General features: G+C 37.7%; 2 protein-coding genes and 2 pseudogenes across 3 annotated transcripts in view; 1 reads left to right on the forward strand and 3 right to left on the reverse strand.

Moving 5' to 3' along the window:
* The window catches only part of LOC149158172 (uncharacterized), an 819-nt gene extending 535 nt beyond the window's left edge, over positions 1–284 (forward strand). The window contains exon 1 of the mRNA XM_089433905.1: positions 1–284. This exon is cut by the window's left edge and continues 535 nt beyond it. Within this exon, the coding sequence (XP_089290031.1) occupies positions 1–284 (284 nt within the window).
* Positions 285–13,820: 13,536 nt separating this feature from the next.
* LOC149158173 (UDP-glycosyltransferase 72B1-like) lies at positions 13,821–52,884 on the reverse strand. 2 transcript variants are annotated; one of them, XM_089436147.1, is made up of 2 exons: positions 51,207–52,884; positions 13,821–14,096 (listed from the first exon to the last, which is right to left on the reverse strand). In XM_089436147.1, the coding sequence occupies exons 1-2, from the start codon at positions 52,678–52,680 to the stop codon at positions 14,017–14,019; spliced, it is 1,554 nt and encodes a 517-aa protein (XP_089292273.1). In that variant the 5' UTR covers positions 52,681–52,884; the 3' UTR covers positions 13,821–14,016. The 2 variants fall into 2 exon arrangements, with proteins under 2 accessions (XP_089292273.1, XP_089292274.1); XM_089436148.1 differs by lacking the exon at positions 13,821–14,096 and having other exon boundaries at positions 51,045–52,880.
* A 34,376-nt stretch (positions 52,885–87,260) lies between these two features.
* On the reverse strand, positions 87,261–89,112 carry LOC149158174 (UDP-glycosyltransferase 72B1 pseudogene; annotated as a pseudogene).
* Positions 89,113–90,656: 1,544 nt separating this feature from the next.
* Positions 90,657–92,474, reverse strand: LOC149158175 (UDP-glycosyltransferase 72B1 pseudogene; annotated as a pseudogene).
* Positions 92,475–119,537: the final 27,063 nt, after the last annotated feature.

Raw genomic sequence — 119,537 nt, forward strand, 5'->3', positions numbered from 1 at the left:
CTGCACTTCAAGGTGAACCTGAACACTCTGAATCTGCTGCTATGGTGGCTCGTCGGGGCAAGCCTTACCAATCGCAAAAAACAGATCGCACTTCTGGTCCGCCGAATCACACAACTGACCAAAATCGGTCATCTGGATCACAAAATCGTAGCTATGAAATAGGAGCTGCAAAATCAGAACATGTATGTACTCACTATGGAGAAACCGGGCATACAAAGTCACGTTGCTATGAAATAATTGGATATCCAGAATGGTGGTATCCTGCCAATGCACCTCGCAAGTGAAATTCAAATTCAAATCATCATGCTTCTGTTGCTGTGGCTGAGCCCTCCACCAACACCTATACTACTGAGGAAGCCTCTTCTTTCATTGCTACTGCTGGGAATGTTGGTAAGTCTCTTCATACCTCTATCCCTATTAGTCATAGTGAATGGATAATTGATTCAGGTGCCACATATCACATGACCTTTGACGGTAAACATATTTAGTCCATGAAATCCTCAGATCATCATATAGTGTCCACAGCCAATGGTACTCCCTCTCCCGTGGTTGGAGAAGTTTCAGTTCCTCTTACCCAAAATTTGAATTTGGAGTCTGTTCTAGTTGTTCCTTCTCTTAATCATAACTTATTGTCTGTTGCTCAAATAACCCTCACTTTGAACTTTATTGTGATATTTTGGCCTAACCTTTGTGTTTTTAAGGACATTCAGACTCGAAAGACAATTGGTTATGGTACTAGGAGAGGAAAGCTCTACTATCTTGATCTACTGTTGGCAAGCTCCAATCAGTTGGCTCAAGTTTTCTCAGCTAATAAGTCTGACACACATCAGCATTCAGAAGTTTGGTTATGGCACAGGCGTTTTGGCCATGTATCTTTTGGATATTTACCGAAGCTGTTTCCAAAGCTCTTTTCTCAATTAAATGTTTCAGATTTTAAGTGTGACATTTGTGAACTGGCTAAAAGTCACCATGTACCATTTCCCATTAGTATGCATAAAATTCCTGCACCTTTTATGGTTATTCACTCTAATGTCTGGGGACCTGCAAAAACTTCTTTGAGTGGAGCATGTTGGTTTGTTTCTTTTATTGATGCTCATACTCGCATGACTTGGGTTTGTTTAATGAAATCAAAGAATGAAGTTAGTTCCCTGTTTCGGTAATTTCACAAAATAATAGCCACCCAATATAAATCAAATATTCAGGTCCTTCATACTGATAATGGTGGAGAGTTTGTTAATCAAGACTTGAAACAATACCTGAATTTACATGGCATTGTTCGTCAGACGACTTGCCCTTACTCCCCTCAACAAAATGGGATAGCAGAACGGAAAAATCGTCACCTTCTTGAAGTTGTTCGTGCTTCCTTATTTGGGGCTCATATGCATGTTAGTTATTGGGGAGAAGCCATTGCGGACGCAGCTTATCTCATTAACCGTGTCCCCTCTAGTTCACTACAATTTCAGAGCCCCTTTGATGTTCTCCATAATACTGTGAGTGCCCCTACCATACCGAATCTATCCCCTAAAGTTTTTGGGTGTGTAGCTTTTGTGCACCTTCACAAACCCTTGAGAAATAAGTTGGAACCCCATGCCCTTCGATGTGTCTTTGTTGGCTATGCCTTGCATCAAAAAGGGTATCGGTGTTATCACCCCCCTTCTTGTAAAATTCATGTTACTCGTGATGTGGTCTTTCATGAAGATGATATGTATTATTCTGCCTCTGCGTCTCCAATTCAGGGGGAGAACAAAGATGAAATGGAGACTTTGCATCGATCTTTGGACCTTGATCTTATAAGTGGAGATAATTTGGACACTAGGGGTGAATGTGACCATTTGGAAACAAGTAATGGTGATGTTGTAACTCACAGAGATGATTGTCCAGACGGGCAGCAAGTTATGGAGAATGAGGTTCCAAATCAAATGGAAGTGGAAGTGTCGTCTATGTCTTCCTCCTCTCACGATGTACCACCAAACCAATTGTCTTCTCCAGCCGATTCCATGCCCGAGTCTCAGGTAAACTCTGAATTTGAACCTCAATTAAAAAAATTACCAGATTGAGTCACAAGAGGGAAACCCAAAGTTAACTATGAACCTGTTCTCAACTCCAAATCTAAGTATCCCATAAGCAATTATGTATCCTACCATAGACTGTCAAATGAGAGTAAGGCATTTGTGAATCAATTATCTGTTGTAGCTATTCCTAACAGTGTGCATGTGTAGCTTTTGTTCACCTTCACAAACCCTTGAGAAATAAGATGGAACCTCGTGCCCTTCACTGCGTCTTTGTTGCCTATGCCTTGCATCAAAAAGGGTGTCAGTGTTATCACCCCCCTTCTCGTAAAATTCATGTTACTGATGATGTGGTCTTTCATGAAGATGATATGTATTATTTTGCCTCTGCATCTCCACTTCAGGGGGAGAACAGAGATGAAATGGAGACTTTGCATCGCTCTTTGGACCTTGATCTTATAAGTGGAGATAATTTGGACACTAGGGGTGAATGTGACCATTTGGAAACAAGTAATGGTGATGTTGTAACTCACAGAGGTGATTGTCCAGATGGGCAGCAAGTTATGGAGAATGAGGTTCCGGATCAAATAGAAGTGGAAGTGTCGTCTGTGTCTTCCTCCTCTCACGATATACCACCAAAACAATTGTCTTCTCTAGCTAATTCCATGCCTGAGTCTCAGGTAAACTCTGAATCTGAACCTCAATTAAAAAAATTACCAGATCGAGTCACAAGAGGGAAACCCAAAGTTAACTATGAACCTGTCAACCTCAACATGCTTAGTTCGATCATGTTGAATTGGATTATGAGCAATATCACATGTTGCCTTGTTATCACAGTATAACTTCATAGGACTAACTTACTTCATATGTAAATCCTGCAACAGATTTCTAATCCACAACAATTCACATATTTCCTTAGCCATTCCTCTGTATTCGGCCTCAGCACTGGATCTAGCAACTACCTCTTGTTTTTTACTTCGCCAAGTAACCAGATTTCCTCCTACAAAAGTAAAGTAGCCTGATGTAGAACGTCTATCCTCAATTGACCCAGCCCAATCAGCATCTGTATAACCTTTAACATCCAAGCTATCACCTTTTGTGAATAAAATTCCCTTTCCTAGAGATGACTTCAAATAGAGTAAGATCCGGATGACAGCATTCATATGTTCTCCCCAAGTGAAGAACATATGAATGCTGTCATCCAGATCTACTTGGACTTTGCAAACCACTATTGAAGAAAAGAATGAAAATAAAAAAATACTAACACTAATGTTCAATAGAATAACCATTACAATAGACTTAAAGAGATTCCTTATCACAGGTGTACAATATTACTGGTGTTCTGCAGTGTTTATTGATTGAAAAGCTTATATTTGAAAGTGTTTTTAGATTCAGTCATCATAAAATATACGCACATGTTCCTACCTACTTACAGCTTACTTTGATTAAGTCGTTCTTAAATATATGCACATGTTCCTACCAGCTTCATCTTTCTTTTAAATTTTACATGTATTCATGGATATACACTTGGCCTTCATTAATGTCAATTAAGAGGGAATTTGAAACAAGCTTTCTAGCAATTAAGGGCTTGGGTGTTATAAAGAACAATCTTGAAAAATAGATTTACAATGGAAAAACCTCAAATCAACTATTTCGATCAAAGCATTAACAATGGCTTAACATGTACTTACACTGAAAACAGTTACAAAATCAAAATTTTGACATTTCATATGGTTATCTTCAGAATAATTCGACATCCATACATTTAAAATAAGGACATCTATATATTTTTATGAATAAGAATATTTTCTCTTTCGGAGAAGGACAAAATTGGATTGTTATGCTTGTCCATCACTTCAGCTTTATTTTCGTCTTGTTATTCAATATGTCTTTGTCTGCTTTATATAACTTTTTGTCTAGGTCGATTTGTACCTCACCTACTTTATCTTTATCAATCCTTAGAAAATAAAAAGCAAAATCTTTATTTTCTTAATTTCTTGCATGGTTGCAATTAATCAACAACGTTAATTGTTGTTGATGGTTTCCTTTCCTATTTCATATTTGATGTAGGGGAGAGGTTTTTATTGTTGTGCAAGGACCAGTAATTGCAACCATCTATGGTGCTTCTCCTGATCTCCTCCTGCATCAATCCGACCACAGTCATTCCCAATCTGGCAGTTTCTCTTTTTCATTTATCGAGTCTTGGTAGCTATGCCAGCTCTTAGGAAGACCGAGGAGAGCAAGACTCACCATGTCATCAACGGCTGGCGTGATTCCTACACTTCCAAGCTCATCCCTGCAGGTGGTGAGCTTGTTCAGATATGTAGAGATCGTGCCGCCCGTTTCACACTTGATTTTCCGAAGCTTGTCTTTCAGCGCCAGCATCCTCTGATCATTGTTGTTCTGATATAGATCCTTCAATGTTTTCCACATTGAAAACGGTGTCTCATTCCCATGGAGATTCGAGACAATGTGGTCTCGAACTCCCTCCAAAAGAATCCTCCTCGCTCTAGCCACACATTTCTTCCATTCCGCCAATTCTTGGGCATTAGCTGCTGTTGACTTGGGGACTTCTTGATCAATGAAGTCCTTCAAACTGTTGTCCTCTAATATCGCTTCCATGCGATCCTTCCAGGCTATATAATTCGAGCTGCCATCCAGGGCATACTCGAGTCTCAAACCGTTGAACGCCATTGGTGAAATTTGAGATGTGATAAGAATTCGATTTCTATAATCAGGAACTTCAAACTTCGAACTTTGAACTTCTTTGTATACTGTTCTCTGCTTTGACCACCTTTGCTCTGATACCATGTAAAATTTCCCATTGTAGATCAACAGATAATGCGATATACTAAAGCAAAATACTTGAACTACTTCTATAAACAAACTTGCGGAAGCTTAATCGATTTTGAGCAAGATCAAATAGAACGCATATAACAGAGAATAAGAAATCATTTACACATGAACACAGAAGAATACTCTCGGGAAAGCCTCAACTAAAAACTCTGATCTCTATATTATCATTCAAGTGGAAATATCTCTGGATTACACAAAGCTTTAGTTCACAAGCTATCAAGCTCTCAGTACAATCCCTCACTGCTGCTCATAGATAGAATAGACAACACATATGCCTTCCTTCAGTCCTCCAAGCCTCCTATTTCCTTGCGCAGTTTCTCCTGGGTCCTCAAGTTGCCACCTGTGTGTAATTACTTCACACACTGCTCACTAACCTCTGAAATAACGGCGCAATCCTGAAGGAGATAATTTTTTCTGCATGGATGAGTTTCCTATATAGGAAAATTCCTCCAACTAATAGTACATTGTTCCTTCCTATGATCTCAACTGGGTTTCTGACTGAACTAACATGCATGAGTTATTTATGAGAGAACATTTAGTTATCTGAAGTACACTATTTACATGCATGCATGCATTAACTAACTGAATTCACAATCAGTTCCACAAACTGTTGGAACTAATCTAACTAGACTTAACTCAGTTAACTGAGCTAACTAATTACAACTCAAAGTACAACTCATCCTGATCTCCTTAATTAAGGGATAACTTCCTCAATCAAAGGGATAACTGTTGCATGTCTTCACATAGATTTCATGTTTGATTTTCTCCAACTAATTAACTCAAGATGAATTAATTAATTATTTTTCAAATAGCTGTTAAGATCAAATTCGAATTTTAATTCTCAATTTTAGTTCAGGAACTAACTAAAATTGGAATGTATCCCATAATGCTATTTATAGCAATACTATTTTTAGCATTTCTATTTTATTATTCCTTGTTGCTATTTCCAATACTGGTACCTCAGATGCTATTTATATCATTTCGATTTTTAGCATTTCTTGTTGATATTTTCAACAAATAACTCATTTCATATGACAATTGACATTTTTTAATTAATGAATGTAATTAAAAGGAGAAAACTACATAACTATTTGTAGATAAATCTTAGCCTTTGATTTGTGTATACTATTAAGAATATTCTAAAATATTTTATGGAGGTTAAATCCCTACCATCTAAATAATAATTATTCATAATTAAATTAAAGTTTTGGAAGCCCTATTCAAAAATAGATATGCATGTGCATATAAATATTTTGTGGATATATACTTACCATCCTTCTATAAATAAATTTAAATTCTAGAAACCTATTCTGAAATAGATGTCTATTGAGGTAATAATTGATTTAATTTTATAATCTATGGAATACATATGTACTATTAATTTGATTTTAATTAATTACTAAAAAATTAAGATATGATAGTTATGAATAGTTTATTAGTTAAAATCTAATGTAAATGAAACCAGAGGAAACAATTATATTGATATTGAGTATTACAAATATGGTAGAAGTGTATAGTATAACAAAATGTAAAAGAAAAAATAAAAGAAATTCAAAGTTTAACTTGTTAAACAAATTGCTCTCCAATAGATTTGGCATGAAAAAAAAAGTTTGCAATACGTTTTATATCTTATAAATATATTACCTTCGTAGTGGACTACACATAGTTTATTTTTCCAAAAACACATTGTTATTGTTGTGCAATACAAGCAGGTAAACAAGTTTGAAATACATTTTATATGTCATTTTATCCTTCCAAACACACATAATTATTGTTTTGCATAACTATCTAAACTATTTATTAATGATTTAAGAGAAATTTAAAGTTTGATTTAAAGTTTACACAACTCGTTATATCTACCGTGGATTTTTCTCAAATTCCAATTCCGTATTTGATGACACAATAGCATTTTGTCACGTGACAAAGATTGGCTTTATTAGTCCCTGCAAAGAAGGGACTTTAGCAATTAATTTGTCCATTGACAACTATTAGTTTAACATGGACCGTTGCAATTTATAATATTTAACTTTGAAAAATAAATATTTTTCATTATGTGAGAGAGAGATTAGACAATAACTTGAAAGTTTTATTGTAGCATTTGCATAATATTTTTCATTATGTGAGAGAGAGATTAGACAATAACTTGAAAGTTTTATTGTAGCATTTGCATAATATAATGTCATGTGCATAATTGCCAAACATATTTTATCCCACAATTTCTACATGTTTTCCATTATAATTTAAGCAAATATTTGCATAGATTTTTTTATAAGAATAAGATGTAAATAAATATACATACCAAGAGTTACTTCCCATGATTATTTATGTAAATGTGTAGACATACTAATTTATTAGTTCCTACCAAAGAGTGGTTATAGAATTTGATTTGTCTATTGAATATTGTTAATTTAGCATTGAACAATACAAGTTATAATATTTTATGCAATTTTTTCTAGAGCATAATTTCTAAATTGAATGGTAAACACTAACTTGCACTATTGTTTTAAATGAATGGTTAATTTTCCATTCAATATATTTATATATAATTAAAATTTTAACTATAATCAAAATGTAACCTCTACCTCTTGAATGTTCCTTTCCCCTATTTCGAAATATGGCTAGTTAGTATTTAAATATTTATTATCTATTTTCAATTAAAACATACATAATAAGATACTAAATATCTATATATAAAATACAAAATTTTATCAATATCAACTAATGCCAGGGTTAACAATTTGTTACAAGGTGAAATTAGTCTAAAATACAATATGTAATATTGTTTCTATCTCATCTTATTGATAATAATAATAAAATTATATTATTTCTGAAAAAATATTATTTATAAAATTATTTATTTCTAAGTTATAAATTATTATTATTATTAATATTTGTTTAATTATTTAATTATTTAATTAGATGAAAATGATATATTATATAAATGTAATCATAATTTCTAAAAATTGAATCTATAGTTAGATATTTTCTAGTTATGTTCATAGGGATGTCTATTTTAGAATAGAGCTTTTAAAATTTTAATTTAATTATCAATAATTATTAGGTGGATGGTAGGGATTTAACTTCCATGAAATATTGTAAAATATTTTTAATAGAATACAAAAATCAAAGGTTGAGATTAATTTTCAAAATACTTATATCATTCTTGTTTTTTTTAATTGAATTGATTAATTTAAAAAAGAAAAGTCATATGAACAAGTCCCGTATGAAATTAGTGAGGGCTTTTTGGCCATGTGATATTGATAAACCATAAGATTGACTCATGGTATTGTAACAAAGTTTATTTAATATTAAAAATTCCCATGGTAATGTGAAGGTAAATCTCCATTGATAAGAATATTGTTCTATGTATTTTCAAATGTATATATGTTTAATGTATGTATTAATTTTTTTATAATAAATAAACATACTAGTAAATTAAAATTCCCCATGTGGATGGTCGATGAGAGGTCTTGTCTGCATTTAACACAATGTTGCCAATTCTTCACAAGTGGCATTCATGTGCCATCAACTCTCACAACCCGACTGCAAGTATGCCACTTCATGTCTGTCTAGATCGCTTGCTCCGCATCTACTCTATGATTTCCCTGTACCTTGTCCTCATGCCTCATTTAACTCGAAGGCTCCTTCCTCGGTGCTAGAGAATTCTCTGGATTTTTAACATTTCCTTGCCGCATTCCTCGCCCGACATTTTACATTTTCTAGAAGTGACATTCGTATTCTTCCTTCCATTCTCATGACCCTTCCCTGAAGAAGCACTGCCATTCTCCCATCCATTCTCATGACCCTTCCCTGAAGAAGCACTGCCATTCTCCCGGTTTCCTTGGATTTCCTCGCTTCACTCTCCCGTCTGCAATAATGGTTCTCGAGTGTGGTAGAAATAGGTAAGGCAGTAGTGGTCATGGTCATGGGCATCCCCTTCACACAACTGGATTTGATGAGAAATTTGATCTTTTCGACCCCGATATCCCTGCAAGCATTTGAAACATTGTTGCCTCTTTGGAAGCTGACGAATGAAGGTGTCTTGGCTATGGGAATTGGACCTTAAGAAATTTGTTGGCCACGCAGAAGGTTGTAGGTGCCAATGCCCAGGTAGGCAGCCTTCGCCAATCTCTGCATCATTTGTCCGTATTCTTTACGATTTCCCTCCCTCCTATTCCACTCTCCCCATCCTCCTCCAGTTCTCAGGACGACACTGGCTCCCACTCCTTCACTCCTTCATCTCACTGCCCTTCCCTCAGGATCAACGACATGCAGTTACAAGACAAGGCAGGTCGAGAAGCCGAGAAGGATCAGGCATAGAAATAATTAAGCTCGTATGGTTGTCTCATAGTGGAGGAGCAGCCAGAAGAGCAAACAGATAACTTGAAGAACAACAAGGCACCAGAGGTCACCTCGTACTCCAAAGGCAGGCAAGTGGCCTAACTTTCCATCCATGTCTTTCTTATTAGCTTTATGAACAACTCTCAGGCTAAACATCCTAGGCATTTTTTAATTTTGGTCACTAGTTTCTTATGTTACTCTCTCTGGCACTGTCCATGGAAAAAGTTTTTTTTTTCCTCATGCTGTCATGTAGGGACCTTCTGGTTTCCCCTTGGTGGACAGTTGGTCCCATTTCAGTTACTATAGTCATTTTTATGACTCTGTAATTTATGTATATCATTTTTGTTAATATAAAGTTCCCTACTGGCTTACAAAATAATAATAATAATAATTTAAAATAATTTTTTTCCTGAGGTCTGTGGTAAAATATTTTTTTATTAATAATTTTTTTTTACATATTTCTTGAATTTCCTACAATATTAATTACGACTACATAGAAACTCCTTGAAGATTTAATATTTCAAGGATGACATTCGCATGACTTTCATTGAGTTAACTAATTGTTCACCTTCTTCTTCGATCAATGCCTTATTTATCTTGCAACCTTGTTTTTTCCCATTCCATTCTTAGGCAAAGACAATTAGTCATGGGTCATCTAGATCCATATCTTCTAGTAGATATTTCCCTTCATCTTCTTTCGAATGGGAGCTAATCATTTCCTATTGTGTTGGATTTTACTAGTGCTCTTCAAAACACTTTTGCATGGGAGGGTTATGGGATTTTTCTTTTGTTTATTGCATGCTTGATTGAAAGTTGACTTGCTTTGGAGACTTCTTTCAATAGGATAGAATCTTGAACCTATTTCCAGGTCTAGGGATTTGATCAAGATTTGAGGTACCATCAGAACTCAAATTTCTTCTTCTTTGGAGTGCATTTCCTGAATCATCTTTCTCTTTCTAAGAAGGGTGTGATTCAGACAATTCCTTGGGTTTCATAGAAAAATCCTTAGTAATATGCCCATATTCATGACAATCTATACATCTAAAGGGGACATGTTCATAATCTAGAGATTGTTTCCAAATACTATCTTGATAATAAATATGTATAGAATCTGGAAGAGGTCAAGAGACATTCATGTAAACACAGATACGAGCATATGATGTATACCTCCCTCTCTTAATATCCTCCAATACTTTGAAAAGTTTTTGATGGCACTGTCGATACTTTCAAGGGTTTCCTCCTCCCAATATTCCTTGGGAAGAGAAAAGAGACAAACCCACATCGAGGTAGCAAGGAAATCTTCCTTCCCTGAGTTATATTGCTCCTTCTAAAATCGCATGAAGTGCCCGACATTGTTGAAAAATGCAACTCTCCTTCAAAAATCGTTGATTTGTCTTCCAAACTAGAGAAAATGACTATGAAGAAACCTTTACCCCTAGCTCAAATTCTACTTGACATTGGAGTTCCATTTGTTTCATATCCACCCAATTAGAAACCTTCAAAGGGCCATAATCCAATAAATTTGCATATTAAAGTGTGATCTTGCGTATATTGGATATATTCTCCGACTTTGCTAGATTTAACCTCATATTTTGGATCTTTCGATTTCTAACTTGCCACGATGCACCCATAGAAAGTTTATTGTGAAACCAAAAACCCCACTTCACCAACTGCGCTATGAAAAAGATGTTGAATACTAATAGATCCAAAATCATTATAAACTCCCGAAACAATCGAACTAAAGATTCATTTTTAAATTGTCCTGTTCCAACTTGTCATCTACCTACCAGATTTGTAGTAAGGTCACACCTTTAAACTTTGAATTTTCTCAAGCAAGTCTATAACTTCGACAACGAAAGACTCTTATTTCGTGAGTCTATTCATTTGTGTGTCACAATAAACATATCTATTAAATGAAAAAGTAAATTAACCCATCAGAAAATAATACCGGAGCAAGGACAAAATTCTTGCTTTACCTTTTTCAAATGCTCTTCATAATCATGAATGTTAAAATTTATATCGTTATTCTACAACTTTCAATTTGATAGCTTCCCTGTCATGTGCCCTGCAACAAATGGAGAAAAAGGATTCATATACATAAATCCTGTATCATATAATCTGCAGTGGAAATTGTAAAAGTAAGCTTTTACTGTGCAACTTAAAAAAGCTCAAAACCCAATTATATAAAATTTCTACCTTGCAGTTGCATGATAAATGAACGAAATGCAATTTTAGCACGTTGACATTTGATAAATTGTTTCCCAGCAAGAGAAACATTGCAAAAGTTAGGGAAGGGAATAGTGATTAAAGCAATAAAAAAAGTGGTGGTCAGAAGCTAACTAAACTTGGCTAGGTATTAAGTAAAATGATAAAATAAAAAGCTATTGACTTACCAAGATAGACATATTTCCCACAATCCATATCAGAAAAAATGCCTATTATTAACGTATGTCATTATATTAGTGTATATATTAATGTATGTCATTATAGTAATGTATAAAAGTTGGAATCAACAAGATAGTTTTCGCATCATGTCCGATGAATGGCTCATTTCGACCCTCTATTATTTATTTTTATGTTAGCAATAGAAATGTCACTGTTTATTCCACCAAGCAGAGAAATAGAATAATCTGACCAGCATAAAGTTATAAACATTCACTGTTTATTCCACCAAGAAACAGAATAAGAAACAGAATAATCTGACAAGGATAAAGTTATAAACATTCTTTACACTTGAGGAAACCATTAAAAGAACAGCTTCATTTTCATACATATAGTGTTTTAAATAAACGGAGCAACAATTTTCATACTGGTCTTGTGAGAGAGTTGATTGCAGTATCTCTTCCATCATAGTGTTTTGCGTCCTCTCATTTTGTGGAATGCTCCAACACTCACCACTTTAAAAGAAAGTTAAATATAAAGTCACCTGCAAATGAAAATAGCAAACAGAAAATTCATTCAGAATTAAATATTATTTGTGGTATTCAAATTCACCTGTATAACAAGCAATCCATATGGATGGGTGGACTGTGTACAGTGGCAAAACTTTGGGCAAAAAATGAGATAAATAAATTCAATTTTGTTTTGTCGAGTGCATTCCATTCAATATACTTTTGTATAGCATGGTTCCCATTTTGATGACGAACGCAGTGCATGACATGGCCATCAACCTCAACAACCAGATTTTGTTGTTGGTCTGCAACAACCACAAGAGAATCATTTTGAAGCATTTAATTGTTGTTAATAAAGGATAAGAAAGCAGTATTTTTAATTCTCTACAATTATATATTTCGATCAAAGCAGTATTCTTTTTAATTCTCTACTTGGACTTTGCAAACCACTATTCAAGAAAAGAATGAAAATAAAAAAATATTAACACTAATGTTCAATAGAATAACCATTACAATTGGACTTTGCAAACCACTATTCAAGAAAAGAATGAAAAAAAAATAAAAAAAATACTAACACTAATGTTCAATAGAATATCCATTACAATAGACTTAAAGAGATTCCTTATCACATGTGTATAATATTACTGGTGTTCTGGAGCGTTTATTGATTGAAAAGCTTATATTTGATATTGTTTTTAGATTCGGAGTTGTCTATAATGCGACTTTTTGAAGATTTTGGTGACGGAATCCGGCGAAGAAATTGAGGTCAAATCTTGATTTCTTGCAGTTAAAATGGTTTTTTAACTGCATATTTGGATTCAGCACCCTGAAAAACCCCTGGGACGCTTTCATTGTGCAGAAACTAGCTATCAAACTTGCGATTCCAATAATTCTTGCCGGATTTCGACCGGAAAAATCCGCCGGAAAGGCTTTCAAAAAGTCGCGTTATAGACAACTCCTTTAGATTCAGTCATCATAAAATATACGAACATGTTCCTACTTACAGCTTTACTTTGATTAAGTCATCCTTAAATATATGCACATGTTCCTACCGGCTTCATCTTTCTCTTAAATTTTACATGTATTCATGGATATACACTTGGCCTTCATTAATGTCAATTAAGAGAGAATTTGAAACAAGCTTTCTAGAAATTAAGGGCTTGGGTGTTATAAAGAACAATCTTGAAAAATAGATTTACAATGGAAAAACCAATTATTTCGATCAAAGCGACAACAATGGCTTAACATATGTACTTACACTGAAAACAGTTACAAAATCAAAATTTTGACATTGCATATGGTTATCTTCCGAATAATTCGACATCCATACATTTAAAATAAGGACATCTATATATTTTTAAGAATAGGAATATTTTCTCGTTCGGAGAAAGACAAAATTGGATTGTTACGCTCCTCCATCACTTCAGCTTTATTTTGGTTTTGTTATTCAATATGTCTTTGTCGGCTTTATATAACTCTTTTTCTACCTCACCTATTTTTTTTGTTTTTTTGGTAAATCTCTAGAAAATAAAAAGCAACATCTTTATTTTCTTAATTTCTTGTATGGTTGCAATTAATTAACAACTTTAATGGTTGTTGATGGTTTTGGTTTTTTTATTTCATATTTTGATGTAGGGGAGGGGCTTTTATTGTTGTGCACAGATCAATAGTTGTTATAGTACTGGTCCCACACACCCATCAAAACATCACAAAAAAACATTCATAATTAAAACATAAATTGATAATAAGTTAAATAAATTATTCAAATATGTCTAAAATGGGCCCATATATTTATTGGGCTTACAACTCTCCAACACTAGCTTTTAGTGTCACAATTTGACAAGACATCCTGTCCCAAGTACCTCCAGATTTGATTTAGAAAACAAGACAAAATTAAAAAGCAAAACTTTCATCCCACGCTATCCAATAGGATGCATATCACATGAGACCAACCCCAATAAATATAAACTGGAGCAGCTATGACCAAAGTTCATGCTACCTGCACAAGAATAGAGAATGTATATGTCAATCATAACTGCATATATGTTCATCAATGCAACCTGCTCAAAACAATAAATGACACCAACACACAAGATTAAGGAATTAAATATAAAACAACACAAAGGAAAGCATAAAGATCAACCATAAGATTTTATTGTCCATTGGATGACATCCAAATCAATCCACAACACACATTTGAATTGGGAAAAAAAACAATCCATGTCAATCCTCCCTTCCAATCAAATTCAACAACAAAAATCTATAAAACCACCTCACAATTGCTTCATAAACTTTCATTCTACTCATCTGCAGTTGGATTCACTCCATCAGAGACTGTGCACATTGTAATCAGGTTTGAATAATTCAAGTATTTTATTTCTGTTTTTTTTCCTTATTTCTTTCTGTTATTTTTAATCTTCCAAATCTTCCATTAATTTACCATATGAAAAAATTGTGTGTGCAATTTAGCTTATGTGTGTGAAATTGCAGACAAAAAACCATAGCATCTGAGTCAACAAAGAACAAATTAATCATGCCCAACATGCAATTTAGCTTATGTGTGTGAAATTGCAGACAAAAAACCATAGCATCTTAGTCAACAAAGGAAAAAAATTAATCATGACCAACAAAGATGACAGAGACAAAAATATGAGAGCATCTAAGTCAAAACACATAGGCCTGATATTTTTGTCAAAATAATGCTGAAGTCCAGTCTTGCCATAATGCGAAAGTCTAATGTATAAGGCAGTCTTGCCATAATGTGAAAGTTTAATGTATAAGGCAATGAAACAGGCCTTGTGTTCCATACTTGTTGAATTGTGAGTATGGATTAGATCATCTCTGAAAGGTGTTTTTCATCAACAAAGTCAAACTCGCAAGTTTGTCTCTGTGACCCACCATAGGTGCCAAATTCACTCATTCTCTCCACTCCATGCATTTTTCTCTCCCATGATGACTGCAAGCCACAATCTGAGATAAGGATATCTATGGCATCATAACATTGACATATTGACAAGGTTTATTGTTTCACAGTGCAACAAGCAACTATGGTTTCATATCAGTGATTGTTACAACATCTTCTCTAACCCAAGAAACACCTTTTCGTGCTCATCTTTTCATTTTTTTCTCTTCTATTTTGGTTTCAAGGTTTATAGGTATTTTTTTAGGTTTGTTTCACTCTCTTTATGTTTTTTTTAAACTATGTTTAAAGTTCTTATTTTTTTTCTCGTGTTTTTTCTAGGAATTTTAAGGTCGTGTCATAACAACCATAAACTAGAGAATACCATAAATTAGAAATTGTAAACAAAATTTAGCTTCTGTGTGTGAAATTGCAGACAAAAAACCGTAGCATCTGAGTTAATAGAAACAAAAAATTAATCATGCCCAATAAAGACAACAGAGACAAAAATACCAGAGCATCTGAGTCAAAACACATAGGCCTGATCATTCCTTAATCATAGCAATTTGGCAGCTTGTATGCAATAACGTGGATGTTTGGTCATGTCATGCCTCTAAGAAAAAATGAATAAATTTGTTTCAAAATTGCTTGGAAGTTTTTGGTCTATTTTAAAAGGAAACTGTAGTATGTTAGTTTTCAATTAGTTGAGACACAAATGGAAAATGAACATAGGGTAGTTATAATGGAGGAGACATCTTCACAGCTGCTAAGGAATTCAGTTCTATATGAGCAACAAAAGCCTCTTCCATTGCAATATGTCAAGGCTTTAGTTATCATTTTAAAGGAGGCATGGTGGAAATTGTTATGGGTAATCCCCTCTAAAACTTCTAAATCTCAGAAGACTAATCATTTTGAATCAATTCAAAGGATATTCCCACAATCTATCAGAAGACTAATCATTCTAGATGAAATCAAAGGAGATTTCCATTATAATCTATCCAAAGAGAGAGTCATCATGTCAGCAACTAAACTCGTAGCACAATTACAGAATTGGAAGCAGTCGTAGCTGACAATGTAGAGAACTGGAGTGTTTTAAGATACGGTCAATCACTACAACTTTTAGTCACCTTTTTTCAATGACCTTAATAGCAAATGAATTTAAAACTTATTTCAATTAACCAGCACCTATTCCTAGCATTTGTAAGGAGACAATTTTCAGTACCTTTCCCTTTTTTTTCTGAGGTTGGTTGAGATATTATGGATTTGATGCCCTGCGCAGGATACATTATTATGTTTAAGCTAAATTTAGGCAAGATATTTCTATTAAACACATAGACCTCATATTTCTATCAAACACATAAGTTTGATATTTCTATATCTGTGGATGGACATTCAAGTTGATGCAAACACATAAATTTCTTATTCAAATGTATTCAAGTTGCAAGTATTGATTAACCTGTTCATATTTAAATTTCAGGAAATAAATAAGATTGAGTTTATATTATGTAGGTTGCAATTATTGATTGCCCTTTTCATATTTAAATTTATTATTCAAATAAGACTGAGTTTCTATTGCTGAAACAACTTTCATTGACATAAATAAATTTTAACAATATGCATGTGGTTGCACCCATGCGATGAGTTTCAATTGCAAATCGTTTATAAGGAACAAGAGGGGGAGAGGGACCAAGGGTGCCAAAATTCGATGCACTTCATCAGAAGAGGAAACAATCGATGATGTCAATGTTGCCAGTGCTCCACGCAATGATGTTGAGAATACCCGTGTGGAGGAAAATCCTATTGTCCAACCATCTACCATAGAGCCACCCTCAACCATAATACAAGGCGCAATCTCAACGAAGAATATCAGTGTCATAAGAGGGTGGACAAAGGAATACATGCTAGGCGCAATTGATGACATAGAGTTCAGGGGATATTCAGTATGTGCATCTGCAAAAAAACATGGAATTGCAGCCTTAAGCATACATTATTGGATTAATGGGCTCACTCATACAAAGCGTAGAGGGTTTGTTACTGTTATGACTAAAGAGGAGGAGGCTAAGGTGGTTGTGTGGTGTAAGGAGATGGCCCAAATGGGACATGGGTTAGATTTTATACAACTCAAATCCATAGTAGCTCAAATCTGTCAGGGGAGGCCAAACCCCTTGAAATATGGGTTTCCTAGAAAATCTTGGTGGAGTGGATTTAAGAAAAGGAATCCATACCTTGTCTTATGAACAATGGAGGGCCTTGACAGAGACAGGGCTTTAAATTTACTCCCTACAATTGTTTCTAAGTTCTATGACACCCTTTCCCGTGCATATGAGAAACACCATATGCCCCAAACCATATATGGAACTGTGACTAAACAGGCTTACAGGCTAGAAGGAATTGTGGCATGAGGAAAATTTCCAAGAGAGGGAGCATAAATGTGCCCAATTTTTTTCCTAGGAGCAGGGAATGGGTCATTGTACTTTTTTGTTTCAATGCAACTCGTTCTTCAATCCCAAGTTTTTATTTATTCAAAGGAAAAACACAACTTAAAAACTATATACATAATTGTGAACCAGGTGCATGCATGACTGCACATCCCCATGCATGGATGACAAAGGAACTCTTCTTGAATTGGCTTTTTCACTTTGTTGCATCTGTGCCAAGTGGTATCTTGCCTGAAAATAGACACCTACTAATTTTAGATGGCCATGGAAGCCACATGGCTATGCAAACAATCGAGGAGGCCAACCATTTGGGCATTGACCTATTAACACTGTCAGCTCATACCACTCACAGATTGCAACCCCTTGATTTCAGCGTGTTTGGGCCTTTCAAGAACTATTTCAGGGTAGAGCGAGCTTCATGGATGGCAAAGAATCCACGGGCGAGGTAAAAATATTTGAGCTAATTTAGCGTGCAAGTAAAGCATTTAAAAGGGCTCTAACACCTCCTAATATCAAGGTTGGATTTAGGAGGACTGGAATTTGGCCACTGAATTTTTATGCTCTTATTAATGATACTAGTTGTAGCCAGGCATTTGTTGTGGAAGGTCAAGAAGCAGAGGACTTACATGAATAGGTTGATGCCCAAGAAGATGTGGATTGGCAGGAAGATGCTATTATTGCTGAAGGTATGATATCCCTTTCTCAAGTGAACTTCTATGATGATGAACATGTATGTGAGACACAATTCAGTATTGAAAGTCCAATTAATTGACTATTTTTCCATTATAGAAAGCTATAGAACAAGACCTCACTTTTGTAGGTTATTTCCCAACCACGAAGAACCCTCTCACATCACAATCTTGTATGTCTCCTAGTTAAGCATGTGCGACACATAGAAGGCAGGGTTTGGAGCAAAGTGGTAAGAACACAAATAAACTAGAATGTGTTACAACCCCATCTAGAGAAGCCACAATTGCTACAACTCCACCATGAGACAACACAATTACAACTCTAGAAGCTACAATAACCCCAAAAACAACTATAATTATGAGAGTTGTAGTTGTAGAATACAATGTTGCAACTCAAGTATCCACATAATACCCTGGTGTTCCGACTGAATAAGAAATACTCAAGGTTTTTGTTGCAACTCTAAAGAGAGATGAAGGTAGCCATGATAGCAATGTGAATTCATAGAAATTAAACCCCTAAGAAAGAGACTATCCATATGATGCATACAAAAGATCCATGTTGAGAGTTTCAAGACTCATGATTCTGTACACAATAGCAGTAATTGGAAAGAAATTGTCTCCAATAAGAAATAATCAAGGTTTTCATTGCAACTCTAAAGAGAGATGAAGGTAGCCATGATAACAATGTGAATTCATAGAAATTAAACCCCTAAGAAAGAGATGGTCCATATGATTCATACAAAAAATCCATGCTGAGAGTGCCAAGGCTCAGGATTCTGTACATAGCAGCACTAATAAGAAAGAAATTGTCTCCAATAAGAAATACTCAAGGTTTTCGTTGCAACTCTAAAGAGAGATGAAGGTAGCCATTATAGCAATGTGAATTCATAGCAATTAAACCCCTAAGAAAGAGACGGTCCATATGATGCATACAAAAAATTCATGTTGAGAGTGCCAAGGCTCAGGATTTTGTACACAACAACAGTAATCAGAAAGAAATTGTCTCCAATAAGAAATACTCAAGGTTTTCGTTGCAACTCTAAAGAGAGATGAAGGTAGCCATTATAGAAATGTGAATTCATAGCAATTAAATCCCTAAGAAAGAGATGGTCCATATGATGCATACAAAAAATCCATGTTGAGAGTGCTAGGGCTCGGGATTTTGTACACAGCAGTAGTAATCAGAAAGAAATTGTCTCCAACTCAGTGGAATATGCAGAGATGTTGATATAAAAAAATTGTTATGACTTTAGTTATTTAACTAACTACAACATGAAAGTTCAATTAATTGACTATTTTTCCACTGCAGAAAGCTATAGAACAAGACCTTACTTTTGCATATTATTTCCCAACCATGAGGAACCCTCTCACATCACAAACTTGTATGTTTCCTAGTTAAGCATGTGCGACTCATAGAAGGCAGGGTTTGGAGAAAAGTGGTAAGAACTCAAATAAACTAGAATGTGTTATAAGATCTGGAGAAGCCACAATTATACAAACAAATTATTATACAAATAGAAATTGTTATACAAACAAGTTATTATGCAGAGATTGGCTTGAGCAGCTCAATTTGGAAGCCACAGTTATACAAACAAATTATTATATAAACAGAGGTTGTTATACAAACAAATTATTATGCAGAGACTGGCTCGAGCAACTCAATCTGGAGAAGCCACGGTTATAAAAAAAAAATATATATTATACAAACAGATATTGTTATACAAACAAATTATTATGCACGGACTCGCTCGAGAAACTCACTGGAATATAAAGAGACTGTTATACAAACTAATTATTATGGTACTAAAACCCCGATTTTTTTTCAAAACAAAGCCATAGAAGCCACTAGAAGCCATGAATTGAAGCCACAAATACTCCATACATTCGTAGAAGGAAAACAAGCCACCGAGAAACCCAACCAGTGCATAAACCCCAAATGTTTTTCAACCTAAGTCACAGAAGCCAGGAATTGAAGCCATAGATACTCCATACATTCACAGAAGGAAAATAAGCCACTAAAAAATCCAACCAATGAAAAAAACCCAATGTTTTTTCAACCTAAGCCACAGAAGCCATGAATTGAAACCACATATACTCCATACATTCACAGAAGGAAACCAAGCCACTGAAAAACCCAACCAGTGCATAAACCCAAAAAAAAATCAACCTAAGCCATAGAAGCCACCAATTAAGCCACAAATTGAAGCCATAGATACTCCATACGTTTGCAGAAGGAAAACAAGGCCATCGAAAAATCGAACCAGTGTATAAACCCCAATCTGTTTTTTCAACCTATGCCACAGACGCCATGAATTGAAGTCACAGATACTCTATACATTCACTGAAGGCAAAAAAGCCACTGAAACACTCAACCGGTGCAAAAAACCCAATTTGTTTTTCAACCTAAGCCACTAATAGCCACAGAAACCATGAATTGAAGCCACATATAATCCAAACATTCACATAAGACAAACAAGCCACCGAAAAAACCAACCAATGGATAAACCCCAATTTTTATTTTCAAACTAAGCCACAGAAGGCACAAAAAGCCAGAGATTAACACAAGGAACATGAATGGTGTGAGTACTGATCAAATAGATGTGTCGACAAACGCAGTTGTAGGTATGGATGGAAGGATAAAGAATCCTACCAGAAAACAATGATGCCAAGCTCCAAATGTTTGTTGTAGCGAGCCGACCATGGTGTCCAGTGCGAGGTCAAATAGGGTTGAGCAAGCGAGAGACTATGAAAAAACGTTGGTGTTACACAGTAATTTGTCACCATTGGTCACCGTCCCTGTTACCCCTTTCCCGTACTTTGGAGGACTCATTTCGGGACCTGTGAGCAGTGACATAACTTAAAAACACTTGCATTATGTTCCCCTAAGTATGGACTTCATGTGCCCTGAAGACACCTCCTGCAAAATATCCCTAAAAAGTGCCCTTTTTCCATTAGCGCGGGTCCACAATGTACTACCCGCGCCAATCAATGAGATCCTCAAAAGAAGGTGCGACCATTGGCGCTCTGTCTTAGAATAACACCCGCGCCAACCAAGTTTGGAAAAGATTTTTAACAAACGCGCGCCCAGATGTTTTTTCCCTTCAAGTCATGAAGTCTTTTGAGGATAAAGTTCATCTTCTAAATGTCGAGAGTCATCATCTATCCTTTACATCTATCCACAGTGGCTTTTTGGAGATAATGCCAATCTATAATGGGTGTCTTGATGCATTGTATCTTCCTCCCCTTCTCCATCTATAAAAGTCTATCCTCATGCATTTGACAAGCTAGTTTTTGAGTAGTAATGATAGTGCTAGTTTTTGAGTGATAGTAAGAGTTTTGGAGCATAGGGAGATTATACTGTCAGAAGTCTGAGCTTTGCATTCATAATCAAAGAGAGAGAAAGGCTTGTTGCAAGACATATGTAGCTGTTCGCCCAGCCAGAGGAGGGATTCAACGTCAGAACCTTGGTTGTACTTTTCTCTGTTGATTACCGTTAATAAACGACTATCATGATGGTTCCGATCTTATTGTTCATTATGATAATGTTTGATCTACATCTTTTCTGACCGATGTATAGTTGTATTTAGTGGATTTTATGCTTGTATTCGCTTCGTTCTTTGCATGTGCAGGTATCCATTCACGGAAATCGTGAGGATCGTGATCTGCTGGAGCAAGGGAACGGGAGTATCAACTCTTCCACGACACTAGCGTTGGACTTCAGGTTGGTCCTCATAATCCACTTTCAAATTGCAACTAGGAACTTGCATGGTAGCGTGATTGATTGTTGCTAGACCCATTTTGGGCTAGTGGGATCGCCTCTAACCGTAGAGGGGATTTACCTCTCCAACAATTTGGTGACTCCACTAGGGAGGAGCTATTTGTTGTTTGATTCATAAACCTTGGACGGAGTCTGAAGCACGGCCAGGCAGCCTTCGAAACGCTATTGCTTTGCATTAGCGAAGTAGATCAACGCCACTTCAGTCAATCTCCGGTTTGGTTTACGAACCGAACAGCTTAGAGTTTGTCTTGTGTTTTGGTTTTCTCTTGCTTGCTTGCGCAAATGAGCTTTCTGGGTCAGTTTTAAAGTTGTTTCTTGCTGTTTGATCTGTCTGAATACTGTCGACCAGACCCTGGATTGCTTGATTTATTTTTTGGGCCAGCAAACTTTATTGGCGCGTTTTTCTACCTGACAGTCGCGCCAGTTGGCGCATGTTGCACAAACGCAACTCGCGCTAATTCCTTAATAGCGCTAGTTACAGGCTGACAGTCGCGCCAGTCCTGTGAACTTTGCCAGTTTGTTTGTTGGAAGCTTTTTAAACTCAGATTTCTGTCTTTTTACATCTTTTTCAGCTACTGGAGTGTATCAGAACTCTGTTTGACTGGTTTTTTACCTTTATCCTTCGGATGTTTGCCTATTTCTATCGATTTTATACCCCAGCCCTAGAGCATCTAGTGGCTTTGTATATCGAGCCTTCCGTGGGAGTTTTCGGTTCTTTGATTGTCCAGTCAACTTTTTGGTTGTTTTCTACACTTGTCTAGTGGTTGTCAAAACTTATTATTCTGTGCTTCGAGCAATTCACCTCTAGCTCGTTTGGATTTTGCTTGACTTCGTTTGAGCTTAGATCACATAGTTCATTGAGGTCTTTGTGATTCTCCTTGTTTTGACAGTTTATCTTGGTGTTTCAGACTTGGTTCTATTTGCATTGAGTGAAATTTGCCTGTTTATGCTTGTTAACATCTCTCGAGATTTGTTTAAGTGCATTATGCCATTTTAAAAGAAAAAAAACAAATGATCTTTTTGCATTATATTAGTTAGCATTTTTCATTGTTATTGGCAATTAGTCACTTTTAAAAGAAAAGAAAAAAGTTTCATTTATTGCTATTAGCTGCATTAGGATCTTTGTTGATTGTTTGGTGATCATTTTGTTTGTTTGAAAATCTCAACTCTTCTGTAGTTAGCATTCATTGAACGGAATGATATATTTTGGCATATAGTTTGCATTTAGGAAATTCTGAGAGATCACATACGGTAGGACCTAAAAACTGAGACCTAATTGAAGATCAACTGTAAAATAAACCGAATGAATCTAACAACGCATTGGAACCTAACGCATACATTCTAGAGGTCTAGGCTAGAGACGTGTTCCGGCGTCGTTAAACCTAGTCACTGTTGTTTCACATTACGGTTGGGTGATTCCTCCTCTTGTGACTCGATAGTGGTCTAGCACGGACTTGAGCTCCCACGTACCGTCGCGTATATAGGGGAGACCCCACTAGGATATCATCCTTTATCCACAGGAAGCCGTGTCTGCCGCCTTACAAGCCATAATGCACTGAACACAGCATTCGAGAAGATTGACTGCCGTACGGGAAGTCCTTGGTTTTCATCTGATTGCCAAGGTGTATAAGCAGTTTTACGGATTGTTTGGTAAACCTTTTGCCTAGTTCTCCAGAGTAGTCACTTTTGACCCTTTTCGGACTCCCTAAAAGAAAAGGTTCACCTGAGCATTTGTCACTTCGGGCTCACTAAATATTCGAAGGAGACTAGAGTCATCTTTTCGTCCTTTTCTCGACTCTTAAAACATGAAAAGGTCAAGTTAAGTCCGTGCGTCTTAAAATTTATTCGGCCACGATTCACATTTACCCAGTTAGATCTTGTTTGCGTTAGCTTGAGTAGGGTTCTTTCTCATTTTCAATGGCAACCTTCCCCGAGTCTACCGGCCAAGGTGTTCCCCCAGATGGAAACCCTAGTCCATTTCCTTCTTTTGGAAATGTCGGTGCTCCGTATATGGCAACTTTGTCTTTGCCTGGGTTAACCATCGGTTTGCCCGTATGGTTGTTTTCAACCTCGGTGGTCCCGAGTGTGATGACTCCTGTTCCACCGTCTCCTCCACCCGAACAACATCATGTTGATTCCAAGGTGGACCTCTCCCCTTCTTCGCCTATTTCTGCGTCCTCATCTTCTACTTCGCCTGGCGAAAGTCTGGATTCAAGTAACCAGGTGGCTAAGAAGAAGAAGAAGAAGACGAAGAAGAAGAAGACTCCTAAGCGAGAGGTTAAAAGTACAACTCAAGTCGAGCCACCTTCTGCTCCTCCGCGGAAGGTCAAATTTCCTTGTAGGTTGTGCAAGGAGGACCATCTTCTTCGCGATTATCCTGGTATTCCCAAGGTCTTAGAAGCATGGTCTCACGATCCGGTCCGCCCCTCATCGTCCTCTGAAGCTCACGGCGATGCTACACTATCAGCTAGAAATGTTAAGGGAAAAGGGAAGATTCGAATCCCCTGTAGACTTTGTGAAGGCAATCATCCCCTTCACCTTTGTCCGCTCATGGATGAAGCCTCTGTTCTCTTGGAAAGTCTTACAACTCCCTCACTCCAACTTCCCGTTGGTTATCAATGTCTCTCTGCAGCCGCAGATCGTTGCCCTGCTGACAAAGAGATCGACCAAGATTCCTCTCTTGTCCAGCCTCCTCTTCCTGAACCTGGCTCTGCCAAGCCTGTTCTAGACCAACCATTGGTCGGAAAGAGTGTCGACTCGAGTTCACCACTCGATCACTCTGTTTCGAAAGAGCATAATTCCCATGTTCTTCTCGTCTCCTCAGATTCTCTTGAGTCCGGAAATGACTCTCCTATCCCAGCTGCTCCCGAGAGTCCTGCTTCGGTCCCTTTGGAGCAGGGGGGCAATCATACGATTCCCCCACCAAGTAGTTCAGTCATTTCCTTCGACTGGAGTCGTTTGACCACCTCCCGCCTTCCATCCCACGTGCCTTTCTGGGTTACGGTACACGCCTATAATAAGGCGATACCTGGCACTGTTTTGGATGAGGGTGCATCTGTCAGTCTTATGCCTGCCACTACTTGGCAAGCTTTGGGTTCCCCACAGCTTGTGCCAGTCGCGCCGAATCTGACGGCTTTTGACGGAGGAACTAGTCAACCATTAGGGATCCTTCCAAAGTTCCCTATTACTTTGGGAGGCAAAACCGTCTATATAGACGTATCGGTTACCCAAGGTGCTTTAGATTTCAGTCTTCTCCTTGGCCGTGACTATGTTTATGCCATGGGGGCCCTTGTCTCTTCACTTTTCCGTGTGGTTTGCTTTCCACACGATGGAAGAATTGTGACTATCGATCAATTATCGTTCGTTCGTCCACGGGTCCCTCCTGCGCAGTCGTCATCCCCTCCTGGTTTTCATCCACCAGTTGCATCTGCCCCAGCACAGATCAACTATGTGGCCACCTATCCCGTGCCTGTATCCAGTGATGCCGCCGTTGTGCATAGTGTCCTGGGGGCATTGGGCCCTGACTTCCAAGATGTTTCCCTTCCATCGGGAGTGACACTCTCGGAAGCCCCGACTTCCTGTTCATTATGATGAAGTTCGGTCGGAGCATAGTTCTTTTCCTGTGTCAAGCTCCTTAAAAAATGAAACAACTCCCTTTCCAAATCGAGTCTTTTGATTAAGATCTCGTAAAATACAAGTCGAGTCTTTCATAGATCTCGAGAGTGAACCTTCATTCCATCCACTTTGTTGAATGCAATGAAGCTTGGGGGGCATGTACCTCGATTTGCGTTATTATGCTGGGGGCATGCGAACTTATAACAAGCATAGTTTTTCGTTTCAAGCTTGTGTAAACATGAAACCAAATCCAAGCAGAGTTCTCCATGGTTCAAGCTTGTGTAAAAATGAACCCATACCTAATTCACATCTTGTGATTGCCGCCTATCCGCTAAATTTTGTTAGATGAGCCTTGGTTGTTTCATTCCATCGCCACCATCTCTTTGGCCGATCATATGCTTTCACTTGGTTGTTTATCCTTTCCTGAGGAACCGTAGCGATGAGTGGTTTGTATTAGCCAGCCTCTTGACCATTACATGTTTTGAGCAGTTCCACCATTGCTGGAACCAGTTGCTACCCTTTATACCACTCGTTCCTCTAGGACGAGTCTCCTTTAAGCTCTTTTTTGACTCGTAAAAAATGAAAAGATTGCCGAGTATTTTTCCCTTTTTGACTCGTTAAAAAGAATAAAAATGGAGGTCTACTTTCAGCTCTTTTCCGACCGTTTAAACATGAAAAGATCGCCGAGTTATCCCTCTTGACTCGTTAAACGTAAATAAGAGGCGGTCATCTTTAAACTCTTTTCCGACTGTGTAAAAACGAAAAGATTGGCGAACCTTTGTCGTTTCAGGTTCGTTAACGGTTTCGAATCGACGTGATTCTGATCACTTTTTTACTTTTTCAGGTCGAAATCACTACTTATGAAAAGTACTCCTCAATCGTAATGGTCGGGTGGTTCTTTCGAGCATTGTTTTATACTTTTTCGGGCTCGAGAGACACAACTTTACGAAAAAGGACACCCTTGGAGTTTCCTTTTCTGCTGTCTTTTCAAACTCCCTAAACATGAAAAGACGCCAAGTTCTTCCTTTGTCAGACTCGTTAAAACTTGATGACATTGGATTCTGTCGAAATGACGCACCACAAGCATATGCTATCCCCATCAAGCTTGTTAAAAATAATTGGGGTACTCGCCAGAAATGGCGGGGGAAAAAATGGAACCATAATTATTGTCGTGTCGGCAGTATGTCACTCTTGAACATGGCACTTGTCTGCTTTCGTGTCTGGGTGGGGATATCTCATCTCATTTTTCACTTGCCTCCGTGGATTTTGGGTAATCCTGTTTGACCTCTCATCTGCTCATTGCCTCGTCACCATGACCTCTGATCCATTGATGTCAAATACTGCCAATTCCACTATCGTGCCGCCGATATGTTCAAGAGAAGTTGACCTCTGCAGAAAAACAACCTCCCTCTGATAGCTCACATAATCTTGATTCACAACATTATCTCTCTGTCTCGTGTCGATGATGTGGGAAACATTATGGCCCACCTTCGATCAAGGTCACTTCCTGTCGACTTCAGCTCATTATCTAGGAAGCTGATCTAGAGACTCCCTTCCGGTGCCTTGGAGCCTGCATGCCTCAATGGCAGGTTCTTCGTGTTCGACGTGAGGTTTTCATCATTGGCCTCCGATCGAATGATTCTACGGGTGTTCGACGCCAGATCACTAATTCGCACACCGTAGATTGTACCTATAGTACCTTGAGGGCCATTGTCATTATTGGTGGTACCTCTCGCGTCTGTTAACAGTTTTCATTATTGACTGGTAATCAGACGATGTTCATGCATGTTCGACTTCAGCTCATATATTCGCATGCTTGAACTTGTACTTTCGTTCAGGTCGAGATGGAGCGCAAGACCCTGGATTTTGTCTGTTGTAATCCAGGCGTGATTCTTGTTACATGACTCATTCATTGGATGGCTGCAACCATACCTGAGTCGATTCATTGATCCTAACCAGATGGCTGTGCCCATACTATGGATCTAGATTATTATGTACTCTCTTATGGATGGCTGCGACCATACCACATATATCATGTACTTGAGCTATCAGTTGTATCTCTCGATGCAGATTCTCGACAACAGCGACATGTGTTCTTGTAAAGCATTTCACCCCTCTCTCTCTCTCGGGCCTCATGCTTTAGGGGGCATCTGTTACACAGTAATTTGTCACCATTGGTCACCGTCCCTGTTACCCCTTTCCCGTACTTTGGAGGACTCATTTCGGGACCTGTGAGCAATGACATAACTTAAAAACACTTGCATTATGTTCCCCTAAGTATGGACTTCATGTTCCCTGAAGACACCTCCTGCAAAATATCCCTGAAAAGTGCCCTTTTTCCATTAGCGCGGGTCCACAATGTACTACCCGCGCCAATCAATGAGATCCTCAAAAGAAGGTGCGACCATTGGCGCTCTGTCTTAGAATAACACCTGCGCCAACCAAGTTTGGAAAAGATTTTTAACAAACACGCGCCCAGATGTTTTTTCCCTTCAAGTCATGAAGTCTTTTGAGGATAAAGCTCATCTTCTAGATGTCGAGAGTCATCATCTATCCTTTACATCTATCCACAGCGGCTTTTTGGGGATAATGCCAATCTATAATGGGTGTCTTGATGCATTGTATCTTCCTCCCCTTCTCCATCTATAAAAGTCTGTCCTCATGCATTTGACAAGCTAGTTTTTGAGTAGTAGTGATAGTGCTAGTTTTTGAGTGATAGTAAGAGTTTTGGAGCATAGGGAGATTATACTGTCAGAAGTCTGAGCTTTGCATTCATAATCAAAGAGAGAGAAAGGCTTGTTGCAAGACATATGTAGCTGTTCGCCCAGCCAGAGGAGGGATTCAACGTCAGAACCTTGGTTGTACTTTTCTCTGTTGATTACCGTTAATAAACGACTATCATTATGGTTCCGATCTTATAGTTCATTATGATAATGTTTGATCTACATCTTTTCTGACCGATGTATAGTTGCATTTAGTGGATTTTATGCTTGTATTCGCTTCGTTCTTTGCATGTGCAGGTATCCATTCACAGAAATCGTGAGGATCGTGATCTGCTGGAGCAAGGGAACGGGAGTATCAACTCTTCCACGACACTAGCGTTGGACTTCAGGTTGGTCCTCATAATCCACTTTCAAATTGCAACTAGGAACTTGCATGGTAGCGTGATTGATTGTTGCTAGACCCATTTTGGGCTAGTGGGATCGCCTCTGTCCGCAGAGGGGATTTACCTCTCCAACAGTTGGTCAAAAACCCAAACACATTCGTTGACATACAACCCTGCGGCAACGCAATGCCACCTAAGGGTAGAAACTCTTTACTGCGTGCACACCCCAGCTCTGAGGTCGAACAACACACCGCGGTAGCCGAACAACACAATGCAACAGTCGAACAAGATGCCATAACAATCGATGAACCCTCCCTCACCTCACCATTAACAAATAACTTACTCACAACTATAGGTATCACTCACACACAACTACCGGCGGAGAAGAACGAGCCACTTTCAGGCCTGGACAAAAATGAACAGGGATGAAACAATGTAACCCTAATCGTTGCAAAGGAAACCCTAATTAATGCCAAAACCAAAGTTCGGGTCCACTCCGGGAAGGTAACACATGGAGGCACATGATGGATGTGTGTCGTACAACTAATTGTGTATGCCAGGTGTCTAAATTGGGCCACGTAGGGAGGCCACACAACTACTGGCCTCCCTCCCCAATTTATGGTAGGTTTTCCATACTCACTTCCATCTCCATCATATTTCAGCTTTACAAACCACTCTTCCAGAAAAATTAATGTAGCCTCATAATCAAATTCAACTTTCGCTACTATGTTCTTTTCCCCTATTGTTTCCATTGCAAAGGTTGTTTTAGTTTTATCATCTTCAACTTTGATCCAGGTGGATATTGGTGGCCACCAACTTATTCCACTTGGACCCCCACTGTTTTTTTATTTTCAATTTCCTTAATTGTAGCACAACTTACTATTTTTGGTATTTTCTCAAGTCCCAAAGTTCCAGAGCCGTTTTGAGGGGCTAAAATACATTTTTAAGGAAAATGGAGAGATCGTAAAAGTCTCAATCTCTTTTATCAAGTTTTTTTGGCCTCATCTTCAAGATCTTTGAAACGATGTATTATGATAACCAAACTGAGATCATATGCCAAAGTTACAACCCCGAGAAGTTGATGTACCAATTTACCCAAATGGGGCCCACGGTTTTGGCGCTTCATTTCCTAGGGTTAGATTTTCGGATGTTTAGGGTTTTCCATTGTTTCTCAATAATAAATAGGCCTTTGAGCCTCATTGTAACACAACTCAGAGGCATGTAGCCACCACATCTCTTCATAGAGATAATTTACCATTGCCTAAGCCAGTTTATTTCCATTTTTGTACGTAAGCATATTTTAGTTCTTTGATGTTAATGAAATGAAATTTTATTTCTGCTGCATCTCTATGTTTATGTATATATTTGTATTTTGTTGCGCTCTTGCATAAGTCTAAATTAGTGGTATCAGAGCGGTCTTCTCTTTCTATGTTTTTCTTTGCATGTCCCCAATGAGGTCGGGGTATAAGGAGTTAGGGCTCCAATTGGTTGAAACTTTGCAAGACTAGCCTTGCAAACCCCCAATGGCTTCCCATGGTGGAATAAAAGAAAGATGAGGGGGTAGGAGATCCTTTCAAAATATTGCTCGAGGAAGCCCTTGAGCAACAAAGGAACACGATGATGGATAATTTTGTCCAGATCCTTCGGCGGCTACCCACAGGGGACACATCTTCATCCAACAACCACTATGGAGGTGTCACTCCTTTTAAGGTACAAGTTAACTTTGACATTCCATATTTGAAGGTCAGATAGATGTAGACGTCGTAGATAGATGGATAAATTTGTTGGAAGGATATTTTTCAGTTAACAACTTTTCCAATCAGTAAAAGATTACTTTTGCACTGCTCAAAATCGCCCCACATGTCAAAGATTAGTGGGAAACCCACTGTGAACAAAAGGACGAGAGGGAATCCTCAATTTTTTCATCCGCGCCTACTTGAAATTATTTCTGAGACGCCATCAAGGAACAATATTACCCTGTCGGGAGATATGAAGATAAATACATAAAGTGGACTACGTTGTGGCAGGGAAGGGACCAAGATATGCAGGAGTCCACAAATGTTTTCCATACCCTTCACATGAAGTTGGGTATCAAGGATTATGAGCAGCATTTGGTACTCAAGTATCGCGGCTGCCTACACAACTACATCCAAGACGAGATGGAATTCCTGGAAATATTCTCGCTTGGCACTGCCTATCGATACACTATCAAGATCAAGCAGAAATTTAAACAAAAGAAGTGAACTTTGGATCTACGAATTTGACTCAAGGGAAAGGCGCCCCCAAAATGTAGAACAAAGGACAAAGCCAAGGCAGGGCAACCGAGGACAACTCGTCGAAGCCACAAGAAAATAACAGCACCACAAAGACAAAGAAGGATATAGGGAAATGGTGTGAGTTCCATAAGAGTCTCACTCACAACATAAGTGAGTGTCGAGCCAAGTAGTCACTGGTGGTTGAGCTGAAGGATTCCGTATTAGATGCATGTTTCGACTCTGATTCAGAAACCCACATGGGGAATGACAAAGGGAAGCAAATTATCAATGCAGAGCCTAGTGCCACCATTTCCACCACCAAGATCCAGAAGGATGAGCTCGAAGATCTAGAGGATGGGGAGCGACTCTTCTACTCACAAATCTAGGTGAAGGGTTCTCCGTTGGAATTCATTGTCGATAGCGGGAGCCAAAAGAACCTCATTTCAACAAAGGTCGTGAAGCGATTGGGCCTACTGACCACACCACACCCACAGTCATACACCATTGGGTGGCTTCACCAAGGGCGAGATCTTCGTGTCATCTAATTGTGTTGCCTTGCTCACAGCATCAAGCCCTTCACAAATGAGGTATTGTGTGATGTTGTTCCTTTTGAAGTTTGTGATGTATTATTAGGCCAACCATACTTGTGGAAGTGGCATGTTGTGTATGAGTCTAGGCTTCACACTGTTATCATTACTTTGGGTAATAAGTTTTATAGGATACCGAATGTAGCACCGCCTAGCGCCATTTCTTTGATCATTGCGAAGCAATGTAGTAAGATCATTTCCCAGACAAGGAAATTAGTTTTCCTTATGATTCAACCTTAGGAAAAGAAGAAGATTGTGGCCATGACCTTGAGACGAGGCTCCTCCACACGACAACAACATATGGACAAGGTTGTGAAGGAGTACATGTACATCTTCACCTCACCCACAGATGTTACTCTACACTATCAGGTCAAGCACTCCATCGATCTGGCCTCGGCTTGACTTCTCGACGCTTTGTTATGGAGAATGATGAAATCAAGAGGAAGATTCAGGAGTTGTTGCAGAAAGGGCACATTAGGTGAAGTTCATCGTCTTGTGGGATCCCAGTCGTGTTGGTACAGAAGAAGGATGGGACTTAGAGTCTCTATATTGACTATCAGGCACTTAACAAGATCAATGTCTGAAAGAGGTATCAAATCCCATGGATTGATGACCTTTTGGACCAGCGCAAGGAGGCGAAATATTTCAGCGAGATTGACTTGAAGTCTGGTTATCGTCGAGTACCAATCGAACCCTCCGATGTGTGGAAGATTGCCTTCAAATCCAAGGAGGTTGGTGTATCTGGATGAGATTTTGATCTTCGGCTAGAGTTGGGAAGATCTCCTCCACCATATTCGACAGGGCCTCCAAACCCTACGACATCACAAGTTGTATGCCAATTTGGAGAAATGCACTTTTGGTATGACCCATGTTTAATATCTAGGGTACATCATTGATGAGAGGGGTGTGCATGTGGACCTAGCTAAGATACAAGTCATTCGGGATTGGCCAGCCCCAACCACTCTAACAGAGCTCTACAACTTTCTGGGTCTTGCCAAATTCTACCGTAGGTTTGTATTGGGGTTCTCTCATATCACTTGGCCTTTTAGTCAAGTCACCAAGGGAGGAGCGAAAGCAAAGTTATTTTGGTCTATATTCCAATAGAAGACGTTTGTCGAGTTGAAGCATCACCTTTGCTCTGCATCAACACTCACATTACCAGACCTGCAACAACCATTTGAGATCAAGACTTATGCTTCTGACTATTCTATTGGTGCATTTCTTACTCAGCAAGGGCATCCCGTGGCATATCACAGTGAGACACTTTCAGATACAGTACAAAAGTATTCCACCTATGATAAAGAGATGTATTCCATTATGCAGACCTGCCGACAATGGAATTATTTCATTCTAGGAAAGGAAACAGTCATCCACACAAACCATCGACCTCTATAGTTTAAATAGACACAAGGGAAGTTGCAGAACGATCGCGATAAAAAATGGTCCACATACTTACAACAACTCCATTTGAACATTAAGTACAAGAAGGACAACACCAACAATGTTGCAAACTGCCTCAACCGACCACCAGTCATGGCGCTGACCACTGTGCTAGACTCTTTTGGGCACGAGACTACGAGGTGGCCGCATGTTTACAAGAGCGATCCAGAATTCGACAACACATACTAGACGCTCTTGGAAGACAAGCAAGTTCCAAATTTTCATCTCAAGGATGCACCATTATGCCACTTGGGAAACCTCTGCATTCCTTCAAGTGAGCATGCCAAGATGATTTATAAGGCGTACTACAATCCGATAGCTGGACATTTCAGGGTAGAGAAAATAGTGGCAGTGTTGCTGACGTGTTTTTATTGGCCAAACCTTTGATAGGATGATGGGAAGTTACATCAGATCCTGCACTACCTGCGCCATTGCCAAACCAACCATCAAGAAGCAAGGCCTATACACTCCTCTGCCTCCTTCTAGTAGACCTTGGGAATCCATCTCCATGGATTACATGTCGGGCCTTCCTTCTAATAAGCATGACAACAACTATGTTTTCGTGGTTGTCGACAGATTATCTAAGATAGTCATTATGGTGGCCTGCAAGAAGAGTATCACAACAGAAGCCATTGTTAAGCTCTTCTTTGAATGGGTGTGGATACACTTTTGGATCCCACAGTCCATTATCTCAGATCAAAACAACAAGTTCCTAACTAAATTTTGGTCAAGTCTTTGGTTGATGTTGAATACCAAGCTCACTAAGTCCATGACTTTCCACCCCCAAACTGATGGCCAAATAGAGGTCATCAACATGATGATTGTACACATTTTGCGTATGTACAACTCAAAGCATCCACACACATGGGAAGATAGCCTCCCCGATGTCCAACACAGTTACAACAGAGCTCTCCATAACTCAACTGCCACAACCCCTTTCACATGGGGTTGGGATTCCAACCACTATGTCTCATTGATGTGGCCATACCATTTGAAGCTACTCAAGAATATTCAACTCATGTATAGTTCAAAGTTTACAGGGCTAACAACTTCATTGAGCACATTCAGCACATCTGCTAGTGGGTCCATGACATATTGGAAAGAGCCAATGCTAAGTACAAGCAATGTCATGATCAGCATCGGCTTCCACACAAGTTCCAGGTGGGCGACAAAGTTTGGTTACATTTGCAGAAGGAGCACTTCGTTGGGCCCCACCGCAAGCTTCACTGACTCCGATATGGGCCTTACACCATCACTAAGGTTACAGGGGACAATGCTTTCTAGATCAGAATTCCACCATTCCTTCGCCTGCACCCAGTGTTCAATGTGGACTGCCTTCGACCATACGTTTTACCATTACTGGACATATCAAACATTGAAGAGCAACTCACACCAAAAGAGTTAAACCCAGATTGCATGGAACAGACCACAACTGATTGGATCATGGACACGTAGATCAAGAACACTTTCCAACAGAAGATCCAACTTTATCGGGTTGTCAAATCTAGCCAACTCCTACACCAAGGTAAGTGGCTCACTAGGGACCAAGGTCAACAGAATTTTCTCCATCTCATGGAGGCATTCAACGTAATGGGGACCATTGCTTCCTAAGGGGGGGCGACTAATCCAAGTGGATATTGGTGGCCACCTGCCTATTCCACTTAGACCCCCATATTTTTGTCTTTCTAGTTTCCTTAATTGTAGCACAACTTACTATTTTTGGCATTTTTTCAAGTCCTAAACTTCCGGAGTCATTTTGAGGGACTAAAATACGTTTTTAGGGAAACTGAGAGATAGTAAAAGTCCCAAACATTTTTACCCCTTTGTTTTCATCCTCCTCTTTGAAATATTTGAAACAAGGTATTATGATTGCCAAACTAATATCATATGACAAAGTTACGACCCTGGGAAGTTGATGTATCAATTTACCCAAACAAGGCCCACAGTTTTGGCGCTTCATCTCTTAGGGTTAGGTTTATTGGATGTTTAGGGTTTTCCATTGTTTCTTAATAATAAATAAGCCTTTGAGCCTCATTGTAACACAGTTCATAGTTATGTACCCGCCACATCTCTTCTCATAGATAAGATCCCATCGCCTGAGCTAGTTTATTTCGATTTATGTATGTAAGCATATTTCAATTCTTTGATATTAATGAAACGAATTTCTATTTCCGCTGCATCTCTGTGTTTATATATATATATATATATATATATATATATATATATATATATATATATATATATATATATATATATATATATATATATATATATATATATATTGTTGCGCTCCTGCATATATTAATGAAATGAATTTTTATTTATGTTGCATCTTTGTGTTTATGTATATATCTGTATTTTTGTTGCGTTCTTGCATAAGTCCATATCAAACTTCAATTTCATCTTTCCACATATGTATTTTCATGGTGGGCTTCACTTTTTGCAGCGTGTTGAATGTTTCCAATTACTTCTACGATATTAAAATTTTAGGATTCTCTCGTTATAATGGGTGCTTCATTAACAACTATTGTTGAATCATGTTTCTCCCCCCTTCACTATGTTATTTCCAAAATATTCCAAGCTTCTCTAGGCATGGTTATTGTTGCAATCTTGGGCAGAATGTTGTCATCCAAACCTTCCTGAATGAGAAACAATCGTGTTGCATCACACTTCATATTCACAAAAAGTGATCATTTTGATTTTGTGTCATAGCCTCATAGGCTACTGAAGGGTTCAAGAAAACCTATTTGAAATAATGTTGCATAAATCATCTTTTTGTATGTTGGTATTCCTAATTTTTACGAACAAAAATAAATGGTCTCACATAAAAACCATTGAAAAAATATGTGCTTATAAGTGATGGCTCATAAAAATCACTAAAAAAACCCATGCTCACATTTCTCAGAAAAGCTCACATTCCAAAATCAATTATAAAAAACCTTTTCCTTCCTAAACTCTTTTTAATTATTTCTTAAAACCTTCCTTGAATCCATTAAAAATATTCCTTTCATTCTAAGCCTCTACTAAATCTTTCTAATCTTTTTTAATTAAAATATTACCAACTTATAAAAAAAAATCTTTTTCACTCTCAAATAAAACCAAATTATGAAAAAAAAAATCTTTTTCACTCTCAAATAAAACCAACTTTCAAACGAGGGGAGTTTTCTGGCCTAGAGGATGTGTTGTTGGGAGACGGGTGTGATAATAGCATGATATTCAAGGACCAAGCATCAAAAAAGGTAGTTCATCTCCGTTGCATGGAATTAGAGAGGTGGGTCAACGCTCTGATGCTTGGCGCATGCATGGTCATCTGCCAGAATTACCTACGATTTCTTTGGTAAGGCACCTTTATCTCCTATTCGGTCTATGTTCTTATTTCACCTAGGCATTGAGGACCTTTTCTGTTTGGCGGGATATAGTTTATTTCATGTCAAACGAGGTTTTATTTTCCTCTTTTGGATGGGACTACCCAAAGGTGTGCTGGCAAAATTCACTCCCCAAGCCATCCATACTTGGGTTGTGCATTCTCGATGTACCTTTGCAGTTAGTCTCTAAGGATTGAGTTCATTTCAAATAAAACGGTTTTCCAAACCGAAATGTGTCTAGTGTCGGTGTAAGTTATTTATTCTTACCTCCAAGGAAGGATTGTTTGTATCCCAACTTCAAAATTGGGTGCTCGCCATTCACTGTATACAATTTCTTCTTTGTGGGGATTTGAGGTTACGAGGTGAGGGTCTTGCTCAGAGACTATGTGGATATTTGGGCATGAAGGTTGATGGTTCTAGCACTTATTTGACTAGCCACGTTATTGTCTTGTTCAGGGTTTGTTGGACAGTGGGAGAAACAACCATGCCACATCATCGTACGCAGGCTTGAAGGGGTAGGGGGGAATGGAGGCCACCTGGTCAACCATGGGTTGGGTGAACACAACTATGGAGAGGTAGTTGACCCCCATCCTCTTCAGCCATCAAATAGAGTTGTTTAAGCCCCTTTCTTGGAAACTTTAGACATTCAAATCAACCAAGTACTCCTCTTTTGGAGCAACTCAATGAGGATTGGCATAAGGATTGCAATGTAGTCATTAGTTTCATGAATGACCTACAAAGCAACTATTGGCACATGCATGGTCGACTGGCTAGCATCCTAAGAGATCAATGGAAATTACAAAAGAAGTTGGAAAGCCTCGAAGGCAGACTCGCCCACATAGAAAAGAATGTACACTGTGATAAAAATGGCTAAAACAACACAATCACAGAAACTCAATCATATATTATGCAGAAATGGTGTATGTGCAAAGACACTCACACACAGATTTACATTCAGATTACTCTATTAAATAGAGTTTCTGAGATCCAACTTATTCCTAAATTAGATAGAGAGGTTGAGAGAATTTCTCAACCATCACAAACCAACTTCTTAAATATGGAATGTAAGCATTAACTCCAACATCCCCCCTTAATGATTACATTACATGAAAATAACAAAATAATCAAGCTTGTCAGTAGATGCTCCATCAAGTTGCCTCATAACCCTCGGAAATGTGTATTTGGCAAGTTGGATTCCCGAGTTTCCTTCCTCGACTCCCGAATCAAGGACCTCCCGAAGTCAATTACTGGACAGCATCCCAATCTGTCGCATAACCTCATTAGGAAACCACTTCCATGTCTACCACTAATGAGGGATCCTTCCCTAGATCCGCAACTGCCATATTATCTAGAAAACCATCCATATTGAGCCTTACTGCTACTTGATCTTTAAGTACTGGCATCAGACACATAGTTGAACTGCTGGTTATTTTAAAAGAGTTTAATAGGTTCACTCTCTTCATTGAATTCATCATCTTTACCTACTCACATTCAATAGTTGTACCAAAAGCGAGCCTCAAATCAACACAAAGATCTTGGCTCTGGAAAACCATGATCTCGCTCTCACGCTCAACACATAAGCCTCCAAGAAATAAGCCCGGGTTCGAATCCCGGAAAATGCACCAAACACGGCCTCCTCAAGCCAGAACAAAATGGGCCGCTCACGCCACGGTCGTTGGCCGCTCGAACTAGTCTCCACACTCTCACAAGACCTCTACAATACACAACCAACACGCTTACAGGTATCCATCAAAAGCCATCGAGCTATTCATCGCAATACCAAACAATGGTCCACTTTAAAACACACAGGCGGCCACTCTAAACACATGGATCGTCTCTCCAGGTGACAGATCACACACAAATCCGCAACACCAGTATGAAGATCGCTCACACGAAAGTGGGTTTGCTATATATGGAAGAGAACTAATCTCTGCTCAGCTTGCACTAATACTCTGCCACATCTCCAGAAATCAGTTCTGGAATCTTCAACAAGTAGTTTCAAGCGTTGTGGCAGATCTTCTCGTAGCCGTTCCCAGTTCGCTGATGGCATGGACACAAATATCGAGAGAATCACACATCCAGGCCTTATAGCTTTCCATGTCAGACGGGCTGTGAGAGAGCCATTCCAGAATCTGCGCACGCAACGCAAAGTTTGCGCTGATCAATCCTGCCACCTATCACTGTCCATCAACCTCTGAACGACAATACAATCAGAGACTTTAGATGCGAGAACATAGAGCCGGAGAAATTGTATGCTCTACTCTTGAACGGGAGGCATCGAAACCTAACAAAATATTCCAGCCAAGGAAGCAACTAGATTGATTCGGAATCTCGGTACGACATGAACACGAGAAATTATATACGCTACTCTTCAAGTGGAGGCCAGAAATGCTCAAATGTCCTCAGAAATTAATCTCCCAGACGGATCAATCCATGCACCTTTAACTAACTACAGACAGCCTAGAAAAGACGGTCCAACTCCACGCAGTTAACGCAGCAGCGAGTATTCAAGCAGTTGCTCCTGAGGTAGGCAACGCTCCTCAGATGGACAACACAGGTTCAGATTTAGCTCTGATACCATGATAAAATTGCAGACACTCAAAAATATATTCTATTATCATTGAATGAGGAATTTATACACATATTTATACTATCAATAGTCTCAAGATAGGAATGCTATCTTAGACGTACAGTAGTGTGGTTGAGAGATTCTCTCAACCACACACTAAACTAGGAGAAACTAAATTCCTATTATGTAGGAACAAACTTCTCAAATAGAAAGTTACAACCATAGACAAGTAGGAATTAATTATTTCTAACTCCCCACTTTAATAACTACTTGTCATGACAGTCAAATCCACCACCATCAGGGGAATTGCATGTACAGAACTTCCAAAAACAAAGAGAGATCAGTGCCTTTCTAAGCCAAATATTCATGTCTAAATAACAATCACAAACAGTTGCGCTGATTGCGCCTTTCGACGCAACTGTCAGATAGAAAAGTGCACCAACCCTCTTATGCTCAGACACACCAATATCTGAGACCGTGAGCCAGGTGTTACTGCAGTCCACCTGCTCCTACAAGCACAAAGCTCCCGTGTACACGTTAGCCACTCAGGCACTATGCCACCACCGGGCACGTCCGATCTACCACCACCGGGAAAATGCGCCAACTTCAATATTCCACCACCGGGCAAGTCCGATCTACCACCACAGGGCAAATCCACCAACTTCAATATGCCACCACCGGGCAAGTCCGATCTACCACCACTGGGCAAATCCAGAACTTAAATGTGCCACCACCGGGCAAATTCTGTAGCCACTAGGGCTCTATGGATGGTTTCTGGATCACCACCAACCAGCCACACAGGCAATCCATTACAAAGTGGTTTTAAGATCACCACGAACTTTCAAATACCTTTAAAAGGCTTACATTTCATTCAACATTTTGGAGTTTCTGGGTACATACAATGACCAACTTGCTTATAACATGCTAGGGAGTCTATTCCACAAACCACACTAACTCAAAACAAACATCTACTTTGTTGTCCACCATAAACATTGTCGTTGCTGCTTTGTCTCATCTATTCATTGTTTACATCTTGGGCATCCTTTTCCGTTCAAATAACTTCTTGGAACTCCATGCTTAACTTTGTCATTCGTTAGAGTTGCAAATTCTAACAAAATAACTTTACCTAAATTGAGTTAGCTAAGCTCAATAAGGGCACACTAATTTTATCCATCATTCCAAAACATTAAAAAAATAAAATTCAGATTAACAAAGCATCAAATTTCTCTATCTCTGAAGCCCAAGTGCGTGCAACATTGAACACCATTAAAGCTCTAAGGACTTGCATTGTCATGCCTCTGCAATGTACTCAACCCGTCACCAACAACCCTCACACTGTACCCACGATTTGACCACACAGGCAGGCGGGTTCACCACGACTCAGCCTCCCAAGCGAAGGCACCACTAATGAGCGTTCACTGCACTCGAATCTCAACAGTGATAGGTCTGCACGCAGACTCACAAAGCTGCTGCTCCTCTACGATGGGTAGATTCACCACCGCCTGATCCTTAGATCCGCCACCGCTTAAATCACGCTCTCTGACTGGGAGACACACCACGAATCCGTCGAGCGCAGCTACATATCTGATCCACATATCCATAGGTGAGAAGGCAGGAACAAGATCGGCCTCAAACACTGCCTACCACGATGCTTCAATGCACAGCAAAGACATATTTGCTCCTCACTGGCACTGATCCGACGAATCTGACAACTCTGTTCCTAATTCACATTGATTTTCAGGCAGACTCACAACCACGACTGTCCACGCTCGCCGCATGCAGTTGAGCCCTCCAAAGTTCATAGCGCCAAGGCTCCTCCACGTCATCCATTGGCCACGTAATTCGTTCCTTGAAGACATAGGTAACAGTGTGCATTTGTTGCCCTTACTCCCAGACCTCGTGTATCTCTGGAAAGAGGAAAAAAAAACTGTATGATCATCGATAATCGCAGGTTGCGAGTTCAATCGCTCTGGTCTGCAAAAATCCCAGAGAAATATGGATAGCATGGAAGAGTCAAGCTCGGAAAACCGTGGCTCCTGCGATGGTATCACATGCACCGATTTGTGGAAATCTTCTCAAAGCTGCACCTTCTTCATATTCCTGATCCAAAATAGGTACTCGCTGTTAAATTTATTTTATGGTTCATTACCCCTTCTAACCATAGATATAGCAATGTTTGAAACCGCTTCTTTGAATCAAGCATTTCATAGCACATTGGCTGCGAGCACAAATCAAACCAAAACTACCCTTTTAAAATCGTCCTCCACAATTAACCAGCCCATTCATGCATCAATGAATCCCCTATACTGTTTCAACTCTCCGTACAATCGCAGCCACTCCAAGGACGCCAAAAGTAAAACAACGTTTCTCCCCATAGCACAGCTACCCTAGCACCACTTTGCCCCAAGATACTTCTCAACCTACAGCCATCGAGAACCTCCAGTATTCACATCCGATCTTGCCCGTGCCTTGTGTTTCTCTAGAGTAATCTTCCATCCACACAGCCGATCTAGAGCAGTCAACATACTAGCAATCTAGAACATTGATTTATGCAGCAAGACATCACTAACGTTCCGGCGCTCCCCATAGCTCCACTCATGGACGCAGAAATTGCCATGAACCCCGCCGCCTCCACAAATGAGCCTCTGCTTCCCACACGTCTGACGAAGCACTAAAAAAAATACAATTTTATTTCTTCAACCCAGTAGGGGCCAAGCTCAGGAGGGGCCAGGCCCTCACAGGCTCTGATACCAAGATAAAAATGGCTAAAACAACACAATTACAGAAACTCAATCATATATTATGCACAAATGGTGTATGTGCAAAGACACTCACACACAGATTTACATTTAGATTACTCTATTAAATAGAGTTTCTGAGATCCAACTTATTCCTAAATTAGATAGACAGGTTGAGAGAATTTCTCAACCATCACAAACCAACTTCTTTGTTGACACCTAATCCTCAACGGATGGGTGAACTGGACAGTCATCAAGAAGATGAACTGATCCGTCATATTTATGTATATAACTGATAGTTAGCTAATGAATAAATCAATCAGTTTTTTCTTCCGCTCATTCATTCTGGAGTTACCCTGGCCTGACATGGTATCAGAGCACAGGTCCCAGAAATAGTTGTAACTCCTGCTGTCCTGAGAGCTGCTCAGTCCTGAGCGCTACTCTGACATTGATTCCCTGGCTCTGCCTCTGCCTGGCCTGACTGCACTATAAGCGTTTTCATTCAAGGCGGTATTGCGCTCTCTGACTGCCAGAGACTGCGCATTGTTTTTATAAACGTTTGCCTGACACTGTCAACGCTGCCCCTCTCTGCGCATGAATACCTGACACTGCCAACGCTGTCCCTCCATGAATGTATCGGTTATACCTGAGTCTTTTGGCCGTTCGTCGAGTCTCTCTCTTCCGTCTGCCTCGAAAAGCTTCCTTGCTCCTCCCGCTACTATACTTATGACGGCCAATGTAATTGTGCAAACTGTAAGAGAAGCACGGTGAGACCTTGAGAGTTTCCACCATCGATAGAGTTTATAGTTAACAACCCTAAACTCTGCAAAATTGCTTAAACCGTCATACTGGTGCAGGCCTTCAGGGAAAACCACCGCCTATCGAACCGATTGTCGGTACCTCATCGTGAGCCGGACCAAAGTTTGGTGGCGCCGCCCGAACTTGAACCGAAGACCTTTGAAGTTGAGACCGCGGAGTGTGAACTTTGGCTCCACTGCCCTGCCGTCATGTGTTCCACAAGATTTGTGTGGACAAATGGATTCCTGTGAAACGATGGAAAGGTTATCGATGGATGGTCTCTGTCATGGCGTGTTTTGATAGCTGATGCTTCGGTCCGTGGGGTGCATTCCAGAAAACGGTGGGGATGCGCTGGTAAATGTGGAGCTCGCTTACCAAACGGGTGCTCTTGGATGCTCGAGACAGTAATGGTTGGGAGCCGAACGGATGTGGATCATATTTCTTAGTGAGGTAGTCATTACGCTCAAAGAAGAGACTATAATGAATAGTTTCAAGACAAATGATGTAGATGCACATTGCACACAGTACTGGTGACCATCATTATCATCTATGGTGTTAGCATCCATGACTGCTTTCAAGCAGATAACGCCACTTTCCCTGAGAACGGTGTCTGTCGGCGATGGTCGAACCTAGTATTGCAAGAAGCTGGACTGAATAATATTTTGTCTCTTTTAAAAAGTCTGGTCAATACAGAGGTGTGAAAATACTATATGGTGAATGGTATCATCGGCGCAAGAGGAGGAAATGCATACTGTCTCTGCAATCTGCTAAAACAGTGAAGATTAAAACGCGTTGCGCTACTTTCATAATAGTTTTGCATTAATATATATTGAAGTAATATATATATTAATATATATTATTCAAGTCTTTGACGTCATATAGTGCAAAATAAAATAAAACCAAAACCATAAGTAACATTAATCATACACGAAATTACGGGAGATGCCTGGGAGAAAGATGTCTGCGCATGGAAATGGCGGTAAGGGTTTGGGAAAAGGAGGTGCAAAGAGGCACAGGAAGGTGCTGCGTGATAACATTCAGGGAATTACAAAGCCCGCCTTTAGGCGTCTTGCCAGGAGAGGTGGTGTCAAGCGTATCAGTGGCCTTATATCTGAAGAAACGAGGGGTGTACTGAAGATTTTTCTTGAGAATGTCATCAGAGATGCCGTCACTTACACAGAGCACGCTAGGAGAAAGACTGTAACCGCCATGGATGTTGTCTACGCCCTGAAAAGGCAGGGCCGAACCCTATACGGCTTTGGAGGGAAAATGAAGACGGCGGCAAGAGCAGGGTCTCCCAAGCCTGTCATGCAGACCCAAAAGCTGAATCAGAAGAACGAAGAGGAAAAGAGGAGGGATCGGCATAAGCAGGAAGTGCTCCCTTCTCCAGCAAAAGGTATGAACCAGATTCAGCCGTACTCTCCTCCCTTTCAAATTTTTATTAGACCTCCTGTGGGTAACCCTCAGATTGTCTGGGTAAACGATGATTTTTCTATCCTGCAACTCAAGCACAAAATATGGGAAATGATGGGGTATCCTATACAGATCCAATATCTGGTAAATGGGCTCCGCTCTCTCCAGGACTGCCGGCTCTTAAAGGACTACTCCATAAAACCAGAGATGACCATTACCCTAAACTTGCGGCTGCGAGGAGGTGCGGCTCAGAGCATCCCAAGACCTGCAGAGGGAGACAAAAGGAATATGCCCAACAGTCAACAGCAAGCAAATAGAGGCCCCTCCTACAGAAACATCCTTCAAGGGAAAAAAGCGGTGGGCTCTCCTCAAGATCAGGCTGGAAATACCCCGAGACCCTACATAGTAGAACTTCAAGAACAAACCCCAGCACTGGAAATCAATAGTACAGCAACAGAGGAGCACACAAAGATATATGAAGCCCAGGCACTAATATGCCGCTTCAATTGTTTCTGGCCGAAACCCATGGACCTCTTTCACTGGATTTTTACTCAATGGTCTCTGGAATGTGAAATACACCTCTGTTCCAAGGGGTTTTTTATTGTTAAATTTCAAACCGCGGAGGAAAGGGATACAATAATCAGAGAGGGGCCTTGGTTCTGGGGGTCCACGGGGTTGTTTATCACCCCATGGTTTGCAGATTTTGACCCCAACACCATGTTAGTCTCCAAACTACCAGTATGGGTGAGGCTTCACAACTTGCCTCTTCATTTTTGGAACGAACAGGTTCTGGAAAGCATCGGAAACAGCCTCGGGCGGTATATTAAAATAGACACAGAAAGGCAAGAAAATAGAATTTTTACCTTTGCTCGGATCTGTGTAGAAGTAGATCTAAGTAAAGGTTTACCAGAGAATATCATGCTGATCTATAAGCAACAAAACTAGCTGCAATCTCTTGATTACGAGAATACAGCATTCAGATGCAGGAATTGCAGGATGACCAGACATCTTCAAAATACTTGCTCAGAGGTTAAGAAAACAAACAGCAAAAAGAAACCGATCAGGAAGCAGAGGAAAGGTTGGCAGTTTCCTCCTCCTAAGCCAGAAGAGGATGAGTCCGAAGAAGAAGAGGAACCAGTTCCATCAGAAAGCAATAAACCTACACAGGAACCTGAGGCGCAAACAGTGGACTCGTCTGTTCCCGTGGATCCACACCGTCCATCGGCTGATATGATTGTTGTGGACCCAGGCAGCAGAGGAATTAAAAGACAACATACTTCAGAAACATCAGATTCGGACAAGGACACAGGATCTCCTCATGCCGAAAGCCAGATTGTCCTTGCCTCTTGTGAGCCATCTCTGGGAGAATGGCGCAAGGTCGAAAAAAAGAAAGGGAGAAAAACGTGATCTTGCAGTTTCCGCCTTTCTCCTCTTTCTCTTCCCCTCTTCTTTCTCTTCTTCTTGCATTCTTTTGAATGCAAGGTTGTCTCGCTTCGCCGCTTTGTGTGCCAATGTACACGAGCTGCTCTGACAGCGAGCCGTTCTGGTAGCTGAGACTCGCCCCGATTGCTGGCGGTTGCAGTCTTGGCGTTACGCTTACATAGTTTATGTAACCCTTTTTATTAATAAAAGGTCGGTATTTTTCTGTGGAAAAAAATATTAATATATATTAATATATCTCTTATGCGGTTTGCATTGATATATATATTGAAGTGATATATTCCTTGCGCATTCTTTCAAATTGATTCTCAACCACTCAGATTCCTGAAGTGTAGAAGACGATAACATCCATATTGAAGTGATATATTGATATGTATTGAAGTGATAAATTGATATGTATTGAAGTAATATATTGAAGTGATCTCTTGAGCGTCATTTTTCAAAACATAGTAGTATTGCAGTGATATGTACAATGAAATACTGATGTTTTTTAACAAATATTAGAGGGATTTGAAGGCTGTAACGTAAGGATTTTCTATCAGCAGAAATAATTTTGTTACAGTATGCATTCAAGAGAAAGAAGAAGATATTTCAGAGGCAGGGGGGGCAGACACCCTCAAGAAGAAAAGGCAGACTTACATTGCATTCGCTGCAAACGAAATGGATCATATGATGCCTCTACATGCAAGCTACCATGGGACAAAATTGAGCAGAGAAGAAATCAGCAGAAAGGTAAAACTGATGACACAGACAAAGGTAAAGCACCTGAATCCGCTCACTATATTGAAGCACAATGTAACATTGGAGTAAATGAAGATTTGTTTAATGCTTCACTTGCTTCTTCGAAAAATGACTGGTTGCTTGATTCAGGAGCAACCTGTCATATGACTCATAGGAAAGATTTTTTTGAAGATTTCACTGATAATGTTGATGGAGCAGTATACTTTGCAGATCAGTCAAAAATCAAGCCATCAGGGCTTGGCACAATCAGGCTTAAACTGCCTGGTCTTCCAGACTTTCTTCTGGATCATGTTCTATATCTCCCACAGCTCAAGAGAAACTTGTTGTCCCTGGTCCACATCCGCCAACAAGGTCACTCCATTCATATGTTTGATGGAAAGCTTGAGGTAAGAAAGGCATCTGACCACTCACTTGTCATGAGGGGAATAGAAGAAGAAAGACTTCTTAAACTGCAAGGAACTTCTACTCATGCACAACATTTCTCATATATTTCTCATCATGAAGAAGGTACACTTCCGTCAAGTTTATTATGGCATGCTAGATTTAGACATTTAAACTATGATAGTCTCCGCTTGTTGAAGAAAAATGGTGTTGCTGGTTTGCCTACAATTCCTAGAAAACATAAGCAATGTGATGCTTGCATTATAGGAAAGCATAGCAAACAGTGTTTTCATGATTCACATTCAAGAGCACATAGGAAGCTTGAACTCATTCATTCAGATTTATGTGGTCCAATACCTGTTCCTTCTGCAAATGGAAATAAATATATCATGACATTTATTGATGATTACACCAGAATGTGTTGGGTTTATTTATTGAAGAACAAATCTGATGCTTTTCAAACATTCAAGAATTTTCATAAATGGATTGAAAATGATGCACAATCTCATATTGGGTCTATTCGCACTGATAATGGAAAAGAATATACATCAAATGAATTTGAACACTATCTTCGCCAACATGGGATTAAACATCAAACAACTGTGCCTTATAATCCTCAACAGAATGGTGTAGCTGAAAGAATGAACAGAACAATTTTGAATATGGTACGATCCATGCTTTTCTTCAAAAATGTAAAGACAATGTTTTGGGCTAATGCTGTTCTATGTGCTGCATATATAAAGAATAGATATCCATCTAGTGCTATAAGAAACAAGACTCCTTATGAATTGTGGTATGGACATGTTCCTTCGGTAAAACATCTCAGGATTTTTGGTTCCACCTGTTATGCTTTAATACCAAAGGTACATAGAAACAAACTTGGTGCTAGAAGTCGTAAGTGTATCTTCCTGGGGTATTCAAACACATCTAAAGCATACCGCCTCTATGATGAAGTAAATAAAAAGTTGGTTTTATCTAGAGATGTCATTTTTCTTGAATCATCCAAATCTGACAGTGTTGTTGAGCGGCAACTTGATCGCTTGGATAGATTCACAAAACCGAAATCATTTCAAGAGTTTGATAATCAGATTCCACATCTTGAAGGGGGGATTCTTATACTAGATCAACATGTGGAATCTTCTTCTGAAGAACAATCTCCCCTGCATGACACTCCAACAACGGATGATGCTTTAAGTGATGTAATTGATAGAATTGGGAGACTCAATCTTGATTCAGACCCAACTCAATCAACAGAGCAGCCTGGACCATCTCAGAAAGGTCCCCCAAAGTGGCTGACAAAGACACTTGAAAGTGTTCATCCTGATGAAATTGGAAAAACAGGAACCAGAAATACAAACCGACAAGATGGAGGTGATGTAGATAACTCTAATTCACCTGTTGATATGGATGTTACTTATGATTGTGAATTGAACTTGTCTACAGATTTTGAACCAACTTCCTTCAAAGAAGCTGCTTCTCATGATGAATGGAAAGAAGTGATGCAGAAGGAGTATGATGCCCTCATAAAGAATGGCACTTGGAAGCTGGTTGATCCTCCATTTGGAACCAAACCAATTGGCTGCAAGTGGGTCTACAAGAACAAATACAAAGCTGATGGCTCACTTGACAAGCACAAAGCTAGGCTTGTGGCAAAATGTTTTGCACAGAAGGAAGGGGTCGATTATGAGGAAACTTTTGCCCCCACAGCAAAATGGGCCACCATCCGGACACTCTTTGCACTAGCTGCTCAGAACGGTTGGAAAGTCCATCAAATGGATGTAAAAACTGCATTCTTGAATGGACATCTAAAAGAGAATGTTTTTATGTCCCAGCCTGAAGGATTTGCTGTGAAAGGACATGAACATAAAGTATGCAAACTTGTGAAGTCCTTGTATGGCCTCAAACAAGCACCACGAGCCTGGTATGAAAAACTAACTGAGCATCTTCTGAAACTCAACTTCAATCATTTTGATCTTGATGATGCAACTTTATTTGTCAAGAAAGTTAGCAAAACAGTTGTATATCTTGTGGTATATGTAGATGATCTTTTAATGACAGGGAACAATGAAAGCTATATTGCATCCATAAAGAAAGAATTAGGAAAATTTTTTGAAATGACTGATTTGGGCTATGTTCATTACTATCTTGGCATTGAAGTAACCCAACATCCAAAGTCCATCTTTCTTTCTCAAAAGAAATACATTGGAGATTTGTTAAACAGATTTGGCATGACAGAGTGTAATCCTCTTTCTACTCCAATGGAACAAAACTTGAAGCTCACATCTATTGAAGGAAAGGAATTTGAGGATGCAACAAAGTATAGACAGCTTGTAGGAAGTCTCATCTACCTCACTACTCCCAGACCAGACATTTCATTTGCTGTTGGAATCCTCTCCAGGTTTATGCAAAAGCCTTGTGAGGGACATTGGTCTGCTGGAAAAAGAGTTCTAAGGTACTTGAAGGGAACTCAAGACCTTGGAATCAAGCATACACAGGTGGACGACTTCAACTTGATTGGATACTCTGATTCAGACTTCGATGGAGACAAAGAAACTGGGCTATCTACTTCAGGATATGCTATGAGTCTTGGATCAGGAGCTGTCTCCTGGAGATCACGCAAACAATCAATACCAGCAGATTCCACAACAGAAGCAGAATATGTGGCAGCAGCTGAAGCAACGAAAGAAATTGTGTGGCTCAGGAAAATTCTTGAAGATTTGCAGGTAAAACAAATACAATCAACTCCACTCATGATTGATAACACCTCTGCAATAAAGTTGGCCAAGAACCCAAAGTTCCATGATCGTACTAAGCACATCAATACTAAATATCATCTGATCCGACATCATGTTGAGGCCAAAACAATCCATCTCCGTCATTGTTCCACAAACGAGCAAATTGCAGACATCTTCACCAAAGCGCTTGGAAGAGAAAAGCTTGAAAGATTCAGAATGATGCTTGGACTCACCAACATCCCTTCAGATTAAGGGGGGGAATGTTGACACCTAATCCTCAACGGATGGGTGAACTGGACAGTCATCAAGAAGATGAACTGATCCGTCATATTTATGTATATAACTGATAGTTAGCTAATGAATAAATCAATCAGTTTTTTCTTCCGCTCATTCATTCTGGAGTTACCCTGGCCTGACATTCTTAAATATGGAATGTAAGCATTAACTCCAACACTCTGTGATTTCAAACCCCCTCCATCTAATGGGGGCTTAATTGGGAGAGCAATACCATACCATGTTTGTTCATATTGGGGTATATTGAGGAAAAAGTGACACAATATATTGAGCATATAATAGGGATAAACCATTTGTGTTCATATCAAAGGGTATATATTGAGGAAAAAGTGACATAATATATTGAGCATATAGTAGGGGGTAAAAGGATTTTATATTGGAAAGTATAAAAAATGAAGCTCATATTTAATAAAACAATATAAATGAGTGTTAAAAATGTTAATGAAAAATGGATATCTAGAATATCTAGTGAAAGTCGAGGTTTTTTAAATTGGGAAGGTGTATTGAGTTCATATTGGTAGGGGGTTAAATAATGTGATTTTTATAGGTTCCATCTTAATGTTTATTGTTGGATTTTGAACACCTTTTGGTATTTTTGAGTTGTTAAACTTTGGTTACACAAAGTGTTGAAGCAATTAGGCATTTGCTGGACAATAAATTTAGTAAAAATAAGACCAACAAATTTTTGAGAAAATATAATGACTATGAATATCTTTCTATTAATAAAACTCTGATTAATAAAACCCATATAATAATACCGTAAAAACAAATAAGACTTGCAATAACACACGATTGTTTAATTGAACTCACGGCGGTAACTATGGCGGCTGTGCTCGAAACTATTCATCTCCTTCTGAAGAAGACAATAGACAAACATTGTCGTTAAAAAAGTTTAGACTTTATTAGAGGATGTAGGGGTGAGTAATTTTGATGTTAAATTGTAGATTTTGAAAAAAAACCTACACATATGACAACCACCATAGGGGAAGGTGAACCACTCACCCTATGTGTCATATATCATCATGAGGTATCACAAGGGAAGGTGAACCACCCACTTTGTACCTAGCGTACCTATAGGGGAAGGTGAACCACTCACTTTATGGTTGCTCATAGCATCAAGAAGTACCGAAACACCCCAGGAGCAACCAGAGCTCAATGTTCAATCGAGAGCCTCTTAATAATCCATGACTTCCAACCTCTTTTTGAAGAAAGATAGTCTTGACCTTATCAAGTGGCTATGAATACAAAAATTTATTCATCCACCCAACAGTGATGGAGCTTGGTAGTTTTCCAATATACCATATCAAAATAAAGTGGTACCTATTGCCAATATACTTGAGGTGGTCATGTATTGTATTCTCTGAAAAAGGAATCCTAATTGCAATATACAATGAATGGTTCCAACACGTGCTCAAATGATTGAATAAGCCATATTGGATGCTTTGTTGTGCTTCAATGGTTCCCTACGTTAGTGTTTCATAATATTGTAAAAAAGGATAAACATCTCTATGTAAAATTGTAAATTTTAGAATATTACAGAAATGTGATGAACAGAGTTAACTGGTTGATTTCACCCATATCCATCGTTGGATATGAATTGAATGGTCTGCATTTCCGACAACTTCATAATAAAAGCACTTGACTTAATTCATGAATTTATGCACGATTGAACATAATTGTATATCATTTCAAATCACAATATATAACACTTTATACTGTTTAATATACGTTTAGAAAATTTGTTAACATAATACCAGAAAAACCACAGTTCACAAATGGATTGGCGATAAACGACAGAATATATATTTCCGACGCAGGGTTACTTAACTATTGGGGATTACACCTGCAGAATTTTCTGCATTTGTTCTCCACTCAGACACTACTGCTGCCATGGCCGTGTATGAACTTCCTCCTCCTTGCAATGCAGTGTTGGCCGCCTCTTTCAATTCTTTTGCTCTCGCCCTTATGCTCTTGCCGCCTTCTCCTTCCATCAATTCTCTAACCGCTCTCTCCACTTCCTCTCTCCGTACGAACCCATCGCTTTCCATCTTTGCTTCAATCGCAACCTGAAATTCATTAACCAGTAGAAACTTATTCATCCTCTGCTCCGCGAAAAGAGGCCAAGCGATCATGGGCACTCCATGTGAGATGCTCTCCAGCGTAGAATTCCAACCGCAGTGACAAAGGAAACCGCCGGTGGATGGATGAGAAAGAACAGGAATCTGAGGCGCCCATGAAGGAACAACAAGTCCTTGGTCCCTGGTTCGAATCTCGAATCCCTCAGGCAAGAGTTGGAGAGGCTCTGCTTTCTCGCCGGATTTAAAGGACCTTAAAGGAGTACTACGCAGCACCCACAGGAATCGATGTCGGCTCGCTTCTAGCCCCAGGGCAAGTTCCGTAACCTGTGTCTTGGGCAGGACACCTCCGCTCCCAAAGGAAACGAAGAGAACTGAAGAAGGCGGTTGATTGTCTAACCACTTGAGGCAATCCATCTGCCCATCTTGGAGAATTTTGTCACGGGATTCAAATGGCGACGAGGATATGACGGGCCCAACTGGATAAACGCGGGGTATTAGATCCCTAAAAGTGGGATTAATAGATATATTTCCCTCCACAAGGGCTTTGATTGGTCCAGGTTCTAGCTCCTCGAAGGTGTTTATCAAAACCCCCTTTATTTCCCGAAGGCGCGAGAAATGGTGGACGAACCAGAAAAAGGCTTCATCCGACCTGTCCTGCAGAGGAGTAGGCATATCCGTGCTCGAGATCGGCGGTAGGCCAGGTACCTCTACTGGAAAATCGGCGTCCTTGAACGAAATTGGAATCTCCGAGACGATCTTCGGAATAGAGAACATGAGAGAAAGCAGAGAAGCAGTCGAAGTTAAGAAAACGTACGTGGGTATGCTGAGTTTCTCTGTCACATCGAACATGGCGGTGCAGAAAAAATCAGTGATGAAAGCAGAGACGGGCGATACAGAGTCGAGGAGGGATCTGAGACCAATTTCTACCGAACTTTTTGATTTGTCCATAATCTTAGCTAATCGAGTTTCGATTTTCATGTGTTCTGCGCCTTCGATCTCCACCTCGGCCGGCGGCAGCTGGACAAAGGTGATGTCCAGTGACGCGGCTGCCATGCCGTCGGAGAAAGCAGCGATGAGATGAGAGGGGAACATCCATTGGCATGTCATGAAGGTCACGGACAGTCCATGCCCTTCCGAGAGACGTTTCGCGAGCTCTACAAGGGGGATGAGATGGCCTATGCCCGCGCTGGGGAAGATGACCAGATGAGGCTTTGGGCTTCCCATGGCAATTCTGGTAGATCACAAGCAGATCTGAGCAATTCTGCTGGATCACAAGCAATTCTGAGCAATAATTGAAGAAAGATGCCGGTCTCAGTTTCAAGTGTACCGCCTCCACACGTCAATAAAATTGAACTTTCCCTTTCATGTGGACTGCAATGGAATTCATGAAATCTACAATCGTGTCCATCAGGAGGCCAGTCATTAGGCCGACAAATATTCGACGGAAGGAAAAGCGGGTAGGCCACACATCCCATCTTCACTCGCTAAAGGTCCTTACATCTTAACGAATTTGCTCATTCGTTGTTATACCAAATTGTTATTATATCAATATTTGATATTGTATACCAAATATTTAATGATGGTGTAAATCTATTTTGATTTTCGATTTATTCTATGTGAGGAATAAATTGTATAATTTTTTTTACAAATAATAAGATCTTAATTTAAAATTTAAACGGAGTAATGGTTTTTATTTTTTTTTTTTTTTATTTTTGGCTATAAAGTAAATTAATGAATTAAAAAAATTATATGAATGAGTGTTATATGAAATAAGTTGTGGTTTTTTTAAGTATATGGTGTTAATAAGTCTTTTAATTATAACAAAATTTATTTATAGATTAAAAATTTCCATAATAAAGTGAGTATAATTTATATGGTTAAAAATCTTTTTACATATTATCTTAAAAAGTATATATGTTTAATATGTATATTAATTAATTTTATAATTAATAATAATTATTATTATTTTAAATATTGTTATAATTTAATTAATTTTTATGATTTTTTATTTTAGCAACTTGAGATGTATGATGAAATGGTTTGATGCTTATTGTGAATGGACATTTACCATCCATTTAATTTAAATTAAATAGCTACACTAGTTTTAAAAAAAACAATGTTAAAAAAATTGGGTATAATTTTTTCACTTTAAATTAAGTTTAGAAAGAAAAAACACTTTTCCCATAAACATATAATAACTCCTAAACTAAAATAGGAATTTACATGTACACACATACATTTAAGTGGTTTAATGACTAAAAACATGTGTTTCCTCTTAAGATGTCATAATTTAAAATCTATAGTGGGTAAGTATATACACCTCTGTAAAATTTAGTAGTTAAATAATTGTTCATGGTGGATCTCTTATCTCACAAACAATAAGGTAGGCATACACTAACTTGGTCGCTAGCATAGCAGTGACCTTAAAATGATATTATTATTATTAAACTCTATGTTTCAATCCTTTTATATATATAAAGAGAGAAACAATAGTAAAATAGTTTACACATTTACACTTTTTTGTTATTAATATTTTGTAAATATCATGTGTCAACTTCTTGATAAATATGGAAATAATTATACATCTCCTTATATTGAGAATAAGAAATTTTTTAGTTTAGCAGTAGCCTAATTCTCTTATGTTGCCCTAAATTTAGCAATGATTTGTTGGAATTACATGATTTGGTTGTGAAATCTACATAATCCAAGTATGCATTCAAAAACTCATAATGACGATAATTAATATGAAATAAAGTTAATATTTTCATATTCCAATGTATTTTATCATTTTTTTTTAATTAACAAATTAAGTATGTTGCATGACCACAAAAATTTAGTTTCAATTACTTTATATACACATTAAAATATTTTAGTTATAGTAGATATTGAAATATTTATTTTTAATTTATTTTTTTAATATCACATGTCCACTCTATATTAAATATAAGTGAATTTAAAATTGATTGGTTTATATAACAAAGGAATATATATATCTATCTATATATATATATATATATATATATATATATATATATATATATATATATATATATATGATCTTGGAAAGGGGAGAAATGTAGAAATAGGGAAACAAAGAGTGAGAGAGAAATGGGGGTTAGGGAGAGAGAGACATAGACACAAATATAAGGGAGATTAGGGAAGGAGAGAGAGATGAATATAGGAAGGAGACATAAGAATAGAGAGAGAAAGAGATAGTGGGGAAAAGGATCGAGGAGGGAGGAGAGGGAGGAAGAGAGAGGGGGTGGGAGAGAGAGGGTTTAAGAGAGAAAAAGGGAGATAGAGGGAAAAAGAGAGGAGATTAGAGATGGAATGTTTATCAAAGAGAGAGAGAAAGGGGGAGAGAGAGATTGATGGAGAAGGTATGGAAAGGGAGAGAGATAGAAAGAGGGATAGGGAGAGGAGGAGAGATAGAAATTGTTAGAGAGAGAGAGAGGGGGGAAGAGAAGGGGGTAGGGAATGGGGGAGGGAGATAGAAATAGTGATAATGGAAAGGGGAGAGATAGAAGGGATATGAAAATGAAAAGACAAAATAGGTATTTAGGAAAAGATAGGAGGGGTTATCAATGAGAAATAAGGGGGAAGAAAGAGAAAAGGATCAGGAAAGGGGGATATATAGAGAGAAAGGGAGAGATAGATAAAGGGGGAGAAAGAGAGAGAGAAAGGGGTGAGAGAGAGTGATGGGGAAAGGAAATATAAAAGGGGGGAGGAATAAGAAAAGGAAGAAATATAGAGAAAAACGTAGAGAGAAGATTTTAGGGGAGAGAGAGAGAGATCAGAGGGAGACATAGGAAAATAGAGAGAGGGGAAGGGGAGGGAGAGAGAGAAGAGTGAAGGAAGGTTAGGGAAAAGAGGGAGAGAGAAGGGGGTGGAGAAGAGGGTTGAAAAGGATAGTGAGAGATTGAGAATCAACATGTGTGCATTATTAAAACATGTACATGTTATTAAAACATCACACTATTTAAGTGTGTCGGTGTTTTATAAATACTCATGCATTATTTAAAATGGTTCCAATTAATTGGAGGACAAGATGGATGCTTTGATTTTAGGTTCCCATTAACAAGCATCTTGGTTTAGTCCACATAAACCAAAACAAATCCATCTTTACAACTTCTTGATTTTCAATCATATTTCTATATGCTCCACCAATTCATTGCTAATGAAACTGCACATACTTAGAGATATTTGTGCAGATTTGAAATATGTATCTTTTTGAGAATATATTTGTGCATATTTGAAATATATATCTTTTTGAGAATATATTAGTGCATATTTGAAATATATATCTTTTTGAGAATATATGTGTATGTGTGGGGGGGTGGTTTTTTAATTTCCATTATAACATTTGATTGGTTGACCTATTTCCAAATTAGAAAAATATTAAATAAAAGCGTTCACAAGTTAAAAAAATTAGAACATTATGATTATGTTAAAACCTTCATACTGGATCCTAAAAGCTAACCTTATCATTTCAAGGCTTCACTACAATTTTCAATTATATATATATAATAACAAATTTATTAAAAAAATTCATCATTTACATACTAAACTCAAGACCTAATACCAACATATACATTTACATACTAAACTCAAGACCTAACACCAACATATACATTATGTTTTAGAGAAAATATAACATACAAATATTAGAAAAACGCCATTTTTCATAATTTGATTAACTTTTTGATAATATTTAAAAAAAATATATATCTATAATAATTTTTTAGTAATCATATTTCTATTTTTCTATACTTCCATTGTAATTAAAATATTATAATTAAATAATATTATTTTGCGATAACCAAACCATTAATAAAAAAAAATATAATATCACGATCAATTGTTTAATTTATAATACAACTCCTTTAGTTTTCCAAAATTTCATATTAACCTCTATTTCCACTCAAAGCTACAAAAGCTTTGCTAATCTATAGTTTTCTATATTTTCCATTTTTCATGGTTTTGTTCTTCCATTGTCCTTATTAGTCCCTGCCATCTGGCATCCGGCAGGGACTATAGTAATCGTTCCGGACGGAGATAGCATTAGTTCTATGTGTTATTCGGTTGTTATCCTAAAGTTTCGAAATGCTCTGTGCGGGGATATGCCTAAGTTTCATTCGCACCTCAGCTTGGCCATCTTATTTGGCCTCTTCCCGAGGCGGAAGAGCCTCGACCATAGCTTAAAAGCAATAAGTGCATTTTCGCCGCTAACCGTCACCGGTCTGGTTTTAATGTTAACTTTACTTAGATTCCTATTATCTGCCGGGGTATGCGAAGGTTTCGTAAGGTTATAACAAGGTTGTGCATTGGCAGCTGGTGCATGCGGTGGTTCAACAGCTGTTAGTATAAGGTGGTTCGGGGTAAGGCGGTGGAACTGCTCGATCTCAATCTATATCAACGCCTCTGACCAATGTGCATATGGAGCAGCAAAACCCATTGGAGCAGTGAACTCATGGTGAACATATAACAGCGCTACTGTTGCAGTCAATTCGCCTTACTTCATCGCCTGAAAGATTACGTTTCAGGTATTGCAGGCTTCTTATATCTCGTGCCCCCATGTTTTTTATGAACTTTCTAGACTCTGCACCGCACAAACAGTTTCAGAAAATGAGATAAACAATGGAATCGCGCTGACAAATTCAGAAAACGGTGGCAGTGAGGAAAACAGACAAGTCCTTTGTAATAGAGTTATGCACTAATTAGTTTTTTTTTAACATATTGGGCCTACTTTTGTTTTATACTCTCACTGGCTATTGTTTTTCCTTAACAGGGTCTATGAACAGGATTTTTCTCGGCGTTTTTCTTTTCTTTTTGTTTTTGAAACCCCATCCTACCAGGTGATTAGGAATTTTAAGATTTTTAATTTCATCCTTTTTCCATGAATTAGAATTTGTTAATACTCATAGTAATTATTTTACCTTTCCACTATGGTTGTGCAAGAATAGGAACGCATTTCCCTCTTCTGGCATTGTGAATTGGGAACCCAACTGGGTAAGTTATTCTAAAATTTTATTTTCCCTGAAGGGTATCCTTTCGATAGGCTCATAATTTCCTTTAGCATTTAGATTTACTCTTTTTTGCTTTCTATTCATACCGAGACTAACAATCCCATGTCCTTTTCTTTGTTGCAATCGAGTAATGAAATGGCCACGTTATTTTCTAGATAATTTTCTGTCTTTTAAAACGCTTCCTTAAAATTTTTCTTTTATCAATTAATTCAGTTTACTATGCAACCCTACACGGATATTTTTTGTTATTCCTCACGTTTACAGGTATGTCTTCAAGGATAGACTACATCGATAGTTTTTGTAATTACACAACGATGGTTTTCACACCTGATTCTAGCATCTTGGTTTATAGGTGAGGTTCCCTACCCTTCTCTCATACTTCACATGGTGACCCCAAAGTACGTTACTTACAAATTTAACTTAAGCGTGTCATAACCCAGAACAGGGTGTCTTTTCAATTTTTCTTGTTGGGTTAATTCCACCCTAGCAAGGTCTGGCATATGTTTTTATGGTCTTATGGGGATTAGCGGGATTTCTTGAGCTCATAGGTATATATCGCTGTGTGAATCGTGAAAACGTTCAGCGAAAAAGTGAACGTACCTTAACGCTGCAAGGAGACGGCGCAGACTCCACCATTATACAATGGTCCGACACGGCTGAGACTCCCGGACCCGACGGCAAACCGTTGGGTACATATAACAGCGCTACTGTTGCAGTCAATTCGCCTTACTTCATCGCCTGAAACATTACGTTTCAGGTATTGCAGGCTTCTTATATCTCGTGCCCCCATGTTTTTTATGAACTTTCTAGACTCTGCATCGCACAAACAGTTTCAGAAAATGAGATAAACAATGGAATCGCGCTGACAAATTCAGAAAACGGTGGCAGTGAGGAAAACAGACACAGTTTTTTCATTTTCAAGCCACTCAAGGTAAAGCTCAATGAACATTCATTGCAGAATTAAACGCTGGCTCTCTGAACTGAGTTACATATGTTAGCTTGATGCAACATTTAAGTGGCGTTGTTACGGATTGCATGCTATGTAATGGTGATAGAGGATAGAGTGGCAAGGCATGTGGCTCTCATGCGAAGGCCCACATAGTCCACTAACTTTTTTTCTTTTTTTTTATTCCATGCGCCTTTACATGCCAATGATAATACAATTACATGATTCTGCCTTTATTTTCTCGTTCTCACATGGCTTATGTTTAAAATATTTAAGGCTGAAAGGCGTTACCATTCTCATTCCTTCCCTTCACCCTTTTTCACCGCCTTTCTCCATAAGAGAAGCCTTTTCGTTATTCCCATTGTCTATTTTTGACCACTTTCGCACCAGATACAGGCCAGAATCTGTCTCTCCTTTTCTTTGGTATGTCCAACGTTTTTGCCTGTTCAGAAAACGGTGGCAGTGAGGAAAACAGACACAGTTTTTTCATTTTCAAGCCACTCAAGGTAAAGCTCAATGAACATTCATTGCAGAATTAAACGCTGGCTTTCTGAACTGAGTTACATATGTTAGCTTGACGCAACATTTAAGTGGCGCTGTTACGGATTGCATGCTATGTAATGGTGATAGAGGATAGAGTGGCAAGGCATGTGGCTCTCATGCGAAGGCCCACATAGTCCACTAACTTTTTTTCTTCTTTTTTTATTCCATGCGCCTTTACATGCCAATGATAATACAATTACATGATTCTGCCTTTATTTTCTCGTTCTCACATGGCTTATGTTTAAAATATTTAAGCCTGAAAGGCGTTACCATTCTCATTCCTTCCCTTCACCCTTTTTCACCGCCTTTCTCCATAAGAGAAGCCTTTTCGGTATTCCCATTGTCTATTTTTGACCACTTTCGCACCAGATACAGGCCAGAATCTGTCTCTCCTTTTCTTTGGTATCTCCAACGTTTTTGCCTGCTTAAACAATTTCTTCCTTTTTCCGTTTGCATTTTCATTTTTCCCATTGTTAAGAATGTCGCGTTTTAAATGAGATTGATGAACATAAGGGATTTACAGAGATTGAAATTTTCCAAGAATAGGCATATTCTTGCGTTTAGAAGTCTTGAAGTCCTCAATTCTTATTCAAGCTTCATGTCTTCATTGATTTTCCAATTTCCTTTGTTAATCTGAATTTCGCAGTGGTTTTAAGAGTAGCATTTAATTCTTTTACAAGAACACAGCAGTCCCTGTATTAAGATCTTTTGTGGTCGATCATTCTATAATGTAAAACTCAAACTAAAAATAAAAATACGGAGAATAAGAAAATCCGAGCATCTTAAGCTATTGTCATTAATATCGATGTTCCAATCTTTAAATTTGGGATTTCTCGGTATTTCCAAGCATTTTGTTTGATCGTCAATAACCAGATATGTCAATCGTTAAATTCTTTTTGGTCTTACTTTGCAACAATGCATTTCATACAAGGTACCCGTTATGCGCATCTCTGCGAAGAATGGATACTAATATGCAAATCTTTATCTCCAGGTCGTTCGAATCGCTAAAATGGCTGAATGAATGATTATATCTTGCAGTCTGAAATCATTCTATGACAATGATTTTGATTTTGAGCTGGCAAAGTTGAGGAATCAAATCTAAGGTCTGCAATCTATGGGAGAGTGGAAATTTTAATTCGACTGTCCATTTTCTATTTCATCGCACCATTTGCTTGTGGAAATTTTAATTCGACTGTCCATTTTCTATTTGATCGCACCATTTGCTTGTGATCTACTTTTGACAGGAAGTTTTCCAGTAGTTTGTTGCATTTTTGGCATACCTTAGAACGTAAAGTTTTGGATGTTTCTGTTGTAGAATGGCTGACAGCTTTAGAGTAAGCAGGTCTATACGAGTGTAGAAATGACAGCTTTTGTGTAGGCCTTACAATTTGAAACGCTGTTTTCTTATGATCTAGTCGGGTTCCAAAAGCATTCCTGAATTTTCTAACTTAAGTAATCTTGTAGCCTCTCTCAGTGCTTATGTGTACCGTATTTTGAAATTTCTCTGTCAATTTTAAGCATTGTGCACTGTCAAAGGGCTTGGTCGAGGACTGTAGATTTGATTCTCTTTCAGTTAGTATACACTTGAAATTTTAGTTTCCTCTTGTCATGTGCCTTGTCTTTGCGTACTTGACTTCTCGCCTAGACTCATCTTGCCAAATTTATTTGAGATAATTTCTGCATTTTTTTTGCCGCTGCATGAAAGCTTAGTTACCGATGACCATTTGAACACCAATTAAATAGGGTATTTTTTGTTTGTTTTTAGCCCGTCAAGTTCCTCATGTCTTGACTAGTGCACATACTACTACAGGAGTAGTTTCCAAAGCTTCATCTAACATAGAAAGCAAGTTGCCTACCTACCGAACCCTTGCACGGCTATGGCTTTTTCATCGTTGCATTAGGTAATGCTCTCTACAACTTAGCAGCCAAGGGATCTTCTATGTATATTCTTTCTTTCTTTGCGTTTTAGACCACTTCAACTAAGGTTATGAGTTGTATTTGTATGCTAACTCTGCCCAGGTTATAATAGGTTTAACATTCCAAAATGTCTCGTTTCTCTGGCTCACCCTGTACCGGAATATGATAGGAGATTTACAGTAAGATCCCCACTCGACTCTTGTGCTAGGAGTTACGAATTGTTTGAATAAATTGTTCTACTACCTCGACAACTATCTGGCTTGTGCCCAACTAACAATCATGAGCGTGAATATTTGGCTTGACTCTTTAGTGTGGGAAGTTATTAAATTCAATTACCCTAATGTTTCTTGGGTTTTCTTCTTTTCTTTTGTTGAGATTACACGCTTTGTTTATTTTGTGGATAAGGGTCTGACCCAAAATTTCTTTGTGGTTGCAAAATTCCTCAAAATGTTTAATTCCTTCAACTTCTTGTGAAGATGCTCAAGGACTACCTCATCTGACTGGCATGCATGGGTTACAGGTACTTCCTTGTCTTTTTATTTCTCAAGCCACCGAGTGCTAAGAAATCAACAACCTTTGTTATTTTATAAATAGGATTCTTTTTAAACCGAATTCCCTCTCAGGGTTTCTTCGTGGTATACTTAAATTTGAAATTCTAAGGGTAGAGGATTTACCCTATCTGTTTTTCACTGGGTATATGTAATGTTTATGAAACTTGAATGGCATTTTCTAGAATTTTTAGCCACCAAAGGATAGGTTCGTGGATGAAGTTTAGATTTTACTTGTGTTTTTGATAGAATGTTTTTGGCTTTTCACTGAATACATCAATGGATATTCTTTTGTCTTTTCATCCATTATGCTTCACAAAATTGTACTATAAATTCATTATTCATATACATATATGCTTGGAAAGAAATGTTTTATGATTGGGCTTCTCCTGGGCGTGTGATGATTATGTCTTGACACTGTTAAATTCTTTAAGTTTTGGGTTTGCAGCATACATTATTTCAAATATGTTATATAGGTCTTTTCTAGGTTTTATTCATGTGTAAATGTTAGCAACATTGATACCACTCAATCTTATTTCCCTTGTTGTTGTTATTTATGAGATAATTTGGTCACAGTTTCGAGCCTTGCATGGCAGATTTGTCTTATTAAATTAGAAACAGAGTACCTTCATTTCTTACAACATGTTGGCCAAATTCTTTGGCTTGATTAAACTACTAAACTTGGTTGCGTTATTTGTATTCCAGTTTATGTTGCTAGATATAAATATGTTTCAGATAACTTGCAATAGGAATTTACTGCCTTCTCTAGAATTATGTGCTTTATTTTAAGTCTTCAATGATTAGATTTTTGTAAATAATTATTCCATTATTCAACAAGCACTTATACCCTGTCAGAACAGGTCTTGGTACCTCTGAGACTGTCAGAACAGGTCTTGGTACCTCTGAGACTAGTTCTTTGGCCTTTTTTTATAAAATCATATGCCTCATCCAAACAACCAGATCAACCATTTTTATGATTGGGCTTCTCCTGGGCGTGTGATGATTATGTCTTGACACTGTTAAATTCTTTAAGTTTTGGGTTTGCAGCATACATTATTTCAAATATGTTATATAGGTTTTTTCTAGGTTTTATTCATGTGTAAATGTTAGCAACATTGATACCACTCAATCTTATTTCCCTTGTTGTTGTTATTTATGAGATAATTTGGTCACAGTTTCGAGCCTTGCATGGCAGATTTGTCTTATTAAATTAGAAACAGAGTACCTTCATTTCTTACAACATGTTGGCCAAATTCTTTGGCTTGATTAAACTACTAAACTTGGTTGCGTTATTTGTATTCCAGTTTATGTTGCTAGATATAAATATGTTTCAGATAACTTGCAATAGGAATTTACTGTCTTCTCTAGAATTATGTGCTTTATTTTAAGTCTTCAATGATTAGATTTTTGTAAATAATTATTCCATTATTCAACAAGCACTTATACCCTGTCAGAACAGGTCTTGGTACCTCTGAGACTGTCAGAACAGGTCTTGGTACCTCTGAGACTAGTTCTTTGGCCTCTTTTTATAAAATCATATGCCTCATCCAAACAACCAGATCAACCATACAGGCGTAATGCCCTGTTCTTTAGCCCTATCATATGCCTCATCCAAACAACCAGATCAACCATTTTTATGATTGGGCTTCTCCTGGGCATGTGATGATTATGTCTTGACACTGTTAAATTCTTTAAGTTTTGGGTTTGCAGCATACATTATTTCAAATATGTTATATAGGTCTTTTCTAGGTTTTATTCATGTGTAAATGTTAGCAACATTGATACCACTCAATCTTATTTCCCTTGTTGTTGTTATTTATGAGATAATTTGGTCATAGTTTCGAGCCTTGCATGGCAGATTTGTCTTATTAAATTAGAAACATAGTACCTTCATTTCTTACAACATGTTGGCCAAATTCTTTGGCTTGATTAAACTACTAAACTTGGTTGCGTTATTTGTATTCCAGTTTATGTTGCTAGATATAAATATGTTTCAGATAACTTGCAATAGAAATTTACTCTCTTCTCTAGAATTATGTGCTTTATTTTAAGTCTTCAATGATTAGATTTTTGTAAATAATTATTCCATTATTCAACAAGCACTTATACCCTGTCAGAACAGGTCTTGGTACCTCTGAGACTAGTTCTTTGGCCTTTTCTTATAAAATCATATGCCTCATCCAAACAACCAGATCAACCATACAGGCGTAATGCCCTGTTCTTTAGCCCTAGATCTTAAATGTTAATTTCATGCAGGGACTCGCTGGCCTTTTCTTATAAATGTTAACTTCATGCAGGGACTCGCTGGCCTTTTCTTATAAAATCATATGCCTCATCCAAACAACCAGATCAACCATACAGGCGTAATGCCCTGTTCTTTAGCCCTAGATCTTAAATGTTACGCCTGTTCTTTAGCCCTAGATCTTAAATGTTACGCCTGTTCTTTAGCCCTAGATCTTAAATGTTAACTTCATGCAGGGACTCGCTGCCTCGCAGCTGCCCTTGTTATTTTTTTTTGCTTGTTTGTAGGTTTCACATTTTTAAAATTTTATTATTCCAAGGCCACGTACAATAATGGATTCATTGTTTTAAAGCTATGATTGAATGTGTACGTATGATTATCTAAACGTAATTTAGATCGTGTTGAGCTAAGTTATACATTTAATTTAAAATATAAGTAAATTTTAGAAAGGAAAATGCAATCCAGTCATAATAAGCCAAAGCTGGTCAAGCCATTAATGGAAAGATTACATTTTAATAAAAAGAAATGGGAACAAAGTTCTTAAATTTATGACACCTCCTTTTAAATGACCCTTTTATACTTTACGTAGTTCTATACTTTGGAAACCTGCGTGTGAATCAAGGCCAAAATAACGACCCACCTTTGAAGAACATGCTCCAAAACAAATTAGTTTTTTTTAATGGTTTTTAGTGTGATTTTTAAAAAATTTTGGTTGTGGAATTGGAATATGGTGAAAATATTTATGGTGAAATTTTGATTTATGTTATTTAAATTAGTTTTTTTTATTGTATATATGGATTCAGCGCCTTAAAAAATTTGGATTTAGCACTTTAAAAAACGTATAAGGCACTTCTATTGTGGAAAGATTACCTATCAAACTTGTAATTTCAATGAATTCTTACTAATTTTTATAAAAATTAGACCTGAAAAATCCCCCAAAATTTTTAATGAAATGGCTCCCCTTAAATCACGACGTAGACATTCTACCATATGAAAAGAATGGAATGGTGTACCACATAACAATCAAGCCTAATGAGATGGTTCCCCCTTAACGCACGACGTGAACATTCTACCATGTAATACTCCTTAAAGTGTTTCATGCCATCTTATTCACCACCTCTCAATTGACCATTTAAAGCATTGTAAATTAATTACATTACATTATTAAAAAACTGTTCATAATACAAAAATGTTATCTGCTAAAATTCCTCAATATAAATCTTTTGCACTCAACAAAGATGATAGTGGATCATAGATTTAAAGGTGCCGAAGTGAGCCTTCAAATTAACAATAATATATAAGAATCTTTGTTGGGGAAATGTCCCAATGGAAATGAGATCAAGGGTGAAGAGAAGAGAGTCAAGGACTTGGGCTATATTTGAATCAAAGTTTTAATTAATTTCAAAGAATGCCTAAAGTAATGGAATAATGAATAATAAGACATTTAAATTATAAAATGTGTTTTCTCATATTTAAATCAAAAGTAAAATGTGTTTTCTTATATTTAAATTAAAGTTTTAATTAATTTGAAATAATGCCTAAAGTAATGGAATAATGCATAATAAGATATGGAATAATGAATAATAAGACATTTAAATTATAAAATGTGTTTTCTCATATTTAAATCAAAAGTAAAATGTGTTTTCTTATATTTAAATTAAAGTTTTAATTAATTTGAAATAATGCCTAAAGTAATGGAATAATGCATAATAAGATATTTAAATTATAAAATGTGTTTTCAAATTATTATTTTGAGTAACTATTATTCTCAATAAAATTGTATTGAAATATTATTAAACGTTATATTGTGTATCTCTATAATAAGAGAGTGAGTGAATTAAAAAAATTTAAAGAAATTTAGAAATATTAAATTTCTTTTCTTATATATTATACTTTACAATTTAACATATTAAAGGTTTTTCAGTTTTCTCAGTATTTACATTTTGTTTTTTTGTTGTGAAAAAATTATATATTTTTATTTTTATTATATTAAAAAAATTATATTTTGGGTGTAAATGTTGATTTTTTATTTTATATGATTAGATGTATAATATACATTAATTTCAAAGTAATTAAATTAATAATGTGCATTGATTGCATTGAAATGTTTGCTTCTTGAAACTTTAAACTATTTGTAGTTGACTACATTCTTATTATTCCCATTTTTCATCATTCAATATTTTTAGTCACTTTGCATCCATAGGAGGTAATAGAAAACAACTACCATTGAAACTTACCTGGTTTAACACTCCATAAGTCACAATGATTGACTTTGGATAAAGCTACTATTAATATTGGAGAGAAAGAGATAAAATGTATGATGTTTATTGCAATAGCTTGAGTTAAATATTTGAACGATCTATGATTTCAACCACCTTTCTCATTAGATCCATATGAAACGATGTCCCAATAGTAATAGTAGAAGAAAATAGTTTGAGATTGATCATAATGAAGGCTAATTGTAATTGACTACATTTTTATTATTCACTTTTTCCATTGTTCAACTATTACAATGTCACTTTGCATTCAAAATATTTATTTTATCGTCTTTCATCATTCAAGTTATTAACAATGTCTATCATCTCAACAAACTGAGGTAACTGCACAAATTTAAAATTAAAATGACTAGATTAATCTTAGACATATTTAGTGTATTTGAAATTATTAGAATAATTATATGTTCAACAAATTCTCCATCTTCGCACATGACTGAAAAAAATCTAGATCCATGTTAACTCCAGATCTATCAAGCATCGAGAGGGATCAAATTTCTCGACCTGCAAAACTTTCCTCAAGTTTTTCACTTAAAAAAGAGGCTTGCACCTCAGGAGATTTGATCCTTCTTGATGTTTGATACATATGGGGCTAACATGTATCTAGGTTTCTTATCTTATAAATGTTTTTATTATTATGAAATTGATAAAGAATTGATTGCACCAAGACTTTGTAACAACTTTGTTCAAAATCCATGTAATAAATTTAATAAAGGTAAAATAAAACCTTGGTCATGGGACACGTATTTCAAGTTGAATGTTGGGAAGAAACATAGTGATGGGAATCATTTGTGATTAATTAATGAATGGCTAAGGAAATTGGCAAAGGCATTGACAAAGTCTTTGGAAAGGCACGAGGCATTAATTGACATTTTATTTATGAAAATAATGGAAATTAGGAGAAAAGGAAGGTGAAAGGTCACTGGTTGCATGTGAGGAAAACAAAGGAAAAATAATGGAAAATGAAGAAATTAGAGGCCTCATTAACAAAAAGTCTTCCGATGATGAGTTTATGCCTTTTTTCAATGTTAGGCTTTTGATTAAATTTTGGAGCTTCCATTTTTTTCTCTTTCTCATACTCTTGGACACTAAGAGTTTTCTTGGAGCATTCTTGGAGGAGTGTGGCATACTTGGGATTTAGAGCAAAAAAGCAAAGGAAAAAAAGGAAAGTGCAAGAGAACATCAGGATTAGCAACTACAATAGATTTTGCTTGCAGGTACCGAGTTTCTTGTATGATTTCCTCGCTAGTTTTGGCATGCATGGGATATGCATGTCATTATTTGGTTATGATTTGTCATTAGCATGGAGGATTTCCTGGAATGACAGTGGTTTTGCCTAGCCTTTCCATTTCCTAGATAGGCATGGTGTTGTGGGTTTTACATTTGTTTTCTGGTTGGTTGTCATGTTCCTTTGGCTATGGGTTGAGTTATCAATTCCTGGAAGCCTTGGTTGGACAAACGCTCTGGAATCGTTGTAACAACTTGGGTTGAGTTACTAGTCTTGGAAGCCTTGGTTGGATAAATGCTCTAGAAGCCCTTTGTGGGTTGAGTTACTAGTGCTGGAAGCCCTAGTTGGATAAAATCTCTGGAAGATTAGCAACAGTTGTGGGTTGAGTTACTAGTCCTAGAATCTATAGTTGGAGCAAATGCTCTAGAGCCTTGGACAACTTGGGTAGAAACCAATCTAGTAATGGTTAGTGATGTCCCACCGTGAGGTGGAATCACTGGTTGAGGGTTGAGGTGGTATGGCTTCTGAAATCCATGGTTTGGTTTTGATTGATGTGTTTTATGAGATCCCCACATTCATGTTTGGAATATGGCACAGGGGTGACTTGCTAAAAAAAAGATTTGGTTTAGCATAGTCTATGATCGAGTGGTTCATGGAAGTCCCATACCTAGTCGGATTATGCAATCACCAATAAGAGCTCTATTTCTCCTTGGTATTTATGGGTAAATATACTTGTTTATATGTGGCTTATATGGTTGTTATATCCTTGATATTTTTGTTGGTTATATGTTGGTTATGAGTGAGTTTTATGACAATGAAATGTATGGCTCTCATCATGTTTGGGTTAATCACTGAATGTACAATGAATATATCACTTAATAAATGGTAATGCAGTTATTGTGATGAGGAAATAAAGTTTCTTAGTGATTCACAGATAAGTATGAGACCCTTATACTCAGATCTGTTGTTTAAACCTGTAGATGCATATTTGTGACATGTTTGACGAAATTCATGTCATGGCTAATAGGGGTCTAGTCAAGTCCTCGTTCAAGTATTTGCATTTGTATCATTTTTTTAAGTTACTTTTCATTTCTGGAAGTTTCATAGAGTTATGGGCAGTAACATGAGTCTTGGCCCTAAAAAAGTGGCACAAAATCTAGAGTCATTGGCATAGAACTACCCAGAAAAGTCCCTAGTCGAATGCATGCCTTGATGTGAGAGCAATTGGAGGGTCCCAGCCGCATGCATGCACATGTCAATGGAGCGACTAAGGCTTTAATGCAGCAAAATGTCAATTTGTCTTAGGGGATAGTCACCTGGATGGGATGGATGGCTCTTAGGGGTTCTGTTGTAGGTGTAGAAGGTCAAGTTGTTTGTTTTTTGTCGATTCCACTTCCTTAACTGATACATAGGGATTTGAATCATATCATAGTAACGATTCATCACATGTTTACCCTGGTTGGCTGGTTACTTGGGCAGATGTGGGAGGAGGGTGTTACAAAGTGGTATCACAGAATGATTCACCCTTTGTACTAGATGGGTAGTGTGTTTGTCATGCATTCATTTCAGTTGCATGTATGTGTTCATTATGCTTGTGGTCTATGTGCTTTTGGCATATGCATGTTGTTGGGTATGGTTGTAATGATGTCGCCATGTGGAAGTTGATGGTGTTGTGATTGTATGTGGTTGTCATGAGTGTATGTCGGTTATGCATTGGTTATGCATGTCAGTGCTTATATATCGTTATGCATACATTGATGTGGTTGTAGTTTTCATGCATGAGGTCATAGCATGTGGTTGGTATGGTCATGCATTGATGACTGGATAATGATTGAAATGATGAATAAATGTTGATATATATATATATATATATATATATATATATATATATATATATATATATATATATATATATATATATATATATATATATATATGGCACTAATCTAGTTGGTCTTGCAGATGAGATATCCTTCCCTGAACTACACTGAGGTACATTGGTTTATTTATATTTTTGTTTAACTGACATGATATAGCTTGCAGGAAGAGAAATGGCAAAGATGACTAGCAATATGGTAGACTACAGTTCCTGAGACTATCCCTATGGATTAGATGAGCAGTGTGGTGTTGGTCATTCTTTTGACTTAGCAGACACATTGAGAAGTTTGAAGGAAGAGATAAGAAGTTATAAAGAAGATAATGACAAAATTATGCAGGGATGGGAAAAACAAGCTGAGGTTAATGCAGTAATCCTTCGAAGTTTGTCAAGATTGCAAAGATGGGGACCACTTCAGATCAACCATGGATAGGAGGACATAACTAATGGGGCATATGGCAGTAGGTATCCTAGTGGGTATAGGTTAGATAGAGATGACATGATTAGAGATGGCAGGTTCATGGATAATCCATATAGGAGAGGTGATGGACATAGGTGCTATTCTAGTTCTGGTTCTAACATGTATCATGGTCATCATCGTTATCATCCTTACAGGAGGAGTGATAGGGGATATTTTCTGGATGAGTTCAAGAAAGAAAAGCCACCTACATTCGATGGGGAAATGAAGAAAACATAGGATGCATAAGCATGGTTTCTTGGAATGAATAAGTTCTTCAGATTGCATGATTACTCAGAGAACATGAAGGCCATAATAGCTACATTTAGTCTTAAAGGTAAAGCAGATATCTGGTGGGAAGATGTAAAGAACGTCAAAGATATTTATGAGGAGGAGTTTACTTGGATTGAATTCAAGAGACTATTCAAGAAGAAGTATCTATCGGAGAGGTACTATGATGACAGGGAAAAATATTTTTATGAGCTAAAGATGGGCTCTATGATCGATGAGGAGTACACTAGCATATTTCTGGAGTTATTGAGATATGCACCTTACCTCAAGGAGGAGAAGGCCAAGATTCATAGATTCATCAATGGGTTACCAATAGCTTTCAAAGAGAAGAATGAGTTTGATGAGCCTATATCATTGGAGGAGGCCATCTGGAAGCTAAAGAATTATTATGAGCAATCAAAGCACAGATTTGAGACTAACCAGGGATGGAAAGGTAATCATAAGAATAAATGGAAATTTGATAAGAAGCGAGCAAGGCCTCAGGACACAGGTAACAAATCGAATGCAACAACACACAAGAAGTTCAATGCATTTGAAAAAGGGCAAGGATTTCATCTCGAGGAGAAAAATAAGGGTGCAGGTTGGAAGCCTATACAATGTTGGACGTGTGGCAAAGATCATTGCAGGAGAGATTTTCCACAACATCAGGGTGGTAGACCGCAAATCTATAGTGCTCAGAAAGCACAAACAGTAGGGGATGTTGGACAAAGTATTCCTCAGAGCTATGCAGCATTGGATAACAAGCAGGCAAATCACAAGGCGTCTATTATCGAAATGGGCGATAAGCTTTGTGACCAAGTTATTTCTATTTTGATTGACCTTGGATCTAATTATAACTATGTTAATCCTCACTTTGTGGATACGTGTGGTTTGAATAAAGAAGGACATGCAAAATCTTGGTTCATACAATTGGCTATAGGTACAAAGAAGTGATTTCATCATTAGGTAAGAGCTTGTGCATTTTAGTTGAATGGTATGTCTACATCAACACATTTGAATGTATTGTTGTTGTGTTCGTATAACATGCTTTTGGGTATGGACTGGTTGTATCTCCATAGGACCAAGGTGGACTATTATGACAAAGTTATTGAGTGCTTGGATGACAATGGAGAATAGAGAGTCTTGCAAGGTAAGAAGAAGACAACATCAATTAGAATGGTTATAGCTATGCAACCGAAGCGTAGTCACGGGAAAGGGTGTGTGTTATTTGTGGTACATATTTCTAGTGACAAAGGTAAGGAAGTTGAGATGCAGATGTTTTGAGAAGGTACTCAGTTTTACAATAATTTCAGGATGTATTTCTCGCAGATATTTTAGAGTTACCACCTCATAGGGAAGTGGATTTTTCTATTGAGTTGGTACTAGGGGAAGCACCAACATCAACAACACCATACATGATGAGCACACTAGAGTTGGTAGAGTTGAAGCTGCAATTGAAGGAAATGCTTGAAAAGGGATACATTAGGCCAAGTGTAGCACTATGGGGCACACCGATATTATTTGTGAAGAAGAAGGATGGTACTTTCAGATTTTGTATTGATTAGAGGTAGTTGAACAAGGTTACCATTAAGAACATGTATTCATTGTCGAGGATTGATGATTTTTTCTATCAGTTCAAGGGAGCAACAATGTTCTCGGAGATTGATCTGAGATCAGGATATCATCAAGTACGCATTAAAAAAGATGACATTCACAAGACAACTTTCCGGACCAGGTACATACATTATGCATTTGTTGTAGTTCCATTTTGCTTGACTAATGCTCCGGCTAATTTTATGTGCTTGATAACAAGTTTGTTATTGTTTTCATTGATGACATCTTGATATATTCTAAAAATGAGGAAGAACATGTCGAAAATTTAGCATTGGTGTTGAGATTGCTAAGAGAGCCTCAGTTTTATGTTAAGCTTAGAAAAGAAGTTTCTTTCAGACAGAGGTACATTACTTGGGACATGTTGTTTCCAAGGAAGGCATAGCGGTAGATCCAGAGAAGATAAGGGTTTTCATGGAATGTTTAGCTCCTAGGAATGTGGATGAGGTAAGATAATTTATGGGGTTAATAGGTTACTACAAGAGGTTCATCAAGAACTTATCTCACATTGCATATCCTATCACGTCATTGCAATGAAAAGGTAAGAAGTTTGAATGGGCAGAAGAATGTGCAACAAGTTTTGATCAGTTGAAACAGTTGTTGACAAATGCTCCAGTGCTAAAGATTGCAGATCTAGAAAAAGAGTTTGTGATATGCATAGATGCTTGCAAGAGAGGACTTGGTGGAGTTCTTATGGAGGAAGGATAGGAAGTATGTTATGAATCATGGAAACTAAATAAGCACGAGTAGAATTATCTGACATATGATCTTGAGTTGGTAGCGATCATCCATGCATTAAAGATGTGAAGGCACTATATTCTTGGCAGGAGATTTGTACTAATGAGCGATCACAGTGGATTGAGGTATCTATTCGATCAATTGAATTTGAATGTCATGAAAGCTAGATGGTTGGACACGATCAACGAGTTCAACTTTGAGATCAAGTCATTAAGGTAAATAGAAATGGGTTGCATATGCTCTTAGAAGGCAGATACAGGTAAACCACATAGCATCTATGAGTTCTTATAGGACAGATTTACAGGCTCAAATCTTACAGGTAGGTCAGCTGGATAATAGGTACATGGAGCCTAGGCACATGTTACAACATGGTACAGGTACAAGTACAGGTGCAGATTCAAGTGCACATGATGTGGACTATTGTCTTAAGGCAAGTGGCTTGGTCAAATTTAGGGATAAGATATATGTTCCAGATGACAACGAGCTCAAGAATCTTATCTTGAGAGAGTTTCATGTGAAATTGTATTCAGGTCACCTGGGATATCAGAAGACATTGACGATAGTGAAGAAGTTCTATTATTGGCCGGACTTGAAGAAAGAGGTGGCAGAGTTTGTGGCTAGATGCTTGGATTGTCAACAGGTAAAAGAAGAGTGTAAGCATCCAGGTGGATTACTTCAGTCTATTCCAATTCCAGAGTGGAAGTGGGAGGTCATTTCCATGGACTTCATTACAGGTTTACAAAGGACAGTTAGACAACATGATTCTATCATGGTTGTTGTGGACAGGTTGACTAAGGTAGTGCACTTCCTTCCAGTGAAGTCTACTTATTTAGCTAATGATGTGGAACATGTATTCAATAGGGATATAATGAGGTTGAATGATGTATTCAATACAGATACTTCTAGGTTCTTGAAAGAGTTATTTACAGGTTTGGATATAGAGTTTGCCTTCAACACATCTTGTCATCCACAGAAAGATGGACAAACAAAGAGGGTCAAAAATATATTGGAGGATATGTTGAGGATGTATGTGATGCATCAACATCGAAAGTGGGAAGAGTATCTTCCACTGGTAGAGTTCGTTTACAACAATGGGTATTAAGAATCTTTGAGGATGAGTCTATTTGAGGCATTGTATGGGAAGAGTTGTTATATTCCCATAAGTTGGAGTGATCTAGTGAACCGGGTGTTGATTGGACCAGATATGTTGGAAGAAATGGAATAGGAAATGTAGGTAATCAAGAAGAATATAAAGGAAACACAAGATAGACAGAATAGTTATGCAGACCATAACAGATTTCTTAAGGAGTTTCAAGTTGGGGAACATATGTACTTATGCATCAAGCCCAGGAAGAGCTCCTAGAGGATTGGATTATGTGCCAAGTTGGCACTTCGGTTTTGTGGAACTTTCAGGATCCTTGAAAGGATTGGACCAATAGCCTATCGACTTGCACTGCCTTCGATAATGAAAGTCCATGATGGTTTCCATGTGTCATTGCTTAAGTAATATGTTAAAGATGTTGATCATATAATTGACTAGTTTGTATTGCAGGTGGATCCAAATGGAGAATTCCAGTCAGAACCTCAGTGCATTTTGCAGAGAAAGATGCTCATGCTCCAGAACCGAGAAACCAAGCAAGTTAGTGGAAGCACTTTGGGCTTGATGAAGCTACATGGGAGATGGTGGATCAGATGTAAGCTATGTATCCTTCTCTATTCACTGGTTCAACGAATTTTTGGCATATGTTTTGGTGTATGTATATATGTATATGGATGTGAATACCGCCATGAGTTGTGTTATCAATATCCAATAAGTGGTATGGGTGGCATGTCATTATGGTTGTCATATTGTTATATTTTCATGATGGTTTGTTTTCAACAGATTGATCATTGTAAATACTGCAATGAGATGAGTTATAAATCTCCATGGGAAATATTTTTTGCTTACAATAGTTTTGTGGATTGTAGGTTTCGTTGAACACCGAGGACAATGTTCCCCCAAGGGGGAGGGTTTTGTAACAACCCTAATGAAAATCCATGTAATAAAGTTAATAAAGGAAAAATAAGACCTTGGTCATGGGACACGTATTCCAAGTTGAATGTTGGGTAGAAACAAAGTGACAGGGATCGCTTGTGATTAATGAAGGGCTAAGGAAATTGGAAAAGGAAATGACAAAGGCTTTGGAAAGGCATGAGGCATTAATTTCCATTTTATTTCTGAAAATAATGGAAATTAAGAGAAACGGAAGGTGAAAGGTCACAGATTGCATGTGAAGACGAAAATGAAGGAAAAATAATGGAAAATGGATAAATTAGAGGCCTCATTAATAAAAAGGCTTATGAGGATCAGTACATGGCTTTTGTCAGTGTTGGGATTTTGATCAGTTTAGTTTTGAAGCTCTCATTTTTTTCCCTCTCTCTCATACTCTTGGACACTTAAGAGTTTTTTTGGAGCACTCTTGGACGAGTGTGGCATACTTGGGATTTGGAGCAAGAAGGAAAAGGAAAAGAAGGAAAGTGCAAGAGGACATCGGGATCAGAAGCTACAACAGATTTTTCTTGTAGGTACCGAGTTACATCTATGATTTCCTTGCTAGTTTTGGCATGCATGGCAACATTGTGTGGTTATTTGGTTATGATCTGTCATTGGCATGGAGGATTCCCTGGATTGACAATTGTTTTGCCTAGTCTTGTCATTTCCTAGATGCCCATGGTGTTATGGGTTTTACTTTTGTTTTCTAGTTGGTTTTCTTATTCCTTTAGTTGTGGGTTGAGTTATTAGTTCCTGGAAACCTTGGTTGGAAAAACGCTCTGGAAGCCTTATAACAACTTAGGTTGAGTTACTAGTCCTAGAAGCCTTGGTTGGACAAACGCTCTAGAAGCCCTTGATGAGTTGAGTTATTAGTCCTAGAAGCCCTGGTTGTACAAATGCTCTAGAAGCGCGACGACAACTATGGGTTGAGTTACTAGTCTTGGAAGTCCTGGTTGGAACAAATGCTTTAGAGCCCTGGAAAACTTAGGTAGATACCAATCTAGTGATGGTTAGTGATGTCCGACCATGAGTTGGAGTCACTGGTTGAGGGTTGAGGTGGTATGGCCTCTGGAAACCCTAGTTTGGTTTTGATTGATGTGTTTTATGAGATCTCACATTCATGCTTGGAATATGGCACAGGGTTGACTAGCTGAAAGAAAGATTTGTTTCAGCCTAGTCTATGGTCAGGTGGTTCATGGAAGTCCCATACCTGGTCGGCTTATGAAATCATTAATAAGATCTCTCTTTCTCCTTGGTATTTTAAGGGTAAATATACGTGTTGATATGTGGCTTATATGGCTATTATATCCTTGATATTTCTGTTGGTTATATGATGGTTAGAGTGAGTTTTATGATAGTGAAAATGTATGGCTCCTCATCATGTTTTGGTTAATCACTGAATGCACAATGAATATATGGCTTAATAGATGGTAATGCAATTATTATGATGAGGCAACAATGATTCTTAGTGATTCTCAGATAAGTATGACACCACTATGCTCAGATATGTTGTTTAAACCTGTAGAATACATATTTGTGACATGTTTGACGAAATTCCTATCATGGATAGTAGGGATCAAGTCAAGTCCTTCTTCAAGTATTTGCATTTGTATCATTGTTTTGATGCTACTTTTGATTTTTGGAAGTTTCATGGAGTTTTAGGGAATGGCCTGAGTCCTAGCCCTAAAAAAGTGGCACAAATTCCAAGGTCGTTGGCATAGAAATACCCAAAAAATTCCCCAGTCGCACGCATGCCTTGTTGTGGGGGCGACTGGAGGGTCTCGGTCATGTGCATGCCCATGCCAAGGGAGCGACTGAGGCTTTAATGCAACAAAATGTCAGTTTATCTCATGGGCTAGTCACCTGGATGGGATGGATGGCTCCTGGGGGTTCTGTTGTAGGTGTAGAAGGTTAGGTTGTTTGTGTTTCATTAGTTCCACTTCCTTAACTGATACATAGGGAGTTGAATCATATCCAGCCTTACTTTGAGAGTGGAAAGCTTTAGTCCATTTCCCCTTAAGCCTTTAGAGACAAGCTGCTTTGTCCATTATTGAGTTCCATGGAAACAAGCCTTAAGATACTGCCTTACATACAGTAAGCTCCATTGTGAAAACCTAGATAAGATGCAAGTATCACGTATATATCAAGTATCCTATGTATAGATATGTATTGATGTAGAGATTGATTATAAATGAGGGCATACCGGCTTAGAGCAACTTCCGGAAATGGCATTCTGACGAAATAAGACAATGCATTCATGTACTAAACCCCGCCTGCATTAATCAAAATAGAGCTAGCAAGTAAGGCGCTCAACCTCAAATCAATAAATTCCATGCAACCTCTCATAGAGATGGGTTAATGGGTACTTATTTCTCGCATGGTGAAACAACCTTTCTTTCGATTCTAGTAGTAACTCTTCGTCACATGTTTACCTTGATTGGTCGGTTACTTGGGTAGATGTGGGAGGAGGGTGTTACAAACTTTCTCTACCACCCAGTATATGAGGGAGATGTTGTCACATAATGTTACATCAAAAAATGGAAAAATATATATGCTGGTTAATATTGAATATGTCACCTCAATTAATTTGTTAACAAGAAACATATATATACAACAATCACCACCTGTTTGGTTCAAATTTCATTGTATCAATTTAATAACAAAGTATACTAGGTATTCTATTTGGTTATCAAGTGTATGGATAAAAAAATATACGAGGTATTATGATTTTGTTACCAAGTGCATGAATTTTGTTATACAAGGTACTTGATTTTGTTAATGCCAAGGTAAGCTAGGTTTAGATTTTAGGTTTTAATTACCAGATTTCAAGTTTAATTTAACAATAATCAATTTCTAGTTTTAATTACCAGGTTTTGGATTTCAGTCATAGGGCTACATCCCAATAATAATAATAATAGTATAGAATGGTGATAGCTATCCATCCAAATTATATGTAGCTTTATCATGAGGTATAAATCTAGAGACTCAACATTTTTCTCTGAAGCCAAAACGAGTTGCCTTTGTACAAGAACATGTTATTTATTTTTTGAATACTGCATAACCCAAGGCATTCTGATTGAAACTTATACTATGCTTTATACTTATAAGCCCACTTCTACTTATACTCCTTCCTTGAATTTCATTCTATTGAAACAATTTTGTTCAATTGTTGAAAACCTTAAACAATCTACTTTTTAGCAACCAAACACCCTCTCATCAAAAAAACTAAAAAGAATCATTTTTAACATAGTTGAACCTACTTTCTTCATCTACGTTGAGACCTTAGAATATAAGAATCAAAAAATTATGAGAGTTATGATGGGAACTAATTATACATGATAATGATTGCCAAGATATATTCAAGTCATATGTAGAGGATGAAAATCCTTGTTAGAGTTAAAAATTTAATTTTTAAACTCATTTTAGGGTGTGATCGACCAAATGTATACTCCATTTTTGTTAGAGGAAATTATGTTTTGAAATATGCCATTAACTGCATCCCCATAATGAAACTAGTATACAATGGTGCTATCTATAAATCCAAATCATTATGTAGCTTTTTATTAAGAAAATATACTTTTTAAAATTGATCCAAATTATTAGTTATTTTACTATTTACTTTTTAAATTTAAATGGATGGTATCACATTATAGAGTTAAATAAATAGAATTAGGAAGTCTTATAATTTTTTATAAAATGTAACGTAAAATGTAAGACAGAGAGGTACCAATTTTATCAAAAGAAATTGGTCTCTCTATAATGTAAAGTTAACATATTATTGTTTTTTTAACTGCTTATTTGTTTATAAATTATTATTGGTATAATAATAAATAATAATGATTATTATTATTCCAATATATTATAATAATAATCATCTCCATTATAAGTATTAAATTATATTAGATAATACATATATTATTGATTACTTAAAGTGTCAATTCTCAATCATATGGATCGAGGGGGGGAGAGAGTGAAAAAGAGATAGACATAGAGAGAGAGAGAGAGAGAGAGAGAGAGAGATGAGGAGGAGGAGGCGGAGGAGAGAGAGAGAGAGAGGGAGAGAAAGAGAGAGGGAGGGAGAGAAAGAGATGGGGTTGGAGGGGGAGAGAGAGAGGGAAGAACAAAAAATATAGAGATATAGAGGTGGAGAGAGAGAGGGAGAGACAAGGGAGAGATGGAGAGAGAGTTAGGGAGAGAGAAGATAAGGAAGGAACAGGGAGAAGGAGAAGAGAGAGGGAGAGGGACAGAAGGGGAAGAGAGAGAGAGAAGGAGGCACAGAGGAGGGGGGAGAGAATGATGCAGGAAAATTTGAGTTTTCCCTATAAAGTTCAACTTCTCACTCTGGATTACATGCACAGATTCCGTTATTTTCTCAATTAACTATTATTCACCACATCTCAAAGAATTTAAAATAACACACACAATAATACAAAGAGTCATACACAAAGCCTCTGTGAATTTTCATTTCCTTTAAACAAAGCTTCCAATAATTGTCCATCTCGAACATTTGTGAACACGTTCTTAAGATAAAACTCTTCGATCTCGTCCATATTTTCCAACATCTTAATTTCTTCATTAACTTGCATAAGCACATCATCTAATTGTTGGTCATCATTAATCATACCTGCAAGTATACACAAAGTGTTATATTTAAAAATATGAGGCTTCTCATCTGATGCCTCAACCGCCACATATCCATGTTGAATTGAACTAGTTAAACAGTTCATCAAACTATGAATAAATTCTTCCTCAACATCTCTTACTTCATATTCATCAAGAAATAATCCTTGTTCAAAAACATACATTTCATATTCAACCATTTTGAGTTCTTCCTTCAATCAGAGATACAGCCTTTTCCTTAGCTTTATTTTCAACGAATTCCATCTCACCTTATTCTTCTTCTTCATTGTCCAACCATATATCTAGTCTTCCTCATATTCATGTAGAAACTCCACTAGTACACTAAGATGTGCTTTCAATTCAACCATTTCTCTCTCGAATTCCTCAATACTCATTTTCTTCATGCCAACTATCCTGCCACCTCTTTTCATCTGATTATGACTTCTCTTTGAATCCACTATATGACTATCAATATCCATCTTTACCTTTTCCTTTTATGAATGCTCCTTGTTAACTTGTGAGCTGCAACAAGCCTTCTCCATCTTGTAACAAGTCTGCTACTTCTCATGGTACCAATTTCTCCTCTTGGTAACTCCTCTCTTCTCTTCTTCCTTATCAATTCTACCCACACTCATTGTGGAACTACCGTTGGAAACTTCTACCCAACTTATGCTTGTTGGAAGTTGTCCTTCTCTTGGTTCTCTGCAATAGAACTTTCTCCTCCTTTCATAGCACATCTGCTCCTCAACTTCAAAAGTTGTTAGGATGTTGCAATTTCACCTGCTCACCTTCTCTTTAGATAACTTATGTTGTCCTCATTTCAAAAATTTAATTTTCCATTGGGTTCTGTCACAAATTCCTTCACTTGAGAGCTTTGCATGCTCCCTCTTCCTTTGTCACAACTTCACTTGTTGTAATGGTTTTTATCTACAACTTAAAACTTTCCTTCTCTAATACTTGCAAACAAAAAATCTTTATGACCAAAATTAATATAAAAACATCATATACATTTTTATAAGATTTGTGACAAGATCTTATCTTTAAGAGACTTCCTTTGATTCACTCCAAGAGCACACATGATCTATACTTTTTCAAAATAACCCCTCTAAAAAACATATTGTCTCCTTCAATAATTTTTTAGTCATCTCTAATCTCGAAAGAGCGTATAGGTTGTGATACCACTTGATGCAGGAAAAATTGAATTTTTCCTGCAAAGTTTAGCTTCTCAATATATATTACATGCACATATTTTGTTATTTACTCAATTAACTATTATTCACCACATCTCAAAGCATATAAAATATAACACACAATAATACGAAGATTCATACACAGAGCCTCTACAAATCTGCATTTCTTTTAAACAAACGAAAATTGTACATGCATAAACTTGTAATCATTCATGAGCATAAGGATGTTTTCAATCACTTTCATTCAACAAATCATGTACATACAAATATTCACAAACACTTGTTTCTCTCCATTCACTCTCCATGACCCGATTCTACATGCATTTGACCATTCTCTCATTATCTGTAGGCTTACAATAAGTAGAATTAAGAAATGAAATAGCTTTTCTAAATCCTAAAAGCACTCCATAAATCACCCATAAATCAAATTTTCCTAAATCCTAAAAATCACTCCATAAATCATCCATAAATCTCTCCATAAATCATATTTTTCTAAATTCTAAAATCACTCAATCTATCCCTAGAATCTCTCATGTTTTTCATGGTAGATTTTCTTTTGCCTTATGGATAAAATCTCACTTATCAATAGTTTTTTTAAAACTATGAATCATCTAGTTCTAAAACTCATAAAATATACCAGCTTGGAAAATATAATTTATTTACATAGAAGAATATAAATTATTCTCAAAAACCATGAGCCATTTTGAATCCTTTTCACATTGAAGTCTTAATGGCTTGGAAGCTCTAATGCTCTTGCATAGAGAAGGAGAGAGCAAGGGAGATAGTGACAAAGCTAGAGGGCGAAGAGAGAGTGTGTGAGTGATGGGGGGAGAGAGAAAGGGAGGTGTGAGAGAGAGGAAGGAGTAGAGAGAGGACGAGAGAGAGAGAGAAGGAGAGAGGGAGGGAGAGAGAGGAGTTGGAGGGGGAGATAGTGATAGAGTTGGAGGGTGATGAGAGAGAGAGAGAGTAATGACGAGGAGAGACAAAGGGAGATGGGAGAGAAAGGGAGAAAGAGGAAAGAAGAGAGAAAGGACTTGAGAGGGAGGGAGAGAGAGATGGAGTTGGATGGGGAGAGAAAGCGAGGAATAATAAATACATAGAGAGAGAAAGGTGGAGATATAGAGAGGGGGGAGTGAAAAGGGAGAGATAGAGAGAGATTGAGGGAGAGATGACAGTGGGAGAGAAGAGAGAGAGAAGGAGAGAGAGAGGTAAAGGAAGACATAGGGAGAGAGAGATAGATAATCGTGAAGAGAGAGTGTGTGTATATTTGGGGGATGATATCAAGAGATAAAGGGAGATAAAGATATAGATGGAGGGGGGAGAGGGGAGAAGAGAAAAATAAAGGGAGAGAGAGAGTGAGAGTTTAGGGGGTGATATAGAGATAGAAATAAGGAGAGATGGAGGGATTTATAGATTTAGATGGCACAAGTAGAGAGAGGGAAGAAGAGAGAGACTAAGAGAGAAAGAGAGGGAGAGGGAGAGGGAGAGAGATGAGGGAGTGAGGGAGGGGAGAGGGATATAAAGATTGGGAAGAGAGGGAGGGGGAGAGAGATGAGGGAGTGAGGGAGGGGAGAGGGATATAAAGATTGGGAAGAGAGGGAGGGGGAGATACGAATTTATTCACTAAAATAGATGCATTGAATTTAGCATAGATGTTGATTGCTGATCCTATTTGATTGATTTCATTGGATGCACTGATTTCAGTGTAGTTTTTGGTTTCTAATCTTATTGGATAGGTTGCACTAGATGCATTGATTTTAATGTAGATGCTGATTTGTAATCCTACTTGATTACTTGCACTATATGCATTTATTTTAGTGTAGATGTTGATTTCAAATCCTATTTGATTTGTTGTACTAGATGCATTTATTTTAGTGTAGATGTTGATTTCTAATTCTATTTGAATGCTTGCATTAGATGCATTGATTTTTGTGTAGATGTTGATTTATGTTATGACGTAACTAGATGTATGATATACATTAATTTCAAAGTAATTAAAGTGCATTGATTGCATTGAAATGCTTGCTTCTTGAAACTGTAAACTATTTGTAATTGACTACATTCTTATTATTCCCATTTTCCATAATTCAACATTGTTAATCACTTTGCATTCAAATGAGGTAATAGAAAACAACTACTATTGAAACATACTTCAGGTTTAACACTCAATAAGTCACAATGATTGACTTTGGAGAAAGATAATATTAATATTGGAGAGAAAGAGATATATGGTATGAAGTTTACTAAAATAGCTTGAGTTAAAGATTTGAATAGTTTACGATTTAAAATACCCTTTTCCAATATCATCCATATGAAAAGATGGGAAAACTAGCAAGTGTCACAATACGAACAGTAGAAGAAAATAGTTTGAGATTGATTACAATGAAGACAGTAGAAGAAAATAGTTTCAGATTGATCACAATGAAAACTATTTGTAATTGACTACATTATTATTATTCATTTTTTCTATCATTCAACATTGTTACATTGTCACTCTGCATTCAATTTTTTTATTTCATCATTTTTCATCATTCAAGTTTGTAATGGTCTCTACCATATCAACAAAATGAGCTAACTTAACAAATTTAAAAGTAAAATGAATAGATTAATCTTAGACATATTTAGCATATTTAAAATGATCAGAATACTTAGATGTTCAAGGGAGAGAGAGAGATGGAGTTGGAAGGGGAGATAATGACAAAGTTGGAGGGTAGTGAGAGAGAGAGTGGTGAGGGGGAGAGACAAAGGGAGATGGGAGAGAGAGGAAGGAAGAGAGAAAGGGGGTGCGAGAAAGGAGAGCTTGAGCTGGATGGGGAGAGAAAGGGAGTGAAGAAAAAAGACATAAAGAGAGAAAGGCTGAGAGAGAGAGAGTGATAAGGGATATACGGAGAGAGAGGGAGAGAGGAGAGTGGGAGGGAAGAGTGAGAGGAGGAGGTAGGTGGAAGAGAGAGGGAGAGAATTAGAAGAGAGAGAGAGAGAAGGGGAGTAGAGAGAGGGAGAGGAAAAGGGAGGGAGAGATAGATAGATAATCATGGAGAGAGAGAATGTATGTTTGGGGGATAAGATAGAGAGACAAATAATGAGAGACATATGGAGATAAAGATATAGATGGAGGGGATAGAGAGGGAAGAAGAGAGAAACAAAGAGAGGGAGGGAAGGAGATATCGATAGATATGGAGAGAGAGAGAGTGTGTGTGTGTGTGTATTTGTGGGGTGAGATAGAGACACAACGAAAGAGAGATGGAGTCATATACAAATATAGATGGAAGGGGGAGAAAGAGGGAAGAAGAGAGAGACACAGAGAGAGAGGGAGAGGCATAGAGAGAGAGTGTGTGTGCTTTTTTGGGGTTAGATAGAGAGACAATGAAGGAGAGATGGAGGGAGATACAGATATAGATGGCGAGGAGGGGGGAAGAGAGAGAGAGAGAGAGGGAGGGAGATGGGGGAGATACGATGTTATTCGCTAAAAAAGATGCAATGATTTCAATTTAGATGGTGATTTCTAATCCTATTTGATTAATTGCACTGGTTGCATTGATTTTAGTGTAGTTGTTTATTTCTAATCTTATTTGATTGGTTGCACTAGATGCATTGGTTTTTGTGTAGATGTTGATTTCAAATCCTATATGATTCCTTGAACTGATGCATTGATTTCAGAGTAGATGTTGATTTCTAGTTTTATTTGAATGCTTGCACTAAAGGCATTGATTTCGATGTATATGTTGATTTCTTATTTGATGAAACTAAATGTATGATATACATTAATTTACAAGTAATTAAATTAATAGTGTGCATTGATTTCATTGAAATGTTTGCTTCTTGAAAAAGTAAACTATTTGTAATTGATTACATTCTTATTATTCCAATTCTCCATCATTCAATATTGTTAGTCACTTTGCATTCAAACGAGGTAATAGAAAACAACTACCAATAAAATGTGCTTAGGTTTTAACACTCCATAAGTCACAATGATTGACTTTGGAGAAAGCTACTGCTAATATCGAAGAGAAAGAGATATAAGGTGCAACATTTACTGCAATAGCTCAAGTTAAAGATTTGAATGCTCTACACTTTAAACCACCCTTTTCATGTCATCCATATGTAAATATGGGAAAACTAACAAGTGTGACAATAAGAACAATAGAAGAAAATAATTTGATATTGGTTGTAATGAAGCCTATTTGTAATTGACTACATTCTTATTATTCACTTTTTCTATCATTCAACAATGCTACATTGTCACTTTTCATTTAGAATTTGTATTTCATTATTTCTCATCATTCAAGTTATTAACAGTCTCTATCATCTCTATAAACTAATATAAATGAGACAATTTAAAATCAAAATGAACAGATTAATCTTAAACATTTAGCATATTTGAAATGATCATAATAATTAGACGGACAAGGGAGGGAGAGAGAGATGGAGTTGGAGGGGACGATAGTGACATAGTTGGAGGCTCATGAGAGAAAGAGTGATAAGGGAGAGAGACAAAAGGAGATGGTAGAGAGAAGGCAAAAGAGGAAGGAAGAGGGAAAGGACTTGAGAGAGAGGAGAGATGCAGTTAAATGGGGAGAGAAATAAAGGGAAGAAGAAAGGAGTAAAGAGAGAAAAGTGGAGAGAGAGAGAGAGAGAGAGAGGGTGGCAAGGGACAGATGGAGAGATAGTGGCAAGGGACAGATGGAGAGAGAGTGAGGGAGAGAGGAGAGTGGGAGGGAAGAGAGAGAGGGAGAGAAGTAGAAGAGAGAGAGAGAGGGAGAGGAATAGGAGCGAGAAAGAGATAGATAATCATGAAGAGAGTGTGTGTATGTTTGGGGGATGAGATAGAGAGACAAAGAAGGTGAAAATGAGGGGGGGGAGAGAGAGCATTTGTGTTTGGGGGGTGAGATAGAGAAACAAAGATATATATATATATATATATATATATATATATATATATATATATATATATATATATATATATATATATATATATATATATATATATATGTAGATGTTGATTTCTAATTTTATTTGAATGTTTGCACTAGATGCATTGATTTTAGTGTAGATGTTGCTTTTTGATTTGATATAATTAGATGTATAATATACATTAACTTCAAAGTAATTAAATTAATAGTGTGCATTGATTGCATTGAAATATATACTTCTTGAAACTATAAACTATTTGTGATTGACTACATTCTTATTATTCTCATTTTCCATCATTCAACATTGTTAGTCATTTTGCATTCATATGAGGTAATAGAAAACAACTAACATTGAAACTTGGTTTAATACTCCATAAGTCACAATGATTTACTTTGGAGAAAGCTACTATTAATATTGAAGAGAAAGATATATAAGGTATGACGTTTACTACAATAGATGGATTTAAATATTTGAATGGTCTACGATTTCAACTGTCCTTTTGATATGATCCATATGAAAAGATGGAAAAACTAACAGGTGTGACAATAACAACAGTAGAAGAAAATAGTTTGAGATTGATCACAATGAAAACTATCTGTAATTGACTGCATTCTTATTATTCACTTTTTCTATCATTCAACACTCTTACATTGTTACTTTGTGTTCAAATTTTTTATTTCATCATTCAAGTTAATAACAATCTCTTCATTTCAACAAATTGAGGTAACTGAGCAAATTTAAAAATAAAATGACTTGGTTGATCTTAAACATATTTAGCGTATTTAAAATGATAAGAATAATTAGATGTTCAACAGATTTTCTACGGTTGCACATGACTGAAACCAACCTAGATCCATGTTAACCCCAAATCTATAAGTGTCTAGAGCAATCATATCTCTCGAAGCGCAAATATTTCCTTAAGTTTTACACTTCGATAGATTTGATCCCTCTCAATGCTTAATAAATCTAGAATTAAGATGAATCTAAATTAGTATATTAATAAATTTAAATTTATAACAATCAATATCATATAATATATATTAAAATTAATCACAAAATTAATTAAATATATTATATAAGTTTATGGAATCCCCATTTTCTAAATTATTATATATATATATATATATAAAACAATATTTGAAATTTTAATAAAAAATGAAATATTTTTATATAAATTTTAAATGAATCTCAAATATATTTAAATAATTAATGAAACTGACTATGAAATAAATTAAAATAATTTTATAATATATGAAAAAAATATAAATATAATTAAAAAATTTGAAATAAATATTAAATATGAAAAATTATATATTAAAAAAAATAAAAATTAATATCTGATGATGATGGTTAATGTCGACCAAACAATGATCTATATATTATCAATGAAAAATAAATAAATATATATATATATATATATATATTAATATCACATCACCATATCCATTAAACAAAAAAATAAAAAATAGTAGTATTAAAACGAACTTCCTCAGACATGAATCAGCCCAACGCAATGCATAACCTTTGAGAAGTATATATAATATAATATAATAAATTATATTAGCCTATTTAATGATAATTAAATGTTATGTTTTTTTAGATTCCACGTTCAAACCTTTTTATAGGTTAAATAAAAAAAAACAAAAACAAACTAAATTTATTGGAAGACTCTTTACATCACACTCTCACATCAATAAATTTGTAAACCAATAAAGACCAGGGATATTATTAAAACGATCTTCCTAGCGGATGAGTTACGACCAAAATAATGCATGAAGCTTTGATAAATTAAAAGAGGAAACATGTAAAATATGGTTCAAATAAATATATGTTTTGAACCAACAAAATATGGGTCATTCTTTATGTTCATGTGTACTTGTGGACAAACGCTATTGATCAAAAGGCTCGGGTCTGTTAGATAGGGTAGGGTTGTCTAATTATTAGTGTTGTTGTTTTTTAGTTGGAATTTTCTGAAAAAAATTTGTGGATAAATTTTGATTTGTTTTTGTTTAAATTAGTTTTTTTATTTTTATTTTTTTGAGCTTATAGTTAGAATTTTGTGAAAAAATTTATGATTAAATTTTAATTTGCGTTGTTTAAATTATTTTTTGAATAGGACGTCTTTTTTTTAAACACTGAAATCATAAACAAAATCCCAACAAAATCTGCCCCACAAAAATAAAAAATAATAACAAATAACCTATGCTTTTTGAATAAGCGTCCGAGGAGATGACTTGAATGTTCAACACAACACAATGACACGAGTCTGAGGTATCAACTATTGATGCAGATTAATTAAAGACAAAACGTTGTAAATTAATTGAATTGCAGATGAGGTGTCAACTATTGATACAGATAATTAAAGATAAAACGGTGTAAATAATTAAATGGATTTTAGTTTGTCATTCTATTTCTTTATGTTTTAGAAAGTCGTATAAAATTTCATATTCCAAAACCTCTCATAATAACAATAACTATGATTTATACGCTATTAAGCTTATTTAACATCATTGTATACTATTTTCAAATCTAAATTTGTAACAACGTATGCAGTTTAATATACGTCTAGACAATTTATTATACAAAATCCCGATGTTAACCCCTGGGAATCATATCTGCACAAACTTCTGCAGTTGTTCTCCACTCAGACACTGCAGCTGCCATGGCCGTGCAGGAACTTCCTCCCCCTTCCAGCGCAGTCTTGGCCTTCTCCTTCAATACTTGTGCTCTCGCCCTTAGCCTCTTGCCTCCTTCTCCTTCCATCAATTCTCTAACCGCTCTCTCCACTTCCTCTCTCCTTACGAAACCATCGCTTTCCATCTTTGCTTCAATCGCAACCTTAAACTCATTAACCAGTAAAAACCTATTCGTGCTCTGCTCCGCGAAAAGAGGCCAAGCGATCATGGGCACTCCATGTGAGATGCTCTCTAGCGTAGAATTCCATCCGCAGTGACAAAGGAAACCACCGGTGGAAGTATGAGAGAGAACAGGAATCTGAGGCGCCCATGAAGGAACAACGAGTCCTTGGTCCCTGGTTCGACTCTCGAATCCCTCAGGTAAGAGTTGGAAAGGGTGTATTTCCTGGGTGGATTCAAAGGTCGTTAAACGAGTACTGCGCAGAACCCAGAGGAAGCGATGTCCGCTCGCTTCTAGCCCTAGGGCGAGTTCGGTAACCTGGGCCTCCGACAGGGCGCCTCCGCTTCCGAATGAAACGAACAGAACCGATGAAGGCGGTTGCTTGTCTAACCAGTCGAGGCAATACGCCCGCCCGTCTTGCAGAAATTTGTCGCGGGTTTCAAGCGGCGACGATGATATGAGTGGCCCAACTGGATAAACGCGGGGTATTAGATCCCCAAAAGTGGGGTTAATGGATAAATTTCCCTCCACAAGGGCTTTGATCGGTTCAGTCTCCAGCTCCTCGAAGGTGTTTATCAAAACCCCCTTTATTTCCCGAAGACGCGAGAAATGGTGCACGAACCAGAAAAAGGCTTCATCCGATCTGTCCTGCAAAGGGGTAGGCAGATCCCTTTTCGAGATCGGCGGAAGGCCTGGTACCTCTACTGGAAAATCTGCGTCTTTAAACGAAATTGGAATCTGGGACACGAGCTTCCGAATTGAGAACATGAGAGAAAGCAGAGAAGCAGTCGAAGTTAAGAAAACATACGTGGGGATGGAGAGTTTGGCTGTCACATCGAACAGGGCGGTGCAGAAAAAATCAGTGATGAAAGCAGAGACGGGCGAGCCAGAGTCGAGGAGGGATCTGAGACCAATTTCCACCGATTCTTTCGATTTCTCCATGAGCTTAGATAGTCGAGTTTCGACTTTCCCAAGTTCTGCGCCTTCAATCTCCACATCGGCCGGCAGCTGGACGAAGGTAATATCCAGAGACTCTGAAGCCATGCGCTCCGAGAAAGCAGCGATGAGATGAGAGGAGAACATCCATTCGCATGTCATGAAGGTAATGGACAGTTCATGGCATTCCGAGAGGCGCTTCGCAAGCTCGGCGAAGGGGATGAGATGGCCTATACCCGCGCTGGGAAAGATAACTACATGAAGCTTTGGGCTTTCCATCCAGCTGAATCTAGATTACAGGCCGTTCGGAGCACTCTGGTAACACGGTTTCAGACTACCAAAAAATAGAGCCTTTCTGTTGTCCATCAATTCTGGTGGACCCTCTGGAAAGGAATCCCATCCAAAAAACACAATTCGTCAAGGAATCCCATGAAAAGCAATATGCGGAAAGAAATCCATCCATAGTAGTAGTAAAAATCCATCGAGAATTCGGAAGTCATTGATGTAGTTGTTTTTAACTTTCTATTCCGCGTGCGTGCTAGAGTTTGGGCCATCCCAATCTTTAAACAGAGGGCTAGGCATCCAGGCTAGATATTAAGTTGTAATTCATTAATATATTAATATGTATTATGGACTTAACTATTTAGGGTAACTTTGCTATTCAGAGATCTTATTCTTTCATTCTAATTATTACTTTTTGGTCTCAATTAAATCTTCATTTCAATAATAAAAATTAAATTTTGGTTATGCTTTAAAGTTATCAATCAATTTAATTTTTAAGGGCTAAAAGGTCTCAAAAAGGTAAAACTAATTAATTTATGATTCACATTTGAAAAAAAAATTATAACAAACAATGTTGTTTGATGCAAGGACAACCATGAGTTAAAATTTATAACCAACAATGTTGTTTGATGCAAGGACAACAATGACTTAGGTAAGGAATTGACCCTTGAAAAAGCGAAAGAAAAGAATAGGGTTCGAATGAGACAATTTACTTGATTAAAACTCAAATGAGAGTGGAGAGTTGAGCATATCCATGAGAAGATTGCCCCAAGCCAAAGTCATGAATAGATATTGATAACAAGTAAATTTACACAAAATAGTTATGTGGGAGTGTATACATATTGATAACAAGTAAAATTACACAAAATAGTTACGTGCGAGTGTACAGCTCATTATTTATAGCAATTTCTTGAGTAAGGCTAAAATATCTTTTGAATGTTGATTTACTCATTTAGATTTTTATGGTAAAAACTTCATGGCTTATGGTGTACTATATTGTTATGTGACTAAGTTTCCCTTTTATCGGTTTGTAACATATTTGTACTCCTTTTAATAGAGATGCACAATAACATATTTAGTGATTGACCCACTCTCGTTAAAATAATATTTAATATATCACAAATTATAACTATTTTAGTATGGAGTAGTTTAAAGAGGAGGAGGAATTATCTGGATTTTCAAAAGTGGCTGGAATCCAGGTAAAAAAATTTCAAAAAATCTTATAGAGGAAATGTTTGAATCGTGTTTTTATAGTGGAATTGGATTCAGCACCATAAAAAACATCTAAAACACCTAAAATTTTGAAGTTTAACAATTATAACTTGGATTTACAAAAATCCTTATCAAATTTTCTCTGAATATAATCAAAACTTCCATAACCTTCCAAGCAATTCCTCAACCTAGTTAGACTATGGCATTTAATATATTTAGATTCCTAATCTAAGAAAGCCGTTATTAAGATGGACAACACAATAATAATGTCGTTCAATCCTACTCATTGTATTCAATGTGCTCAAAACAGTACCTACTATTAACACTCAACCAAGCTCAAAACAGTACCTACTATTAACACTCAACCAAGCCATGGCGACGAGGTCGATCCGATTAGGTACCATGAAGAATATTTGTGTTTGCACCATCTCATTTTGTGTTTCAACGTTAATTATGTGCTTAGTTGGCCCTTCATTTAATTCAGAGTTTCACAAAATTCAAAATTATTAAATATAATCCCAGAAAAGCCACAGTTCACATCTGGACTGACGAAAAACGGCAGAATACAATTTTTGGAATTGGAGTTTGTTAACTACTGGGGTTTATACCTGCACAACCTTCTGCACTTGTTCTCCACTCAGACACTGCAGCAGCCAGGGCCGTGTATGAACTTCCTCCTGCATCCAACGCAGTCATGGCCTTCTCCTTCAAATCTCTTACTCTTGCTATTACCCTTCTGCCTCCTTCTCCTTCCATCAATTCTCTAACAACTCTTTCCACTTCCTCTCTCCCTACGAACCCATCGCTTTCCATCTCGGTTTCAATCGCGACCTTAAACTCATTAACCAGTAGAAACTTATTCAATCTCTGCTCGGCGAAAAGAGGCCATGTGATCATCGGCACTCCATGTGAGATGCTCTCTAGGGTAGAATTCCAACCGCAGTGACAAAGGAAACCGCCAGTGGAGGGATGAGAAAGAACAGGAACCTGAGGCACCCATGAAGGAACAACTAGTCCCCGGTCCCTGTTTCGGCTCTGGAATCCCTCAGGTAAGAGTTGGGAAAGGTCTGTTTCCTTGCTGGATTGAAAGATTCTTGCAGAAGCACTGCGCAAAACCCACAGGAAGCGATGCCGGCTCGCTTCTAGCCCCAGGGCGATTTCCGTAACCTGCGCCTTGGGCAGGGCACCACCGCTTCCGAAGGAGACGAACAAAACCGACGAAGGGGGTTGCTGGTCTAACCAGTCGAGGCAATCGACCCGCCGGTCTTGGAGAAGTTTGTCACGAGATTCAAGCGGCGACGAAGAAATGACGGGCCCTACTGGATAAACGCGGGGTATTCGATGCCCAAAAGTGGGATTAATAGATATATTTCCCTCCACGAGGGCTTTGATTGGTTCAGTCTCCAGCTCCTCGAAGGTATTTATCAAAACCCCCTTTATTTCCCGAAGGCGCAAGAAATGATGCACAAACCAGAAAAAGACTTCATCCGACCTGTCCTGCAACGGAGTCGGCAGATCTCTGCTCGAGATCGGCGGAAGGCCCGGTGCCTTTACTGGAAAATCGGCGTCCTTGAACGAAATTGGAGTCTCCAAGACGATCTTCGGCATAGAGAACATGAGAGGAAGCATAGAAGCAGGGGATGTAAAGAAAACGTAGGTGGGTATGGAGAGCTTGGCTGTCACATCGAACATGGCAGAGCAGAAAAAATCAGTGATAAAAGCAGAGACAGGGGAGCCAGAGTCGAAGAGGGATCTGAGTCCCATTTCTACCAAACCTGTCGATTTCTCCATAGCCATAGATATTCGAGTCTCTGTTTTAATGTGTTCTGCGCCTTCGATCTCCACATCACCCGGCAGCTGGACGAAGGTGATGTCCAGAGACGCGGACGCCATGCGCTCCGAGAAAGCAGCGATGAGATGAGAGGAGAACATCCATTGGCATGTCATAAAAGTAACAAACAGTCCATGGCATTCCGAAAGGCGCTTCGCGAACTCGGCGAAGGGGGTGAGATGGCCTAATCCCGCACTGGGAAAGATGACCACATGAAGCTTTGGGCTTTCCATGGCAGCTCAATCCAGATTACAGGCAGTTCTGAGCACTTTGGTAAGAAAGATGCCGTTTCGGTTTCCTACTGCGGCCTCTGCACTTCAAGAGAAGGCCAACCGTTCCCATGTATGTAAGTATCATGGACCCCATGAAAAGCAATTCGTGAAGGAATGCCATAAAAAAACAAACAGAGAAATCTTCTTGAATCCGTCACTGATAGAGGTTACGTGGGTTCCTTGAATTGAGGTTACGTGGGTTCCTGGAATCCAGGGGATCGGTAAACCTAAATGATTATAATATATTCGTTAATAGCTCAGTATGTTGCATACAATTTGTAAAAAAGTTAGGCCTGTTTTAAAACTAACTAGTTTGGTTTTTTCGCTAAGAGTTATTTGTTTTTTCGGGGTAAGTAAATAGGTGTGACATCTCGTGGATTTTTTTTTATTCTGAAACAAATTGTTATGACTGTAACTATATATTCATTTCATTTTTAATAAGGTTTTTAAATTTTAATTTAGTTAGATGATGGAGATTTAATTTCTACGGAATATTCTAAAATATTTTTTATAATGTAAACAAATCAAAAGTTAAAATTTATCTTCAAAATAGTTATGTTATCTTTTCTCTATCATAATTTGGTTATAAAATTTCAAATAAAATTGTGATTTTTTGTTGTGTAAAATACATTTTTGAATGCATAAATAGATTCAACTCTTTGAAAAATCTCCAGAGGCACTCAAATTCTATAGATTAAACAACTTAAACTCAAGATTTTAAAAATTTTGATTAAAATAACTAAAACAAAATGCTCTGAAAAAGACCATTTAGACTACGCCTAAAACAAATGGGATAAATCTCCATGGCTAAGAATATTATTTCATATTATTAAACATATTTTTATCATTTTTAAATTTTAGCAAAGTGAGATGTATCACAAAGTGTGTGTTTTAATGTTTAAGCGTTTTAATGGTTATTATAAATTGATGCTTATGAACATTTATCAATAATTTAATTTATATGTTTATCTACTTATAAGAATAAAATAAAGTTAAAGTTAAACGGTAAACTAATTTAAAAAAAAAAAAAATTGTTGACTAATATTAAGTGCATAAATGAATTAAGTATCTTAAAATACATATGAGAGACTTTAATTATCAGGTAGTGATGATTAAGGTTATATGATTCATTTTAATAGTTTCAATCCCACTTCTTGACCTTATTAAACATCATCCAATACAATGTCAAGTGATTAATCTTAATTTGTATAATAGATAAAATCAAATTAAGTAATTAATCTAAAAATAATGAAGATTAACGTCATGGCCTTTCCTTTCATTAACTCCATTATTATGCCTTTGAATGGTTAATTCTAGACCGTGGTTAATAATTCATTTGAATGGTTAATTCCTGATTCTCTAGTCAAAACTTCAACGCTGATGATGTGGATGGTACGCTAAGGCGGGCGCGTTGGTCCTACGAAATCACGTGCAAATCTTCGGAGAAGTTGGGAGCAGGGTGTTGGTGTTTGGTATCAATATATTATGCATCAGCTACCATTCGAGAGAAGCAGTAGTCTATAACGCGACTTTTTGAAAGCCTTTCCGGCGGATTTTTCCGGTCGAAATCCGGCAAGAATTTATTGGAATCGCAAGTTTGATAGCTAGTTTCTGCACAATGAAAGCGTCCCAGGGGTTTTTCAGGGTGCTGAATCCAAATATGCAGTTAAAAAACCATTTTAACGGCAAGGAATCAAGATTTGACCTCAATTTCTTCCGCCGGATTCCGTCACTGGAATCTTCAAAAAATCGCATTATAGACAACTCCTTTGAGAGAATATACTTTGTTCTTTTAAACTCTGGTCTGTTCCCACAGGCCTGTGATTGCAGAAGTAGCTCCTTTATTTATTAACTTCACAATTGACGGTGCAGATGTTGATTGGCAATCCAGTAGCTAATCATGTCGGTAGGTAGTTGTGATTGTAATTAGAAAATCATATTTTAAAGAAGTTCTCAAGTATATATAGTCTATTTATGATAGATTTTTCTGCGTAAATTACATGAAATATCATTTGTCGACATATTTGGAACCAACCAGTGTGCTAAATAGTTTGAGCAGAGCCTCCAACAGCTAACTTGACCAACGGCTAAATTTGATATGGATCACAGAAACCTCAATTCTACTATATATAGTCTGGTTTCAAAATTACCTAATTAATCTCTTTTACACTACCTAACTAATCTTCCTTACCTAACTATTAAACCACATTCTCAAAACTACAAAAAAAAAAAAAACAAAACAAACTTACTTACCACTATTTGCTTTGCTATCATGTGTTTACAGCTGTTAACATCACGTGCTTGCTTTGCTTTCATGTGCTTACAGCTGTTAACCACATATTTAGTAAAATATTTTTCATAATTTTAGATTTGAGTTTTATAAATCATATAATTTAAATATTTTAGATTTTTTTAAGATGTTGAATTTATTTATGTATTATTATTATTATTTTTAATTTAGATGAAAAATAAAATTATTAATCAAATTAAATTATTTAAAAAAATTAATATAAATAATTAAATAAAAATTTCTTCCTTAAAATAATCTTCCATGTAAAATCTGATAAAGGTAATATACTGAATGGTAGTATACTGAATAATGTTTGAGACTGTTTTTATTTTTATTAGATGAAAATGTTAATAATCTGGTTAAAGAAAATACTAATAATCTGCTTAAAAAAAACATGTAAAATCCCATAAAAGTAATATACTAAATAGTGCACTCAAATAATGCCACTTCATTTCTATAAACAACTAACAAACGAGAAACAACTTGATGATGAGGATGCCCCGGCAGGGCTCGACCAACGCCTCCCCACCCAATAAGCATTGTGTTAGCTTCTCACTTCCATGGGACTAATCTGATGAATAACTTTGTTACTAGTATATACTAATCTTATACGAGCTCATATTTTTATTTTATTAGATGAAAATGCTAATAATCTGGTTAAAGAAAATACTAATAATCTGGTTAAAAAACAACAGTTATGCTAAGTTATTGGGCTAAAAATGCAATTGAAAAACAATATGATACATTAACATAGTTATTCTTTTTGAGTGGCATTTGAGCTCTGTTTTGATTTTATATGACCAGGTTAACCAAAACTTTTTCCCTGCCATTGAACTTGAATCCCTATATGTTTATATTTTTCCTGGTTTTAGGAAAAGTGATGTTTATATTTTTCCTGGTTTTAGGAGAAGTGATTTTGTATGATGTCTTACTTTTGAAAATTTCAACCTAATTTTGTAAAACTGGGCTGATTTTATTTTTAAATTTAGTTATTATTATTTTTTTAGTAAAATAATTACAACAAATAGATGCATACATATTAAAATAATTAAATAAATATAAATGAAACTATATAATAATTATATAAATGAATGTCTACACATTTCAAAATAGTTAAATAAATATAAACAAAATTATATAATAGTTATCGGAACACGTTCCTATATATATATATATATATATATATATAATTTATTTTTAACATTTTAAAACACATTTACTTCATCACTTTTGTAGTATTTATTTAGAGATCCAAATTATATGAACACTAATAAGATATAAAATGGGCTCATTGTTAGAGAGTTGAGATGTAAAAATTTAATTAATGTTTATTTATTTATTTATTTATTTATGACTATCTACCAAACACATAAAAATAGAAATCGAGTTCATTGTTATAGAGTTGAGATGTAAAAATTTAATTAATGTTTTTTTATGACTCTCTATCAAACACATAAAAGTAGAAATAGCGTTCAACATAGTGTTACATTGGGAGTCTGAAATGAAGGATTGATATAGAGTTCAACATGATATTTGAAATTGGTTTAAAGAGAAGAGTGTGTTTTTTCTATTTGTGAATTTCTTTGTATAGTTGGATTTTGGGAATTTTTTTCACTGTGTTTCAATTTAGGAATTGCCATTTTTATTTGGTGAAGTCTAGTATAGATTTCTTGGAGATGGAATTGGATGTTGTTCCTCTTACTACATCACTTAATTTGGGTTTTACAAGGAATGAAATGAAAGACAAGAAAAGAAATGAAACACACACAAAGAGAACACAACAATATAATGAAAACGACTTATATTAATAAATAAAGTGGCAGAATATTATAGTACACAAACTAGGTAACATGGTGGCAGTTATCTTTTAAAAGAGAGATATCTCAATATTATAATGAAAACTCGACTTCTATTAATACATAAAGTGGTAGAATATCATAGAACACAAACTAGGTAGAATGGTGGTAGTTATCTTTTAAAAGAGAGATGAAAACTAATGCATTCGTAAAAGCTATTACAAGAGGCCAAAAGAATGACCTTTTAACATAAAGAAATAATCGTACATATCCAAAACCCTAACCTTAGAAAATGAAGTAACAAAATATTTATGGGCCCCAAGGTGGTTAGTTGGTACATCAACCTCCCAAGGGTGTAACTTTGCATAGAATATCTATTTGGGGTGCCCAATAGTTCGTTGGAAATAACTATCAAAGGATTACAACTTTTACTAGGCCCCTAGTCCCTTGAATTTCTAAAATGAATAGTTTAGTGACTCAAAACACCCCTAGTAGCTTGGGACCCAAAAAACAATAGAAAAAATTCCAAGAAGATAGAGAACCATTGAGTCAGTGGAATGCGAGGATGGCCACCGATATCCACCTGGATCGCCACTAATCCCTTCCTTTATGGAGAATTAAAAACCACGGGTCACAAATTCTAAAGCATGTAATTTCCTCTTTTTTTATAACATGTTAATAATTGTTTTGACCTTAAGGTTATAAATGGTATCATGCTTACTCAAAACTATCTTGAAGGGACTGGAAGGAGCAGATCAATTTGTTCATGGTGTCCTTGGACCTTTGCTAATATAGGCATCTTTCTAAAAGCTCTCTATAGTCCATCTACTCAAGACCAAGATTCAAAAGTTTAGAACAACAGAGGGAAAACACACACCAATGGAACAATCCCAAATTTTGAATTTCGATCACATTCTCATTGGTACCATCACCCATTATGTACTAGCGAACTACCATAACCGAGATTTCCAATTCAGAGCTAGAATGCTAAGAAAATTGATATTTTACCTCAATAAAGATAAATGCAATAGACCTAGCTGAAATATCTATTGTGTTCAGTGTTGAGAGTTGAGAGATATTGTCTAACTGTGAAAAATAACCAAGTCGATACATTGAAACCCTAAATAACATGTGGTTTCAATGTCAAGGAATAGGTTAAACATATTCCCAGTCATTGACAAATAATACCCCATTTTTGCTTGTAACCATATTAGCCAAAATGTTAGGTTGTCAGAGTATATGGCACCATTCCATTAATTCAAAGTTGTGGCAACTACTTATCATCCCTTTCTAAATAGAAATTAGACAAAAATTTGCAATGATATTGTTAAAAATCTATATTTTATGACTAAGTTTGTGTCTCCAACCTAATTAGTTTATTGATTTACATCATAATAATTGGATCGAGTCCTTGCAATAGAAAATATGTTTTTTGTTGCTTTTCAAAATAACTTTGAAACTCCATTCATAGGTATAAATTTAAAAACATAGCATAACAAAATAAGAAGACAAAGCAAAATAACTACAAACATGGGCCTTCTTCTTTGCAAGAAGTCACAATGCATGGTGATTAGCCACTTGGAATACTAATTAATATGCATCGTCAGCTATGAAGTTAATAACATCAATGGACTTACTAGCATATATTCTCTGAAATGGTAGCTCATGCATAATATAATTGGTATCGATGCCTAATGCTTGCACCCAACTCTCAGTTTCCTCGCATATTTGCACATAATTTCGTATGCCCTACCTACTTTGGCTTTCAACTTCATTTTACATGACATCTTGATTCCCATGAAAGAATTTATAATATAAAAATAATAGTTGTTCTATAATAAAAAATTAATAGCTGTTCTATGTACATCGATCTAGAAACACACTATGATATGTGCTCATAATCACCTTCCATTCTATCGACCAGACTTGACATACCATCCACCATAAACAACATATGGAATGGTCGATGCCATGGCGTTTTCCATTACATTGTTGTGCAACTGCCCTCAACCTTCTTTACCCTTATTATCACCGCGGATTAGAAAATGTGTTGACCCATCAATTATCTTTCGTTGACAAAAAAATTAAACCAAAATTGTATAAAGCGGAAATTAGGGGAAATATATATATATATATATATATATTCAAGTTTTAATTGGTGCATAAAGTTAGAGTCATATTGGATAATCATTTTTTTTTTATTTTAAATTTTGTTTATTCAAGTTTTGATTGATGCATAGAGTTGGAGTTTTATTAGACAATCATTATTTTCTCCTCCTGTCACATGTACATAATGTGTAGGCAACATAAACATGATTAGATGTATCACAGTTGGAAATGCAGAAAGATGTTCAAATAACCTCAACCAAGTGTATCTTGTGATGACACCGATTCCTACACAAACATGATGAGACATATCACATTTGGAAACGCAGAAAGATGTTCATATAAACTCAACCAAGTATATCTTGTGATGACACCCATGAGCATGGTCCATACTAATTAGGGGATTTTTGAGGTCTAAAATTGGCCTCCTAAGGATATTATAAAATAATAGTGGAAATAATAAAATAAGATTAGATTACATCATCAAGTTTTAGAGGGAAAAAAGACAAAACTATTTTTTCAACTCGTATTTTCAACTTATCCCCATATGGGTTTACTCAAATTTCAAGCGGAAACACTTGTTGGATACAGAATTTGATTCCTCATCCAAGAAGTACCCATGTTGCATACTTTCGATGGACCCTGCTACATGAAAAATGAGAAATACATGAAAAACGTGATTGCAATCACGTTTTTTCATGTATTTCTCATTTTTCATGTAGTAGGGTGCATTGAAAGTATGCAATATGGGTACTCCTTGGATGATGAACTAAATTTTGCATCCAACAAGTACTCCTGCTCGAAATTTGAGTAACAACATAGGGAGATAAGTTAAAAATACGAGTTGAAAAAATAGTTTTATTATTTTATTATTTTTTAATGTTTGTACTTTTTTACTCCAAAAATGGTAAATCATCCCCCCCATGGTTGACATCATCATGTTGAATCCTATTGGTTCTTAGAAAATTTATTTTGGTTGTACATTTTTCTTAGGAGGCCCATTTTAGACTTCATAAATCCCCTAATGGGTTACTTAATGACTTATATACACATGGTCTTTAGGATTACTTAAATGACTTTTGTATTTTTGCACAGAAGGTGTCCTTTTTTGAAATTAGTCAAGCTAGATATTCGTTTATCCTTTTCATCTCACTTTAACATCTATCTATCTGTCCTTCTGTTGTTGTTTCGCCCATTAAGTGATATCTGTTCAAAATTTGAGATACCCGTAAACAAGGAAAATTGTTGACACCTAATCTTCATGATTGGGGGAATTTGTAAATAAATAAATAAATTAGGAATGTGAACAGTCATCGGGAGATGAACTGAACAATCACTCCTATTGTATATAACAATAGCCTACCTATGGAATAATAGACGAATCAATTTTTTCTGCCTTTGGAGAGTTACTGCCTGGCCTGATATGGTATCAGAGCCAGTTCTAAAAATAGTTGTAACTCCCTTCATCTCTCCCACTGCCTCTGTCCTGAGCGCTGCCACTGCCTCTGTCCTGAAATAATCTGGCACTGCCTCAGTCCTGAGCGCTGCTTTGCCTCTGTCGATGGCCTGACATGCGCATAGATGCGTTGGTGCCTCTATGCAGACCTATCCAAGATCATTTTGCTCTCACGTGACCGAGTTGCGAATTCTCTCATACATACAACGCCTTGAACCATGGTGATTTGTAAATTCCTTAGAACTTACACGCGATTGCTTCAAGCATTTGTATATTCCAGATTCTGAGTACGCGGGCTTAAATGTGAAGTCAAGGGACGATTGCTTCAAGCATTTGTATATTCCAGATTCTGAGTACGCGGGCTTAAATGTGAAGTCAAGGTATAATCGTCCACATCGTAGATAGTACTTCATTTAATTTAATTTCTTTGACGTATTGGTGAAGGCTTTCCGGAAAAAGAGCATAGCTATCGCCAGTGGAAGTGGGAGTTCTAGAGCGGAGAAGAACGCAGTCGTATTAACGTTTGAATGTTGAATTCGCAATGTTATTATCGTTTTGAATTTTGAATGCGTTTGCATTAAAGCTGGTATCTGCTATTGTGTTCAATTCTTTGACTCCGGCGAAAAGAGACTTCTTTGTAAAGCTGATGACAAAGGCTTTTGAATTTAATCTTTTGCTTCATTGTGGACTTCTTGGTGAGGGCTTTTCTGAAATTTGCTGCCTTGAAATTTTTCACGAACAGTAGCTGAAGATTGCTTCCATGAACCTACTTCATTGTCGATTTCTGCATTAGGCAACGGGCTCTTTGAAACGCTGATCGGCTATTTTATTCAATTCTCTGAACTCCGTGAAAGATAAAAAGGCTCCTTTGAAAAGCTGAAGTCATATTAACGTTTGAATGCGCTGTTGAATTAAAGTTGAAGTCGCATTAATGTTTGAATGCGTTTGCATTATTAACCCCGTTGAATTAAAGCTGAATCTGCTCATTATATTCAAGTATTGAATGTGTATTAAAGCTGAGCGCATCCGGGGAAAACACTGTGGGTATTAACATTGAGCACTGTGGGTGTATATATATATATATATATAGAATGGTTTTCTTGTTTAAAAGAAAATGAAAGGGGAGGATATTTTATAAATTTTGGAGACATTTGAAGAAAACTTAGTGCATAAAGAATTTGAAATCTGTTGCCCTTTTGAGTACAACTTCACTGTATATCAGCAGAAGTATTTTTTTACAGAATGCATTCAATCATCTCTATGGTAGGAATAGTTCTCACTGGCAAGGAGAACTATCCTGAATGGTCCCGGATGATAAAACACACCCTCATCTTCAATGATTTGTGGAAAGGAGTGTGTGTCGGAGAAGGAGACAATGACCCAGTGCAGCCTACATCAGACAAAGAGCTCGTCATTTGGGAAAACAAGAACAGCAAAGCCTATGCATTAATCGCAGCATCTGTAAATGAAGAAGTAAGTCGCCATATTTCATCATATTCAACTGCCTTTGAAGATTTACAAAAGCTTAAAGAACTCTATGACTCACATTCTGCACTTGAAGTTGTTCAGCTCATGATTAAACTCTTCACTCTTGAACTGAAAAATAATGATCCTCTTGCTCTTGCATCTAAAGTAAAGTCTATAATGCATGATATTAAATCCACTAAGGTTGAGCTGGATATCCCTCTTGTTGCTTTTCTCAAGGCACTCTATCCTACCTACTCCAATTATCTTGAGTCTTTACAAGCAAATGGAAATCTTAAAGATATAACCTTTGACTCTCTTGTGAAAAAGTTTGCTGAAAGAGAGAAAGCCTTTAGAAAGAAGACAACTCCTGAATCTTCTGAAGAGACTATGTTCCTTGCTCATAAAGAAAAGCATCCTGCTCAAGATTCTACAAGAGGAAGAGGTGGACGAAGAGGAAGAGGAAGATACTTCAGAGGCAGGGGGGCAGACATTCTCAAGGAGAAAAGGCAGATCTGCATTGCATTCGCTGCAAACGAAATGGATCACATGATGCTTCTACATGCAAGCTACCATGCGACAAAATTGAGCAGAAAAGAAACCAGCAGAAAGGTAAAACTGATGATACAGACAAAGGTAAAGCACCTGAATCCGCTCACTATATTGAGGCACAATGTAACATTGGAGTAAATGAAGATTTGTTTAATGCTTCACTTGCTTCTTCGAAAAATGAGTGGTTGCTTGATTCAGGAGCAACCTGTCATATGACTCATAGAAAAGATTTTTTTGAAGATTTCACTGACAATGTTGATGGAGCAGTATACTTTGCAGATCAGTCAAAAATCAAGCCATCAGGGCTTGGCACAATCAGGCTTAAACTGCCTGGTCTTCCAGACTTTCTTCTGGATCATGTTCTATATCTCCCACAGCTCAAGAGAAACTTGATGTCCTTGGTCCACATCCGCCAACAAGGTCACTCCATTCATATGTTTGATGGCAAGCTTGAGGTAAGAAAAGCATCTGATCACTCACTTGTCATGAGGGGAATAGAAGAAGAAAGACTTCTCAAACTGCAAGGAACCTCTACTCATGCACAACATTTATCATATATTTCTCATCATGAAGAAGCTACACTTCCATCAAGTTTATTATGGCATGCTAGATTTGGACATTTAAACTATGACAGTCTCCGCTTATTGAAGAAAAATGGTGTTGTTGGTTTGCCTACAATTCCTAGGAAACATAAGCAATGTGATGCTTGCATTCTAGGAAAGCATAACAAACAGTCTTTTCATGATTCACATTCAAGAGCACATAGGAAGCTTGAACTCATTCATTCAGATTTATGTGGTCCAATGCTTGTTCCTTCTGCAAATGGAAATAAATATATCATGACATTTATTGATGATTACACCAGAATGTGTTGGGTTTATTTATTGAAGAACAAATCTGATGCTTTTCAAACATTCAAGAATTTTCATAAATGGATTGAAAATGATGCACAATCTCATATTGGGTCTATTCGCACTGATAATGGAAAAGAATATACATCAAATGAATTTGAACACTATCTTCGCCAACATGGGATCAAACATCAAACAACCATGCCTTATAATCCCCAATAGAATGGTGTAGCTGAAAGAATGAATAGAACAATCTTGAATATGGTACGATCCATGCTTTTCTTCAAAAATGTAAAGATAATGTTTTGGGCTGATGTTGTTCTATGTGCTGCATATATAAAGAATAGATGTCCATCTAATGCTATAAGAAACAAGACTCCTTATGAATTGTGGTATGGACATGTTCCTTCGGTAAAACATCTTAGGATCTTTGGTTCCACCTGTTATGCTTTGATACCAAGGGTACATAGAAACAAACTTGGTGCTAGAGGTCGTAAGTGTATCTTCCTGGGGTATTCAAAAACCTCTAAAGCATACTGCCTCTATGATGAAGTAAATAAAAATTTTGTTGTATTTAGAGATGTCATTTTTCTTGAATCATCCAAATCTGACAATGTTGTTGAGCGGCAACTTGATCGCTTGGATAGATTTGCAAAAACGAAATCATTTCAAGAATTTGATAATCAGATTCCACATCTTGAAGGGGGGATTCCTATACTAGAACAACATGTGGAATCTTCTTCTGAAGAACAATCTCCTCTGCATGAAACTCCAACAACGGATGATGCTTTAAGTGATGTAATTGATAGAATTGGGAGACTCAATCTTGATTCGTCCCAACTCAATCAAAAGAGCAGCCTGGACCATCTCAGAAAGGTCCCCGAAAGTGGCTGACAAAGACACTTGAAAGTGTTCATCCTGATGAAATTGGAAAAACAGGAACCAGAAATTCAAACCGACAAAATGGAGGTGATGTAGATGACTCTAATTCACCTGTTGATATGGATGTTACTTATGATTGTGAATTGAACTTGTCTACAGATTTTGAACCAACTTCCTTCAAAGAAGCTGCTTCTCATGATGAATGGAAAGAAGCGATGCAAAAGGAGTATGATGCCCTCATAAAGAATGGCACTTGGAAGCTAGTTGATCCTCCATTTGGAACCAAACCAATTGGCTACAAGTGGGTCTACAAGAACAAGTACAAAGCTGATGGCTCACTTGACAAGCACAAAGCTAGGCTTGTGGCAAAAGGTTTTTCACATAAGGAAGGGGTCGATTATGAAGAAACTTTTGCCCCCACAACAAAATGGGCCACCATCCGGACACTCTTTGCACTAGCAGCTCAGAACGGTTGGAAAGTCCATCAAATGGATCTAAAAAATGCATTCTTGAATGGAGATCTAAAAGAGAATGTTTTTATGTCCCAGCCTGGAGGATTTGATGTGAAAGGACACAAACAAAAAGTATGCAAACTTGTGAAGTCCTTGTATGGCCTCAAACAAGCACCGCGAGCCTGGTATGAAAAACTAACTGAGCATCTTCTGAAACTCAACTTCAATCATTTTGATCTTGATGATGCAACTTTATTTGTCAAGAAAGTTGGCAAAACAGTTGTATATCTTGTGGTATATGTAGATGATCTTTTAATGACAGGTAATAATGAAAGTTACATTGCATCCATAAAGAAGGAATTGGGGAAAAGTTTTGAAATGACTGATTTGGGCTATGTTCATTATTATCTTGGCATTGAAGTAACCCAACATTCAAAATCCATATTTCTTTCTCAAAAGAAATACATTGGAGATTTGCTAAACAGATTTGACATGATAGAGTGCAATCCTCTTTCTACTCCAATGGAACAAAACTTAAAGCTCACATCTGTTGAAGGAAAGGAATTTGAGGATGCAACAAAGTATAGACAGCTTGTAGGAAGTCTCATCTATCTCACTACTACCAGACCAGACATTTCATTTACTGTTGGAATCCTCTCCAGGTTCATGCAAAAGCCTTGTGAGGGACATTGGTCTGCTGCAAAAAGAGTTCTAAGGTACTTGAAGGGAACTCAAGACCTTGGAATCAAGTATACACAGGTGGACGACTTCAGCTTGATTGGATACTATGATTCAGACTTCGATGGAGACAAAGAAACTGGGGTATCTACTTCAGGATATGCTATGAGTCTTGGATCAGGAGCTGTCTCTTGGAGATCACGCAAACAATCAGTTCCAACAGATTCCACAACAGAAGTAGAATACGTGGCAGCAGCTGAAGCAACGAAAGAAATTGTGTGGCTCAGGAAAATTCTTGAAGATTTGCAGGTAAAACAAGTACAATCAACTCCACTCATGATTGATAACACGTTTGCAATAAAGTTGGCCAAGAACCCAAAGTCCCATGATCGAACAAAGCATATCAATACTAAATATCATCTAATTCGACATCATGTTGAGGCCAAAACAATCCATCTCCGTCATTGTTCCACAAATGAGCAAATTGCAGACATCTTCACCAAAGCACTTGGAAAGGAAAAGCTTGAACGATTCAGAATGATGCTTGGACTCACCAACATCCCTTCAGATTAAGGGGGGAAATGTTGACACCTAATCTTCATGATTGGGGGAATTTGTAAATAAATAAATAAATTAGGAATGTGAACAGTCATCGGGAGATGAACTGAACAATCACTCCTATTGTATATAACAATAGCCTACCTATGGAATAATAAACGAATCAATTTTTTCTGCCTTTGGAGAATTACTGCCTGGCCTGAAAAAAATAAACAGATTATTTAAAAGATAGAATATTTGCAAGGCATGACATCATAAATTTAGCTTTCCTTGCAAAAATTTTGAATTCTGGGCAACTCTTCTCGACGGGCCATAACTGGTAGGCCGCACCGGGAAGAATGACAATTTGGAAGAGTTGATGCAACTTCTACGCTGGACCGCTCATAACTTATGACTATGACAGTGAGGCATTTTTTAATTCTTCTATGTGGGTGGAGGCTGTGTTGAGAAGAGGAGACAACTAAGTTCAGATCAGTGGGGCCATGGGGCTTGGGCATATTGTGGGATATGGGGTCGATAGGTAGAAAATTAGGAGAGGAACATATAGATATCCCGAGGACCTCTAATATATCCAGGGTCGACAGTGGCGATCTCCACTGAGGCAACTGGCCTATCATGAGCAACATCTCTCCATGACAACTTGCAACAACTTACCTCTCTTCGACAAGGTGCCCACAAGTGTCTCTGGGATGTGGGCAAGTATTTCTGTGGGGGTGCAACTGAGAGTGGAAGGAGGAGGTGCGTTGGCCGATTTAGGGGTTTCATGATGCGTCAAATGACGGCTCAGTGAAGCTTCTGCATCTCAGACCAATGATAGCTTTCGCCTTTTGTTGTTGCTCATAGAAATCGTAGTATGGTGACTTATCTTCGACGAGAGAAGGGAGATAGGTTTTGACCTCATGTTGCTGCTTGAATTCTCGCCATTTGCCGAAACTTAGCTTCTGCTCTTGTTGGTCATATAATTGTTGACCTTGTATCTCAATGATACTCGAATAGTGGACATGTGAAGACAAAATCAGAGGTTTGTGCAGGTCGAAGTTTGCTTTGATGTCAAAATGCAAGAAATCGAAGTTATGGGCAGGAGTCAAATTCTAGCGGAATTGATTAACCAATGGAGGACATTTATGACGTGTTTCTCTGTCAAAGATATGATTCTCTTAAATCAACAAAAAATAATCTTCATCAGCAAGTGATGCGATGATGCTTTACCACCATGTGAATATATGACGTTCAAAATTATTTAACCTTGCATCTGGTGTTTCATATTTATGGAAAAGTTTCAAGCATATATATTCCTTCCTTCTCAAGGACTCATTCTTTAAAAGTAACAAATAAAATAACCCATTTTCTTGTTTTGACCCTAAAAATAGTCTCCCAATGTAATAGCCTTGGTAACAAATCCATGTAATAAAGTTAATAAAGGAAAAATAAGACCAAGGTCATGGGACACATATTCCAAGATTAATGGTGGGAAAAACATCGGCGAGTCTCTACAATGTTATGACCCTTCTAATATGATTTTTTTTACAATGGTTTTATTGGAGTGAAATGTGAGAATTATTAGATATTTTCCAAATTTAGTCTAAAGACAAAGGGTGGTCACAACACATTCTCTAGACCAAAATTTTTACTCATCTAGATGTTGTCATTGCTCAAATTGATGCAATAGCATTTGTGTTTATTTAGGTACATTGACAAGAATATCACGGTCATGCCTTTTTGGCCAGCTCCCAATTGTGGTGGTCATCTACATGATGTATTACAATTGAAGAAAAGAGCTCTAAATACCAAGGTTTTGGTTGTGCTTAAAGGGTAAAAAATCATTATATGGATATTTGAGAAATTGGGTTTATTATATTTGGTCCCAAGGAAGGACATGGCGACAATTGAGACGATTTGTGATCACTTTTGCCAGGCCAGGAGGAAACTCCTCAAAGGGAATTGTGTTTTTGCGTTGAGATTGATCATAGATATATACATGGAGGGAGAGACTCTTGGGTTTCATCTCCTAGTGTTTCTTTAAATTCTAATTCTCTTTATTTTCTTATTTACAATATTTACATGGATTCACCTAATCCCAAGATTAGGTGTCACCATTCCCCCCCTTAATCTGAAGGCATGTTGGTGAGTCCAAGCATAATTCTGAATCTTTCAAACTTTGACCTTCCAAGCGCTTTGGTGACAATGTTTGCAATCTACCCACTTGTGGAACAATGACGTAGATGGATTGTCTTAGCCTTAACATGATGTCGAATCAGATGATGTTTTGTATTGATGTGCGATCATGGAACTTTGGGTTCTTGGCAAACTTTATTGTAGAAGTGTTGCCAATCACGAGAGGAGTTGAATGCACTTGTTTCTCCTGCAAATCTTCCAGAATTTTCCTGAGCCACACAATTTCCTTTGTTTCTTCAACTAATTCCACATATTCTGCCTCAATTTTGGAATACACTAGGACTATTTGTTTGCGTGACCTCCAGGAGACAACTCCTGATCCAAGGCTCATAACATAACCTAAAGTAAATACCCTTGTTTCTTTATCTCCATTGAAGTCTGAATCAGAATATCCAATCAAGCTGAGGTCGCCCACCTGTGTATACTTAAGTCCAAAGTCTTGAGTTCCCTTCAAGTACTTTAGAACTCTTTTTGCTGTAGACCAATGTCCCTCACAAGGCTTTTGTATAAACCTTTAGAGGATTCCAATAGCAAATGAAATGTCTGGTTTATTAGTAGTTAGGTAGTTGAGACTTTCTACAAGCTGTCTATACTTTGTTGCATCCTCAAATTCTTTTCCTTCAGTGGATTTGAGCTTTAAGTTATATTCCATTGGAGTATTCAAAGGATTGCACTCAACCATGCAAAACTTGTTTAACAAATCTCCAATGTACTTCTTCTGAGAGAGGAATATAAACTTCGGATGTTGAGTTAATTCAATACCAAGATAGTAGTGAACATAGCCCAAGTTTGTCATTTCAAAACCTTTCCTCAATTCCTTTTTTATGGATGCAATGTAGCTCTCATTGTTCCCTGTCATCAAAAGATCATCTACATACAAAACAAGATATAAAATTGTTTTATCAACTTTCTTGACAAAAAAAGTTGCATAATCAAGATCATAATGTTTGAAGTTGAGTTTCATAAAATGCTCAGTTAACTTCTCATACCAGGCTTGTGGAGCTTACTTGAGGCCATACAAGGATTTTACAAGCTTGCATATTTTATGTTCTTGAGTTACAAGCAGAATGCTATGTTTCATGTGTTGCAGATTTAAAGATATGCTTTCAATAACCCACACAAGTATATGCATCAACATTATTGATGCAAGTGAATATGTGATATAATTATAGGCACTTGCATTCACATTCAATACAAATAAATATATGAGGAATCTTGAAACATTTCTACCAGTTATAATTTGCATGAATACAGAGAGGAAATATGAACATAAAATGAGATTTAAAAAAAGGAACACATACTATAATACTTGAAGGGGGAATCACGATTATATCCTTGATATTTGGAAAAAGATCTGAGTTACAAAGAAAAATAGTCTGAAAATGGCATGTAGTCTTTTCTATAGAATTTTTGAACCTTTTCTAAGTCTTTCTTTCCCCTATTTATCTGGATAAGGGGGAAGAACATTCATTACAGAAAAATATCTCTCGCCTAATCTCAATTGTCGGGTTGACTAGTTTTATCAGTTAGAGATGGATCTGTGGCCCAAAACATTACAGAATTAAAAGACTTATTGAAAGGAGGCATGTTACAGTACAACAAATAAATAAACATAAGATGTAAAATATACAAATATTTCCTTGCCCATCCTGTGATCATCTCTGCTGCAGGAGAAATTCTACTTAAGGTATGGCCTCATGCACTACTTCACACACCTTTGTATTTTCTTCCTTTAATTCATTCGGCACTGGATCCTGAACTCGTGTCACTATGGGCTTCTTTTGGATCAGCTCATCCTGTGCTTTGAATGCGCCACCTGTTCCTCTTAAAATCATAGTTGTTGACCCATCAATCCCTTTAAACCTCTGTCTTGCACTATCGGTGCCTTGATGTGGTGGGTGATATGTATTACGACGTAACAACGCAGTCTCTCAGGTGCGGTTATTTTTTCTCTAAAACAGGCGAAACGGGAATTTTTTGATTTCCCCCTTAGCCCCCCTTTATTATAGCCCCTCCTGTGGATTTACTCATATGACCGGGGGCTCGAACCAAGGGCTTATCCCTCAGGCGTTAAGGCTTTCAAACCCGTGTCTAGGAGCATTTTCCATTGTATTGCCTAATCCTGCATATCAGTGCTTTACCATCCTTTTTCCTTAAGTTTCTTCTCCAAGCACTTGTGATCTCCGATCTGTGGGATCGGGCTGACCTAAGACATCACAATCGCACTGTGAGAGAGGGGGACCCTTTACCTTTTTCAATAGTGTGGGATGACAGTTTGGATGCGAAATCCTCCTGAGCTAGAACCACTAAAACATATTGCATCCGGGAGGGATTCCCACATATCGCAATCGAAGGCACCTTACCTTTAGCTTTTCCTCTTAACAATTGTGATTGCCAATTTGTGGGGTGAAATCATCACTTCCACATGTCACTCTATGATTAGTGACACGTGGCACCCAGAAATGGCCCTATTTCACCCCTGAAAACACTGAAATTGGGTGACACATGTCGTCTTCCACGTCATCATCAGTATTGCCACGTCACTAATGATGAAAACTGCCATGTCTTCTTTGAGGACCAATCAGAGGGAGCCACTTGGCCCCTTGGAGGAGAGAGAAAAAGGTGGGTCGACCCTGTTTTTGCATGGATATACTTTGTTAGTGAATTTTGATCCTCCCCAACAATTTTGCACTAAATGACAATATCACAATCCCACAAGGTTATTGGGGGAGTAGCCCCTTTGTTCTTGTGATTGCCAATAATGCAGGATTGCGGGATATCGCCATGTGGAGGAGAGAGAAAGGGGCAACCCACTCCATTTTGTTCCTCATTTCCTTTGTTAATTGTTTTTGTCCTCCCCCAACGATGTTACACTACATCTCACAATCGGTCCTCGCAAGGTTTTTAGAGTGGCAACCCTTGGATCTGCCGGTAGGCCAACATGCTGGATTTCGATATGCGGGGCCTATTGTGATTGCGGGATTGCGAGGTCGCCAAGATGTGGGATTGCGGGGTCATCGAGATGCAGGATTGTTGTGTCGCCGAGATGCGAGATACCTCCACGTGGAGGAGAGAGAAAGGGGTATTGCCCACTCTTGTTTTGTTCCACATTTCTTTGGTTAACCTTTTCGGCCCTCCCCTAGGGATTTCACCTTATGTCGCAAGATCGGCCCCCACAAGTTTTGGAGTTTGTTGTGATCGCGTGACTGCCAATTTGCGGGATGCGGGATTGCGAGATGCCCGCATATTTAGCCATTTTCTTAGTTTTCTAGGCTTTCCAAAGGCAATCTTCAACAAGCTCTAACTTTAGATCCATGAGTCCTTTTATTGGACTTCTATATATCATTGGAAATCTATTTCTGAGAACTAGGAACTAGAGAGGGTTTGATTAATCTCTAAGATCTTCTGTGGCCAGGGAAAGTGGCTCCAAACTTCACTGCTCTTGGGAAACCTTGACCAATTGAAACCCACAATGCAGTGAGTGACAACATTGGCTCCAATTGGGGACAATGCCTTGCTGGCAAGGTACTGAGGACCTGCAGACCAATAGCCTTTCCTTCCATTGGGCATGGATTTATTCTTAAACAAAATATAATTATGTGAAAAAATACTTTTTTGATAATAAACTGAAAAATTCAAATAACAATTTCAACACACACACCAGATATTTACAATGAGCAAGAGACAAATATCTCTAATTTTGAAAATAAAATTTTAGGAACTGACCATTTACAGGCAGTTCCAATAGTTCACCATCCAAGTTTTCAAGCATGTAAGTGTTATTTCCCCTTTCTTCTGCAATATTGAAGGGGCCGAACCATAGCGGATCAAACTTCCCATGTTTTCCTTTGTCTTCTCGTCAGACATCCCACCTAAGAACTAAATCTCCTTGCTGAAGAGGTTTGTCCTTAGCCTTCTTGTCAAATAGAGATTTCATCCTTTACTGGTAGTTTGAAAATTTGGTCCCCACCTGCTCTCTATTCTCATGAAGCTCCACCAACTGATTTATCCTTCTAGTCAAGGAGCTTGGCTCTTCCTCGGCTTCTTGTAGCAACTTAGCAACTGGCATTGCTAGTTGGATAAGGAAGACGACAACCTTGCCATATACTAGCTCAAAAGGTGATTTCCCAGTGGATCATTTGGGCATTACATGGTTAGCCCACAAAGAAAACTTTAGTTGGGAGTCCTAGTTCCTTTGATTTTCAGTGATGGTCTTCTTTAGAACCCTCACCACAGTTTTATTGGAAGACTCGACCAAGCCATTCCCTTGAGGGTAGTATGTAGTGGAGTGTCCAATAATGATATTGAATTTGTGGTAGAAGTTGGTAAACTTGACAGATTTGAAGAACTGTGCATTATCAGTGATGATTTTAAAAGGATACCCAAAGAGGGATAATATGTTCTCCTCCATGAATTTTATCACCATTGAGTTAGTAGCATTTCTAGCTGGGATAGCCTCTACCAACTTGGTGAAATAGTTAATGGATGTTAAAATCCATTTGTGTTGGCCACTAGAAGGTGGGTTTATTTATCCAATCAAGTCCAATCCCCACTGTCTAAAAGGCTCCTCTACGTGCACAGGAATTGTGGGAGAGGAGAAAACTTCTGTCTTTCAAAAAACAATTGGCATTTCTGGCAAGACCTGACCTCAGAATAAACATCTCCAAACAACATGGGCCAGTAGAATCTTGCCTTAAGGATTTTGTGTGTTGTTGTCTTCCAACTGTAGTTTCCTCCACAACCTCCCCCACGGAAATCCTTTCTAACTTCATGGGTTTATCTCTCAACTAAACATAACAGTAATACCCCCATTGGGTCCTTCTAGTAGAGCAGACCATTAGATATAATGTATTTTTTTCCTGCAATCTCAGACTTTGGTATTTCGATCTATCGAGTCCCAACGGGCATCTTAGGGATAAGAGGTAGTGAACACTATTCTCGTACTTGGGCGATCCTTCATATTTGGCATAGATCTTCTGCTCAGTTGTTTTAATTCCGCTCTGGTGATCCTCTGGTCTTCCTTCCTCTATGATCAAGCTTATCCCTAGAGCTTGGCAGTTGGATTCAGATAAAATCTTGGCCAACCCCTGGCCTTTGATGAGCTTGGTAGGCTTTATTTCTAGCTCATATTATTGTATTTTAGCTATCCACCTACCCCTCTTTCCTTCGTTGTCTCCCTGCACTAGGATGTCCTTGACTCCAGTCGTTGGGACAAAAACTATGATTCCTTATTGCAGCACATACATACAGAATGAATTCAGTGCCTTGACCAGTGCATAGGCCTGTTTCTCCAGTATATTGTATTTCAGCTCAGCATCCCTTATGACATGGATGAAAAAGGCAATGGGCTGCCCATAACCTTCTTTATTTTTTTGTAACAGCACAACAATAATGGTATGTGGAGAGGCAAAAGAAAAGATGTAGAAAGGCACTGAATAGTCAGGGATGACTAGCACTAGGGCCTCAGACAAAGCTTCTTTGATCCTAGTGAAATAATCATGGGGGAAAAAGCTCCACTTAACATCATTCTCCTTCTTGATCATGTATGTGATACCTTTGACTATCTTAGCATAGTTTGGTATGAATCGCCTTAAGAAATTTATCCTCCCCAAAAAGGCTTGGAATTCTTTCTTGTTTCTGGGCAAGGGAATAAGGATGATGGCTTTGACTCATTCAGGATCAATCTTTACTCCTTTCTGTGCTGCTATGTGTCTAAGCAACATCCCCTCACTCAGGGCGAATTGAGATTTCTTAGGATTCAGAGAGAGGCCATGCCTCTTGCACTTCTTGAAGGTAAGATTTAAATGGAGGATATGATCTTCATCAGTATTAGAAAAGACTGTGATTTTGTCTAAGTAGACTACCATGAATTTATCTTGCTCGCCTACGAAAGCTATGCCCATAGGTCTTTGAAATGTGGCCTCTGCATTTATCATCCCGAATGGCATGCAGGCATACATGAATGTTCCCCACAAGGTGGTGAAAGCAGTCTTTTTCTGGTACTCAAGGTGGACTGCAACTTGGTTATATCCTGAGAATCCATTCGTCATGGACATTTTGGCTGCACCCACTACCTTCTGCAATATATTATCCATCTTGGGAAGAGGGTAGTTATCTTTTAGAGATGCCCTGTTTAAATTCCGGAAGTCCACACATAGCCTTATCTCTCCATTCTTTTTCTGGACAGGGACCAAATTAGCTACCCACTCAGAGTATCTTAAAGGTACTATGATCTTGGCTTGCAACAGCTTCCTTACCTCCTTTTCAATGGAGGGAAGTAAGAGTGGATTTATCTGTCTGAGTTTTTGTTTGCATGGCTTTATCCCACTCTTCAAAGGAATCTTATGCTGAATAATATTAGTATCAAATGATTTCAAATCATCATAAGACCAAGAAAATACATCTTTGTAAGTTTTGAATAGATCTAAATACCTTTGTTTGTATTGCATGGGGTTTCCTTTGGATAACCTCATCGTATGGGGTTCCTTCTCTGATCCGATGTTGTAGTTTTCTACTTTCTCATCCTTCTCTGGGGCCATTTGTTTGGACGCTATGTCGTCTTTATTGAAAAGCCTTTCTAGTGGAACAATTCCACTAGGGATGGTGTTCCCTTTTAGTTGCAATTTTTTTTTCCTTGCCACGATGTCTTTCCACGAAGTGGCTTCTTGTTCGACTCCTTCTTCTTGATCGATGGTGGAGTGGGAAAACTCCCCAATGAATTATATGAATCTTTTCACCTGCTCGCCATCTTCGAATACCTACCAGTGTTTGACATTATCAGGTATTGAAGGCTTGTGTCTGACTTCTATCTCATATTTGAGGAGTGGATTCTGTGGGGGCCTGAAAGTGCTTGCAGCTACCACAAGAGAGTTAGCCATCATGTTTTCTTCCCTGGGCAGAAACTGGATGTTAAAGGCCAGGAAGAAATTGTCGATTAAGTCCCACACTTCATTTCAATACGTCCTCAGCCTGGGGTGTTTGGCTTGGCATTGGTCTCAGATCTTCCTTACGACTAGCTTAGAGTCTCCATAGACTGGTAGGCATTCAATTTTCATATTCCTCGCCATTTGTAACCCTAGGAGCAATGCTTCATGCTTCGCCACATTGTTGGTCACCTCAAATTCAAGCTTGAATGAGAGGGGTATCATACTTCCTTATGGAGATACCAACACTATTCCAGCTCCATTCCCTCTTTTGAGTTTGCCCCGTCGAAGTACAATTTCCATACTTTCTTTTCATTTAAGTGTTGGTATTTCAACTACCTTGTCAGGGGTATTGATGCTTCTTCTAAGAGGTTCTCATCTTCTTCTAAGAATAGGTAGGAGATGTCACTATCCTTCCCACGCACTGGGGAGTTTTCTGAGCCTTTTGCTGGGGTCACGGTTTTCACAAAATTGGATTCTCTGTACGGCCTCCTTTGCTCAGAGATGAAAGCAATGTTCACTTGCCTCTTCGAGGGGGCAACCTCCAACATAGCAGATCTCGATTAAAAAATAAGACATGACATTCCTCAATGGTGAGTCTCTATCCTTTATATAGGATTCATACATGCAATACCATGGGCCAATACCACGGTTCTCTCAATATCATCTATCTAATACCATGGCACGTTTGCAACTAACTATGGTCCCTTTCTTAAATGCGGGTCAATCACTTACAATTATTAATACGGGCTTTATTGACTCTTTAACTAACTATAACTATGAATCGACCCTATTACATAAATAAAGGGGTTAGGGTTGGACCCTAACATGCCCTCCCCCATAAAAAATAACCTTGTCCTCAAGGCTAAAGCTACATAAACCACTGAAGAATAGTGGTTGGTTACCAGGTCACATCTTCTAGAGAGTTGTCTTTCCACTTGACGAGGACTTTCTTGATCATGCGGCCGTGCATATGTCATTCTCGGGTATCAAGGACTTGTTTAGGTTGGAGCTAGAGTGAACCTTCTTCACCCAATTTAGATAAACTGGTTTGAATTCTGCAATTGTTCCCCACCACTTTCTTGAGGCATGATACATGGAAGACTGGATGGATTTTTGTAGTTGGTGGCAAGGCTAGCGATCCAAGATATTTTGCTAATAGATGTATTAAAGAATTACATGCATAAATTGTAGTTTAACCATAGAAATTTAATGTGCACATGAGAGAAGAGGAGAAACACATAAAAGCATGAAATAAGACAAGAGACTTGATAACGGAGTTCGTCCAATTTGGAATACGTCTCTGGGCCCTACTCGATCAATGGGGAGGCATTCATTCAATAAGTGGCATGAGAAAGAAGAGTACAATCATGATTTACAAAAAGGAGTCTTATACCTCCATTCTGGAAAATGGTCGAAAATGCAAAACTCTGTTGGAGAAATGGACAACACCATTGTGTTCGTGGCATTGAGAAATGTTGAAACCATATAAAATTTGTCGAAATTAGATAAAGTGAAAAGATGGTCCCCAGGAGAAATTGCTTAGATCATGGTTCCACCCCTTTTCTCTGCACTTCTCATGGTTCCGCCACCTAAAAATTAGCCTACCTTGAACTGTGTGCACTCTCCTCCTCCTCTTGGGCGCACTGGTGAACTGGGTTTTAAATATCCCAAGGTGGGCGGACTTTTCAAAAATCCCTTTGGGCAGAATGGTTAGAGATCCGTTTTTTGTGGAGGGGGTCGGGTGGTCAAACCCCAACCTCTTCCATTTTACATAACAACATTATTTTTTTTTTGGAAGGGAGGTCAAGTTGGGCCCGCCTTGGGTGGCCCACCCACCTCACCTTCGCTCCAACATTGGCCCCTTCACATTTAACGAGCAGTGGTTTGTGGTTGGGTTCGTGCTCCAAGGGTCGGCCCACATATTACTCTGTGCGTGATAGTGGCCTGCCCAAAATGCACGGGAAATTGCCAAGTACGGGGGGGAGGGTTCGGGGGTAGCGGTCCACCCTCCATTACATATGTGATAAGGATTGGGGTGGCAGGGTTGATGGCCCACCACCCCCTTTTTTTAAATAATTTTTGTTTTGTATAACAATATGGCTCGTTTTGGAAATTCGGAATCTGGACCGAAGGAGACATTTTAAAGAGGCGACAATTTCACCCGGAATCTAGCTGGAGTTGGTCGGATTCTGTCTGCCGGAAAACTTCCAAATTGTGTCTCCATTAAGCCTGTCGAGTCAGCAAAAGTCAACCAAAACTTTGACTGCCTCTATCTTCCTCATCCGAACTCGGATTGGAGTGTCATTCACACAGTTGGAATCAGGGCGACGAGTACTTCGATCTGATGTCAAGTTAGTCGACTTTTCGCCACTTTGAATTTTGAGCCTTTTCCATGCCACTAGTGTCTGGAGATCCACCTCGATCGATCCTCCCCATTGAGGAGCTTTTGGACTGCCAAAAGCTTTATCAATAAATTGGCAAGTGAGGGAATTGTTCCCTCACTCTTTCTTTTTCCAGCCATTTTGCCTTGCTAGGGTGCATCCCTTTGAAACCAACTCGAAGGTATTTTGCATTTCCCCGTCGTGAAGTCCTGGTTCTTGTGTCAAGGATGATATCTTCAGGTAACTCATCGAGATACTCTGGTGTAAAGTCATCAACTGTAAGAACTGTGCCCACCTCTTCGGTGTCCATAACCAATGGTGGCTCATACAACTTTATGTTTTCCACATTCCCTATGGAGTACATTTGCATATATGTCGACAAATCGAGACGAAAGGCATTGTTTCCAATCTTCTCCAAGATGGTGAATGGACCATACCAGATTGGTCACAACTTCTTCCCTTCTCCCTTCATCCTGTCCTTGCTGATATGGAACCACACTTTGTCACCCACTTGAAATTGATGGTCGACTCGGTGTTTGTCATGTCGAGCCTTGTACTAGGCTTGACTTTTCTCCAACTGCTCCTGTACTGCTTGGTGAATCAACTGGATCCGCTGAATGAACCGCTACACTTTGTCCCTGTCATCACGTCCACTGGAGTCATCTTCCCTTCCAAAGACCACATCAAAAGGATCTTTTGGCAGGTAGCCAAAACATGTCTCAAATGGCGAACGATGCGTAGATGAGTGCACTGTTCAGTGGTAGGAATGCTGCACATATGGAAGATGCTCATCCCACAACTTAGGATGTTTCCCACAATAGCCTCGCAACAAGTGTACCATAGTGCAGTTGACAACCTCTGTCTATCCGTTAGTGTGTGGATGAAATGTCGTGCTTCTTTTCAACTTAGTGTGTTGGGTATACGACCAAAGTCCCACATTGACTAGAGGTGGGGAGGATCATGGATATATAAGGATGGACAAATATCTCCATTGGTATGAGGCCTTTTGGGGTAAGTCCAAAAGCAAATCCATGAGGGCTTAGGCCCAAAGTGGACAATATCATACCATTGTGGAGATATGTGGTGTCCAAAGTACTTACAAGTGGTATCAGAGCCATGCCCCGAAGTTAGCCAAGTGGATGAATCCTCGAAATACCGAACGGGGCCCCGGTAATATCACGATGGGATCCGTGGATGAGCTCGGTTAGACAGGCGGTGTGCTCCGGATTCTTCATGGACGTGTCCTGGTCCCAACACGGTGAAGAGGAGTTGGCCTGGGATAGAGCAAGCTCTCGAGGCAGGTGGTGCTCCATGTAAGGCGTGTGCTTCCAACGCATTGGAGCGGAGAATCCTGGTTGGTAGAGAGTGGACGGATGGATAATCGTTTGAGGGGAGGCTCGATGGTCCTTTGTTCGAGGGGAGGATTGTTGGGTATACGACCAAAGTCCCACATTGACTAGAGGTGGGGAGGATCATGGATATATAAGGATGGACAAATATCTCCATTGGTATGAGGCCTTTTGGGGTAAGTCCAAAAGCAAATCCATGAGGGCTTAGGCCCAAAGTGGACAATATCATACCATTGTGGAGATATGTGGTGTCCAGAGTCCTTACATAGTGTCCATCATCTTCCACAAGTTGGTCCAAAACTCTCCAAGAAAGCGAGAGTCCTGATCTGACATAATCGATGTGGGCAACCCAAAATGGACCTAAACATGCTGAAAGAAAAGATAAGCAGTCTACTCTAAAATGATCTACTTTTTACAAGGCATTAAAATACACATCTTACTAAAACGGTCAACGACGACATACAAATAGTCGTGACTTTTCCTAGACAAAGGCAAACCTCCTACAAAATCCATCGACACACTTTCCCATGGACGACTCGGAATAGGGAGTGGTGTGTAGAGCCCTAGTTTTCTATTAGAGGGCATTGAAACATAACACATCACACATCCCTTTACACAACGAGTCACAATGTTCTTCATATGAGGCAAAAAAAAGAAAAAAAATTGTACGTGACACAAAGTTTTTTTAACACCAAAATGACTAGACACAAGGGAGGTGTGGGCCTCCTGGATTACATGTACCTTTTCCCGTGTGGGTATGCACAATTTACCAAGGTGATACAATAGTTTCCCCTACAAGTGATAGTTGTCCACCTATGAACCATGGGTTAGTTTTGCATAAATCTCCTTAAAGTCATCATCGTTAGCATATTGTTTAGCATAACTTTCAAAAGATAACGAAGCATTATGAAAAGTAACAGAAGCAGAAATAAGAGGGCGAGATAGCATATCGACCACTTTGTTGCTAGTGCCCTTCTTATACTTTATTACCAAATGAAATTGTAGAAGAAAACCCATCCACCTAAAATGACGAGATTGTTGCAACTTGGTTTGTGACTGAAGATACTGCAAGGGCTGATGATCCATATGGATGATGGTCTCCTTGCTGATTTGGTAGTGTTTCCACTTTTTCACACTCTGGACCAAGGCATATAACTCCTTGTCATAAGTGGGATAGTTTATTACAGCCTGAGAGAACTTCTCTGAATGGCAACATATCGGCTTCGTTTGCTGCATCAGTACAACTCCCATGGCATATTCGTTGGCGTCTGTCTCGATCTCGAATGGCTGTTGGAGATCTGGTAAGGCCAAGAGCGATGCATTAGTGATCTTTTCTTTCAATGTTTCG

Source organism: Pinus tabuliformis, chromosome 5_2 (genome assembly GCF_031772625.1).
Source record: "Pinus tabuliformis cultivar Carrire ecotype Pingquan chromosome 5_2, CPIR1, whole genome shotgun sequence".
In the NCBI taxonomy this organism is placed as follows: domain Eukaryota; kingdom Viridiplantae; phylum Streptophyta; class Pinopsida; order Pinales; family Pinaceae; genus Pinus; species Pinus tabuliformis.

Coding starts and splice junctions, on each gene's coding strand:
- LOC149158173 (XM_089436147.1), bottom strand. CDS start 52,680: ATGGGAAGCCCAAAGCCTCATCTGGTCATCTTCCCCAGCGCGGGCATA. Junction 14,097..51,206: donor TGCAGGTGTAATCCCCAATA/GTTAAGTAACCC, acceptor ATTCTTGTGCAG/GTAGCATGAACTTTGGTCAT.